Raw genomic sequence first — 144179 nt, 5'->3', positions numbered from 1 at the left:
GACAAATACTTAAGTCAGCCCAAAATCACAGCTGAGAAATTGCAAGGATTGAAGGTTGCAGACATCTCCTCTCTGAAGAATAAGACCTGAAGAAGACAGGAGTCTTTCAGCTGGAATCTGTGATACTGTTTTTATGAAGAATTTAAAAAATGTTCACAAGGTGGACAAACTTCCACTTTTTAAAAAGCTATTTAAAAATCTATATCCCCCAAAGAACTCTTTTAAACATCCTAATATTATTAGCTATTTCAGACATCTTCTAAAAGCTTAGCGTGATTTTGCAGCAAAGTCTTCCTTGAACACACTGTATGTGCTGTAGATGTTGTGAGCCTATAGGATGCCTGCTTGGATGCTGGAACAAAAGGGACCTGTAAGATGGGGAGACTTCATGCTGGTAGAAACACAAGCAGATGTAACTTGGTAGTTATGTATTCCAGGGCTAGGTTTATTTGTAAATCAAAATGTTGTAATGGTTATAGAACAATAACCCTGATCTAAAATTTTCATGTGCATTTACAGTAAGGTGACCAGATTTTGACATTGACTGGGGGGGGGGGGGTTTGACTAAAATTTTGGTCTATATGGAGCAACAAAAATTTTCATAGAACGCAAAAATAGTATTGTAATATATATATATTTTTAACTTCAACATAAGTACAATTTGCCAGGTGCCCCCAGATGCCCTCCAAAAGTGGGACAATCTGGTCACCTTAATTTACAATCCTCAGATGTGCAAGTCAGTCTATCCTCAAGCTACTGAAGAGCAAGGGACAGTCCTTAGAAGACGTTCCTCATTGTATCTGCCACACATTTCTGAATCAGGTCAATATAACTGGGACATGATCTTGTTCAAACCCTTGTCCCAACAATGAGTGAGGGCCAGTAGATGCCTTATACCTTCTCCCTCCTAATCTTTTCTTTGCTGATCAAATCACACAGTTCTGACCAAAATGTGCCACTGGATATAGAGCAAGAGGCTTATGGAGAAACAATTCCTGCTAATTTTATGTCTGTGTGCCTGCATCTTTCTTCAGAAAAAAACACACTGACAAATCAAAGCAAGGGAACATCAGCATCATTCAAGACAATGTTCCTGGAATCAGTAGTGAGAAACAGCCATATAAGAAAGAAGCAGTAGTACCCACAATTTTCCTGTCCTCCATTTTATCCTCTGTTCAAAGAGAAACCAAAACTCTTGCCCTTTTACCTATACCTCCTCCTACACACACATGGGCAGGACACCGTATGCTCCTAACAAACACTGAATTCTGACTTTTGGCTAGCCTGAGGGTCCAGGCATATTTATTGTAAGGCTTGTGTGTAATATAGCCAGAAGATACTAAGATTCTCTGGCTGCCAGGCAAGAGATGCTCAGAGGTGCTTTGCCATCACCTACCCCTGTGTTATGACCCTGATATTCCTTGGAGGTCATCTTTCCAAGTGTTAGTCAGGGCCGACCTAAGTTAGTTTCCAAGTTTCAATGGAATTGGGTTTGCCTGGGCTATCCAGGATGGGGCTCGAGGGAAGGATATCTAGCAATACTGGGATGGCTTTCACTAAGAATATCTGATTTTCTTTTTGCTTATTCCTCAGACATTTGTGCAGTTACTCATAGCTCAGTAAACCCTTAAATTTAGTATTTTGCATTGCCCATTCCATCCATCTTCATTTTCCTGCTTTTCCCTCCTGTTGTTTGTATGTTCAATAAAGATTAGAACTCAAGCATTGTCCGCCCCACTGTCTGCTACCATGTCTGCTACCATGTACCATGCTACCCTTAGGTGTCATCCAGATTTGTGGCTGTTCAAGTATAGATCAAAGGTCTTCTACCCCAGGGAGCCTGGAGGTGCCCTTATGAAAGAACATCCACATCTACACTTAAATTCTCCTTTATAACAGGATAGCTAGAAGAAGAAACCTTTTCTGGGGGTGGGGGTGGGGGATTTCTAGAGCTCTTTTAAATAAATTAGCTTTGGAAAAGAACAAGCTAGTGAAAACATTAGCTGAAGAGAAGATGGCGAAAATTGTCTAGACAGCTGTTACATAATTTAAACATTCTGGTATGCATTTGGTTGTAACACTGATTTTGTTTCTTGTCTGGCTGCCCTCAATTGCCTTTCAGCTGGCTTCATATAGGTAAAACAAAGCATTGAACATAACCTACCATATTTCAGTCCAGCGTTCATAGTCCCGGAGAAGCTGGTAGTGTTAGAGAAATTGTTAACTGCTAGGAAAGAATCATTTGAAAGATAAACTATTATTACAGGCACAAAACCTTTGGGAGAATTTAGAAGAAAAAAGCAATTGCCCTTTCAAGCGAGAGCCAAGTTGATTACGCTCAGGGATATAAACAGAGAACTACCCAAAGACGCACTGCTAATTTCCAACAGACTTCATTAGCTAACTCACGGCAGAAGCCTGCAGCACAAGGATTCTAAGCAGAAGCAGTCCCCTAACAGAAGGGGGCTGCAGCTCATTGGTGGTAGAGTACATGTATTACTTGTGTAAGGTCTCTGCTATCCCCAGTTAGGGGGATGAGGAAGGCATCTGCCTTAAACTCTGGAGGTTTACTGCCAACGCAGACAAAGACTGAAGCAGCAAATGATTGATCCAAAGTCTTATCCAAATTGCCAGTTTTCTATGGAGCAGCGCTAACTTAATAATTAGAGGACATTTTAGCGCTGTATTTAGATCTGGGGGTTGGTGTAGATACCAACAAAATGTGTTTACATGGTTCAAATTTTGAAAAGTAGCAAAAGTGTGTGGTTGTGGAGGTAGACATCCTGAATTACCCCCAAATTTGGCCATTTTGGTAGATGTTTATTGGGTGAGTGGAATTGTGGGGGTAGTGTGGCATAGTGGGTAGAGTGTTGAACTCAACCTGCAAGATCTGGATTCAATTTTCTACTTGAACTTTGTGTTTCACCAGTTCCTTGTGTGACCTTGGGCCTAGTCTACATTGCGGAGGTGTTGTGAGGATAAAATGGGTGGAGGAATTATGCACGCAGTCTGAGCTCCCGTGAGGAGGGACTGGGATAAAAACATTAAGGACTAATTGTCTGTCCAGCCACTTTTCCTCCTGCCCCAGTCCCAGTCTAGAGAAAATCAGTTTCAGGTGACCATAAATGTGGCTAACTTTCTCAGGAAAGAAGTCTGGGCTATGTATGTATGTATTGTTTGTTTGTTTAGTACATTTTGTATCCTCCCCTTCAGCCATGGATATCAGAACTAAAAACATGATTATTTCCAACTGGAAGGTACATTATGCTTGTTGTTATTGTTGTTAGGTGCAAAGTCGTGTCCGACCCATTGCGACCCCATGGACAATAATCCTCCAGGCCTTCCTGTCCTCTACCATTCCCCGGAGTCCATTTATGTTTGCACCTACTGCTTCAGTGACTCCATCCAGCCATCTCGTTCTCTGTCGTCCCCTTCTTCTTTTGCCCTCAATTGCGCCCAGCAATAGGCTCTTCTCCAGGGAGTCCTTCCTTCTCATGAGGTGGCCAAAGTATTTTAGTTTCATCTTCAGGATCTGGCCTTCTAAGGAGCAGTCAGGGCTGATCTCCTCTAGGACTGATCGGTTTGTTCGCCTTGCAGTCCAAGGGACTCACAAGAGTCTTCTCCAGCACCAGAGTTCAAAAGCCTCAATTATTTGATGCCCGGCCTTCCTTATGGTCCAACTTTCACAGCCCTACATTGCAACTGGGAAGACCATAGCCTTGACCAAACGCACTTTTGTTGGCAGGGTGATGTCTCTGCTTTTTAGGATGCTGTCTAGATTTGTCATAGCTTTCCTCCCCAGGAGCAAGTGTCTTTTAATTTCTTTGCTGCTGCCCCCATCTGCAGTGATCTTGAAGCCCAGGAAAATAAAATCTGTTACTATCTCCATTTCTTTCCCATCTATTTGCCAGGAATTGAGAGGGCCAGATGCCATGATCTTTGTTTTCTTGATGTTGAGTTTCAAGCCAACTTTTGCACTCTCCTCCTTCACCCGCACCAAGAAGCTCTTTAGTTCCTCTTCACTTTCTGCCATTAGAGTGGTATCATCTGCATATCTGAGATTGTTGATATTTCTCCCTGCAATCTTGATCCCAATTTGTGACTCATCTAACCCCTTTCTCATGATGTGCTCCGCATACAAGTTAAATAGACAAGGCGACAGTATACAGCCTTGCCGAACTCCTTTCTCAATTTTGAACCAATCAGTGATTCCATGCTAAGTTCTCACTGTTGCTTCTTGACTTGCATATATGTTTCTCAAGAAACAAATAAGATACTCTGGTATTCCCATCTCTTTAAGAACTTGCCACAATTTGTTGTGCTCCACACAATCAAAGGATTTAGCATAGTCAATGAAGCAGAAGTAGATGTTCTTCTGGAACTCCCTAGCTTTCTCCATGATCCAGCGTATGTTGGCAATTTGATCTCTAGTTCCTCTGCCTCTTTGAAATCCTGCCTGTACTTCTGGAAGTTCTCGGTCCACATATTGCTGGAGCCTAGCATGAGAAATTAGTGCAATGGTGCGGTAGTTTGAACATTCTTTGGCATTGCCCTTCTTTGGGATTGGAATATAAACTGACCTTTTCCAATCCTGTTGCCATTGTTGAGTTTTCCAAATTTGCTGGCATATTGAGTGTAGCACTTTTACTCCATTGTCCCTTAAGATTTTGAATAGTTCAACTGGAATGCTGTCACCACCACTAGCTTTATTGGTGCTCAGACTTCCTAAGGCCCATTTGACTTCACATTCCAGGATGTCTGGCTCCAGGTCAGTAACTACCCCATCGTGGTTATCAGGGATGTTAAGCTCATTCTTGTATAGTTTCTCTGTATAATTTTGCCACCTTTTTAAAATCTCTTCTGCTTCTGTGAGGTCCCTACCATTTTGGTCCCTTATCATACCCATCTTTGCATGAAACGTTCTCTTTATATCTCCAATTTTCTTGAAAAGATCTCTGGTCCTCCCCATTCTATTGTTTTCTTCTATTTGTTTGCACTGTTCATTTAAGAAAGCATTCTTATCTCTTCTAGCTTTTCTCTGGAATTCTGCATTCAATTGGGTGTATCTTTCTCTTTCTCCCTTGCCTTTCACTTTCCTTCTCTCCTTAGCTATTTGTAAAGCTTCCTCAGACAGCCATTTTGATTTCTTGCATTTCTTTTTCTTTGGGATGGTTTTAGTTGCTACCTCTTGTACAATGTTGCAAACCCCCATCCATAGTTCTTCAGGCACTCTGTCAATCAGATCTAATTCCTTAAATCTATTTGTCACCTCCACTGTGTATTCGTCAGGGATATGATTTAGTTCATACCTGAGTGGCCTAGTGATTTCCCCTACTTTCTTCCATTTAAACCTAAATTTTGCAACAAGAAGCTGATGATCTGAACCACAATCAGCTCCTGGTCTTGTTTTTACTGACTGTATAGAACTTCTCCATGTTTGGCTGCAGAGCACATAGTCAATCTGGTTTCTGTGTTGAACTTTATGCTTAGAGAATAGCAAATGAGAAAACACTTCAGAATGGTACAGCTACACTGGACAGAGATGTCTCAGATGCCTACCACCACCAGAAACCATGGGAGATAAGTACATGTCACAAGCACAACAAATAGCATTTGCACTGTGCTTTGAAATAACTTAATGTATATTATAATGACCCTGTAAGAAAGCTATTGTCTCTATGCTGACAGTGGGGAGGGGGATGGCTGCAGTTAAGAGATTATAGCTTGCTTGAGGCCTCCTGTTAAATTTATGGTTGAGGTAAAATTAGAGAAAACAAGAAGAATCACCCTCAAGGAACATAAAAACAAAGCACAAAAGTGTAAGGAGGTATATTACAAACAGTGGTGTGGTGTTAACTATAAAACAAAACCACCACCTGAACATACCATATGAAAAAATGTGACAAGGACATGATGATGAACAATTGCTAGTAGATCTCCCTCAGGGCATTTCTGTGCATTCAGGTTTAAAATGCAAAATGAGATCAGCTAGGTATGAGATGCAAAATTACATCAGCTAGGTATATTGACTATTATACTTTTGCGCTTCATTTATGTATTGAGGTAAAATTTGAACCAACTATTTTACTGTTCACAGCTCATTCTCTTAGCCTCTATGCTATAGTCGTTTCCTGGGGTAAAAATGCCACTTCAGTTAGTGATGCAAGTGCAAGGGCCACAGCAGTTTCCAAAGAAGCAATGACTCCTGAGATATTGTCGTCTCCACAGACCAGAGAAAGATTAATGACAAGTGTATGAAGGAGGAGGAGGAGGCTGGTTTTTTATACCTACTTTTCACTACCTGAAGAAATCTCAAGGCTGCTTACAATCACCTTCCCTTCCTTTCCTCACAACAGACAGCCTCAGAGAGCTCTGACTGACCATGATGAGCCCAAAGTCACCCAGTTGGCTGCCTGTGGAGAAAGACTGGGACTCTGGCTCCGGCTCCCCAGATTAGAGGCCGCTGCTCTTAAGCACTACACCAAGCAGGTGCCAAGCTGGCATGGAGAAGCAGGCATACTCTGAGAAAAACGACAGTGCCGGATGTGGCCTCAGGAGTCCAGCTGAACAACCAAATAGCAGGCTGAGCCAAAGAGAAAACTTTTGAGTGCTGTTTGACAGCTTACTGAGAACCTCTCTAGATGGCAGCTCAAACACACGGTCATGTTGATATGCAGCATTTGTTTTGTTCTTGTTTCAAACTCTCCGCACTTTTAACATCTGCCAAATATTATCTGGTCCTGATTTACACAGCCATGATTGGGCTGATGCCAAAGGGAAAAAAATAAGTGGGACTCACAAAAGTGTTTCCTAGCCCCCGACGATGAAAGCACCCACGGTTTGAAACTGGGTGTCTCACGTTTTATGTTTTTGTTTCTGATCCTTATTTCCATGAGAACCATAGTCATGATACAACAAAGTCATGATGCAATGACAAAATAATCACTTGACATCATGTTGGCTTGTCTAGAGATTGTGTGACATGGTGCAGAACCCTCACTCTGCACCCACATAGATTGCCAGGTACTTTAGAGCTGACCAGGTTTGTTTTGCATGTGCTTCAGGTTGGGGCTGATGTGAGAAAACTGAACCTGGAACCAGGTGCCAAGCAAGATTTGTCAAAGTTTTATGAACAAGAACTCTGCATCTTTAACAACTACATTGTGGGCAGAAATGTTCGTCCTGTCTCGTGTCTAAGGAATCTATGTGATTCCTGCTTCTGTGTTGCCTTCACATCAACCCTGTAAGATAGGCTACTTGGCTGAGTACAACTAGGCTGAGTGCAACTAGGAACTGAGTGTAACTGAGCATGTTTCACAATGGAGGAAGGATTTGAACCCAGGTCTCCTCAGGCTGCTGCTCTAACCATTAGGCCACACTGACTCTAAATCCTAGATCTACAATTGTAGTGAAACTTAGTTTTTAAATATAAAAGCCCCAGCCACAGAAGTTAGAGTGCTCAGGACTCCAAAAACAGGTCTGTTCTGAATATAAAAATGATAGAAGAGCTATTTTTTATACCCTGTTTTTTACTACCCAAAGCAGCTTACAAACACCTTTCCCTTCTTCTCCCTGCAACAGACACCCTGTGATGTGGGTGGGCCTGAGAGAACCCTAAGAGAACTGTGACTGACCCAAGGTCACCCAGCTGGCTGAATGTGGAAGAGTGGGGAATCAGACCTGGTTTTCCAGATTAGAGGAGGCCACTGTTAACCAATACACCATGCTGTACTTTCCTTCCTTAGCTCACATTTAAGGAGTTGAGGTTTTAAGTTTTGGATTATTTGTGACAAGTAGCATACCCCCCCCCCCCTCTCTGGCTGAGCCTGTCCACCAGAAAAGGACTCTTGGGTATCAGCCATTTTAGTCCAGCTCTTCTGCTCACCTGATGACTACAAGAGCTTTAGAAATGCTTGGTATAAACCCCACAGGAGTATCCCTATAGGCAGTGACTCGTGTAGGGTATTCTAGAGGGGTGTTTGAAGCATGTCACCAAGTACATCAAGCAGTAGTAGCTAAATAACAGTGTATCAGAGCATGCTGAAATAAATGTTGTAAGTCTTTTGCGGTAGAAAGGGCTGTTGGGTTGCAGCCCATTTATGGCAGCCCTGCAGGGTTTTCAAGGCAAGAGATGAACAGAAGTGGTTTGCCATTGACTGCCTTTGTGTAGCAACCCTGGGATTCTTTCTTGATGGTCTCCCTTCCAGTTACTAAACAGAGCTGACCCTGCTTAGCTTTTAAGATCTGAGCTTTCAGTTTAAAACCCAAGAACTTCCAAGGACTAACGCATGATTTGTAGTTACATGAAAGTGCCTTATACTGAATCAAGGATTGTACTGCCTGATCAAACTGATGCAGTAGCTCTATGCAAACCAAGAAGCCATTGATATACACCATTTGGTGATACTGACTGGTTCAAAATAGAGAAAGGAGTGCACCAAGGTTGCATTCTTTCTGCCTTCCTGTTTAACTTGTATGCTGAGATCATTATGAACTCAAAGAGTCAAACACTGAGGGCCATTCCGCATGACTTTAATATAGCACTAGTCTTGCATTTTGTTTTCGCCACTAAAACTACGTTCCGCATGACATCGTGAGCAATCTGCAACACTCCTGCAACACTAGCGCCAAAATTGCTTTGTTGTAGATTCACCCTCAGAAAATTGCTACACTCTTGCCAACAACCTGCAACACTTGCGAAAAAGACATGTGCATTCTCAATTTAGCGGTTGCAACAAAGACCCTCCCCCTGGCTCTCTCCTCCGAACTTCCGGTGAAGCGATCGCCATTTTTATTTTCCTCATTCACCCAGCGAGGCTTCTCCGGCTACAGTCCCTCCACAGAAGTGCTTTAAAGCTCTCCCAAGTCCCCAAGCACAACACAGCCCCCTGTTCGACAGTTCCCTTTAATTTCGGCCAAAAATCGCGCCCGTGCGGGGGAGGGGGGATTTTTTTTCCCACTCGGGGGAGCATGGTAACGATGAATCACCAGCTCACATGCCAGCTAGATAGGTCTCTATGTTGTGAAGAATCAAGGCATATTTGTCGAAACGTCTCTGTGTGTGTGTTTTTTTTAACTGTGCTTAAAGGGAAAGGGGCTTTTCGGGAGCATGATAACAACCGCCCATTGGATGTTCCATTTGATTGACAGCCAGGGGCGGGAACAAGCACAGAAAAAAAGCACTTCCTTTCTAGCGATTCCTGCGAGACCGGAAACCTGTGGGGAACGAATGAAATGCTACTGGATTCCACTACAAATGAAGGTATGCGGAACGCCGAGATTCCACTAAAATAGCGTTTCTGCTTTGTGAAAGCAATTGGCAACATTGGTCCTTGTGCGGAATGGCCCTTAAATTAAGACTGAAGGAAGGAATATAAATAATCTTCAATATGCTGATGACACTACCCTCCTGTCAGAAGCTAAGGAAGTCCTAGAACAGCTAATTACAAAGGATTGGTCAGTGGAAAAAGGAAACTCGGCCGACAAAGAGCACAGTGGTTGGACATAATCAAAATGGACACCAGCCAGAATATTGCACACCTGAGGGAGGTGGTGGGGGATCAAGGATTATAGTGATAGCTCTGCCATGGGATCACCAAGAGTCAGACACAACTGATTGGATGACAACAACTGTCTACTTAGAATGGTAGAGTGCCTTCAGGATCCCAGGCAAAAGTCCTTCACATGACCTATTACTTGATCCTTTATTTATTTATTCCTATCTTTGGAAACTCAGGACAGATTACAGTCTAGAATATCTTACCTCTCTAAAACATAGTGGACCCAAAGTCATGAATGTAAACTCTAGCCAGCATGACTGATTCAGGCCAACCTGCACTCTTCCCCTGAGAAATGGTTGTGCTGCACACTTTACAGGGTCTAAATATATAAATGCTAAACTAGACATAAACTAGCATATAGTTCTGAAAAACCTCTTAACTGCAGCTGCTCCATATCACTCAGAAGGCACATTCACAAGAAGATGGGGAACTCCAGTGGGAAACAACAGAAATTCAGTGAAAGATCTTGCTTTTTGGAAGTGTCACATTTTGTCAGCCAGGAACTGAAATGTAATTCGCAGGGTTTTTGCCTATGATTCTTATTATTTGCTAATCTCTGTTTTATGGAATGCTAGGCTGGAGTTATAAATGTGTGTGTGGCTGCTCCATGGCTTGCAAAGAAGACAAGCCTCAAGAGCAGACGATACTTTTTTCCTGATTTCAGGGAACACAAAGGGAGATTTTGTATGTAACTACATCCCCTGCCTCAGCCCTTGTGCAAAGGCATCTGGACTATTATGAAGGCAACTTCTAGCCAAAGCTTTCTTGGATCATGCATCACCAAGTCTCTAGAATCAGCTAACTTCAGCCTTCGATAAAAGGGAAAGAAGAAGTTGTCTGTAGTCTATACCAAAAAGAATACCATTTTCCCAAGAAAGCTGTACAAAGACTTGCCCCACCTGGATCTGGCTGACTCCCATCCCATTCCTAGAAAGGAGAAGGGTACAAACCATGCAGGGCCTGAGACACAAAGGAGTATAAAACCCAGCAAAGAGCGGGATCTCATTCAACACCTGTAAGGACTCTTGTGCCACAGTGCTACATCAATCACAATTAACAGCAGCCCTGTGATTTTAATTATATTTGTAAGCTGCCTACAGCGTAAGATGAGGCAGGATCTAAATATTTTAAATCAGTAATAATATAACAGGCATCACTAATGGCAAACTTGAGTTCTTTGGCTATACATTCTTTCTTTTCTGAATGTTTTAAATATGTCCCTTTTCAATTTGCTACAGAGCAGCTGCCATAAAATTTAGGATCTAGAGTTCCTTTTCTCTCTAATATTTGAGCAACGGTAAATGTATTTTTTTATAAAAGGATAGCCCATAGTGAAAGTAGAAATAAATTCCTCTCCATACAGTTCTTGTGCACGTTATGAGAATATCTCCCAAAGATTACTTTCAACAGTCTTCTCTGCCCAAGTAAATGTCATCTTTTTCAGAGGTGGGTTGACAGAGAGGGACGCTCACCCATGCCCAAGGAGAGAAGAACACCCTGGAAACCTCATTTGCTGCACTCAGTTGTCAGTGAAGTCAAGCTCCAGAGGATTACCAAGGAATGTTACAAGGACGACAAAGAGGAGTTCAGCATGTATGACCTTGGTTGCCCACATCTGCTGTAGCTAATAATCACCCTATGAAGAACAAGCGATGGCTCTAAATTAAGGAATCACCTCTTTCTCTCTCTCGTTTTCTTTAAAAGGTCTCATTAAACTGTAGTTCTTTTGCCCCACCTATGCTGTAACTCCTGAAATAAGGCACTCCCTTGCAAGAATTTATCAGAAGGCCAGAAATGGAGCTTAGGAAACAAGTGATTTAGCCTATGAAAAAGACAGCCATTTACCATGACTTTGTAATCTTGGTTTGGAACCTGTACTTAAGATTTGTGGGGTTAGCACAATAACGCAAAATTACTCTTGTCTTTCCCTATAGCTTATAATGAATGGTGATAACACCCCCCCCCCCAAAAAAAATCTGTTAGTATATGTAAAATGCAGCCTTTCATACACCCCAGTATTTCACATCAGGAATTCAAGTACTACAGCAACTAGTTTGATTTTAGAATCATAGAGTTGGAAGGGGCCATACTAGTCCAACCCCCTGCTCAACGCAGGATCAGCACAAAGCATCCTAAAGCATCCAAGAAAAGTGTGTATCCAACCTTTGCTTGAAGATTGCCAGTGAGGGGGAGCTCACCACCTCCTTAGGTAGCCTATTCCACTGCTGAACTACTCTGACTGTGAAATTTCCTGCTATCTAGCCTATATTGTTGTATTTATAGTTTAAACCCATTACTGCGTGTCCTTTCCTCTGCAGCCAAGGGAAACAGCATCCTGCCCTCCTCCAAGTGACAACCTTTCAAATACTTAAAGAGGGCTATCATGTCCCCTCTCAGCCTCCTTTTCTCCAGGCTGAACATTCCCAAGTCCCTCAACCTATCTTCATAGGGCTTGGTCCCTTGGCCCCAGATCATCCTCGTCACTCTCCTCTGTACCCTTTCAATTTTATCTACGTCCTTCTTGAAGTGAGGCCTCCAGAACTGCACACAGTATTCCAGGTGTGGTCTGACTAGTGCAATATACGATGGGACTATGACATCCTGTGATTTTGATGTGATGCCCCTGTTCATACAGCCCAAAATGGCATTTGCCTTTTTTACCGCTGCATCACACTGCGTGCTCATATGTAGGACCATTCCGCACTGGGATCCATGTTGCAAATTGTTTGCGGAACGAAAAATCGCCATTTTAAATAGTGGAATTCGTCGTTATGCATACCTGCCTTTGTAGTGGAATCCAGTTGCGTTTCTATCGTTTCCCACAGGGTTCCAGTCTCGGCAAAAATCGCTAGCCAGGAAGCTCTATTGCTGAGCTGTGTCCCGCCCTGGCCGTCAAGCAGCCAATGAGCGGCTGTTATCATGCTCCCAAGCAGCCCCTTTCCCTTTAAGGAAGGTTTAAAAAAAAAACTCGTTGCAACGAATATGGGTTGATTCGTTGCAACGGAGAGACCCATCCAGCTAGGAGGTGGTGTTTGAGCTGCCGTTTCATCGTTGCCACGCTCCCCCCGAGTGAAACCCCCCCCCCTCACGGGCACGATTTTCGGCCAAAAGCAGTGTGAAAAATAAAGGGAAAATAAACCAGCAAACAGGCCTCTGTGTTGCTTGTGCTTGGTGACTTTAAACAGAGGGACTGCAGCCGAGGAAGCCTCGCTGGGTAAACGAAGGCTTGCCGGTGCGTTGATCTCCACTCGCTCGGAGAAAAAAAAAATGGCGATCGCTTCGCCGGAAGATCAGAGGAGAGAGCCAGGGGAAGGGACTTTGCAGAAACCGCAACAATGGTAACGCACAGAACTTTCCCGCTAGTGTTGCAGATGGGTTGCAGGAGTGTAGCGCTTTCCGGAGGGAGAATCCACTTTTTGGGATTTCCCTGAAAGCGCTACAACGAAGCGCTTTTTGCGGATTGGTTTCAGGAGTGTTGCAGATTGTCAACGACGTTGTGCATAACGGCAAAACTGTAGCGATTTCAATTAGTAACCATTGTGCTATTTTGGACGAATGCGGAATGGCCCTTAGTTTACAATCCACAAGTACCCCAGGGTCTCGTTCATACACAGTGTTACCTAGAAGCGTATCCCCCATCCAGTAGGCATGCTTTTCATTTTTCTGACCCCGATGCAGAACACTTATCTTTATTAAATTGCATCTTGTTCTCATTTGCCCATTTTTCCCATTGTGTTCAGATCTCGTTGAACTCTGTCTCTATCTTCCGGAGTATTTGCCAGTCCTCCCAATTTGGTGTCATCTGCAAACTTGATGAGTAGTCCTTCCACCCCCTCATCTAGATCATTAATAAATATGTTAAAAAGTACCGGACGGAGCACCGAGCCCTGAGGTACCTCACTACTCACCACCTCACTACTCACCTCCCTCCAGTCTGATGAAACACCATTGACAACAACTCTTTGAGTGCGGCTCTCTAACCAATTTCCTATCCACCTAACTATCTGAAAATCCAGATTGCAGTCCTTCAATTTATCCATCAGAACATCATGGGGAACCTTATCAAAAGCTTTACTAAAATCCATTTAAATGACATCAACTGAATTTCCCCGATCCAGCAAACCTGTTACTTGGTCAAAAAAGGAAACCAGGTTGGTCTGGCAGGACCTGTTGGAGACAAATCCATGCTGACTTCCTTGGATCACCAAATTGTCCTCCAGATGTTTGCAGATCGTTCCCTTTAATATCTGCTCCATTATCTTCCCCACAACAGAGGTCAGACTCACTGGTCTGTAGTTTCCCGGGTCACTCTTCCTCCCTTTTTTGAAAATCGGAATAATGTTTGCTCTCTTCCAGTTCTCCGGGACATCTCCAATCCTTAAAGAGGTCATGAAGATGATGGAAAAGGGTTCTGCAAGTTCCCTGGAAAGTTCTTTGAGCACTCTTGGGTGCATTTCATTCGGCCCAGGGGATTTGAACTCATCCAGTGCCTCTTGACAAGCTCTCTGTCCATGTCAACCTGCCATCCAGACGCTATCCCTTGGCTACTGCCAAATCTAGATGTGCCTAAACCCTTTGACCTGTGGGAAAAAACAGATGTAAAATAGGCACTGAGCCTTTCTGCTTTCTCTGCATCCTCCATCTGCACCCAACAGGTGCCTCCTTTACTTTACGTTTGCTCCTCACATAACTGAAAAATCTTTTCTTGTTACAATGGGCTTCCCTGGCCAATCTTAGCTCATTCTCAGCTTTGGCCTTTCTGATGATTGAATGATGAATCAATGCCCTCTTGTGTACTGAGGAGGCAATGCAAGTGAACATACGCATTACAGCTTAGATCCGAGAGGATTCATTGGCCATTTTCGCACATTGGTAAAAATAGCATTAGGCCAACTGAATGGAGTTGTAAAGCGCTAAATATTATTGTGCCTCCCAGCCACTCCTTGCCTTTTTGCTGTCTTGCTCTAGTCTGTTGCCTTTTCACACTTCTCACCCTCCACAACTGCTGCTGGAAATAGCGGAAGAGAGCAACACACTTCACACGTGACTCTCTTCTGCCTGTCAATCAAACCAGGCAGCCAAGCCCATTTCTCCATGTTTTAAAGGTCTCGCGATTCCCACTAATTTTTTTTAAAAAATTCATACTTCTTGTTGAAAAAATACTTTTATTTTTTATACTTAAATGACTGATTTCCTTCCTCTGGGGTTACGGACAGAGGGTAGCAATAGGAGAGAGTCTCTAACTGGCACTAGCTCACATGTGGAGTCCCACAAGGAGCAGTCCTCTCTCCTATCTTATTTAACATCTTTATGCGCCCTCTGGCTCAGCTGGTGTGGAGGTTTGAGCTGGGTTGCCACCAATATGCGGCTGACACCCAGCTCTTCCTCCTGATTGATGACCGCTCTGACTCTCCCACAGAACTCTTAGCCAGATGTCTGGAAGCAGTAATGAAATGGATCAAGCAGAGTCGTCTGAAGCTCAACCCTGCAAAGACCGCGGTCCTGTGGTTGGGCAGGAAGGGACCATGGGAGGAAGCACGTCTGCCCATCCTGGATGATTTGCAGCTCTCAGCAACGCACTCCATCAGGAACCTGGGCGTGATCCTGGATGCCTCCCTTACCATGGAAGCCTAGGTCACAAAGGTAGCACGGCTGACATTTTACTACCTCCACCAAGCCAAGCTACTAGCACCCTACCTGTACCCAGACCACCTAGCCACAGTGATCCATGTGACAGTCACCTCTAGACCTCTGCAACTCACTCTATGCAGGCCTACTCTTATAATTGATTCCGAAACTGCAACTGGTGTGGAATGCTGCGGTCAGGATTCTCACATCATGGAGATCCCACATCCAGCCAGTACTCCAACAACTTGGCTGGCTCCCAGTTGCATTCTGGATTAAGCTTAAGGTAGCCACCTTTAAGGCCATACATGGTTTGGGCCCAGTGTATTTGAGAGACCGCCTCCCTGCCTATACTCCCAAAAGAGCCTTATGCTCCTCCACTTCCAAATGGCTGCAGATCCCAGGCCCCAGAGAAGTACATCAGACCTCAACAAGGGCCAGAGAGTTCTCGGTCCTGGCCCCCACCTAGTGGAACAAGCTCCCTGAGGAAATCAGAGCCTTGCCTGAACTTCCACAGTTCTGCAGGCCTGCAAAAATGAGCTCCTCCGCCAGGCATTTGCTTGAGGCCGACCAACTCGGAACATCTGCTGGTCCTCCCCTCAGACACCCTTCCATGCCTGAACAATTTGAACTCCCCAGCATTCACGTTGTGTAATTCACATTGTGTTATAATTGTTACTGATAGATTGTTATGTTCTATTGAAAATTGTATAATGTTATATAATGTTCCATGTCAATTTATTCAGTGTTCCATATAAACTGCCCAGAGTTGTAAAGAATGGGCGGTATATAAATCCAAACAAACAAGCAAACAAATATTTCTGGCATTGCCCCAATTCATTGCTCTAGGCTGTTCTCCATTTTTAAAAAGCACTTCCCCACCCCCATAAGAAGGGAGAGGGAGATGTGTGCGAGGGTGGGATATTTTAGGCAGAGGTAGCATTTCTTTACCTCCATACATTTCTTTGGCTGGTGGCCTGCTGGTTGTCCGCTGGGAGACAACCGCTTTTTAGGTTGGTGAATCCATGTTTTGGGATTCACCACTTCACGCTTTAAAATGGCGGATGTAACGAGCAGTTTGGTGGCCACAGGAGGTTGGCGGCATCATATCGAGTGGCCGAAAAATAACAACTACAGTAGGTAAGCATTTCACTATATTTATCATGTACAGAAAAGCCCATTCTTTCCCCATCTTTAGATTAAGAGACTGAGCTTCTAGAGAATCTACATCCATGCAATGCTTTTGAAAATGATGTGTATAGGTGAAAATGTTTCACAGGAATCTTTATTGTGCAAATAGAAATGTAACATCTATATAGGCCCCTTAAAGCGATATGTATTTTTAAATTATTTTTCATTTGGATTTTATCTATCAAAGTATTTAAATATGAATCTGTGGGAAGGTGCCGGGTTCCTGAATAAGATCAGGATTACAGGATTATCAGCCACCACAACGTTCTCTTAAAATCCTACCATACGTACTATAGTTAGCTACTTCATCATTAAGGGAGCCATCTTAGTGTAGGGTCTAAGAGTGGTGGCTTTTAATCTGGAGAGCTGGGTTTGATTCCCCACTCCACCTCCACGTACAGCCAGCTGGGTGACCTTGGGCTAGTCACAGTCCTGTTAGAACTGTTCACTTTACAACTGAAACTGGGGACCAGCACCTGGATGAATGCAGGATTTAAATCACAAGCTGTATCTGCATTGAATATAATCTGTATACTGCATTCCGCAGTATAAATAAAAGGCTAAGGGGTGTAGGGGTGGGCTCAGTCCATGATGGAGGGGGGCAACAATTGGGCCCTTGGCCCCAGACTGACAAGCGGAGGGGGCAATCGGAAGGTGCGAAGCACCTTCCGATTGGCCCCTCCGCTTGTCAGTCTGGAGCCAAGGGGCCAGTCTGGAGTCGCATGCAGCCAGGGGCCAAGGGGCCAATCCGACTGGGCCCTCACCAGTACAGACCAGAGTTCCATCCAGTCAGGAGAAGCAAAGTACCTCCCAACCCGCCCAGCCAGCCCAGCCAGAGGCAATCTGGAGACATTGCTGCTAGTCTGACCCTGCCCACCGCAGGGAGAGGAATTTAGTATGGCTGCCAAGGGGGATGAGAACAGAGGCTTGGACAGGCTGTGCCAGCCCTTTTCAACCCAAGTCTGTCCTAAATGTCAAGTCCAACTGCAAATTGCCTCAGAACCCTGACAGAGCCCCCTCCCTTCAGGCCTGCTGCGAAGGAGCCTCTGACAGGCCCTGGCTGAGGGGAGGGAGACGTTTTCCTTCAGAGAGCAAGGTAGGGGAGCCTGAGGGCATGGGTGTGGGCCTTCCTTTTGAGGGGGGGAACTTTCCCCTCCTGCCACAGTTGGCTGACAGGGAGGCCACAGAAAATCCCCTTCTCACTTAAAATACTGCTGTGGCTGGCCATGCTGCTTTAGGGAAGAAACAGCCAAGCAACTCTCTGCAGATTTGAGACCTATGACACAGGGTTGTTATCCAGGTGAAACTGGATGCTGCTGTAGAGGATCTTTTGCCTCCTGTTTCATCTGCACAACAACCTTGTGCAGTAGGGTTCAAGTTATTCAACTCCACAACAACCCGAGTGGGAGACCTTAAATGTGTCTTTTCCTGAACTGTGTACAAACTCCATAGGAGCCCTTTCTGCCTGGGCAGCTGATCTTTATACTCTGAAGATGAGCTGTTATTCCAGGAGTTATCCAGGCCCCATCTGGAGGTTGGATACCCCTAGGATGGAGATATTCCTGGAGGTTTGGAGGAGGGCTTTAAAATTGTACAATGCCCCAGAGTCCGGCCTCCAAAGTAGCCATTTTTGCCTGCAGAGCTGATCATTATAATTTAGAGATGAGCAGCGATCTAGAGAGGATGGCAGAGGCTCACAGACTGTGGTTGAGGTGGAGTGGTTGTGGGTTTGTCCCTCTTGTGCTATGGGCTTTGGCCAGCCCTTACCAGCAACTGTTTGTATTTTGGGGTTCAGAGTGATAGATAGACAGACAGACAGACCAATATCAATCCTGCGAGTCTGGAAAGTTCAGGAAGATCTAAATAAAGAATATTTACAGCCTGAAACTGTAAATAGTGAATAAGTAAATGGCTGGAGAGACATGGGAACTAAAGTGACTTTTTTCAAGCTTGGCCTGGTAAATAAAAAATCCTGTGAACTCAAAGACATAAGTGGCCCAGAATTTCAAGTGGCCCAGTACGAGCCTTTACAGGATAGTAGACAGTGAGACTTTGGGGAAAACTAGGTGATCCACCTTTATTAGGCAACGACTTGGCCTTGCAGACAACAACAGGGACTGCAGTTGCCAGCAGTAGGTCTCAGCCTTCAGAAGGGCAGACATCACCAGCCAAGCAACCAAGTGGATTCTGGGTCCATGTGCATTCCTTTTGAAGGGGTGCATGAGAGGGGAGAGAGCTTTCCCTTCAGGCTAACTGCCTAGAGATGAGTTGTACTTCCAGGGGATTCTCGAACCCCACCTGGAGGCTGGCTTCCCTAAACATTAGGGGGATACAATGCTACACAGTCACCCCTTCAAAGTAGCCATTTCTGCCTGCAGAGCTGGTCTGTATAGTCTGGAGATGAGCAGCAATTCCAGGCCCCACCTGGAGGTTGGCTGTCCCTGGTCTGAACATATGCCTTGAAGTCTGAAAGTGGGGAATCAAAAGTGTGTAATGCCCCCACAGCTACCCCTGACATATTTTAGGTCAAGAAAACATTGCAGAGAGTAGGTAAGGTTGCCAGATTGGTGTAGATTCATCTTCTGGAATTCCACACTACCTGGCTGTACATGAACCTGACTAAGGTCAAGACTGCTGTGCACAGAGGGACCTCCTCTTAGGGCTGCCATCTTCCAAGTGAGGCTTTCTACCCCACCACCCTGACGGAGAGTCTGCTATGGGGAGAGTAAGGGAAGGCGATTGGAAACTGCTTTGAAACACCTGAAGCCTGCTGGGTCACTGTGGCCCATTCCCATTTCTCTCAGACCTCTCACAGCCCCACATCCCTCACAGGTTGTCTATTGTGGGGAGCTGAAGGGAAAAGGTGTTTGTAAACCACTTTGAGACTCCTTTGGGTAGTAAACAGCAGGGTACAAAAATCCAGCTCTTCTTCTTCTAAGGAGCAGCTGTGAAAGAAGCATTTGGCCACATAACATTTTCTCAACAGTAAAAAAATGGAGACAGAATAAGCAGGGTAGACACCTGTGTACTGTGACTACCCCATGTGTAGGGGCAGGGGGACAAGAAAGGAAATGATGTTGAATGCAGAACTGGGAGGAATTGGTTGCCATGTTATCTTTCCCTAAGAAGAGTCTCCAGTCTGATTTCCCCTTCACATATGTGAAGACATGGCTCTGGAAAGCTCATCTGTAACCACTATGCCACAATTCCCAAAGGTCAGACCTCTCCCATACTCAATGAACATTCCAAACCACAGGTTAATGACACCCATATCTCCACACCCATGCCCTCATTTGCCACCATACCACCACAACCTCCCACAGAACACACATTCATCCCCATGCCTTTACAGACTGAACAACTGCTCCCCTTCCTCTTCCCACTGCCAAGCTCTAGTGCCCGTTGTATTCCTGGATACAACGTGCTTTGCCTCTAGTATGACAGTAATTCAATACTCTTATACCTGAATCAAGAGTACTATGTAGATGTTTGTCCCTGTGTTTGTTGTACCTTGTGAATGAGGCAAGAGAGTTGCTTTGAAGTAATTTCTGTGTCAGTGGCCATGCCAACCAATGCTGCCACTGTAAAAATTGTTGCAGACCATGCTGCTGCTGGGTCACCTGGGGATCTTTTGCAATTATTGGCATGCATTTGCACTAGCGGAATTGTATGGGGAAGATATAGCAGCAAAATGACAGTAGAAACAGTTTCATAGCGTGGTAGTAATTGTGTTTTGCTGTTTCTCAAAGTAATATAAGCACACCAATTTTTATATGTAATTTTAACTTTATATCATACTCAATTTTTTCTATATCTAACCACCAACCCTATTTTCCTGTGGTGTCTGCTCCCTCTACTGGTCATTATTCAGTACACAAATGCACTGTTCAGCATTGCATGGCACCTGCAAACCTGTTATGTAGGAAGGGTAAATTTTTAAAAATAAGTTTACTTTAGGAAAGTCAGTGTGACATAATTGACCGAATATTGACTTTGCTAGGATCAGACCTTGGCTGAAATCCTTCATTCAACTATAGAACACTTAGGGTTAATCACGGCCTTTAATCTGCTACTGGAGCTACTTGGAAGGACTGGATAAGAATTAAAGAAATAATGAGGATGCTAAACAAGCAAAACTATTGCTACGACTTAGTGACACTAATATTCATAATATTTATTTGAAATGTGGTGTTGGTGAAAAGTGTTACAGATACCATGGACCACCAAAAACACAAAGAAGTGGGTTCTAGATTAAATCAAACTTGAATGTTCTCTAGAAGTTAAAATGACTCATCTGAGGCTATTGTAAATTGGTCACATGAGAAAGCAAGATTTACTGGAAAAGACAATAATGCTCAGAAAACCTGAAGGCAGGCTAGAAAAGAGGAAGGCCCAGTATGAGATGGATTTAGTCAATCGAGGAAGCCATGACCCTCCATTGGCAAGACCTGGGCAAGGCTGTTAATGATAGGATGTTTTGGAGGTCATTAATATTTAGGGTCACCAAAAGTCAGAAGCAACTTGTTGGCACATAACATACCCCCCCCCCCCAATTCTTACAGGCAGTAAATTTAAGGTGAGTAATCAGTTAGGCCAGGGGTAGCATTTGCTGGCAGGGGCTTCTGGGAATTGTCGTCCATGGACATCTGGAGGGCCGCAGTTTGACTACCCCTGAGTTAGGCTGTATTAGTAGAGAACAAAATACCAACAACATATTCCATGGTTTAAGTTTTCAGAAGTCAAAGTTCTCTTCATCAGTTGAAATGAGCTTTGACTTAAAAATACTTATGCCCTGTGAAATGTTGGCAGTCTTTCAGGTTCCTGCTGGAGTTGAATTTTGGTTTGCAGCTAGAGAAACAAGGGAAGACATAAGCTCTTCGCACACCATGATTCTAATCTGAATCAGTTGTACACACACCTGAGAACAACTTCCAGACCTCATATTTCAGCTTGGTGTAGTGCAGGCTTCTAATCTGGCGAGCTGGGTTTGATTTTCCCCTCTCCTCCCCCACATGCAGCCAGCTGGGTGATCTTGGGCTCACCATGGCACTGATAAAGCTGTTCTGACTGAGCAGTGATATCAGGGCTCTCTCAGCCTCACCCACCCCACAGGGTGTCTGTTGTGGGGAGAGGAATGGGAAGGCGACTCTAAGCCACTTTGAGCCTCCTTAAGGTATAGAAAAGTGGCATATAAGAACCAACTCTTCTTTTTCTTCTTCTTGAATGGGGGATGTACCAGGGAAAAGTGTATTAGGCAGGTAGTCCTAAAATAGCACCATGTTTAGGGTCCAAAGTTAAGAAGAAGAAGATGACGAAGAAGAAGAAGAAGAGTTGGTTCTTATATGCCACTTTTCTCTACCCAAAGGAGTCTCAAAGTGGCTTACAGTCACCTTCCCTTTCCTCTCCCCACAACAGACACCCTGTGAGGTGGGTGAGACTGAGAGAGCCCTGATAGAACAGCTTTATCAGCGCCGTGGGAAGCCCAGGGTCACCCAGCTGGCTGTATGTGGGTTAGTGCAGAATCAAACCTGGCTCGCCAGAATAGAAGTCTGCACTCCTAACCACTGCACCAAACTGGCTCTTGCCATCACCAGTTACAGGATTTCAGTTAGTAGGCAATTATTTATTTCCATAGACCTAGCTTAAATGGGCTACATGCCCCACTGGCAACTATTAAGTGTCTGTTTGAGGCAGCTTCCTATATAATATTAATCTTCACCTTTCCCTTTTGGAAAAAGACAAAAGTCTTTATGTACATTGACCAAAGAACTATAGCAGATAAACCCTATTACAGCAGTAATAGGGTTTACAGCTGACCCTTCCCAAACAATAATATTAAAGTATTACCATACAAATAGTAATTTTAAATTTTCCATCGTATATAATGTCAGACCAAAATGGAGGGGGGGGGGTCATGGGAGTGTAATGTGGCCAAGATACAATATTTTCAAGGTTAGTTGATAGTAAAGATTAAAATGTGGAGTATTCTTAGTTAGAGATTAAGAGTAATACTATGCAACCTGAATCACCAAAGGAAGCCAAAAATGTCAATAAACATGCAGCAGCTCAATAACCTGTTGGGTTCCCAAAGGTTAGCAGGAAATGAACATGCCAAAGAATAGCAAGCCAGAAACTGACTCTTTGAGAAAGGGAAATTTGAGCAGGTACCCAAGCGTGACTTGAATAACAATGCCTTTTTTTCTCTTTAAAAAAAAGCTGGCTTTCACATTTTTGAAAGATTTAGTAGTATTCCTGCTCTGAGAAGGAACAGACAAATCCATGTGTTCAAGTCAACAAGCAGGCACAATGATTTAAGTGGTTTCTCAGAAATATCTTCAGGCAGAAATAGAGCGTGATGGGTAGATTAGACATGCAGGTGTTCTAAAGTTTAGGAAGGGCATGGAGATGGGTTACATTTGATCCACAAGTTTTAGAGTGGCAATTGCACACCGTTTTGTGTTGTTAAGGTTGGTCCGGACTAAACATATTGAATTTTTATATTTTAAGTTTTACTACTAGCTCTGCTTTTCTTGTGCTTCTCAAATAAGATGAAGTGCAGCTTCGTACAAAACAAAACTTGAACACAGAAGGCGCTTCTGAAGAGGAAAACACATATAACATTTGTCTAGATGCACACAGCATAAATTAACTGATGATTGTGCATACGTGCTATGGACTATGAACTAAAGTAACAGATAAAAAAATGATTACATGTGGGAAACTTAGAGATAAATGCTTGCTCAGTCCTGAAACTCACTGGGTGGCCTTGGCAAACCTGAGACCTCTCCATCTAACTTACACACAGGACTATGGTGAGAATAACTTTAAAATAAAGCCAAATATATGCTAACTAAACTAATATATGCCAACTAAACACACACACTCCAGGAAATTTCCATCAGTGCAGATACATAGCCTGGGTGTAGCCAGTGGCATTTCCTGCTAGGGAAGAAGTGCAGAAGATCCTGTTAATTTTTTATGAGCAGCTGAATATCATCACTTGCTCTGGTGCTGACAAGTAATTAGACTGGCCATGACAAAGGCTCTTGGTCTTTAGCTTGAAGATTTAGGCCTGCGTTCGGCAGCTTTTAATTTTTATTTGTGCCTTACTTTTCTCCCAAAGCAACTTCATGGCATCTTCACAGAAACCCAGTGAAGTAGGCTAAGCTGAAAGAGAATGCCTGGCCGAAGGGCACCCAGTGAGCTTCCATGACAGAGTGGGTTGGAATATGGGTCTCCCAGATCCTAGTCCAACACACGGACCACTAGGCCATGTTTCTGTGCATTGTTTAAATTGGTGACCATTGTATGATGGGACTTGATTTGGGTCCTTCTGTGGAGTAAAATGGCACAGGAATACCCAGTTAAATATAAACCCTGATTTCACAGCATACAAACTTAGCCATAATTATTTAAAACATTTTAAAGCCATCTTTCTGAGAAACTTAGGGCCTCCAACTTGGTGAACAAAAACAAAGTAAAACAATATTAAAAACATTTAAATCAGAATGTATAAACTCATGAACAAGTGAGTCAGAGAGAATCAGTGAAGGGGTACCAGCCAAAAGTCTTCTGGCAATGCTAGAAGGGGATGGGCAAATCTCTTTGGGGAGGGAATTCTTTAGTTTTTGCGGCATACCACAAAATGGCAGACTCACTCAAAGCAGGAACTCACCAGATGACTGGAATGGCCAAGTAGGTTCCTATGGGAGAAGATGGTCTTTAATTGTCCAGGTCCCTAGCCACATATGGCATTAAAGCTAAAATGGCTAGAGCAAGTTTGGCAGAAAACGTGTGACAAAGCTGCAAGAACACCTTATAAGATGCTCATGAACGCTTATGTGATGGCTGAGAAGACTAACAAGAATGACTATTCCCTATTGCCTCTGCTAGCTCTCACCCGGCACAAATTTTCAAAACAATTTGGTCATTGATGTCCCTGGTGAGTGGACAGGAAATTCCTAAAAGGGGTTTTAGTTGAGAGGCATTTGCAAGCTTTTTTTGGTGAAGAAAATCATGTTGCTCTACCAGGACTTCCCTACTGAAATTCAGATAGTAAACTGGAGGTCCCTTGGCTGTCTCAAGTTCCAATTTTGGACTGCTTTAGTCCACTGTCCTCAGCCAAAGTGGTCAGAGTTCTGACAGTGGTTTGGCCTACTACTTGTTTCCCAGATCTATATCCCTCCTGGATGCTGTAAGCCAGTGATGAGAGGGTGTGGGGTACACTACCTTTCCCTGACATCAGAGATCTTCCCAGAGAAGTTGAAGGAAGTAGTGGTGAGGCTGATTTTTAAACAGCTATTTTAATACAGCCTAAAATCCTGTTTGCCTTTTTAGCTAACAAGTCACACTGCTGACTCATGTTCAGTGTCTGGTCTACTAAGACCCCCAGATCCTTTTCACATGTACTACTGCCAAGATAAGTCTTGCCCATCCTATGGTGCTGAATAGGATTTTTCCTACCTAAACGAAGAACTTTACATTTATCATTATTGAAAGTATTGAAAGTCCAGCTTTCTAGCCTGTCAAGATCATCTTGTATTCTGATTCTGTCTTCTGATGTGTTTGCTACTCCTCCCAATTTAATATTATCTGCAAATTTAATAAGTATCTCCTCTATTACTTTATTCAAATCATTTATAAATGTTGAACAACACAGGGCCCAGGACAGATCCCTGAGGCACTCCTCTCCAAGAAAATGACAAAGCTTTACAGGCACCCCTTGGGTGTGATCTGTCAACCAGTTCTCGATCTACCTAACAGCAATAGGATCCATACCACATTTTATCAACGTCGATAAGAATATCATGTGGAACCTTATCAAAAGCCTTACTGAAATCAAGGTGAACAATGTCCACAGCATTCCCCTGATCTAGCAAGATAGTAACTTTCTCAAATAAAGAGATAAGGTTAGTTTGACAGGACCTGTTCTTGAGAAAACCATGCTAACTCTAAGTAATTACAGCCATCTGCTCTAGCTGCTGAAGGACTGACTGCCATCTATAGACATCAAGCTGATGGGTTGGTAGTTACCTGGATTCCCCCCCCCCCCTTCTTGAAGATGGGGACAACATTTGGCCACCTCCAATCTTCTGGCACTTAACCTGTTCTCCAAGAAGTGTCAAAAATAATGGACAGAGGCTCAGAAATTACATCTGCAAATTCTTTTAATACCCTTGGATGTAATTAATCTGGCCCAGATGATTATAGGGAAATTAACTGCCACTAAAATTTAGGACATCATTTCTTCTTTTGTCACTTTCCCTTAACCATGGAAATAGCTTATAAATTATGTCCAGTTTGTATTCACTAGTTTTGCAGCTTACTCCTGCACCTTCCTATATCCCAATCTACATTTCTCTTTTCAAATATATGATCCTTTCTCCAGATGAGTTTCCACAGTTTAATGTTGTTTTCCCAACCTCTTTCTATAAGCAGGTGCTCTCACTGTTAGTGGGAAGATCAGAGCACCAATGCTGTAGATAACCAACATGAAGGAATATTTTCTGTGGCCCTTGGCTGCAGTCTCTCTAAAGGAAGTCATCTGTCCAATGCCTTTGGCAACCTGAAGTGATAAAACTAAGTGCCTGTCTTCTAGAACCAGATATGTTCATAGTGGTTGATCTGACTTCAGTACCAGAAATGCAATGGATAGGATGGAGAACATAGTTGGCAGATTCTCTTTTTGCAGATTGTATCTCAGAGGCACTTTTGTAGCTAGAAGGATCTTGTTACATTCCTGTTCCACGCTTAAATAGCACACGTTTAACTCTGCTTTTCTAGCAATCTCTTTATTAAGTGTATACATTATATATATATATATTTGTGTGTATATATTTATACATATGTGTGGTTTGTTTCCTCATACAAAAGACTGCCTTTCATGGAAAGGAGGAACACGGAATGACTGCAACAACTATGGCTCAACAAGTATTGACAGCTGGTTTTCATATTGTCAGTAGATGAAAAGAGGATTTCTTCTTACCTCCATAGCACTGCTAAGCTAAACAAAATTCAAATATAACTCCAGGATTAAAATTAAAAATATATCAGAATTCTTAGGTTCATGTGAGTGAAATGAGGTTGCGTAACTGCTATCATAGTAGCAGAAGTATTTTCATTAAAACAAGCTGAATAGTTTCCAGAGCTGGCTCTTTCATACCACCCTGGATATAAACCAGCCAAGATTCAGCATTTTTAAGTACAACTAATGTCAGTGAAAAGAAATTAGGCATGCCAGCGTGCTTAACTTTTGGCAGAAACACAGTTGGGCTCATGATTGTCCATAAAAACTAGCCTTCAAACTACAAACAAATTTGGTACCTCGCACTCGTCATCTCTGCTTTCAGGAATCAAGATGAGGTACATAAGGCTGCAGGTGCTTCATTCTTACTAATGATAAATAAATAACAATATACGAATAGAAATACAGAAATCAAGAGAATATCTAACAGGCTTGAACAATGGGCAACATACAAAGGAATTATTATTAAAATTACAAAAGAAGCACAAATGAAGATTAGTGGTTGACATAATATCTAGAAAGCAGCACAGCAGTCTCAGTAAATAGGATTGCAGATTTTAGATTGTTTAGAGAATTAAAAGTTGGTTTGGTAGATGTCAGCTGGTGGAAGGTGGTAGATGGCACAACATCAGTAATGACAGCAAATTATGAAATGCCCCTCAGGAAAAGGCAGAACTGAGAGGCAGAACCGAAGGGCTGGGAGACAGACTCCAGGAGAGAGTTGCTGGGAAGGTGAGGTTTGTTTTGCCTTTCCTAAACTGCTAAACTACTAAGAAGCTATTATATATCTATGCTTTAGGATGCTTTGGGCTGATCCTGCATTGAGCAGGGGGTTGGACTAGATGGCCTGTATGGCCCCATCCAACTCTATGATTCTGTGATCTAGACATTATATACCTGAACCTCTAAAAGATTTTGACTAGTTACCTCACCAAAGACTCCTGAGTAAACTGAACAGTCATGAGATAAGAGGATGAGTCATCTTATGGATTAAAAAGTGCTCAAAAAGAAGCAAGCAAAGCGTAGGAATAATGGATTAGTATTGGGGCCAATACTGCTTAATTTATTCATAAATGATCTGGAACTTGGGCTGAGTTGTGCAGAGGCCAAGTTTGCAGATGACATAAAATTATTCAGGATGGCGAAGACCAAGAAGATCTCCAAGAGGACCTCCACAAACTGGGTGAATAACATGTGGCAAATCAAGTTCAAAGCTGGCAAGTGTAAGGTGATATACATTGAGACAAAAAATCCCAACTTAATAGGGATTTAATAGGTTAATAGGATCTGAACTTGTTGCCATTGAGAGGGGGAAAGATCATAGTCATAGTGGATAGGTCAATGGAAGTGTCAACCCAGCGTGCAGCAGTGGTGAAAAGGCAAATTCTGTGACTCATTCTGCACACATTGGATAATGCACTTTTGGTGCACTTTAGAAGTAGATTTACCTATTTTGCACAAGAAAATCCAACTGCAAAAGCTCATTGAAAATGCATTAGCCAATGTGTGCGTATTGTGCCTATGTTATTAGGAAAATGCTTGAGAATAAAACAGCCAATATTGTAATTTATCTGTATAGATCTATGATGCAGCTTCATTTAGAATACTGTATACAGTTCTGGTCACCATCTCTGGAGAAAGTGTAAATTGATTAAGGGGTTGGAGAACTTCCCTATGAGGAAAGCCTGAAGAGTCTGGGACATTTCAGTTTAGAAAAGAGATGACTGGGGGGGGGGGGGAGACACAATATAGAGATTTAGAAAACTATGTATAGGGTGGAGAGAGCTGACAAAGAACTTTTTCTCCTCCCAAATTACTAGAAAAGGGCATCCCAAAAAGCTAATGGGCAGTAGGTTCAGGATGGACAAAAGGAAATACTACTTTACACAGATGTTGGCCACAGGAATAAATGGCTTTAAAAGGGAGGTGGATTCTTGGAGGGTAAGTCTGTTGGTAGCTAGCTGTGGTGACTAAGAGGAACCGCACATTCAGAGAAATGAATCCACTGAACCCCACCAGGGGAAGGCCTTAGCCTCTTTGCCCTGTTGTTGGCTGTCCAGAGGAACTAGCTGGCTACTGTATGAGACAGAAACAAATAAGAAAGGAAGAATCTGACACAACTGCTTTGCTAAAAATTAAGACAAGAAAATAAGTCTTAAGATAAAAGTTAAAATAACGTAGTGAAGAAATAAAGGCTCTACTAGCCAATGTTGCAGAATTAGGATTAGTCAAAGTTCCAAGTTCTATAATTATCAATGCATCTAATTCTGAACCTGATCTTTGTGCATATTGATAGAACCTTGAAACTTGCAGGTGTGTGTGTGTGTGGGGGGGGTGAAAGATGGACCCTCTCCCAATGAGATGGTAGACAGAAGAGCAAGAACCACTGCCACACCACCTCACCCACTTCAGGCTGGCAGTATGGGGGGCGGGGGAGGAGAACCAGAGCTACCATTCCCCTTCTGCCAGCATGGCCAAGTTGTGAAGAATAGATGGGAGGAGGGGAAGGAGAAGGAGCAACACCCCCTCATGCAAAGCCATGGCTCAGCCACAATAATGGTAGGCAATAAAGGAACTACTAATGCTTTCCCTCCCAAGCTATTTCATAAGCGGGTGAGTACACTTGGTAGACAGTGAGAGGAGAGGGAAGCAGTGTAATGGCATTGCCTGGTAAAAGGAAAGGAGAATGGGATTCCCCCTTCCCATGCATGGATCCCCACTTGTAATTTCCCAAAACTAGACAGGACCTCTTTACTTGCATGCAAAATAGCAATCATAGAGAAGATGGAGCAGAGTTCTATTGCAATCAATGCACTGAAAACTGCATATGCATTATTGATCAGGTACATTTAATGGCCTTTTGACCTGAGGAAATTATTGATCAAAGGGCACATTCAATGCCCTATTGGTCTTCAAGATAATAGCATAAAACCCTTGGCTCCTGAATTTTTAAAACTGAACATTTGGGTCAATTTAGATAATCAATAACTCATTCCTAGGCTTTGCCTCTCATCTAGTTCTTACTCTCTGCTATTTCTCCTCTTTTCCTCTGGAATGGCTGCATAGGCACTGAAACAAATGGCCAATATGTTGGATCACAGTTGGAGAATTGCAGGCAAATATTTCTGCGTTCCTTACTGCCCACCAGTCCTTTTTAGTTCGAAAAGTGAGTCCGCCAGTAGTCCAGGATTCCGCAAAGGTTGACTGGGAGACCTACAGATGGTATATTTGAACTATTAATTTGCACTTTAATTAAGACCACCAGACAGAACAATGAAATACCAGATAGTTTGTTTTTATCATCTGGAACAAGAATGAAGGGCAAACAACCCAGATGGTGAGGTATATATGACGGATGTCATTTCCCACAAGTTTCATAACAATAGTCATTTTGTGTGTGTGCGTATGTTCCTCTCCAAGATAGTCCAAGAGCTCTTTAAATGTGATTATACAACAAATTCCTCGGTGAGTGGATCTTCTCCCAAGAGATCCAGAGACAGACAGTTCATAGACCTCTTCCCATAGAGGGCTGACTTGGTTTTGCAGTCAGCGGTTGAATACACGCATCCATAGTTGGCCAGTTTATCATCGAAAGTACTACCAAAAGTGTAGCTGTGGGACGTATCTGAAGATAATGTGGCACTTAAGGGTGGATGAAGATGCTTGTGAAGGCGGATGTCATCTAAACTTTGGCTGTGCTGGTCTGGACACTTCATAGCTTTGGATGGTGTCACCTGGTCAGTTTAAGATGGGCATATATTTTAAAAAGCATGTAATAAACAGGTTAAACTAAGTAAAAAAGATCATACACATGTGATCTCCCTGTGCATCTCTCAATCTTGTCTCAAATTGTTAACATTCCTCTCATCCTCTTCAAGGAAATTGGCTTAATGAAGAAGCTGTGAACCATTATGGAATTGTGAAGTCATTCATTTATTAATTCCTGGATTTGGAGCTGAGTACAAGGTGTCCCCACTGGCACGGACAATGAACTGTTGGAAATGAATCATTTAGCTGAAATGGCAGCGCTTCCCTTGGCAAAAGAAGGGGAGAATAGCATTTCCTGGCTCCATGTAAAGAAAGATGTTTAATCACCATAAATACAAGGTCAGTTCTTGTGCTTGTGCCTGCATCACGGCACATTTTTAATCATTTTGTTGCCACATGGCAACTTTATCCCCATGTGGCAAGATCCTGTATTTGCCATACTGTTCTAGTTCTTACTCCATGACAGCTCATTAAAAGAAAGGCTCACCACATGAAAATATCATGGCAGGCTGAACTTCAAAACCTATAGGAAACCCTTGTTTTTGACAGATTTGTATCTCTAAGGTTGTACTGACTAAGAAAATAAGAAATGGATTGACCAAGAACCATTCAGTTTTAGCAAGTGGCCACCCAGAGGCCATCATGTCTTGCTTGTAAGAGGCATGAGCTCTCCTGTTTTGTTTGTCCTGTGTCTGGTATTCAGAAGCACTAATTCACTATTCTCTAACACACACACGCACACACACACATAGTAAAGCCCACTGCATGCTGTAAAGCAACAGGCGCTAGCTCATGGTTTGGTGTGGTTCTGTGACTCACTTGGAAGCTGAAGTACAGAACATGAACGTACACCAATCTGGCAACTTTACCTCCTCTCTGCAATGTTTCCTTGACCTAAAATACGTCAGGGGGTGCTGTGTGGCTGGTTGGGTGACTGTGGAGGCATTATAGCCTTTTGAGGCCCCACTCCAAAACCTCAAGGAATATTTCTAACCCAGGGGTAGCCAATTACTGCTCATCTCCAAACATAAAGATCAGCTTCCCAGGCAGAAATGGTGGCAGAATCAGACCTTCATGAACTCACTTCTTTGGAAGTATAAACTACCTTGTCTACCTTCAAATGAATCAATCATAACTAGGCTCTTTTTGTGTAACTGACAACATAAGGAGTTTAATCTTACTTTCAGATCTCCTCTGTTAGAAGATTACATTTTAGAAATGTTCTTAGCTGAGCAATTTGTGCTGGAACCGCAAACCAAGAATGAACAACCTTGCTGTAGCCCATGGTCTCTCCGTATGATGGCCACCACATTTTGGAGTATAATAACATTTACATTAAAATGTGGAGATGAAAATGTTTTTATAGTCCAGAATATTGCTTAAAGCCAAGTCCAGGAGCTAACCCCAACCCCATGCTTTCTTTATTTTGGCTTGCATCCAGCTTCAAGTGATTTATGTTATGTTTTATGCTTAGAAATCAATGTTCCACAAGACAAAATCCCAGAGCCTTAAACCCAGAATTCTTCATCAGTATTTGGCACCACTGATCCTACTGTATTCACTCACTTTGCTATCACTGGGTGTGAGAAGAGGTGCTCAGCTTTTATCGTACCTGATGAAGGGATTCCACACTTTGTCCTTTGACCTTTATTAAGGTGACCTGCACTACTGGAAGAGGGCTCCTATTAAAGGCTGTGGGAACAAAAAGAGAAGTCATCAGAATGATATGAGCAAACTTGAAAGAAAAATGTGGACTGAAGATTGCAAAAATATTATGTGCAAAAATGAATGGCAGCAGTTGTGCATTACAACTTCTAATAACTGATGACAGGCTGAAATTATAAGCTTGGTGGAGAAATTTAGGCAAGGTTATTATTAGAATCATAGAGTTGGAAGGGGCAATACAGGCCATCTAGTCCAACACTGTGCTCAATGCAGGATCAGCCTAAAGCATCCAGTATCTGTCCAGCCACGGCTTGAAGACTGCCAGTGAGGGGGAGCTCACCACTTCCTTAGGCAGCTGATTCCACTGCTGAACTACTCTGTGAAAATTTTTTCCTGATACCTAGCTAGTCCGATTCTTAATGTACTTTAAACCCATTACTGTGTGTCCTATCCTCTGCTGTCAACAGAAACTGCTCCCTGCCCTCCTCTAAGTAACCACCTTTCAAATACTTTAAGAGAGCAATCATGTCCCCTTTCAGCCTCATTTTATCAAGGCTAATTTGGTGTTATCTGTGTCATCCAGATCATTGATAAAAATGTTGAAAACTACCAGTCCCAATACCAAGCCCTGCGGCAATAAGGTTGGGTGCTTAGGGTGCCGAAGCGCCCAACCCTAGTGGCAACCTACTGCTCACCTCTCTTCAATATGATGAAATACCATAGACAACAGCTCTCTGGGTGCCATTTTCCAGTCAATTCCATATGCACCTAACCATCTGAAAATCCATTCTATAGTTCTCCAGTATACCCATCAGAACATCATGGGAAACCTTGTCAAACATCTGATAATATTAGAGTCTGGTCTGTGAAAGTCTAACAGGCTCTTTTGACTATGAACTTCCTTGGCCACCCTCCTCCTTCTTGGAGGACATGGTTACTCCCCCACAGGATCCCCACCCATTCACCACATCCACCAGCTCTTGCCTGTTGGTCACTATTAAGTATAATATGATTGAGCCTCACGTAAGTTCTTCCATTTGATTAAATTGTTGGCTAGGCAGGCCAGAAAACTGCACAACTCTGGACATATAACAGAGTTTGTTTTCCAGCACACATCAGGGAAATTGAAATCACCTATAATTAAAAGCTCCTGATGCCTGGATATTCTATCAAGTTGCTCAAAAAGGTTTGCTTGCCGAGAAACATGTCAAGAGTATCAGCAGAAACATATCAATAGTAGAGGGTGTATGAAAAACTCACAGTTTTTCTCTGTGGCTCCCAGTCCCAATTATTTCAAATTACAATGCTTGAGATACCTTCTCTCAAGCAGATTCCCTGCTCTGCTGTGCTCAACAAATTTGGCCAAAGGGTACTATTGGAATTTTGATACAAGATGCATCACACAATTTCATGGGGTTTAGCTAGAGAATTAGGAAGCCTCGAAAAATAAAATATAATGAAACAGGATGCAAAGTAGAAAATGATTCTCAAAATCTTGTCTCGCTTTGACAGCACACACCATCTACTGCAAGAGAATCTACTGGTGATCCACCGATGGGCTCTTCTGAGGGAAGCTCATCCACAGGTACCTCTTCTGGCTCATCCACTGCCAGTTCAGTCTCTAGAAATAAGGCAAGAAGTTGGTGTGATGACCCATCCTTCTCTACCCTCATCCCATTCATTCCATTTGCCATCTTTCTCTTTTAACTTCTCTGCTGCAGAGCACAGCCACTTCAATCATTCCTTCTCTTACCATCGCCCTGGGATTCATCGGCTTTGCCTTTGCTGCTACTATTAATGCCCGAGCTCCCATAGCTGACAGTTGAGCTACAGGACTTCTCCTTCTGAAGAACCTGATCCATGATGAAGGGCTCATCCACAGACATCTCCACAGACATCCGATGCCTCGAGTCAGCCTCAATGCCAGATGTGTGTGAACTGCTATGGCTCTCTGTTGACTGCCGAGACAGGCAATTGTTCCTTTCACTTCCTCTGCTGCTTCCGCTGTCATGCGAACGCTTGTCTGAGGGGTCAAGATCCATCTCCAATGTGTCGCTGATGTAAGATTCTCGATATCGTTTTTTCTCTATAAAAAGCGGAAAAGAGAAAAATAAAAACAAATCTGATATCCCTTATTTTAAGGGACAGATAAGCAATTTAGATTATAGGATTACAAGAAACATAATCTATCCAGTTTCCCTCAAAAACTATAAAAGAGGGCCAAGATCTATTAACGGGGGGGGGGGGGGGGGTTTGAAGGTTTCAAGGCCTCCTAGACTTCTTTGGCTCCTAACTTGCCCCAACATCTTGCTTTTCTACTAACCATATTTAAAGTTTTCCGAATATTGGTGCAGAAAACTGTATAAAAATTTAATGCATTTATTGGGAAACCCCCCCCCCCCCCCAGAAACAAAATGTGAATTCATTGCTGCTGGTTTGTATCATGTATTTTGAATGCAAAATTTTTAAGTTTCTTGGGAATTGTTTAAATCCATACTCATTATTTTGGTGTCTCCTTTATTAGGGCCATAATGTAGTACAGGGTAGTACTAATGGAAAAACTGCTCATCACCTACATACAACCAGAACACCCCTAATCATCTCTAAATCTGATATTCTACTTCATAGACTCCTAGAGAACCTGCCAAGCATTCCAGATGTTTCAGGTATAACGAAGGGCCCATGCAAAGTTAACTGCTTCCACAGGGTGGCACTCCTCCAACCAAATAGTACCAGATGGCCATAAAACAGATTGCAGAATGACCAACTAACAAACAGAAAAATGATTTGAGTCTTAGCAAGTAAAGTGTCTTAACCTGGAATGTAAAAACCAAAAGAGTAGGCAGCTGGCAGATTTACAGGGACAGAGGCTTCCTTGGCTGCTTACAACCGGGTCCATTTATTATTGTTAACAATGCAATTTTGTGAGTAGTTAAAATATACTCATTTTAATATTTGTGAAGCCTGATTTATAACAGCTGAAAACTGGAAAGGGGAATATAAAAATAAATACATGGCATGCTTAAAGAGCCTTAAGCAAAGGATTCACTGTACAAAAGTGGCACATGAGGGAACCTGGGGCCCTTCACACAAGGCACAGTCTCTCATGCAAGGGATGGCTTCAAGGAGAAGAACTGCCTCTGGCAGCAACCTTGACCTCCGAAAGCAGGGCTCTCATTTAGTGCATGTTCAGAGATGATGGTGCCCTTCCTTCTGCCTTTCCCCTCATATCCAGTGATTCCACCTTTTTTATGTAAAGGTATACACTTTGATGTTACATATGGACAAACCGTAGTTTGCTTGGGAACCAAAACGTAAGCTCAGGATTTGACCCCAGTTTGTGACTCTAGTCTCCAGGAAAAGGAAAAGATAGAAACGTATGAGCCCATGGCAAGTGTCTGGGATGGATGACTGCAAATATTTCGAGTCTGAAATTACCCGTACTGAACTGTGACTCAAAGCCACTTCCTGACCTGACTTGTTCAATACAACGGACGATGGGCTATTATGCCCTCTGCAAACATGAACCCTCTCCGTCCCTTACCTTCAGCATCTTCCAGCAACTGGATCTGCTTAAGCACAGGCTGGATGTTCAGAAAGAGTCGGTGGCTGTTGCTGAGCAGCTGCAGCAAATGCCGAGACCGGAAGGGACAACCTGTGTAGTAAATCAGCTTCCGGGCAGAAGGCAAACCATCTGGCTGGATCACAAACTTTTTCCCCTTGAAGACAAACAGAGGGGAGGGGATTTAGGAGAAATACTGAGTGAGTTATCAAGATTAAGCCTCCCTAAGATTCAAAGAACTGTCTTAAGTATTCAAGCTGTGCAGCAAGTATGAAGGATAAGAACATGTAAAAAGTCACTGCCTGAGGTTGGCCACAGGGATTCAGTCCCCCCCATTTGAACATCTTCCAAAAGCAGAACAAGACTAACTCAGTTTGCACTGAGGGGGTTAACTTTTTTTTGTTCATATTTGTTCTTTGTACAGAAAAAGAATTGGTTTTTATACCCCGCTTTTCACTACCTGAGGGAGTCTTAAAGCAACATACAATCACCTTCCCTTCCTCTCCCCACAACAGGCACTCTGTGACTTAGGTGAGGCTGAGAGAGTCCGGAGAGAGATTGCTCTGTGAGAACAGCTCTAACAGTACTGTGACTAGCCCAAGGTCACCCACTGGAGGCATGTGGAGGAGCGGGGAATCAGATTAGAAGCTGCCACCCTTAACCACTACACCAAGCTGGCTCTCACAATGAAATCCAGATAGCGGGTGATCCCAATAGCTTTGTCAAGTTCCACAACACTCACCAGAAATGCAAGTTTTCCAATATGTGACCAGGGGAAGTCATACAGCAGTTCTCGAACATGGTCTGCATCCTGCAACATTATCAAACACCCAGAAAAACAGAGAGAAAATATTGTCAGAAGTATAATGGAGCCAAGACGGTATTTCACAGACGGTATAAAGCATGAATCATAGAATTATAGAGTTGGAAGGGACCTCCTGGGCCATCTAGTCCAACCCCCTGCACTATACAGGACACTCACAACCCTATCACTCATCCACTCTAACCTGCCACCTCCTGCGAGGGAGGTGAGCCCGAGAGAGCCCCGACACCACCACTCCGCGAGAACAGCTCCATCAGTGCCACGACCAGCCCAAGGTCACCAAGCCGGCCGCACGCGGAGGAGGAGCAGGAAACCAAACCCAGCTCGCCAGACTAGAAGTCTCCTCCCAACTACTACATCAAACTGGTTTTTGTGGACTTCTCCTGCATGGATAAGTTCTCCATCTGTTTGGCGCCGGAGTCTTGCGTTGGGAGGGGTGGTCCCAATTCTGCTGTCCAAAAGCAGCAGATCACTGGCTCACTTTTCTCTAACATGACACCCCCTACCTCTTGGGTTGCCAACCTCCAGGTGGAGGTGGGAGATATTCTGGAATTACAGCTGGCCTCCAGGTGACAAAGATCCGTTCCTCTGGAGAAAACGGCAGCTTTGAATAGGTGGCCTCTATACCATAGTACCCTGCTGATGTCCCTCTCTTCCCCGAGCCCCACTCCCAAAATCTCCAGGAATCTCCTAACCCAGAGATGGCAACCCTCTCCCCTTTTCAGGCTTGCTGCAACCCAGTTGTGGACCAGGCCTGCTAGCCGAAGACCAGTTCCTTAAGCAGCTACAGTCAAAGTGAATATGCAACATGGATATGCAACAGAGTTCAGAGTGTGTGCCAATGGTGGCAAAGAAAGAAGAGAAAGAAGAGTTGTTTTTTATATCCTGCTTTTCTTTACCCTAGAGAATCTCAAAGAGGCTTACAATTATCTCCCTTCTTCTCCCCACAAGTTGTATTTTGTGACGTAGGTGGGGCTGAGAGAGCTCTGTCTGGCCCAAAGTCACCCTGCTGGCTGCATGTGGAGGAGTGTGGGGGGGATCAAACCCATTCTCCAGATTAGAGACCGCCACTCTTAACCACTATACCATGCTATATTCCAAATATTTTATAACCTCTTACCTGATAAATCTGTATGCCTTTAAGGGTCAGGCCCAGGATGATAGTAGGACGATCCTCTTTCTTATCCTAGGATATAAATAGAGGTGTAGCATGAAATATAACTCCTTGTGCACAGTTAGTGGCCACTGCTATTTATAAGTGTGGCTGGGTCCCCTTTCATTGGGCACATATATTGCTTGGTCTGTGCCTCTTCTTGGAGAGGAAAGATCTTGCCAGTCCTCACCCATGCCCTCATAACCTTTCAGGCATGCTGCTGAAATGCCCTGTCCACAAGATGGTCCTTGAAGACAGCTCAGAAGCTTCAACTGGCACAGAATGCTCTGCTTGCTCCTGGAGGGTGGGAGCACCTAGACTTTAGTTCAAGGATGACTGTACTGGTTATAGGTCAGCTTCAGGGCTCAATTCAAAGTCCTGGTTTTAATCTTGAAAGTGATTAAAAATCGAAGGCCAGTCTACCCACAGGATCATACCTCCCCACCTACCCCAACACTGCCAATTCAGATTTTCATTGAGTACTCTGACTTGGAATCCATCAGTGTGTGAGATCCAGTTGACCACAGTGAGGAGCACCAGGGTAATGGAGAGGAGGAGGCTCATCAGAGCCCTTGTGACTTCAAAAGAAGGTGCCTTATTCAGAAAGGCATTTGGGAGAGGAGGTCAGCTGAGCTGACTACTTAATTGCTCTTGTGACAGACACTTCAGTTCCTTGTAATTTTGTTTTTATTAACAGCAGCCCTGTGATTTTAATTAAATTTGTAAGCTGCCTACAGCGTAGGATGAGGCAGGATCTAAACATTTTAAATCAGTAATAATATAACAGGCATCACTAATGGCAAACCTGAGTTCTTTGGCTATACATTCTTTCTTTTCTGAATGTTTTAAATATGTCCCTTCTCAGTTTGCTACAGAGCAGCTGCCATAAAATTTAGGATCTAGAGTTCCTTTTCTCTCTAATATTTGAGCAACGGTAAATGTTTTGTTTTATAAAAGGATAGCCCATAGTGAAAGTAGAAATAAATTCCTCTCCATACAGTTCTTGTGCACGTTATGAGAATATCTCCCAAAGATTACTTTCAACAGTCTTCTCTGCCCAAGTAAATGTCATCTTTTTCAGAGGTGGGTTGACAGAGAGGGACGCTCACCCATGCCCAAGGAGAGAAGAACACCCTGGAAACCTCATTTGCTGCACTCAGTTGTCAGTGAAGTCAAGCTCCAGAGGATTACCAAGGAATGTTACAAGGACGACAAAGAGGAGTTCAGCATGTATGACCTTGGTTGCCCACATCTGCTGTAGCTAATAATCACCCTATGAAGAACAAGCGATGGCTCTAAATTAAGGAATCACCTCTTTCTCTCTCTCGTTTTCTTTAAAAGGTCTCATTAAACTGTAGTTCTTTTGCCCCACCTATGCTGTAACTCCTGAAATAAGAATTTATCAGAAGGCCAGAAATGGAGCTTAGGAAACAAGTGATTTAGCCTATGGAAAAGACAGCCATTTACCATGACTTTGTAATCTTGGTTTGGAACCTATACTTAAGATTTGTGGGGTTAGCACAATAATGAAAAATTACTCTTGTCTTTCCCTATAGCTTATAATGAACAGTGATAACAAAAAACCCCTATCTGTTAGTATATGTAAAATGCAGCCTTTCATACACCCCAGTATTTCACGTCAGAAATTCAAGTACTACAGCAACTAGTTTCTGATTTTCATCATTCTTAGGGATAAAGAAATCTTGCCACATGTATTTCTTCTCCATTATTCTTATAGCTGTCTTAAGAAACACTTAAGTGGTAAGAAAACACAGGAGGGGACAAGGGATTCCCAGTCTTTTAGCATTAGGGGCTCTGTATCTTGTGTAGTTCAGGGAATTTTGGCAATGGGCTTCTGCAACCCCTGCAGCCATGTGACATGATAAGCTGCACATGTTGAAATCCTCTTTTCTATATAACAATTAGAGAAGCCTGACTTTGTCAGCTGCTTTGAGACACTGTTAGGAAGGAGGATAAAAACCACATAAGTAATAACCAGAGTTATCAACAACCTGAAAGGGGGGGGGGGACATGTTGTGTCCCTTTAACAGAGGCTCAATGTGTGGAAATAGGCAGCTGAAGCTTTTCATGACACAGAGGTCAAAATATTCTTTTCAGCTTCTGTTAAAGCACACATGTTCTCCAGGTTGCTGGCTATCCGAGTAACAGCTCGACAGTGGGGAAGACAGGTTTTGAGAGTTTGAGAAAATTAGGGCCAAAGGATGTCTTATCCTGGAAACCAGTAGCAAGATCTCCCATTGTATCTTTGATCCTAAAGAGCAGCTGAGCAGGGAGGGTGAGCAGGTGGGGAGGACAGATTTGGACTGGGGCTGCAGCACTGAGAAAAGAGTTTCATCTCCCCTCATGACTTTTTCCCTGTTGACTCCCCCCCCCCCCTGCAATCAACCCTGTTTTCAGGGGGAAAGGGGAAAAAAGGCAAGGAGCACTCCCGCTTTCTAGGCTCAAAAATAGATTGAAATATCTGATCATGGATTTCCAATGGGATCCTTTGAGGAGCCAGAGGGCAAACTGAACATAAAACTACAAAATAGATTGTTATAAAGAAGAAGAAGAGTTGGTTCTTATATGCCACTTTACCAGAAGGAGTCTCAAAGCGGCTTACAGTCGCCTTCCCTTTCCTCTCCCCACAACAGACACCCTGTGAGGTGGGTGAAACTGAGAAACAGCAAAATTGCTAGTATATTAATCAGTTTGAATCTGTGAAATTTAAATCAAAGGGCATTATTAATTTTAAAGGTTATTTTGGCCCTGACATTGTACTGTAATCAAGAATGAAAATGTTGACAGACTTTCCTTTTAACATGGAAGTTCTTTTCCAAGGTCTCTCGTACTTTCCCCCAATAAAAATACCTATGTGGTTCCAAGTAGTATATATTTGTTTTAAATATCATTGATCAGTCAATCAAATAACCTTCTGAAATCTGTAGAAGTGAACAGGCACATCTTCTAGCAAACAGGATTCCTTGACATATTTCAGGATAGCTTCTCTTGTGGTCAGGCCTTGCTGCTCCCGGTGCATCTCTGGAGCATGCTTCAGGATATAATCGCTCCCTCGCTTTGCAATTATCTGCCACCAGGGAAAGAAACAACGTCAGCAGCAGCTTCCTCAGCTTCTCTTCTACAGTCCCACAAGAGAAGACAGCTGGGATCCATTGTGTGTGTGAGACAGAGTTCAGAGAAAGGTAACCCACAGAAACTTTTCTGGCTAACTTCAACTGCTGTATGTGGTTAGCATAAATACTGTTTAAATGTCCCTCAGAAGAAGCGCCAAATGAATGGCAGAAACATTTAGCATGTTTGTCTTTAAATACAAGAGAGAGAAAAACATTTAAAAATCATTACTGAAGAATTCATTCATAGCTTACAGAAAATTTATTCACAGCTTCCAGCTAGGACCCTTAGCTGCTATTTCCTATCAAATGCTGCTGTTTAACCCAAATGACTATGGAACTGTGACCAAGAGTTTAAAAACTCAATTTGGTCTGCCAGTATAGATCAATATTGTAGTACAGACAATGCAACTAGGCGTAAATAACTTCCTAATTTGATTTATTACATTTTAATCCAACCTTTCTTCTGTCATGGCACTCAAGTCTGTTCCCATAATTTTTCCCATCCAGGCATTACCCAGGTTGAGAACCTGCTTGACTTCAACCATGTGTCTGCTGGATCATGTGCCTTCCAGCCACAGAATGGGGACTACTAAGGAAGAGCTTTAGTGCCTGTAAGAACAGTGAAGCTGGGGGGGGGGGGGGTGGTTCTCAGTGTAGGACTGATAACCCCCAGATGGAGCCTGGAGATCTCCTGGTATTACAATTGAACTCCAGAAGACAGCAATCAGTTCCCCTGGAGACAATGCCTCCTTCCCCTTCTCAATTCCCTCCTGTCCCCAGGCTTTGACCGCAAGATCTCCAGGAATTTCCCAACATTGGGTTGGCAACCCTATTTCAGCATGGTGGGAAGCTGAATGGTAACCATCAAAGGGGGTGCAAGTCCCATTCAAGGCCAGCCACCAGCTGCTGTCTGCAAATTAATAAAAAGAATGGCAACATACAAATCACAGGGATGTCAACATTCCTCACTCCTGCTTCTAGAAGTCAGGAGCCACTGGAAGTGAGCTGGCAAAAAGAGAGAAGGTGGCTGTGCTAAGGGAATCTGGAAAGGTGTTTTCTGTAAAGGCTTGCAGCAGACTGGGTTGTGCTACAGCCCCCTGCAAACTTCATTGTGTGGAGTCTTCGTTGAGCATTCCTGTGGGAAGACCATTTAGGAGGCATTCCTTCCAGGCTGGATGTGGGCCATAAAGGCTCACTGTCATTTAGGCTGTAAATCTTCCCTCCCTCCTTCCTTGGATGTCACTCAACACAGAGTCATTTCAAGCTTTGTGGTTTTGTGTGGTTTTTTTTGCGAAGGAATAATATTCCCTTGAAGGGGGGGATGTACCTGCCTAAGTACAAACTATGCTTTAATCACAGGGAAGTTCCCTTGCCATCTCTAATCAGATCATATAACTTTGATTACCTGCTGCCAGGAGGTCTGGTCTTTCTGAACTGCCTCCTGAGCCAAGAGGTCTGAGTCTAGGAGTTCACTGGCTGCTCACTGGCTGTTTTGCACCTCCACCCCTTACTGTCAGTCCTTATTGCTCTCTTTTCTCTGTCAGGCTCTGCTGCAGCCTTGAGCCATGGAGCTGAGCCTCAAGTTTTTCATGCCCCACCACACTCCAGTTGACCCGGGGGCAGGGAATGAGGCGTGCCACTGGATGACACATTCTGTCTCTGGCGGGAAATTATCCAAGGGCTCTGTTTGCAGATGGAGAAATATGTAGCTGGGAATCTGCCTTTGACTTTGCCTTGTTTGCAAGCTTGAAAATATGCTGTGATAAGGAAAAATCGGTACTCCCACCCTCCAACAGACATATTGCTAGAACCAGCTGAGAATGGCCATCCATTAAGTAGGACAAAGGTTGACTGGGACTGAGGTTGTGTTAGGATCTTGTGCCAGGAAGAGGAGTTTATTAATAGGAGAAGTCTTGACTTGCCTTTGCTTTTTCTAACCTGTCTCTATGAGATAACTCATTCCAGTATTTCCTGGCTGTCAAAGGATGATACAAAGTGGATTGCACCAGGGATTCAAGCTAGAGAGAACTGGGGTATTTCCATAGTTCTCAAGGCACTGTGTCATCCATTGGAGAGAGTGAGCTACTGGGTCAATTCAGACACTCTGCTCACAATCAAAGTCATAGAACTGAATAAGGGGATAGTGGTCGTGAAGAAAAATGTCTTAAGACTTCCCTAAGTCTTGCTTGCTCCCCAGGCAAGCACATTCCCACCAGATCTCGGAAGCTAAGTAGGGTCGGCCCTGGCTAGCACTTGGAAGGGTGACCTCCAAAGAATACCAGGGGCAGGCAATGGCAAACCACCTAAGGATGTCTTCTTGCCTGGCAGCCAGACTTATCATAGGATCTCCTGGCTACCAAAAACCCACATCATATATGATACATAAATAAATAAATAATGTTCCATTCTCACTGAGACTTACCCACTGTGGAAAGTAAGCTTGGGGTTGAAAATAGTTCCCATTATGGAAGTTTTCCTGGTAGTCGCCCACATCAGCTTGCAGACCATAAGCAGCTAGCAGGAAGTAAATTTCTTCTTTGTTTGCACACCGAGACCTCAGCACTTGTTCCTTGAGATTGCAGTAGTAATAGTGTCGTGCTACCTTGTCACTGTATGATACAGAAAAGGCAACATTCCTCAAAAACAACCAGCAGCAGCCAAGAAAAGCAGCCACCTGAATGGAGTTCTGCTGCTGTGTAATCATCCTTCTGAGGACAATCTATACAAGGCACATTTTTATCACCAGCATCTATCGTTAGACAAAGGGGAGGGGAGAGCAGGACGGCAGTGGGGCAGTTAAGAGACGGCAGGGGAGCCACCAGAGGCTGTTATTCCCCCACTGAGATGGGAATGCTCTACTGAGCATGTGTTGCTTTCAAGATGTCTGGAGTTTCAAGATGTCTGGCGAGCACAGAGGGAAGGAATGTTTGCTGTTCTAGCTCCCGAATTGGGATGGAGCAAGTGGCAGGCAGGAGCAACAGTGAGATGGTAGAAGAGAGAGAACTGTAAGAAGACTGTATAGTTAGGTTGCTTTGCATTAACTCTGGAGCCTCTGAAAGCAGTAGAATGAAGGCAAGTGGGGTGGAAAAATAGCAAGCAAAATCTCCACAGTACAGGGGGAAAAAAGTAGGTTTGTTCAGGTATAAGCAGAAAGTGTTTACACAGGGTAAAATGATGCACTTAATTTTAGTTCCACTGAAAGCCTGACCCTCTTAGCCTACTGAAGGGCCTGAATGCAGCTTGCAGTAGTGATAAAAATACATTCTGTCAGTTGCTCAGTTTTAACATTCAGTTCTGCATGGTCAGGTAGGGTGGCTTGATACTGGCAACATCCAACATTTCAAGCGAATACAGCTTAATCAAATTTCAAATTTTCCTACACCTCTTACATTTCCCCCCTTCATTATTGGCACTGCTCAAAAAAAGGAAACATGGTTCATGACTCAGATGCAACCCCCCCCCTCAACACACACACACTAAAGTTGCCATTGCATGTATGGGTGCTCTTCTTCACTACTAGGGCCAAAATGATCCATACTTCCCATGCCAATGTTTCCTGCAACACAAGCAAAAAATGTGAAAGGGAGACACATGTCCATACATACCTGTGTGCTGTGGGCTAAGGAGGGATTCCAGTTGCATATGAAAAGTGCCCAGGGGGATCAAGATTGCTGCAGAAACAGCTGCCATCTAGCTACAGTAAATGCTATGGCTACAAAGTGAGGGACCATTCTAATTTTCACTGCATCAAGAGAGCACTCTTATAAGCACAGTCTTGCCATACTGGAACCTGTACTAGTTAGCTTTCCCTCTTCAACTTATCATGCTAACTAAAAATATAATAAATCTTTGAAATAAATATTCAAAAACATTTAACCATTTAACAATCACAGATAGTGTTACAATGGCTGAAGGACTCATTCATATTGCAGCTGCTTGTCTTGGGGTTTAGTTCTTTGTTGTGTTCCTAAAAGTGACATTTGCTGTGTTGATTTTTTGTTTCTGCTTTGTATAATTCAACAATTTAACAAATCCATTAAACTAGACATTTGTAAACAAAATTGAAATTTACAGGCATAATTATATATTTAAAAAATGTACATGATAGGAAAGGAAAACTGCACCATGAAGAGGGACTGTGCCCCTAGTCACGGGGAAAGATGGGAACAATTACTTTCTTACAAAACAGCAAAGGGTGTCAACCAGGATGAATAAATCCATGACATTCTACCACAGTGGTTATCAACCTGTGGGTCAGGACCCCATTTGGGGTCGCCTGGCCCCTTCTGGGGGGTTCCCAGGTTGGTTGCCAAGGCAGTGGCAGGTGGCGGCAGGCAGCAGGCAGTGGCCGCGGCTGGCAGTGCCTGACCATTGAGCGCCTGTCCGTGCACGTGCGCATGCTGACCCCACCGCCGCAATTGGGGTCGCCAACTCAGAGCGGTCTACCATATCTGAAACAGTCATACAACTGCTCTCTGATATCAGTCTACAATATTCTAATTTCTTGAATTGGCAGCTAGGTTATTTTGTCTGAAACTGTTCCTGGGATCAGTGAACAACTGATCTCCTCAATTCTGGAGATTCTTTAAAACTGCTGTTAATCAAAGTTACTGATTCTACAGCAAAATATTTTCAACATGAAATTGTTGAATCAAAATTCATCGAGCTCTGACACCATCTCCCAAGCACTTACTAAGGACCTTAGCCATTATTGTTGTTAACTAGCTTAGCAAAACTAGGGAGACTTCTGATTATTGCTTTTCTTTATTATACTAGTTTCAAAGCCCGCTCCTAAGAACGGGCCTTGAAAGGGCCCCCTCCCCAGGCCCCCAGCCAGGCAGCTTAAGGTGGCTGGGGGCCGCAGCTCGCAGCCAGAGCAAGTGGGGCAAGCAGGGGCTCCTTAGCAGAGCTCCTTAGCAGGCAGTCATCAGGCTGGGAGGCCCTCTTCAGCAGGCCCAGAGGTCCTCGTTAGCAAGCCCTCCACCACAACCCTTTCCCTAGGGCCTCTCCCCTTACTTGCTGCTGGCTCCAGGCACTGAGGCGTCTGAGAGCAAAGAGGCTAGAGTCCAGGGACAGAGGGTGGGAGCTGCAGGGGCAGGGCCAATCAGGTCAAAGCTGGTTACACCCTGATTGGTCCTATTCTAACTCGCACAGCCAGACATGTCCCACCCCCTAGGCTGTTTCACCCCCTAGACTGTTTCACAAATATATAGAGGAACAACAATGGATAAGGATTCCAATTCTGCGTACCGTATATACTCACATATAAGCTGACCCGCATATAAGCCGAGGCACCTCATTTTACCACAAAATCAGGGCAAACTTATTGACTCTCATATAAGCCGAGGGTGGGAAATGCAAGTTACTGGTAAATTAATTGAGGCACCAGTGGGTTAAATGTTTTTGAATATTTATTTCAAAGAAAAACAGTAAATTAGTTCTGTAAGTGCAGAAGAGGGGCAGCAAACCAGAGCAGAGCAACAATACCTGGCAACCTATTACAACATCAGCTACCAAACTGGGAGAATGGACAGCTCTAAGTACAACTACAGTGCCTCCCCCCCCCCCAAGGAACAAAACACTGAAATAAAGAACTGTAAAAATCAACTTTTAAAAGAAACACAACCCCAATAAGAAAAGGCAAACAATACTGCCCCTCAGAAAAAAAGATTAAATAAACACTAGGAGAAAGATACAGTAAAACCCAAAGCACCCCCAAAACCCACCCCACCCACAGAAACCAAAATAATAGTTTGGAAGAAGTGAAGGCAAAAGGAAAAGAGAGATCAGAATCCCTCAGTCAAACTGTTGCTGCCCTACAAGCAGCCAGAGCAAACATCAGCTTGCAAAAGATTTGCAAAGCAATATAATGATTGGCTGGCTGGGAGCAGGCTGTTATTTCAATTACCGTATATACCCGCGTATAAGCCAAGGAGGATTTTTTCAATGCTGAAAAACTCGGTTTATACTTGAGTATATATGGTAATTAAATCTTACTCTGTATTATTCCATGGCCCTCTGACTCCACGGTCCACAATTATTAACTGGTAATAGTTTTGTGTTTGTGAGTGCTTTTGCTACCAACCTAAAAATTAAAAGTGCAAAAATAAACAGAAAATTTTGCATTAAGTACAAAGTGTTAATAAAAATCCAGTTTTGCTTTTCAAGGGTAGAGGGATGGCAAACATAACAAGGGTAAAGAAATATAAGTATATAACTCTTTTCAAAGAACAAGATAATCATACCTTATAACCCGTCCATTTTCTACATAGTACTGCACTCTAAAGAATGTAACCAGGGGAGGGCTGAATTTCTCTGTACCCTTTAAGAGAAACCGATGAAAAAAATAGTCAGACAATTCCACAATAAAGAAAATCTTGAGTCTATGTTACCAGTAGGAGTTTGGTGACATATTCCTCTTCTCCCCTTATCCATTTTATTCTCAAACTAGGGGCAAAGCCCATTGTATCTAAGAATACAACGGGCGCTAGAGCTTGGAAGTGGGAAGAGGAAGGGGAGGAGTTGTCTGGTCTGTAAGGGCATGGGGTTGAATGTGTGTGTTGTGTGGGAGGTTGTGGTGGCGTAGTGGCAAATGAGGCCATGGGTGTGGAGATATGGGTGTCAAGAACCTGTAGTTTGGAATGTTTGTTGAGTGTGGGAGACGACTGACCTTTGGGAATTGTGGCATAGTGGTTACAGATGAGCTTTTCAGAGCCACGTCTTTAGATATGTGAAGGGAAAATCAGACTGGAAACTCTTCTTAGGGGAAGATTACATGGCAACCAGTTCCTCCCAGTTCTGCGTCATTCCCCTTCTTGTGTGAATTAGGCCACAGACACCAAAATGTCCCCCTGCCCTAATACACATGGGATAGTCACAGTACACAGGTGTCCACTCTGTTCCTTCTGTCTCAATTTTTTCACTGTTGATAAAATGTTATGTGGCCACATGCTTCTTTGATGGTTGCTCCTTAGAAGAAGAACTGGATTTTGGTACCCCGTTGTTTGCTACCCAAAGGAGTCTCAAAGCAGTTTACAAATACCTTTTCCCTTCGTCTCCCCACAATAGACAACCTGTGAGGGATGTGGGGCTGTGAGAGGTCTAAGAGAACTGGGAATGGGCCGCAGTGGCCCAGTAGGTCTCAGGTGTCTCAAAGCATTTTCTAATCATCTTCCCTTCCTCTCCCCATAGCAGACTCCCCATGAAGGAGGTGGGGTAGAGAGCCTCACATGGAAGCTGGCAACCCTAAGAGGAAGTCTCTCTGTGCACAGCAGTCTTGACCTTAGTAAGGTTTTTTATACTGTTTTTTTTTTATTTGCCAGGCCAAGATTGGAAAAAGTCAAGTCGGTTTCCATATCTCTCCATCCATTTACTTGTTCACTATTTACAGTTTCAGGCTGTAAATATTTATTTAGATCTTCCTGCACTTTCCAGACTCACATGGTCTGTCTGTCTGCACCCCAGAATACAAACAGTTGCTGGTAAGGGCTGGCCCATAGCCCAGGAGGGACACACCTGCACCACTCCGTCCCAACTGCAGGCAAAAATGGCTCCTTTGAGGCTGGACTCTGAAGCACTGTAGGATTTTGAAGTCTCACCTCCAAACATCCAGGAATATTTCCAACCCAGGGGTAGCCAACTTCCAGGTGGGGCTTGGAGAGCTCCTGGAATTACAGCTCATCTGCATAGTATAAAGATCAGCTCCCCAGGCAGAAAGGCCTACTTTGGACAGGGTTGTGGTAGAGAAGAAACATTTAAGGCCTCCCACACAGGTTGTTGTTGAATTGAAAGACGAGGCCTACTGCACAGGGTTGTTGTGCAGTTGAAACAGGAGACAAAAGAACCTCCGCAACATGATCCAATTTTGTCAGCAGTTGGACATGACAGTTAGGAAAGCCTTGGGGCGAAAAGGGCTGGTGCAGCCTGTCCAAGTCTCTGTTCTCATGGCCCTTGGCAGCCCTACTGACCTCCTCTCCCTGCGGCGTTCAGGGGTAGAGTAGCAGTGATGCCTCCAGATTGCCTCTGGCTGGCCTGGGCTGGGTGGACGGGCCCTGTCAGAACTTTGGCTTCGTGCCTCCTGACTGGCTGGAACTCTGGTCTGTCCTTGTGAGGACCCAATCAGAAGGCACGAAGCACCTTCCAATTGGGCCCTCACCCAGACTGGGCCCGCCCACTCACCACCCACTTAGGCCTTAGCCTTTTATGTTTATAAAGCAACAGCTGTATAAAGATGTGTTACCTTATCAGTGAAACAATATAATCTATTGGCTTATTTCAAAGATACTGAGATTAACAAAGATTTATTTATTTGTTTATTTATTTATTCAATGTTTAGACTGCCCTCCCAGTGGGCTGACTGCAACCGATTCATTGATCAGGGGTTTGGACTCAATGGACTCTATGGCCCTTCCAACTTTATGATTCTACTAGGGGCAAAGCCCATTGTAACCAGGAATACAACAGGCGCTACAGCTTGGAAGAGGAAGGGTAGGAGTTGTCCAGTCTGTAAGGGCATGCGGTTGAATGTGTGTGTTGTGTGGGGTATTGTGGTGACCAATTCCTCCCAGTTCTGCATTCAACGTCATTTCCCTTCTTGTGTGAATTAGGCTCCAGACACTGAAATGTCCCCCTGCCCTAATTCACATGGGGTAGACACAGGTCCGCCCTGCTCCTTCTGTCTCCATTTTATTTACAGTTGATAAAATGTTCAGATCAGGGACAGCCAACCTCCAGGTGGGGCCTGGAGATCTCCTGGAATTGCTGCTCATCTCCAGACTATAAAGATCAGGTCCCCAGGCAAAAATGGCTGCTTTGGTGGGTTGACTGTGTAGCATTGTAGGGATGCCAGCTTCCAGGTGGGGTCTGAGAATTCCGTGGTAGTATAGCTCATCTCCATGAAGTTATGCTGAATGGAAAACTCTCTCCCCTCACATGCATCCCAACAAAAGGAATGTATGTGGCCCCAGGCTCCCCTTGGTTGCTTGGCCGGTGATGTCTGCCCTTCTGAAGCCTGAGGCCTAATAAAAGTGGATCACCTGGTTTCCCCAAAAGTCTCACTGTCTACTTTCCTGTAAAGCTAACTCAACTTGAAATACTGGGCCACTTATGCCTTTGAGTTCATTGGACCTTCCTGGGTATTTTTTTTTATTTACTAGGCCACGCTTTAAAAAAGTCACTGCAGTTCCCATGTCTCTCCAGCCATTTACTTGTTCACTATTTAGTTTCAGGCTGTAAATATTCTTTATTTAGATCTTCCTGAACTTTCCAGACTTGCAGAACGGATGCTGGTCTATCTGTGTGTTTGTCTGCACCTCAAAATACAAAGAGTTTCTGGTAAGGACTAGCCAAAGGCCATAGCCCAGGAAGGACACACCCGCACCACTCCACCCCAACTGCAGTCTGTGAGCCTCCACCATCATCTCTAGATTGCTGCTCTCTAGATTATAATGATCAGCTCTGCAGGCAAAATGAGTAGCCATGTTAGCTATCCCCATCCCATGAAAAGCTCTGGTTTGCAAAGCAAGCTACTGTTGTGGGACAGCTACAGGGGTAAGTTGAAAAGCTGGCAATCCTGCCCTTAATTTTAATCATATTATGTTCCCAAATTTCTGGCCAGGAGATCATTGCTAACTGACTTCTGGTAAATTTACAGTAGCAACATTTTGCAAAGACCACTGGATATCACTGAACACTGAGGAGGCTATGGAAACTGTTTCCAACTGTGGTCACAAGCTTTGTTTGCTCTTGATGCAGCAGTGTCACAAACATGTGTCAAAACACAATTTATTTTGCTTCGTCACTTCACTTACTTTGCTTGTCTCTTTCTTCCATTCTTTTATGAAGTATTTGCAAAGTTTCTGCTCCAAGTCAATAAAAACATATTCGTTGTCTGAGAAAAAAGTAGAAGTAGTAATAGAAAATGGAGGACTTCAGGGTACAACAATTTTAGCACGGTATGTACCAGATAAAAACCTGTCTAATGCCAGTAGCTATGCATCAAAACAGTAAATAATCAAGCTTGGACTGGAATGGACTCTCTGCTGAAGGGAGCTTTGACTCTTGAAAGCTCATACCCCTCAAAATCACGCTGGCCTCTAAGGTGCCACTGGACTTGAATCTAACTGTTTCTTAAAACCACCTATAAATCTTGGGGACTGGGCAGAAATCTGAACAGCTCCTTCCCAATTAAATGTCATGATGTATCAGCCTCTGCTAGCCAGATGATATATATAGCAGGGCAAAGAAAGGAAGAATATTGCTCTGGGTTTTCCAAGATCAAGTGCAGAGGGCATGTCCAACATGGTGCTTCAAGTTTTCAGAATACTCTTCAGTCTCTCTTGTAGAACACTAATGTTTGGGAATAACTATTTTAAACTATACTGCCAGCTAAGTCAGCCATGTTTCATATCCACCATCAAAATTTTATATCCTCCCCTTCTTCCAGGGAGTTTAGTGTAGTGTACATACTTTTCTCCCCTTCCATTTTCTCTTCACAGTAACCCTGTGAGGTTGAAAGGAAGTGAATGCCCCAATAGTTGCTCATAAGCCTCACATCAGAGTGGGAAACTGAACATGTGTCTTCCTGATTGCAGTTAAAAACCACAGAGAAATTCCTAGAGATGTATGACATTATTTCCTGTTTTTCTCTAGAAGTGATACCATGCTGTTGACTGGTGGTGATTTAAATTTTTTTTCTCTTGTTCCTGCTCTGAACAGAAAGGCAAAACATGAGGCAAGGTCATGGCCTCACAATATATAAAATGGCCAAATATTCACATGTAATACAATGGACAGCACACTAGATAAAATACAATGGTGACAAAGGCTTGCTTAGTTCAGTCACATTTTCCCACTCTAACGTCCTTCACGACATTATAAGGGGAAAACAGAGGAGAGGACAATCTAAGCCGCTTAGGGGAGAAAAGTGGAATATAAATGAAGTAAATACATAGATACACACATGGCACCTTAATGCTTAGGCATGTACATGTACACCTATGTGCATTAGAAATGTACTATACCAGCCTCCAACTTACAAAGATTTACATTCTAGAGACCAGGGATAAAACCTGAAGAATGGCAAATTTAACAACTCATTCCACCAATCTTTTAATAATAAATCTCCACCTATCCCCCAAATGGGAAAAATTAGATTTATGAGAGACAAGGATCAGTCAGTATACAAATTATCTGTTTTAGACATAAATAGCTGGCGCATATGCTTGAAACCAATGGCCTGGAATGAGACTCCCTACTTGCTACCAACATTTGGAAGAAAGGCAAGCTATAAACCCAATAATTAGAACAAAAATAAATCTATAATACATGGCTAGGATCACAGAGATTATGTCACCCAAAAAGGGCTTGATGAGGTGGGAAGAACTAAAGTGGGAATCATTTCTTATGTATGCATTAGGGGAGGGGAGGAGATAACCTACATGACTCATTAAGCTACTTCAGAATGTTATAAATTGTGGAGGTTTTCCTGGCCTTCCTCAGCAAAGAGCCTTCCTTTTTCACCTCTTCTCCCTCATCTACAGGCTGCTGTCCTCCCTTCAGTGCAGGAATGCAGCATTACATTCCTGCTCTAATGAGGTTAATATTGTCAAAATGCCAATTTCCAGTGTAATCCTCAAGCTACAAAAACCTTCCCCAAACTTTCTCACATAAAAGCTGTTTTTTATTTTTTTTAAGTAGATTAAAGATGAAGCTTACGGTTTGTCATACGGTTAAGGTGCCTCTTTTTAATGTATTGTTCTGATTAAATGAAACTTGAGCACTAATTCAATCTGCTTAAGGCTGGAGAGGAAACAACATACCTTAATCATCAACACAAACTTGTAAAGTGACTTTTGCAAAACACACTAATTTTGGAAGCATTACTATATTTCTGGCACATAGGTATAATTTGTACCAGGGTCGATAGTGCCAATGCTCAGCCAGTGAAATGCTTCCTTTGTGACTATGCATAGTGCATTTACTGCTTCAAACTCCACAGCTAAGATTAGGGAGGAAAGTCTCCAGACGATTTCCAAGCCAACTGGGGCCCTCCAAACTTATTTCAGAAACTATCATGAAGAGAGATCAAGATGGGTTGATATGTTTGTCTGTAGCAGTAGAAAACAGCAAGAATCCAATAGCACGTTAAAGGCTAGCAAAATTTATGGCAAGGTATGAGTTTTCATGCTGCACTGCTTACTTCTTCAGATAATTTCAGTAGTGACTCAGAGAAGGTCATATCCTGCCACAAATGATGTTAATTTTTAAAGTGCTAGTGGGTTCTTGTTCTTTTCTACTGCTAAGTATCATGAGGCACTGATAACAACTCTGCAGATGGTCATCCCATATAGAAATGGGATGTTTAGGCCCACTGGCTCTTTCCCCAACCTCCACATATTCAAAGTCCCATTTATACATAACCTGCTGTACAATCTGGGACCACCATCTTTACATTTTATTTATCTTCACTTATCTCCTGCCTTTCTCCCCAATGGCTACCTAAAACAGCTTATGTCATGCTCCTCTCCTCCATTTTATTCGCTCAGCAACCCTGTGAGTTAGGATAGGCTGAGAGTGTGTGACTGGCCCAAGGTCACACAATGATCTTCCATGGCACAGTAAGCATTCAAACCCGGGTATCTCAATATTATTTATTTATTTATTAAATTTATATCCCTCCTCTCATTTGTGTCTCGGGGCAGCATTGTTAAAAATACAATACAACACAAATAACAATAAAACAATAAAAATAATTACCATTAAAATAGTAACATCCAGCAAACTAAATAGAAATTAGCCGTCTTCCAGCTTCATTGGTTCCAAGTAAAGGTGCAACCAGCTGACCCGGGGGGGGGGCAATTGATGGTGTTGCAATGGAGAGGGGTGTTTGTGTGTGTAGGGGGGAAGCCTGTCAAAATTTACAATGCTATAGCATGCAGTGATTGTGCTGGCCTCAACCGAGTGCTTGGTGGAAGTACTCCATTTTACACTCCCTGTGGAATTGCTGGAATTCTGAAGGGGCCCTGGCCCTGGTCGAGGCCAGATGCACTTCTTGGGGGCCGGAGATGACTAGCCTGTTGGGGCATACTCAGACAGGCAGTCCCTTAGATATGCTGGACCCAGGCCGCGTAGAGTCTGGTTAATACCAACCCCTTAAACCTAATTCAACTGGAGGTCAATGCAGCTGCTGGAGAATCAGTGATGTGGGTCCCCCATGGTTTTTGAGTGAAGACCTGGGAAGCCGCATTCTCGGCTGACCCCCTTTCTACTAAACTTTTTTTAAAATGTGGTGTTCTGTTCTGTTCGTTTTTAACTTGTTGCATCCTATCTCAAAGACCAGTATTTTAGGATAGACATAACTGTTCTAAAATAAATGCATCCTTCATGGAGTTGTGATTGGCTAGGGCTTGGTGTTATATATGCAGTCAGGAGCCATCCAGATTTATGTTTGAAATAGCCCTAAGTAGTTGCAGGTAGCTAAAATATCCTTGCTTAAATATATGCTGTTAATGTAAATACCTGTAAAATCCCAAATCTGTTTATCTTTGTAAAAACTTCTGGGAAAGTAATTTATTTTGAAGGAAACCTTTATAGTGATAAAAGGGGAAATAACTAATAGGTTGCCTGTTTTTCCCCTCAGGTTTTCTGGGTCTGAAAGGACATATGTGTGAGTACATTGGTGCCCTCCAAGTATCAAGGTGAGGTATATAACATCAAATAATATTCACTGAAATAACTATTTTCTTTTTGGTTAACAAAAACGTTAGTTGACTTTAGAGTCTTAATATAACCTTGTAACCAGTGAAAATTGGTCAGCTAAAACTAAACTATATCTAATGGTACAAAAAATGATTAGAAGAGTTACTGAAATACGTTTGAAAGCATCTCTCTCTGTTTATCCTTGAATAGGTATGCTCACAGATCAGTGATCAATGGATACCCACATGATTTTTATGATACTCCGAGCTACTGACCATATTCCCCTTAATAACTGCTGAAGCATAGGCACAGTTCTCTGCCAAATAATTTACCTCCATATTCATATAATTTCCTGTACATTAATTAGAATATAATATTTCCATAGAATCTTTCCTTACTTTTCAGAACACTGATACCGAAGAAGTGAGGATCTTTAATTTGAAGTAAGTCACAAACTTTCTGAAAGAGTTCCTGTCCAGTGGCTTTTACCTACAAAAAGTTTAACATGAATTATAAACAATCTAGCATTTCAATAGGTTGCATCAGAATTTCCCAGGCTGAGATGATTTATGGACATGTGGACATTCAGATCAGAAAATTTAGGAGGGGCAAAAGCCAAACTTTTTTGGGTGGGGGAACTGCCTTATGACAGAACATACCACTGCATCATGACATTAGACAGCACACACTACTGCGAAGCATAGTTGCAGTTTAATTGGAAACAATTATGCTTGCAGTCTGAAACAATGCTTATTGTTCACATGTCTATTTCCCTCACAATTACAGGGCTTAAAGAAATTTATTGTTCGTTGTTTACCCAATATCTGGACATTGGAGACCACCTGCAAATCTGATCAATCATATAAGATCCCTGTTTGGTCATGGGGAACTAACTCACTCTTTTCAGATATTCTAAATGGGAAGTAGGGTCACAGTTAGGATATCTGTCCCCAAGCATATGTACATGGATTAGAATCCAGAATTCTGATTGTACAAAGAAAGTTGCACACAGAGACAGACAACTTCTGTATATACATTCCAATGAAAGTACACTGGTTTAACACACCATTGTGATGGCGTGCCCCACCCCAACACATATCCATTTTAAGCCTTCAGAATGCCTGAAAGGGGATAGGATCTCAGCCCCATCTGTTTGGAATAGTGCTTACAAGATAACTGAGATTACAACTGTAAAGCATATTGTACATTAAAAAGGGTTACCAAAATTGTTGAGTATGCCCTATGTTGCCAGCAGTGATAATAAATTAGCACAGTTCTGAAGATTATACTATTTATGCAGGCTGCACAATAACCTCAGAATACATACTTTATTTTTCTTAATAATTCTGCATTAAGCATGAGTCTGTGTTTATGAGCATACATCTATAGCAAGGAATAAACGTTCCCACTTAACTTTCTCTTTTAACAGCTGCTAAAACTCTGCCTAAAATACAGCCTTTCGGGCATCAATCTTTAGTCAAGATGACAAAGAAACATTTTCAAGATCAGAAAGCAACATTCAGGAGAAGGACAACTTTCGACATGTTTTTGAAGATTATTTTGAAGACATCACATGCTTGGGAGGAAAGGAGTACAGAGCTGAATTAATGCAAAGGAATGAAAACCTACTTAAGATACGGACTATATAGAGCAAGAGATAGAATTTCAGTTAGTGAAATATAATATTTCCATGGACAGATACGTATCCCAGATGCCTTAGGCTGTTCCTGCATTGAGCAGGGGGCTGGACTAGATGGCCTGGATGGCCCCTTTCAACTATGATTCTATATGCTGCAATAAACATAGGAATGAGCAATCACTGCCCAAATCCCTCGCTTATCATGAGAAAGAGCTTCCCTTTACCTTCTTGAAGCCTAGTCAGTAACCTCCCTTGTGGAATGCCACAGAGATTAATTAGAATTTACACAGCATTCCAAAGACCAGAGTGATGCAAACCCAGTTGACTATCACTGAGATCAGAACTGAGAACAGAACTCTCAGGTCTTGTGAGCCTTCTGCAAGGCACTTAATATGTTTTGGCTTGTGGGGTTCTCTGTAGCACAAATTGATCCTCCAAGCTTTTATGAGGAAGTAAACCATGCACAAAGTATTTTAATCCTTCTGGAGAAATGTAATGCGTGCAGTGATCAGAAGGAAGTGTATGTGGGTGAGGGCACAGCAGATTCCTTAAGTCGAATATCTAAGATGACATTTCTGGGGATAAGAACTTATCAGAGGAGTTAGAATCACCTCTTCCTACTCAGAAAGAAGAGCCTAACATAACCACTTATGGAATTCTTTGAACATAACTGTAATGATGCAGGTCCATCTATTGAGGCAGTGGAAGATGCATGACTGGATCCCCAGTGTGTTTTTTCTTCATAAATAGCAGTCACAGGCATTCCTGGATTTGGATCAAGAGACCATGGGGCAGGAGGAAAGGAGGGTTTAACTCTTTCTCCCTGACCCGTGCCATATTCTTGACTTCAAACAGCTCTGCAGAACTGTTCCAGGCATATTGGATTCTGGCCAGCAGGAGATGGACAGCTCTTCAGCCTGCTGTGATCACTGGCTAAGTCCTAAAATCTCTTGCATCCATTCTGACTTGGACTCAACATTATGGGCAACAGGAGTGGGTAGCCCCAAGGTGCTGGAGTCATCTTGAGATGTAGGCCAAGGCGCCCCCAATATGAGAACGACACTCAGATCTACTTTGTGCTATCCAAAGATCCAGGGAGGCTGTGAAAACTGTGAACAGGTGCTTGGAAGCAGTTTTGGAATGGATGGCTTTGTTGTTGTTGTTATTAGTTGCAAAGTCGTGTCTGACCCATCGCGACCCCATGGACAATGATCCTCCAGGCCTTCCTGTCCTCTACCATTCCCCATAGTCCCTTTAAGCTCACACAGGTGCTTGGAAGCAGTTTTGGAATGGATGGCTAAAAAACTTAATCCTGGCAAAATGTAGCTTGGGTTGCTTCCTATTGGATAGGTGATCCAATCTCATGTTAGGTCTTCCTGATTTCCTAGTGCTATTGTCTTTTCTAGTAAGTCCTGTCTCCTCTTGACTTGATGAAAGTATAACTTCAGTTTTAGTCTATAAGGGGAAATTTATAATACAGAGAAAGTAGAGTCACAAAAACAGTAGTTAAGTTTGTGCAAATGGAAGAAACAGATCAAAGTGTTCTTCTACTATGCTTTTCAGAACAACTCTGGCTGAGCTCCATTGTTTCAGGTGCTTCTTTTGTAATGCCTCACCTGTTCACTAAACCATTCCCGTTATTTATATCTTTGGGTGAAGAGATTGTGCGATATCTGCAGTAAGAAAATTATCACATACATTCTGCAATGTGCTAGTCTGAATTAGGTTTGTGTGGCAATCAGAGGGAGCTTCAGGGGTTATATCATCAGTAACATGGGGGGAGGTTAAATCATCAGTAGCACCATGGCATCACTTACAGGAAACCCCAGTAGTGTTTTTTGGTAGCTCTAGGAATCACCTAAAACTCTATGGTACACCCAGAAGTTTTATCACAGCACAGATGACACTGACTTTTTCCCTTTCTCCCACTGTTGCTTGGAGTGGCAGCAGACAACATTTTTAAAACTTTTCACATGCTCAATAAGTAGTGTCCTTTTACCAAGTTTCTCACTTCTACTTTTTAAATCATAAATTTTATGTATGTATGTATGTATGTATGTATGTATGTATGTATGTATGTATGTATGTATGTATGTATGTGCCGTCCTCCCCGGAGGCTCAGGGCGGGTTACATGGAACATATGAACAATACATGAAACAATCTATAACTGTTTTTATTTACATTCTTGTAGTTCCTCCAAAGAAGTGCATGCAAAATGTGTTGGGGTAGTATCATTTAATAAAATATATATTTCACCACAACACCATTTCTCTTTTGTTTCTTGGCTCTGCCTTTGACACGTTTCAGTTTTTTCCTGTATTCAGAAGAGCCATGCAACTGCAGAATACAGAGGCATTTCAAAGATGCATGGGATCTTGTCATAGAGAGTAAAGTTTTCATAGTGATAATAAGATAATAAGCATCCCTGTGGCATTGTGTAAGAATCATGGTTAATTGCTATCCATGGTTAAATGTATCGTTTAAAGGAAAGAATTTCATGCCGGTGATTATAATATTCACATCACTTGATATTATGATTGTCATCATAATACACCAGCAACGAGAAGATAAGAGACTTGCTTAGTGTAATTGCTGTAGTGGTGATTTCCAGGTAACCAGTCTGGGGCTGGCCTTGGAAAGATGGCCCAGGAATTTCAGCTAATGCACAATGTTGACAGGCTCAAATTCCCATTTTTAGACATCATCTATAGTATCTGGACTGGTTTTGTTTCTAGGTCTCATATTAGGCACTGGTTTAGACCCTTGGGCCTGGATCACAATTTTCTCAATTAACTTCTCTTATATGACAATCACCACCTAGTCATGATCTACCAGTGAAGCACCACTAAAAGTCCTATTTTATACGAGCAAGTTAGACTGACCTCCCCAAGAAGCAGAGCCTTTTCTGTCCCTAATATAATTCCTTGCTGCCTTTCCCATGGTTGGTTAAAACTTCTTTTTCAACATGACTTCAACTGTTGAATTGTTCAAATGCTTTTATTCTGCTGTTCCATGATTAGTTTTATTCATATTTCAGGTGCTGGTTTTAATATTTGTTTGATGTTTTTAAAATTCTGAATCCTACTCTAAAAATAAATCAAAGGCAATCCAAAATCTTTTTAAGCAATAGAAGTAGTCCCTATTGTAAACTGCTGGATAATAAAGTGCAGCATACTGACATAAACTTAATGTTCTGGAACCCATTATATGATCATGTTTTCCATTCGATCACTGCATGAGCTATCACATAGTCATGTGGGTAAAGTTCAGGAATCCTGAATAGATTCTTTCACACTGGAAACACACACAGGGGAACAGAACACTTAATGACCACCACATGGGTTAGTTGTGTGAATCCACCCTAAGAATTTTTCACTTTCACTGTATTGATTTTCTTCCAGCTGGCCCACAGGGAATTTAATCTTGAACTCTGGTGCAGCATGTTTAGATGTTTGAATACCATGAGCCAAACAATGCCCAAGAGCTGGCCTTCCCTTTTTCCCCCCGCATGCTGAATCCATTTAAATTATCATGGTGCTTGGAATATGATGACGATATTAGTATTACTATTATCATTATCATTATTATTGCTATTGTATGCACCACAGGATATATTGCTCTTTATCCATTAAAAGGAAAGCAAACAAGAGAAAGACAGGAGGTTGCCCCAAGAACCTTATACTAAGATGGAAGAAAATTAGCAGAGAGAAGGAATAGAAGAGGCAATGGTAAAAAGAGAGAGACAGAAGCAAAAATAATGATAATCAGTATCATATTAGGATTCCCACTTTCAAGTCATGGCAAAAGTCATCAGGGTTAAGAATAAGAGTCACCTAAATGAAAAAACAAAACAAAACACAGAACGATTCCCTGACATATTCCCTTGGCTGTTTGTTTTCAAGCCTCTTTGAAGGGCCATGTTACTGGAAAACTAAGTGGGAGAACACAGAATGGCCCCTTTGATAGTGTACTTTGAACACGCACAGCTGTGTGATATTTCCCTTCTAGGGATTGCTTTTAAAGTGCTCTGTACCTTTATACAGCTGCCAATAACACTTTTAATAAATGTTGCTTCTTCTGTTGTTTATGTAATCATTTTGCAATGCATGTGTTATTGATGGCACAGATAGAAAGGAAACAGGCAGGTCCGTGCCTGAAAACAAGTTCCTGACCAATTCAAATTGTATATTTTAGAAATGTGAACAGGTACATGGTGCATAAAGCGGAGGATCAATTACCCATCAAACAAATCTGAAGAAAATACAGAAGAAAAAACAGAAATAGTTTTAAAAGCAGAGAAAGCCAGTGCTTTTAAAAACTTTTTTAAAACAGAAAGAATGACTACTTATAATGCACTATCCCCTGCGGACAGGAAAATACCTTAATTCTTTCATTGCAGTTCATACTACTGTGGATTTTTATTTTTATGGAGATAACTGTATGACATGTTACCAATTTATTCTGCCCCAAGGAATAAGAAAGTAATAAAACTATGGAAAACACAGCATCCAAAATCAACACCACTAAATCAACAAAGCTCAGTGATACAGTTAGAAATATGAGCTATTTGGTAAGGTCCAAAGTATAATGAATATTTTAGGGAATGAAATGCAAGTGTACTTTCAATTTCAAGTGTCATGACCCCTTAGAGCACTGAAAAAAGATTAAAGAAAACCCCCCAAAGCTTACTAATCAAATGTACTAAAACACATTCAATTCAAGAAAAGAGACACTAGTTGATTCAGAGGTAAGTGCCAACTATCCTGAATGGCTGTTAGCATCTTTGGGGCACTGAATGTCTATCAACAAGCCAGATTTAAGATGCTGAGCTTTACCATTTGCACTGGCGATCTGAATCCAGTCTCTGTAAAATCCCTGTTGCAATCTCAGAAGGCAACAGGGAAGCACTTACCCCGACAGCCACGCTGAGCTCCTCTCGGTTCGGCAGGAGGACACACATGGTCCTGAACTCCAGGGGCATCTTACTTTGCAGTAGTTGTTTGCTCAATGCAGAACCAGTTGTACACTTCTCATCCCCTCTCCCGGGCAGAATGATGCAGTAAGAAGCTTCTCAGACCTGAAGCTGAACTCTCTTCTATTCGGCAAACCTGACAAACATAAATCCTTAACGTCTGTTCACTGAAAACGGTGATATGAAGCACGGAACAGCAGGAAGCATGTTCATTAAAGGAAACGCTTCGGCTTCATTCCCACAATGACAATAATAGTGGTGTGTCTCAGAAAGCTGCATTCATAGTAACACCATCATAAGTCATTCTAGTATTAGTCAGCTTTTTTACTGATTACTGGCTGGTTACATTACACCGTAGGTGGGAATGCAAGGCTCAGGGAAGAACGCTTGAACCGAAGAGAAAGGCATCTGCAGCAGGCATTCCAGTCTTCCGAATCATTCTTTCGGTTCCCCCATGCTGAAAGTTGTTACCTTGGGTCCCCCCCCCCTCCACACACACAATTTATGCGGACACTTAGCCTTTAGGAGCACAGATTCATGTGAGTCACTTGAAAGAGAGTCAGAGAAAGCGGCTCAAAGAGCAACAACATACCAGGAAAAAAACCCTGGCTAAAACTAAAAAGTCACAAGACTCACAAATTCAATCCAAAATAGCACACTACCAGGGGCAGCATTCCAAAAGGTGAATCAGGGAGAAAGAAGCACGTTCCTCTGTGGGTTTAGTAGTAAACATATGTGAAGAGATGAATTCTGTTTTACTGTGACACCTGATGATTAAATTGGACCACGGTGGAAATGAGTCACACAACAGGTATGCGCTGGGCTGTATGTGTAGCAAAACAGCCATGGGATCAGTCTACCTCTGATTACCAGATGTCAGGAACAAGCAGTGGAAGACTGTCAATTTCATTCCCTGCCTATAGATTTCCTAGGGGCATCTGGCTGGCCACCACCAATAAGATGGCCTGGACTAGGGGTAGTCAAACTGTGGCCCTCCAGATGTCCATGGAGTACGATTCCCATAAGCCCCTGACAGCATTCGCTGTCATAAGCCCCTGACAGCATTCGTTTGACTACCCCTGGCCTGGACAGACTGTTGTGCTGGCCTAGCAGTGGATACAAACTTCCAATTCCTATGCACTAATCAGCACAGTTGACCCTGTGCAAGCTTTGCATAGGTGAAGAGGGAGGAAATATGCTAGGTCCAAAGATAAATGCAGTCTATGATGTTGGAGACAGATGCAGTTCAGTATAGAACCAAATATCACTCTTCCGAAAAAAGAAAAGAAAAAATAAGAGCATGAAATACCTAAAGCGTACTGGAAGAAAAGGTGGGAGCTAGAATAACCTGTATATTAAGAAAATGGCAGGGAAAGATTTTTAAAGAGCTTCTAGAGATACTTAATAGTACACTTTACAGAAGTAAAGCAGCCAGTAATCCAAATGCAAACCATGAGCAAATTTATGCCAATACAGTGAAACTATTGTGCAGCTTGATCAATTGTATTTTTTATTGGGAAACCTTCACTTCCTAAAATAATGACTCACAACAGCCAGTGTTTGGGCTCCAGAAATTTATGGGCTATCATCTCTGTGTCAATAATGCCGAGTTGCATATCTTTAGTTATGCAAATGGACTTCATTTACTTTATTCATAGCTTGCCTTTCTTTTGCTGTATTTCACCCTGGATGGCCCAGGCTAGCCTGATCCCGTCAGATCTCAGAAGTGAAGTAGGGTCAGCCCGGTTAGCATTTGGATTGGAGACCACTGAGGCACTATCTCCTGAAAAGGGTCCAGAGCAGGTAAGTCATCCAGGAAGAACTGGAGTTGGTCTGCAACCAGTATATTATCTTGTCCAGAAAGGACTAACTGGAGACTGAGTAATAGCAGCATCATTCTGTAACAATCCTTAATTTAGAGGAATGGGTGGATAACGGCTTCTGAGGTGCCCTGAGTCAGTGCTTGATTTGTGATGAAGGACTCATTAATGTGATCTGTGCGTGGATTTTAGCAAGCAGGACAGATAGGGGATGCTTTCACACATGCTAAATAATAAAATTTCAATCTACTTCAGTGGCCATTTGAAAGTGGATTTTGCCATTTTACATAGTAGAATCCAGTTGCAAAGTACATGAAAGAGGACTGAATGTGCATTGTTTGGTCTGTATGAAAGCACCCAAGTTTCCAGGTGTAAGTGGTAGCTTTCCTTGACCCCCAAGGCCCATCATAGCAAGCAGGATCAGGTTAAAATGATCCACAAATGGACAAGATTGGACATTTATTCGCTGAACTGTAACAACTAGTCTTTAAAATGGAATGTATTTGAAGGGCTTTATCAGTTTAAAAAAATCACAAAATTGTCGCAGCTCCTGTTGCTAAGAATTTAATGACTCAGATTTTAGGAGTCTGCAGTTGCTGAATTCCAGAACTGGTTGTGAACTAGCTGATAAAATGATAGCAGAGATATAACACTTCTTTGACATAATCTCTGTCATAGAGAGAAGGCTCTGGAGTCAAAGAAGGCTAAAGGATGGATTATCCATAGTGAAACATTCTGGACATTTATTGACATTCAACAAATATGGTAAGGCAAGTTCAAACCAATCTGCACTTACCACCTCTGCAAAATGAGTGAATTTAAGTGCACTTTTGGTACATTGTGCTGATACCCCTGAACCTGCTTAAATGGGACAAAAATAACCAATTTGTGGAAAAGGCAAGGAGCATAAGGCAAGAAGCCAATCAAATGCCAGCTGCTGATGTTTGCACAGCAATTTCTGGAGCAAATGTGGTCACCTGTCCATCACTCCACTGAAACCTTGACACATACCTATTTCTTTTACAGTGAAGACAAGCTCCTCACCTGTTCATCCCTTCCAGCTATGGCAGGAAGGGAGTGGCTACAACCCTTTCCCTTTAACTCCCCCAAGCAGCTGAAAGGGGCTGAGATTGTGCCCAAGAAGGCACAGCATGGCTCTCTGTCCTTGCCTGAAGGTGGAGTGGCTGCAGTATGAGAGGGGCCAGGGCAGAGAGCGCTCCATCATCCCTGGCCCCCAGAATGCCAGAAACAACCCAATGGCCTACTTCACTGGGCCAGGAACACAGCTGGGGCAGGCATTTGCCACCCCCTGCCCATCCCCCAATGCAGTCAAGTTCAAATGAGAGTACTTATCTCTCTGGACTCCAGCCACTACCACACATGATGAGCCTCAGCCAGCAAGGGTTTTTATGACCAGGGCCTCTCTCCTTCCCATCCTCTACTGGCCAATCATTGGTCATTTTGGGAGGGGCGTGGTGGTCATCATAATCATATATTGTCATATCATCATATAGATAGATAGATAGATAGATAGATAGATAGATAGATAGATAGATAGATAGATAGATAGATAGATAGATAGATAGATAGATAGATAGATATATCAAAATTAACTCCCACACAATTGGTGAAACCCTTCCGGGGCTACTAAGAAACTACTGAGAAATGCTGCTATAGAGGCTCCCTCACAAGGTTCATTTTGCGTTTCTTGTACTCTAATAAACAATCCAACACAAGTTACATGTCAAGGTGTTTCAAATTCTTTCTGAAGAAAATCCAGATTCTGTGACTATGAATTACAAGCAAATGCATGCACATTTATTGAATTGCTTATTGCAACCTCACTTTTGCTAGCAATGGAGGGCTCGACCCTTCAAACGTGGACTCCCCCTTCCCAGATACCTTCCCCCAACCCTTGTAAAGGTCTCACAAAGTATAGTCTACGGACAGATCAAATGTATATTCATGGCCTTAAGACTATACATACTTCCTTTATAAAACAAAAGCTGAAATTTCCACAGTGCTGTATTTTAACTTGCATTTTAAATTTTAGAATTACAGAATAAGCCCTTTTCATATGTTACAATCACACAAAGCACAACATACATGCATACTGCCCAGGATGCTCCCAGTAATGCAATTGCCATTTTGGTCACATGTTGCCCTATTCACATGTATCAGGAGAAACACAGGTATGAACGTCCACTGGTGGGCTTCTGGTACACGTGACTATAGTGTATGAAAAGGACTACAGTTCTGCAAGTGGTCAATTGCAGTTTCCACACTCCAAATCAGGTATGCTAAATAGCCATCTAGTAACACAAGAAGTAACACAAGAAGTAACACAATCTAGTAACACAAGAATACCCCCTTCAAGGATCGCTGCCTTGTTGTGGCAAGGGGGCTTGCGTAGCTCAGTGAAGCTATGAGCTATGCCGTGCAGGGCCACCCAAGACGGACAGGTCATAGCTGAGAGCTCTGACAAAAGGTGATCCACTGGAGAAGGCAATGGCAAACCACTCCAGTATCTATGCCATGAAAACTCTATGGACAGTTCCAATAGGCATAACGATATGACGCCGGAAGATGAGCCCCTCAGGTCGGAAGGTGTCCAATATGCTACTGGGGATGAGCAGACGGCTAGTACGAGTAGCGCCAGAATGAATGAAGCGGCTGGGCCAAAGCCGAAAGGACGCTCAGTTGTGGAAGTAACTGGTGGCGAAAAGACAGTCCGATGCTGTAAAGATTTTTATTCCATAGGAACCTGGAACGTCAGATCCATGAATCAAGGCAAGCTGGACGTGGTTAAACAAGAAATGAGAAGACTGAACATCGACATTTTAGGAATCAGTGAACTAAAATGGACAGGAATGGGTGAATTTAATTCAGATGACCATCAGGTATACTACTGTGGACAAGAATCTCGCAGAAGAAATGGAGTAGCCTTCATAATCAATAAGAGAGTAGGAAAAGCAGTCTTGGGATACAATCCCCAAAATGACAGAATGATCTCAGTTCGAATCTCAGTTCGAATCCAAGGCAAACCATTCAACATCACAGTGATCCAGGTCTATGCCCCAACCACTGCTGCTGAAGAGGATGAAGTTGATCAGTTCTATGAAGCCCTACAACACCTTCTAGAAGCAACGCCCAAAAATGATGTGCTTATCATCATGGGGGATTGGAATGCTAAAGTAGGAAGCCAAAAGATAACCGGGATAACAGGCAAGTTTGGCCTTGGAGTACAAAATGAAGCAGGGCACAGGCTAGTAGAATACAATGGTCATAGCAAACACTCTTTTCCAACAACCCAAGAGACGACTCTACACATGGACATCACCAGACGGTCAACACAGAAATCAGATTGACTATGTACTCTGCAGCCAAAGATGGAAAAGTTCTATACAGGCAATAAAAACAAGACCAGGAGCTGATTGTGGTTCAGATCATGAGCTTCTTGTTGCAAAATTTAGGCTTAAATTGAAGAAAGTAGGGAAAAGCACTAGGCCACTCAGGTACGAACTAAATCATATCCCCGACGAATATACAGTAGAGGTGACAAATAGATTTAAGGAATTAGATCTGATAGACAGAGTGCCTGAAGAACTATGGACGGAGGTTCGCGACATTGTACAAGAGGTAGCAACTAAAACCATCCCAAAGAAAAAGAAATGCAAGAAATCAAAATGGCTGTCTGAGGAAGCTTTACAAATAGCTAAGGAGAGAAGGGAAGTGAAAGGCAAGGGAGAAAGAGAAAGATACACCCAATTGAATGCAGAATTCCAGAGAAAAGCTAGAAGAGATAAGAATGCCTTCTTAAATGAACAGTGCAAACAAATAGAAGAAAACAATAGAATGGGGAGGACCAGAGATCTTTTCAAGAAAATTGGAGATATGAAGAGAACATTTCATGCAAAGATGGGTATGATAAGGGACCAAAATGGTAGGGACCTCACAGAAGCAGAAGAGATTAAGCAAAGGTGGCAAAATTATACAGAAGAACTATACAAGAGCGAGCTTAACATCCCTGATGACCACAGTGGGGTAGTTACTGACCTGGAGCCAGACATCCTGGAATGTGAAGTCAAATGGGCCTTAGGAAGTCTGAGCAACAATAAAGCTAGTGGTGGTGACAGCATTCCAGTTGAACTATTCAAAATCTTAAAGGCCGATGCAGTAAAAGTGCTACACTCAATATGCCAGCAAATTTGGAAAACTCAGCAATGGCCACAGGATTGGAAAAGGTCAGTTTACATTCCAATCCCAAAGAAGGGCAATGCCAAAGAATGTTCAAACTACCGCACCATTGCACTCATTTCTCATGCTAGCAAAGTTATGCTCAAAATCCTACAAGCTAGGCTCCAGCAATATGTGGACCGAGAACTTCCAGAAGTACAGGCAGGATTTCGAAGAGGTAGAGGAACTAGAGATCAAATTGCCAACATACGCTGGATCATGGAAAAAGCTAGGGAGTTCCAGAAGAACATCTACTTCTGCTTCATTGACTATGCTAAAGCCTTTGATTGTGTGGAGCACAACAAATTGTGGCAAGTTCTTAAAGAGATGGGAATACCAGAGCATCTTATTTGTCTCTTGAGAAATTTATATGCAGGTCAAGAAGCAACAGTGAGAACTGAACATGGAATCACGGATTGGTTCAAAATTGAGAAAGGAGTTCGGCAAGGCTGTATACTGTCGCCTTGCCTATTTAACTTGTATGCGGAGCACATCATGAGAAAGGCGGGATTAGAGGAGTCACAAATTGGGATCAAGATTGCAGGGAGAAATATCAACAACCTCAGATATGCAGATGATACCACTCTAATGGCAGAAAGTGAAGAGGAACTAAAGAGCCTGTTGATGCGGGTGAAGGAGGAGAGTGCAAAAGTTGGCTTGAAACTCAACATCAAGAAAATAAAGATCATGGCAGCCGGCCCTCTCAATTCCTGGCAAATAGATGGGGAAGAAATGGAGATAGTGACAGATTTTATTTTCCTCGGCTCCAAGATCACTGCAGATGGGGACTGCAGCAAAGAAATTAAAAGACGCTTGCTCCTAGGGAGGAAAGCTATGGCAAATCTAGACAGCATCCTAAAAAGCAGAGACATCACCCTACCAACAAAAGTGCATTTAGTCAAAGCTATGGTATTCCCAGTTGCAATGTATGGCTGCGAAAGTTGGACCATAAGGAAGGCCGAGCGTCAAAGAATTGAGGCTTTTGAACTCTGGTGCTGGAGAAGACTCTTGCGAGTCCCTTGGACTGCAAGGCGAACAAACCGGTCAGTCCTAGAGGAGATCAGCCCTGACTGCTCTTTAGAAGGCCAGATCCTGAAGATGAAACTCAAATACTTTGGCCACCTCATGAGAAGGAAGGACTCCCTGGAGAAGAGCCTAATGCTGGGAGTGATCGAGGGCAAAAGAAGAAGGGGACGACAGAGAATGAGGTGGATGGATGGAGTCACTGAAGCAGTAGGTGCAAACTTAAAAGGACTCCAGGGAATGGTAGAGGACAGGAAGGCCTGGAGGATCATTGTCCATGGGGTCGCGATGGGTCGGACACGACTTCGCACATAACAACAACAACAACACAAGAAGAAGAGTTGTTTTTTATACCATGCTTTTCACTACCAAAAGGAATCTCAAAGCGGCTTACAACCACCTTCCCTTCCCCTCCCCACAGCTGACACTCTATGAGGGAGGTGGAGCTCAGAGAGCTCTGACAGGACTCCTCTGTGAGAACAGATCTATCAGGACTGTGACTAGCCCAAGGTCACCCAGCTGGCTGCATGTGGAGGAGAGGGGAATCAAATCTAGCTCATCAGATTAGAAACTGCCACTCTTAATCCTGGATAGCCCAGGCTAGCCTGATCTTGTCACATCTCAGAAGCTAAGCAGGGTCAGCCTTGGCTAGTATTTGAATGGGGGACCACTAAGTTATACCAGGGCCATGACATGGGGGCAGGCAATAATAAACAACCTCTGAATATTTTTGCCTTGAAAACTCTATGGGGTAGCACTACGTCAGGTGTAACTTGACAGCCATGGGCGGGGGGGGGGACAAAACAGGAAGTTCTGACTCCCCAAAAGTGCTTCATTTCAGCTTGCAGAGTCTGCTCTGTTCTGTGGATGCCACACTGACCACTATGGACACGCAGAGGGTTAAGAGCACTTCACATTAGGACTACATGAACTGGAAATAACCTTTCTTCCCCAACTATCTGGGATTATCTGGACAATTCTAAAATGGCTACAAGTCTAAGACAAATCAACCATTTGAAATAATTTGGTTACTATGACTTAGTATCATAATATTATGGGAGTCCAATTCATAATGGCCGAAAAACAATAGCCTCAGGATAAACAAAGCAGAACCATATGCAGCTGAGAAAAGAATTCATTAAGGTTCCTAACCTCCTTACACAGATGCAATCTAAAGTAAAGACATATTTCCAGAAATGTCAAGTTATGAAAATGTTTTGATGTTGGATTTCCATGATGCTCACTAATAACAGCAGATAATTTTAATTAGGTATAACACAGCAACTGAAAAGAGAGGGGCAGGGCCATGGGCACAGCAGGTAGGAGAGGGTGGTGTCCACCCTGTCTGCCGACACCTGGGACCAAACTGCGTTCACTTTGAGTCAGTCAGCCAGACCTGGAGGGAGAGGCCAAGAGCCACGCTCAGAGCAGGATAGGTGCAGTGGAGCTGAGCATGCAACCCTTGCTTCCCACTGCAGCTGGGCCCCGGAGGCATCTTCTCCACCTGCTACTTTGGCGCAGTGGATGAGATGCTGGATCATGGCAGACAGGCAGGCAGGGCAGGTTCAGCTTTGCAGAAAGTCCACATATTCCTGGCCAGGCTGGCTGCTTGCAAAGGCTGTGATTGGACCTGACTTTCTGGCACCTCCAGCTGGGCCTCTTCAGAGACACAGTGTCAAAACCCTGATTGATGTTTTGCCATATGTCCTATTTGAGGTTTTATGCTGTAACATTTACTGTATCTGCCATGCAAACTGTTTAGTGTCACTTGCTTGGTATGTAGGCTCCCTTTAGAGTTATATCTTTGATCCTGTAGCCAACTCCATCCTGTTGGATCTTAAGTGTGAAAAAAAACATACTTGTTGCCTCATTGCCATGTGAATAATCTCAGAGGTATTGGAGCCAGGGTTAATCAACTTAGGCCTTTTGCACTCAAACCATCTAGCACTGGGAGGGGCTGAGGGCTTTGGGTTGACAAGGGCTTGCTTGTGTAGAATCCCCAGTCTTAGCAAGGACCCCATGATGACCTATTTGTTTTGTTTTCCATAAAGTGTTTCTTTTCCTAAATGAAGCCCAGTTATGGGGAATGATCAGAGATTCTCACACACAATGTGGATGGAACATTTACTTCTGCCAGAGCTCCCAGCCATGGGTCCCTTGCCCAGGGTAGAGGCTACCAAGTTCCTCTGTTTAGGAACCCTTGAGAGAGTGGTACATGCACAAGCTGGCCGAGAAATGCCTCAGCCTTTGCTTCATCCTCCCTCCTGCTGTGCTCCAGTGAGCGGGTGCACTAGGTCTGTGGCATGCTTTTTTCTAATGACAAGGTGCTGCCCGCCTTATGGAAGCATGCTCTCTGGGGCAGATCCAAGCACAGTGCAGGAGAAGGCAGTTCTGGGTTGCAGTTCCATGTTACAGGTCAGGAGAGTAGACAGAGGCAGCATGGTGGTGGAAGGCAGACTGCTCTGGACAGTTATGGCATAGGTGCACGCTTAGCTGGCCAGCCTCCCCCTGTGGGGGTCTGATGAGGTCAGGTACAATGGGTATGGTGAGAATGTGGGTGGCCATTTAGGAGAGCAAGCCAGTGGCAGCATACTCCTGATCTAGGAGATGGAAAGTCTGAGGTGCTTCTCAGATGCAAGGTGCACACACTTCCCCACAAGGGCATGTTTTTCTTTCATAAGTCAACCCAAGTGGAGGTCCCTTATATCAGTGGCTCCCAACCTTTTTCAGGCTGGGGACCGGTCCATGGGAGTGGGGGGAGAGGGAGGCCCGGGCACCTGCACGGCGGTGAGCGGAAACACACCTGACAGAGCTGCCGTGTCTGCGCATTTACACCTCCCCCCCCCCCCCGCAGCATGGCACTTGCAATACCAGAGCGTTCGGCTGACGAAGCGGATGATTCACTCAAGCTTAGGCCCACGAGCCTAGGCTTGAGCAAATCGGCTGATCGCTCCTGGCGCAGAGAGCGCCACCCTGCAAGAGGGGGAAAGGGAGGCATTCGTGCCTCCCCCCCCCCCCGCAGTGCAGTGCTCGCTTCGCCGGAGTAATCGGCTGACAAAGGCTTGAGTGAATCGGCCCCTTTGTCAGCCAATCGCTCCCAGCACAGCGAGTACAGCGCTGCAATGGGGGGAGAGGGAGGCACCTCCTTCCCCCCTGCAGCCTGGTACCCAGGGTTTTGCGGCCTGGGAGTTGGCGACCCCTGCCTTACATGATCCACAGGAGAATTTCCAGGAAGTCTCCAGCCCTCACCTGCAGGTTGGCAACCCTAGGTGGATCTTGGTCCCCTGCCCCTCTAACAAAAATATTCTGGCTATTGGCATGGAGATAGGTATGGCTTAGAGTCCCCAAGGCTGATAAGAAAGAACAGGATAATATCTAATACATTTCTATACATATGCATCCTTTCATGGAGGAAAATCTAGGTAGTGTACTTGTCACTTCCTCCGACCATGTTATTTTCACAACAGACTATGAGCTGAGAGAAGGTAGCTGATCCAAGATCACCTACCCACCACCCACCAAGATGCATGGCACTGCACCAAGCCATCAAATATTAAATCCAGATTCCATAAAGCAGTGGTCCCCAACCCCTGGTCCGGAGACCAGTACCGGTCCGTAGATCAGTTGGTACCGGGCTGCGGCTCCTCCTCATTCTCCTCCCCGGCTGCTGCCTCGGGGGCTGCCCTGCCACTGGCTCACCTTTGGTGCTCTTCAGTGGCCAGCATGACTGGGGCTCCCCCTCGGCATGGTACTGCGCAGCTGCTGCTGGCAGTGCCCCCCAGTGGGAGGCGGGAAGTCAGGGAAAGCAAGTGGAGTAGGGGCTCAGGTGGCGGTGGTGACATCCCTTGGCAAAAGACTACCTTCCCCCGGCCCTCAGTAAAATTGTCAAGCGTTGACCAGTCCCCGGTGATAAAAAGGTTGGGGACCACTGCCATAAAGGGTAAAGATCAAATAATAAGAATGTGATTGTTTTAATTTTGTCACTTTTCAGTGGAGTTATACCTACTGAGCCTCACTTCTTAGGGCGTTTGTGAAGATTAACAAAAATAGTGTCAGGGCTGCATAATGGCCCTCCTCACCTTTTTGCTATCCCACCTTTGTCTGCCTTCTTTGTGCGCATCTTACCCTCCTCACCTGCTGCTGGAAGAAGTGGAAGAGAGCAACACATCTTATACGTATTGCGCTTCTGCCTGTCAATCAGTTCAGGCAAACAATCCCCTTCCTCCATATTCTGGTTCAATTTTTTAAAAATCTTACTTCTCCGTTGCAGTGCCTATGCATATAATGCATGGCGCTTTTCAACACCACCCCTTATGGGATCATGAGTAGGCTTGTGCATGAAGGGCCTGACTTGGCTGCCTCAACTTCAGCACCCATGAAATTCAATGGTGCCATAAACTATAATGGGAATGTCAGCACTCCTGCCTTTCTCAGGCAACAGTGAGAACCAGGCATGGAATCACTGATTGGTTCAAAATTGAGAAAGGAGTTCAGCAAGGCTGTATACTGTCGCCTTGCCTATTTAACTTATATGCGGAGCACATCATGAGAAAGGTGGGATTAGAGGAGTCACAAATTGGGATCAAGATTGCAGGGAGAAATATCAACAACCTCAGATATGCAGATGATACCACTCTAATGGCAGAAAGTGAAGAGGAACTAAAGAGTCTGTTGATGAGGGTGAAGTAGGAGAGTGCAAAAGGTGGCTTGAAACTCAACAACAAGAAAACAAAGATCATGGCATCCAGCCCTCTCAATTCCTGGTAAATAGATGGGGAAGAAATGGAAGTAGTGACAGATTTTATTTTCCTGGGCTCCAAGATCACAGCGGATAGGAACTGCAGCAAAGAAATTAAAAGACGCTTGCTTCTGGGAAGGAAAGCTATGGCAAATCTAGACAGCATCCTAAAAAGCAGAGACATCATCCTGCCAATGAAAGCGCGTCTAGTCAAGGCTATGGTCTTCCCAGTTGCAATGTATGCCTGTGAAAGTTGGACCATAAGGAAGGCCAAGCGTCAAAGAATTGAGGCTTCTGAACTGTGGTGCTGGAGTTCTTGCGAGTCCCAAGGCAAACAAACCCGTCAGTCCTGGAGGAGATCAGCCCTGACTGCTCCTTAGAAGGCCAGATCCTGAAGACGAAACTCAAATACGTTGGCCACCTCATGAGAAGGAAGGACTCACTGGAGAAGAGAAGAGCCTAATGGTAGGAGCGATTGAGGGCAACAAAGAAGGTGACGACAGAGAATGAGGTGGCTGGATGGAGTCACTGAAGCAGCTGGTGCAAACTTAAATGGACTTCGAGGAATGGTAGAGGACAGGAAGGCCTGGAGAATCATTGCCCATGGGGTCGTGATGGGTTGGACTTGACTTTGCAACTAACAACAAAGGCTTTAGCAAACTAACAACACAATCAAAGGCTTTAGCATAGTCAATAAAGCAGAAGTAGATGTTCTTCTGGGACTTCCTAGCTTTCTCCATGATCCAGTGTATGTTGGCAATTTGATCTCTAGTTCTTCTGCCTATTCGAAATCCTGCCTGTACTTCAGGAAGTTGTCGGTCCACATATTGCTGCAGCCTAGCGTGTAGGATTTTGACCATAACTTTGCTAGCATGAGAAATTAGTGCGATGGTGTGGTAATTTGAACATTCTTCAGCATTGCCCTTCTTTGGGATTGGAATGTAAACTGACCTTTTCCAATCATGTGGCCACTGTTGAGTTTTCCAAATTTGCTGGCATATTGAGTATAGAACTTTTTCTGCACCATCTTTTAAGTTTTTGAATAGTTCAACTGGAATGCTGTCACCACCACTAGCTTTATTGTTGCTCATATTTCCTAAGACCCATTTGACTTCACATTCCAGGATGTCTGGCTCCAGGTCAGTGATTACCCCCTCGTGGTTATCAGGGATGTTAAGATCGCTCTTGTATAATTCTTCTGTATAATTTTGCCACCTTATCCACATTTTGGGATTCCCAGGTAAGTGCTTTAAAATGGAGGATGTAGTGAGCAGTTTGCTACCCAGATGCAGGATGTGAGGGATGTCATGTGGAGAGGCCAGAATATAGCATCTTCATTAGGTAAGCATTAAGCTACATTTATGGTGTGCAGAAATGCCCGTATACCAGGGATTGTTCTGATAATGGCTGAATAACTACAGGGATGCATGGACAACTCTCTTTTCCACAGAATGTTGAAACATCAGTAGTGTCCCATGCAACACAAACAGACCCAATTAAGGGTAGCTTGATTCAAGAGTCCGTAGATTTAGGCTGGTCTCAACAGCCCGCCATTATGTCTAGTAGGAAGCAAGGTGAGGCTCTCTGACTTAGCAATCCGCAGGGAAAAAAAGTCAGTGTATCCCTTTCTAACTTGTTGCCTGTAAAGGAGGAAGGGCAGCAGGTACATTCTGTGTGTTTGTAGTAATCCATCCCCTCCTTTACACAGCAGCAAAGTGGCTTGCTAGCAAATGATAAGACCCATTTTGAAAAGTTTCTTGTGGGTGCTGCATTTCCCTCCCCCAAGCTGACCCTGGAGACCACAGTGAATTTCTGCTAGGAGAAGGGATAAGATTTAGTTCCGGATGTTACTATTGTTTAAGAGAGGGGTCCCCAACATAGTGTGCATCATGGTGCCCACTTACACCTTTCTTGAGTGTTTTTAGAAAGTGTGTGGAGCCAGATGGGGCTTCTGAATGGCCACTGGAGATCTCATTGGCTGTGCAGATGATTTAAAAGTTCCTTTGGCAGTAGCTGTCACCCCAGCACCAGGATCTTCACTGTATGGCTGAAGGTGTGTGCAAGAAAATATTTTTAAACATGTTCCTTTTAAAAGGCATCATGTTACGCATGACCTCACTCTAACCTTTTGTGGCTGGAGCTGCCTCCTGCAGCAGCCGCTCTGTGGCTGCGCTGGTGACTCAGTGCCAGCGTTCCAAAGGTGCTCACAGGCTCAAAACAATTGGGGGCCGCTAGTTAAAAATTAAGTCAACTCAAATCCATATCCTGATGGTGTGGATTGAAGGAAAAACTCATTACTGTGCATGCCACCAGTGTGCCCCACTCTGAAAAAGACAAAATTGGGTGACCCCTGCTGCCTACCAGCATTCTGGCAGGATCTATATCTTCAGTTCTCACTCCTGAAACGTTCATCAATATTGGACAGGGGACCTCAAAAAAAGTTCTTTTTATGTTTTAATACACATGATACCTAGTGAAACAAATGTGAATGTTACTTAAATAGAAGAACAACTTCAGGCACGTGGAATATTGATATAAAAGATCCCAAGCAAAATTAACAAACAAAAAAGAGCCAAAGTTTCCTGTGTAAACTGCTAGTAACAATCACAGTATACAACCACTGGAAGGGCTGGAAATGAGCTTATGCATCATCAAAGGAGACATGGCTAGAAGGACTCAATGCACATGAAATGTATCCAATAAAGCCTTGCACTCTCCCTTATGGCATGCCACAGAAATTCATCCAAGCACCAGAACCAAGGTGGTTTCTTGGACATGGACTGGATACAAATTCCTGATAATTATTGAAGGTTGTTGGATGTCTTCAAAGAAGTCAGCATCTCTCAGCCTAATCAGCCTTATAGGAGCAATTGGGAGGATAACATTGGGTTTCTCTGTGCATACTGTCTTATGCTCCTTGAAGGATGACTACAATATAAACATGAACAATGAATAAAATAGCAACAGGATTGCAAGAAGGCCATGCCAATGAATTTGAACCAGGCAGCAGCCAAGTCATACAAAGCCATACATATGTCTGGGGTGTTAAAATGAAATCCTGTTATGCATTAGGCCTGAGCAAAGAAAAAAATAAATAATTTCTTTAGCCTTACCAGCATCACATTTAAATCAGGCTTTATGAACCTAGAGAGAGAGAAAAAGAACTCACATGAACCATTATGTACAGATGGCTTTAGAATGCCCATATGCTATAAGTTTGTTTGTCACAGATTCTGACCTCTTAACCTCAATTAAGCCTTAAAAGTCCAGCCAGTGCATTGAATTAATGAAAAGCTTAAGTCAGTAGTTTGTCTGCAAGGTATTTGTTATTCTTGTTTTTAAAAAGCACTTACGGTTTTAGTTTCTACAAAAGTTTTGGCAAAAAAGCTAATTGCCCTGTTAGGACCCAAAGTAATCTTCCTCGAATTCTTGGTTTTCCCATCTGCCTCAGCAGCCTTTGCAGGTCTAATACACATTTTGCTGAAGTTTTTCTTACAGAAGCAACTGCAGAAGGAGGGGTAGTGGCTTAGTGATTGTAGGATATCTGCTTGGGATGCAGAAGGTCCCAGGTTCAATCCTCAGCATCTCCAGTTCAAAGGGTGATGTGAAAAACCCCTATCTGAAACTCTGGAGAGCTGTAGATAATATTGACTTTGATGGACCAGTGGTCTGATGCAATATAAGGCAGCTTCGTGGGTTCATGTTACCTGAGCTAACTGTTCCCCTAACCTGTATGGCCAGGCTACCCTGATCTCATCAGATTTCATAACCTAAGCAGTACTTACCCTGGTTAAAACTCGAATTGGAGACCACCCAAAAAATCCAGGGTCTCTATGCACAGGCAGGCCTCCTCTGAATGTCTCTTGCCTTGAAAACCTTATGGGGTTGGCATAAGCCAGCTGTGGCTTGAGTGCATTTCCCACCACCACCACCACCACCACCACCACTGTTAGGAGCAGAAGAAAATGCTGTCAAAACATATTTCCTGTTCCCATCAGTACAAGATGTTGCTCCTAATTATAATATTTCACAATAATCCTCAAGGCAGGTATTTATCCTGCACAACTTGAAATAAACCACTCCCAAATGTCACAATTGTACAAATATACCAAGGGCTTGCAAAACATCTCCTTCTACAGTGAATAGAATTTCCACAGACAGTGAGCAATTTCAGTGGTTAAAGCAATGACTAACACTAAAATTTGGATCTGGTGCAAAAAATTGTGCGGAAAAGATGGCATTTTGTATCATCGGTTGGGTTTCTGAGTCCCACTTCCCAAACTCATAGGTCTTTCAGAAGTAGCTCTGATGCAAAGCAAAAAACCTGTAACCAGTGGAAGAAATGGGTAGGAGTCTTATACATCCTACAGTAGGGATGTGCACTTTGGCGCAGCCACCACTGCCCCTTTTCTCCGCGCTGTTGTGCCGGCCTCCTATGTACCAGCCTCCTATGTGCCGCCTCCAGCTTCGGTGATCGCTGAGGCGGCCGCGCCACGCCAAAGTGCACATCCCTATCCTACAGTCTCTTTATCTGCTAGCCATGGCCTTTAACCTAGAGAGGGCCTGAGATAAAATTATTAAGCGCACAGAGAAAAGAACAAGCACAGGAAGTGACTTCATTACACCAGAAACATTTGGGTGACACAGTGATATTTGGGCAAAAATTCTGCGGTAGAAGTCATTTTTATCTTCGAGCTTTTGCCCAAATAACAGAATATCACAGCCATGTAGCAGCATGATAACATTACTTTTTCTGTGGTGCCAATGACTTGGCCTGGGCCTTACTCTTTCTCCTGGTAAATTCTCCTACCCCCTACTGGATTCCAGATTAGAAATTTACAAAATTATGCATGTTGGAGAAAAATGGACATGGAGAATGTTTTCATCTTTTCTCAAAAAACTAGAATTTGAAAGCACTCACTGAAATTTAATGACAATAAATAAGAAAGCACGTCTTCACTTCTTCATACTGTGGAAATTGCTGCCATAGGATATGGTAACAGCTACTACCTTAAGTGAATTAAAGAGGGATTAGCCAAACTGGTGAGAGATCACCACTGACAGCCCTTTTAGCCAGGATGGCTGAATAGGTCCTCCATGCCCAAAGGCAGTATATATCTAAATACCAGTTGTTAGGGACCAGTAGTAAGGAGAGCCTTGGTCCCCTGTGCCCTTGTTTTGGGCCTTCTGAGGCATCTGGTTGATCATTGTGACTGATTATGAATATGATGGATCAAAAGTTTGATCCAGCAGGAGTTTTCTTATGCTATATTTTTAGAGACTGTACATTCCTAGTTCTGGCCATTTTGCAAATGATATAGCACTGTGAATGTGCTAGATACAGCTACATGTGAACTGTTTACTCAGTCTGTAAAGTTTTCTCATTTTCCCTTATTTCCTTCAGTACTATTAGATTCACAGGTAGCAGTGCCCATCTGAAACTGAAGAACACAGTTTGAGACCAGTGGCACCTTTAATACTAACACAGTTTTATTTTGAATATTTAAGCTTTTATGTGTATGCAGATTTCTTCAGATACATCTGAAGGATGAACTGTATATGATGAAGTGTGTATACATATGAAAGCTTATATCCAGAATAAAACTGGATGGCCATTTGCTACTGGACTCAGACTTTGTTTTTTAGTTCTAGTATGTTTAGCTACTAATTTTTTTACTTTGTCTGTTAGGTTAGTTGCACCTAAGCCTAATTAGTCTGCAACTATCCATTCAGCTGTTACATACCATCTAGGTAATGCTGCAGTAAATCCATTGTATTCTAATATACTGAGGATTATTTCTTAGTCTTTTTAACCTAATTTTCCACAATTAAAAAAACTTAATAGCACAACTGCAACACCATTATTACAAAGCATTAATTAAACGCAAAAAGTTAGAGGATACATACAAAACATGGGAGCTGCTAAGGCAAGCAATTAAACAAAATAACACATTGCAATTCTGGAGACTAGTTTCTGGTTGTACAAGTAAATCCTATCCAAGTTCAACCATACTACCAGAGATTTGGGAAAAACACTATCAAGAACTTTATGCGGCTCTGGACATCTCTGAAACATGCCAAGTAAACTCAGGAAGTCTGGATAATCTTCCCCTATGGCCTACTGTTCAACTTTCTGAGATCAAAAATTTGATAGGTACACTGCGGCCAGGTAAGGCAGGTGGATTTGATTTAGTCCCCCCGGACCTAATTAAAAGAAATGCAGAATGGTGGGCACCGGTATTGGCCAATTTATTCATGATAATTGATAAGACAGGGAAAATTCCAAAGGGTTGGGAGGTGGCAATCATTGTACCCATACATAAAAAGGGAATCTGAATGACCCAGCCAATTATCTGTACACAGCCCGTGGCGCCACGGGCGCCACGGACTGTATAAAGGAGTAAGGGGTAGTGGGGAGGAGTTAGGGCGGGACCGGTCCGGGATAAAAACTCGGAGGGGCCAATCAGGAGCCGCGAAGCGGCTCCTGATTGGCCCCTCCAAGTGTCCATCCCGCCCGAAGCAGGCAATGGGGAGCCGCGCGAAGCGCGGCTCCCCATTCCCTGCTTCACCCGCACAGCGACAGGTAAGCGCTTCGGGGGCCGTTCGCCGCTGGGGGAGGGTGGGGGTGGTGGGAGCCGGCCTTCTCTGGGCGTCCGGAGCGCCCTCGCGGTAGCGAGGGCGCTCCGGAGGCCCAGAGAACGCCGTTCCCGGCTGGGGGTGGTGAGAGCCGGCCTTCTCTGGGCGTCCGGAGCGCCCTCGCGGTAGCGAGGGCGCTCCGGAGGCCCAGAGAACGCCGTTCGCCGCTGGGGGAGGGTGGGGGTGGTGAGAGCCGGCCTTCTCTGGCCGTCCGGAGCGCCCTCGCGGTAGCGAGGGCGCTCCGGAGGCCCAGAGAACGCCGTTCCCGGCTGGGGGTGGTGAGAGCCGGCCTTCTCTGGGCGTCCGGAGCGCCCTCGCGGTAGCGAGGGCGCTCCGGAGGCCCAGAGAACGCCGTTCGCCGCTGGGGGAGGGTGGGGGTGGTGAGAGCCGGCCTTCTCTGGCCGTCCGGAGCGCCCTCGCGGTAGCGAGGGCGCTCCGGAGGCCCAGAGAACGCCGTTCCCGGCTGGGGGTGGTGAGAGCCGGCCTTCTCTGGGCGTCCGGAGCGCCCTCGCGGTAGCGAGGGCGCTCCGGAGGCCCAGAGAACGCCGTTCCCGGCTGGGGGAGGGTGGGGGTGGTGGGAGCCGGCCTTCTCTGGCCGTCCGGAGCGCCCTCGCGGTAGCGAGGGCGCTCCGGAGGCCCAGAGAACGCCGTTCCCGGCTGGGGGAGGGTGGGGGTGGTGAGAGCCGGCCTTCTCTGGGCGTCCGGAGCGCCCTCGCGGTAGCGAGGGCGCTCCGGAGGCCCAGAGAACGCCGTTCCCGGCTGGGGGAGGGTGGGGGTGGTGAGAGCCGGCCTTCTCTGGGCGTCCGGAGCGCCCTCGCGGTAGCGAGGGCGCTCCGGAGGCCCAGAGAACGCCGTTCCCGGCTGGGGGAGGGTGGGGGTGGTGAGAGCCGGCCTTCTCTGGGCGTCCGGAGCGCCCTCGCGGTAGCGAGGGCGCTCCGGAGGCCCAGAGAACGCCGTTCCCGGCTGGGGGAGGGTGGGGGTGGTGAGAGCCGGCCTTCTCTGGGCGTCCGGAGCGCCCTCGCGGTAGCGAGGGCGCTCCGGAGGCCCAGAGAACGCCGTTCCCGGCTGGGGGAGGGTGGGGGTGGTGAGAGCCGGCCTTCTCTGGGCGTCCGGAGCGCCCTCGCGGTAGCGAGGGCGCTCCGGAGGCCCAGAGAACGCCGTTCCCGGCTGGGGGAGGGTGGGGGTGGTGAGAGCCGGCCTTCTCTGGGCGTCCGGAGCGCCCTCGCGGTAGCGAGGGCGCTCCGGAGGCCCAGAGAACGCCGTTCCCGGCTGGGGGAGGGTGGGGGTGGTGAGAGCCGGCCTTCTCTGGGCGTCCGGAGCGCCCTCGCGGTAGCGAGGGCGCTCCGGAGGCCCAGAGAACGCCGTTCCCGGCTGGGGGAGGGTGGGGGTGGTGAGAGCCGGCCTTCTCTGGGCGTCCGGAGCGCCCTCGCGGTAGCGAGGGCGCTCCGGAGGCCCAGAGAACGCCGTTCGCCGCTGGGGGAGGGTGGGGGTGGTGGGAGCCGGCCTTCTGTCGGCCCCGGCTGCGGCCTCGCCCGGCGAGCCCGCTCCCGGGGCCGACAGGACGCCGTGGGAGCCTTTGGGGAGGGTGGGGGGGCGGGAGCCTCCCTTCCCAGCCCACCTTTTCCCTCCGGCTTCTGCCGGGGCTGAGCTCTCCCTCGCACCCGCGAGGGAGATCTCCGCCCCGACAGAAGCCCCCTTTCCCAGCCCCCCTTTTCCCTCCGGCTTCTGCCGGGGCTGAGCTCTCCCTCGCACCCGCGAGGGAGATCTCCGCCCCGACAGAAGCCCCCTTTCCCAGCCCCCCTTTTCCCTCCGGCTTCTGCCGGGGCTGAGCTCTCCCTCGCACCCGCGAGGGAGATCTCCGCCCCGACAGAAGCCCCCTTTCCCAGCCCCCCTTTTCCCTCCGGCTTCTGCCGGGGCTGAGCTCTCCCTCGCACCCGCGAGGGAGATCTCCGCCCTGACAGAAGCCTCCTTTCCCAGCCCCCCTTTTCCCTCCGGCTTCTGCGGGGGACGGGCTCTCCCCCCCAGCCCATCTAGCGCCCATTTTATTTAAATTTAAAATGGGCTTGAAATCTAGTAGACCAATAAGTCTACTAAGCGTAATAAGCAAACTACGCAAAACATCTTCAGTGGAAGCTTCGGGATTGGCTGGACCAGAATAATTTTCTGGCAGATGAACAAGGAGGATTTAGAGAGGGTTGTTCAACACAAGATCACTGTACAATACTTGATCATCTCGTAGTTAAATACTCTTCCAGCTCTATGACAACCCTGTATGCAGCTTTTGTTGATTTGAAATCGGCTTTTGACTCTGTGTCAAGGGAATTACTATGGGAGAAATTAGATAAGACTAACATAGATAAGTGTCTTCTATTTTTGATACATGTTATGTGTGAAAATACTACCATCAGAATTAAGTGTAATGCCCATGGTCATCTGACTAATTCTATTAAAGCACTTAGGGGAGTTAAGCTGGGTTGTGTTTTCTCACCCCTACTGTTTAACATCTTTATAAATGATATGGTTGAACATTTTCGGAATAGTGAATTACATCCCCCCAGATTAGCTAACAAACATATCTCACTACTGCTGTATGCAGATGATGCTGTCCTGTTATCAAGAACACCAAATGGAATGAGAAGGGCCTTGGTACTACTGGCTACTTACTGCTGATTGAACCAGCTAGAGGTCAATCATTCAAAAACAAAGATTATGGGTTTTGGTAACAAGCCTAAAACATATACATGGCGTCTCAATCATCACCCATAGAACAGGTCTGATTTTACAAATATCTGGGAGTACTATTCCAATCAAATGACCGTAGAAACTCCCATATATCATATATTTCCTCAAATGCCCAGAGAAGCTCAGGTGCCATTCAGAAATTCTTCTAGCACAAAGGTGGGCGTAATATTCCCGCAGCACTTAAGCTGTTCAAGGCAAAACCTCTAGCACAGATGATGTATGGGGCCCCATTGTATAGAAATGCCAATATTTCCAGCCTAGAAAAGACCCAGGCTAAATTTTTAAGATCCTTGCTCCAAGTACCAACCAGCATTTCCAACGCTGCAATCTGGGTGGAAACAGGAATGTATTCTGTCCAGACCAGAATATGGTTATGTACGTCCATGTACTGGTTAAAATTGCTTTTTTCCACGAAGGGTTTGCTTTACCTAATGATGTCTGAATCATTGGTTGTTCCATGGATATCCACTCTTGAGAAAAAACGTTGCTCATATGGTCTATCCAAACAGTTAATACTGTCTCTGGGTTTCAACCGAGCAAAGGAAATGATAAAACAAAGAATCCTAGATATCCATTGCCAACAGGATTTCAATCAAGTAAAAAATCCACTTCTTCCAATGCCTCCACTTAATAATTTGAGGCCATTACCTTATTTATCTAATCTTGTTTTCCCAGATCATAGGAGATCATTTACTCTCTTACGATATGCTCCCATCCGCTTTTAGGGAAGACTTATTTAGGGTTGCCAGGGCCTGGAAATCCTCAGGAATTAAACATGGCCGAGACTCACCACAGCTGCATGTTGATGGTGTGGAGGGCTAGCTGGAGGCAGATGCGACTGCCTAAGAGGCTTGTTTGTGGTGTGAGCTGCGTATATGCAGCGTGCATGGCGGCAAGGGGCAGGGCAAGACCCCCAGTGCCTATGAAGGCACCACATGCTTGGGTCCCGGCCTCTTTGCCGGGGATACCACAGAAGCCGCTTCCCTCCCACCCACCCTACACTGATATGTAAACAGCCTTGTTGCACAGTTTGTGGTTTCACAGTTAATATTTTGTCACAGCTGCAGGTTTGCATGGGATGCAGCCTGTTGGCAGGGAGTCCAGTGTGCGATCAGGCTCCCAGGGGGTTGGGGCCACCCTATGAGGGGGCATGTAAATTAGCATGGCTGATCTGGCGGGGTGGCCAGGGGCTCATTGCCAAGTGGCCTGGCGGACAACCAACTGAGGTTTGTGCCCAATTGGCTCCCCCCCAAAGATCGCTTCCCTTAGCGTCGGACTCCAGTAGGCAAAGGGATCTGCTTTCCCAGTGGGGAACGGTGCAGATCCCCAGGACACCTCTGGACTCCATGAGTTTTGGTGCAGTCCGTTGACTGCTAGGTCAGCCTCCCTCTCCCATGCTGTGCCAACCCTCCCATGGGGAAGGAATAAAGCTGTGGCCTTGTTTATACCCAATATTGGTGTGTCTTATTCCAGCCCATAATGCCCTTCTGCAAGTCAACAACTGATTTTCAGATCAGAAACCAGTTTTCAAGGAGACACTGGGGGGTGGAGTCTATGGCACTGTACTTTGTTAAAGTCCCTCTACATTCCAACCCCCCCCCTCCCCAAGCACCACCCCTGAATCTCCAGGAATTTCCCAACCCAGAGCTGGCACCCTAATGGAATCCACAAATGAACTGTAAATTATTACACTATGCTAAACCTTGCCACTGCGCATCATGGTTTGTCAGGGCCACTGCTCTTTTTATTTATATGTTTATTATTTTATTTTATTAACATTTGTACTGTTCTGATCTTCTCCAACAAAATCTAAAAACAAACCATGGCTAGTGGAATGGGAGAGGAGGAAGCCACACTACTCTCCCAAAGGAACAAAACGTGATAATTAAATACTCCACACCTCCCCCAAACAGAAAGCAATTAATTAGCTTGAAAACAAAGGAACAAAAGGTAAATTGAATGAAGTACCAGGTCCTTTATCATTTCAAATATAATGAAAGTAGAAAAATATAGCACTTCTATCCATTTCTCTGTGGCCTCCAATTTCTTTTCTGTTTGTAGCTGAGTGCAGAAATATTAGGATTTATAACAATAACGTTAGACTAGCATATCTGGATTTCCAGCCTGTCAGCACATGACTTGCTAAAATAAAAGAAGTACATTTGTAATTGTTTATATAAGAATCATTTGGTGATGAAGCTTCCCTAATGACTCTGACAGACAGGAAATAAGTGATTAACATATAAGACTGGGACAGTATCTTGTGTGTACTATCACGTTTAAAGCCTCTGGTCAGAAATGTCTTGCGCTTTAGCATTTCATCAGCAGACATTTCAAAAATGTATATTTATCAAAAATATCATAATGCATGAAAACAATAAGTTCCCACCAACCCCGTAACAGTGATCAAAACTGTATTTGAAGAAGTGTGCCTGCCTGCTCACAAAAGCTTATATTTGAATAAAACTTTGTTGATCTTAAAGGTGCCACTGGACTTAAAATTTGTTCTATCATTTTAAAAAGTTAGAGAATATATACGCAAAAAAGACAACTAATGTTTAGGCCAGGCTTTCTCAATCAGGGTTTCTTGAAACCCTGGAGTTTCTTGACAGCCCTGGAGCGGCTTCCCAAATAGGTGGTAATTAGTTAATTTTTAATGTTTTTTAGATGTGTTAAACATTTATCAGGTTATATGAACATATATGTTCATGTAAACCACCCTCTCTCCCCAGATGGCCGATGATGGGCCTGGAGGGGGTAGGAAGGGGAGGGGCCCCAGATGGGCGTGTGCACAGCTATGCTTTCCAACCATATTCTTTATGATCGCACCACTTTTGGGGTTTCTTAAAGGCTGAAGAATGTTTCAAGAGTTCCTCAACGGTAAAAAAGTTGAGAAAGGCTGGTTTAGGCATTAGCAGTTCATCATAAGGGATGCTCGTTCTGACTCCATAGCTTCTGGATTATCCTGCTTAAAAAACAATCAAACCCAAATATTGATCTCTGTAGTGGTACTCTAACAAAAACAGGCAACCACATTCCAAACATACTTACTCAGAATCCAATGGGCTTACTCACAATGTTTGTTTAAAGCCCGGCCCTAGTTAGAGAAATGTTAATTTTTACCCAAGAGTATTCTGAAGCACTGCAATAGTTCCCCTGTGATTTAAAATAATAAAACAAAGGCTGCATCAATGTATGGTCCTGTTTGGACTTTATTGCCATCCTAACAATCTGCCTTGGAAATTACTATTATCTCAACTCATTCCTTTTACAGTCCATGAATTTAATTTTAGGTCAAAGCTGCATAACCTGAGATGAAACACAGAAGATAATTGGTGGCAAAGGCAATCGCTGAAACTGAGGCTACACTTGAGACAGCAGAAACTACCAATTTTGGCTTCAAAATAGCCAGTTCCCAGGCAGAGCAATATTCCAAAAGGATAGTTCCCACACATACCAAGTCTGTAGGTTCCAGACAGCAATTTAGCATTGCATGAAAAACTGGTATTACACTTTTCTCAGACAACCTCCTCTCAGAGAACTCTTAAGACTACAGGCAGGACCTCATAATTTTTCAATATAGTCATAGAGCATGGCGCAGAACATGTTAGCCTTAGGTACCTAGACCTTTCTAGCTCCATAACTTCCATTTTACATGGATTTGGCTTCGTTGTGAGGGTTGACTCAGCGGACATCAGAAGAAATGCTGAGAGTTCTGTGTACAGAGCCCACACTTATGTTTTCCCAGCAGATAAAATGGCAATTCCCCAGGGCTATTTTAGAAGCAGAGAAATTGGGATTAGGTGGGGGTTTAAACTTTTCTACTACGGTCTTCAACCCAATGAGGAACCCATGCACCATAGTTAGACCTCTTCATCCGAATTGTCACCAGTTCAGGCACTATGTCATACTGGAGTCTGCTGACACTGAAATTACCACAGTGGTGTATGGGTTACAGTATCAGGAGACCTCGGTTGCCTCCCCACACAGGTAACTTTAGGTCAATAATTCTTAGCTTAACCTATTTCAAAGGGATGTTATTGTGAAATAAAATGGAGGCGGGGACAATGTTGTAAACTAATTTGGGTCCCACCAATGAGAAAGTGGCATATGAAAATGTCTAAACAAATGAATAAATTCTTTTGTTAATTTCTACACTTAAAGCCTGAGAGTTGGTCCAACTGTAACTGACAAAAGTAAATGAACAGGTCAAGTGACAGGTCATGTCACAGAACAGACATGGTTTGAGATTGTGTTGATGGATGTTACTTGGTCTTCAGATAAGAAGGGCACACATGGTTGCCAGTCAAAGCCTACCTGCATCATGTCAGTGATTCTCAAATGATGGATTAGGAAGTCAGTGTTGGGTAGCCTATAGAAATTCTAATAAGTAACTACTAGTAATGAGCACAGCAAGGCTGTGAGGCAAGTAGTTAACTGCAGAGGCAAGTAACAGCAGAATCGAAGGCAGTCTGGCAGGTTCTTTCTAAATGATTCACATAAGAGGGCATAAGTTTAATGTTGAAGGAATTGGTTGTTTTACTGGATATTCTACTACCTTATTTCCTCAACTTGGATGTTATCCCTACCAAGTCTATGCACAAATGAAAACAATCCTGCCAGAAGATTGTAAATACACACATAAGATGGGGGCCACGCACCATGAAAGATCAGAAATGCAGGGAGTGTTCTTGACTGGTTTTGAAACAGAATATCCATCACATAGAAGGAAAGAGCTTCAGGCTAAATGCAGTTTCTTTAACACTTGCCTCTGGACTCATTAGAATTCCAATTTTGTAAAAAAGTTTTTAAAGTTTTCAGCCTTCATGTTTTCAGACAACTAATATGAATGGAGTGTATATTAAAAGACAATAGCACCAGAAACCAAATAAGAATAGCATTTTTGTTAATCTAAATTATGCATAAGTGATTTCCATTATACACTTGTCCTGCAGTATATAATTAGTTTCTGTCCCACTTACCCTTGATATATTTCCATGACTCTTTATGTCATACAAGTAACCTACTAATTTAAGTGCTGTGTGGTAAATATTTCTCAAGAAAGTGTCAGTTTAAACACTCAGAAGCTGAAGGCTAAAGCTGCAGCACCCATGTATTCCAGGCCTGTTTATGTCTCATATTTATCCAAATGTTTCACCAGCAAAACAATGGATGGATTGCCTTGCCTTCCCCTGCAGCCACAATTCTCCCTGCAGCATAATAAACTGGAATACTGACAATTCAATTGATTCTCATTATAATTCATTAGTTTGTTTCTGTGAAAGTCCTGGGTTCAATTGCGCGCCCGTAGATATAAAGATTATAAATGACAATGTGATTTATATAGGTTTGCTAAGGCTGCATAAATCTGATTTATGAGTCTGGGGCCAAAATTCTGCAGTTGTAAGAATGGTTACTGATCAGCCCAAATAGGTCTGGTTTGGGTATTTCTGCTAAAAGAACTGTAAGCAAAAGCACCTCCAAATGGCCAATTTTGCAGGGGTGGCTCCATCAAAGGCTCATGGTAGCAGCAGAAGCTCAGGGGCAAGATCCAGTTCTGGGAAACCTGGAGGCTCCTTCATCCTGTTTCTGTCTCAAGGTAGATCTGGTTCCCAGTTCCTTATTTGCAGATCCTACAATCACAAATACTGACAATGTGTAAGAAACTCAGTGCCCGCAAATAAGCTTTTGACCACCCCGAGTGAGATACCCCCAGACTCAAGAGACTCTGTCCTGCAAGTTAGTGGAACTAGGGAACCAATTTCAGCCAACTCTATGCTTGGCCTTTCTTGGACAATCCTATGAAGGACTCCTTAACACAACTCCTTCAAATAACACTGAGTGAGAAAATGAGCCTCTGAAAAGATGTGCGGATGACAATTTATAATCTTTTTCTTACCCCTGAACACCTTTTTTTTTAATACCAGGGAAGAAAATATACCAGTACAACCAACATTCCTTAGCACCTCCAGGTGCCTCTATATAATGAAAATAATGCAAAAGGTTATATGGTCCAAAATTAGGAAAACAAGCAGGAAATCTGAAAAGACTAGGCAAGCCAGTCCCTAGGCAGGCCCTGGAATTCCCCTGCAATTATAGTTCATCTCCAGTCTAAAGAGATCAGTTCCCCTGGATAAAATGGCTGCTTTGGAGGGTGGACTCCATAGTATTATACTACACTGAGGTCCCCCTCTGGCCTAAATCCTGCCCAATCCCAGCTCCACTCCCAAAGTTTCCAGGCATTTCTCAACTCAGACAACCCTAGAAAATGCTTACAGGGGAGGGGTGTTGCTTCATTTCAGCCTATATCATCTTCTCCACTTAGCTCTTCTTTCTTTCTTCCTTGCAATCTCCATATCCTCTTCCCTGTCCTGGTTCTTTCTCACCTTCGCATTCACCAGCCAACCCTTCTTTTAACTGCCCCATTCCACTTCAGTTTTATGTATTGTTTATTTACTTTATTTATTACTAGTAGTAGAGCCCGCTGAAACCAAAATTCAGTGGGCGCTAGGGGCCTGGGGAGCTTTTTTCTCCCCCCCCCACCTTGAAAAAAGCTCCCCAGGCCCCGGATCGCCTTCCCTGCAGCCTGGGGAGCTTCCCCCCCCCCCCGATCCAGCAAGAAGCTCCCCAGGCTCCGGGGAAGGCGCTCCGCGGCTCTGCGAGCCGCGAATCGCCTTCCCTGCAGCCTTGGGAGCTTTTTTCTCCCCCCCCCCCGATCCAGCAAAAAGCTCCCCAGGCTCCAGGGAAGGCGCTCCGCGGCTCTGCGAGCCGTGGACCGCCTTCCCTGCAGCCTGGGGAGCTTTTTTCTCCCGATCCAGCAAAAAGCTCCCCAGGCTCCGGGGAAGGCACTCTGCGGCTCTGTGAGCCGCGGATTGCCTTCCCTGCAGCCTGGGGAGCTTTTTTCTCCCCCCCCCCGATCCAGCAAAAAGCTCCCCAGGCTCCGGGGAAGGGGCTGAGCAGCCAAGCGAGCCGGCCAGCAGCCTCCCCGGGGTCTTGGGAGCCGTTGCTGTTTCGAAGTCAGGGGCCAAAGAGCATACCTTCGCTGTCGGCGGCCAGCAGAGCAATAGCCGCTGGAGCGAAGGTAAGCTCTGGTGGGGGGTAGGGCGGGTTGGGAGGCGCTTCGCGCCTCCCAATTGGTTATAGTCTGGGAAAACAGCCAATCAGCAGCCGCGCTGTGCGCGGCTGCTGATTGGCAGTTTGGGGCTGGACTGACAAGCAGAGGGCCCAATTGGGAGGCGCTTCGCGCCTCCCGATTGGGCCCTCTGCTTGTCAGTCCAGGGGAAGGGGCCTATCGGCACCCTTCCTCATCCCGGACAGGGCCTGCCCTCGGGGCCCTTACTGTTTTATTTCTTCCGCTCCGCCAGGAGCGGTTAAAGACTAGAGGCAAAGCCCATTGTATGCGGAAATACAATGTACGCTAGCCTTTCCCCGCAGGGAGCTCCCGGCAGCCGCGCTCCACGCGACTGCCGGGGGCTCCCTTGGCCGGCAGCCTCCCTTGGCCGGCAGCCTGCCGGGGGCTCCCTTGGCCGGCAGCCTGCCGCATCAGGCCGCCGGGCAGGGAGCCCCCACCGGGGGCTCCCTTGTCGGCAGGGCGGGAATCGGCCAGGCCAATTGGCAGGTGCGATTGGCCCAGCCGATGGTCTGTCCGGATGAAGGGGCCAATCGGCACCCTTCCTCATCCCGGACAGAGCCCGCCCTAACTCCTCCCCCTAAGCCCTTATGGCTTTATTCTGTCTGCGGCGCCCGTGGCACCGCGGGCTGTGTAAAGATTATTATTATACAGTATCTTTCTTCACAATGGAGACCCAAAGCAACAATCCTGGAAGGTAGTTTAGGCTGACAGCATGTAATTAGTCAAGGTCACCTAGACCAGTGGTCCCCAACGTTTTTATCACCGGGGACCAGTCAACGCTTGACAATTTTACTGAGGCCCGGGAGGGGGGGATAGTCTGCCAAGGGACATCCCCGCCACTGCCTGAGCCTCTGCTCCACTTGCTTTCCCCACCAGCGTCCCTGACTTCCTGCTGCCCACTGTGGGGGCGCTGCCAGCAGCAGCTGCACAGTACCACGCCAAGGGGGAGCCCCAGCCATGGCGACCACGGGAGAGCACCAAAGGTGAGCCAGTGGCAGAGCAGCCTCCAAGGCAGCAGCTGAGGAGGACAAGGAGGAGCAGCGGCCCGGTACCGACTGATCCACGGACCGGTCCCGGTCTCCGGACCGGGGGTTGGAGACCACTGACCTAGACCTTTTCTGCACCAGCACCACCACACCAGGCTGCCACAGGGTGTTTCAGCTGGGGCAGGTTCCCCCACCCCTTCCTGAGTCCATATGGGGGAGCACTGCCAGATCCAGTCCACCCTGGATTTGTACCCCCAGATGTGGCAGCTGGGGTGGGGTGGCAGTTTCTGCCCCGCAGCTCTCCAACCAGGGGAATTCCTTATTATTTTTAAGAAGGCGGGTTTGCATTCTTTAAAATAATGACCTAGGTGGCTCTCTGGCACTGCGCAGCACTGCCTGGGCCATTTTTTGTCCCTTCTGGGACACTGTAGGTTGGGCTGCTTTTTCTGACAGAAACCAAAGCTTGAAGGGAGGCAACACTGTGGTTGCTTAGCAATAAGCACTGAGGGCAAAGCTACATGTATGTTTCTATCATCTTTAGTTTTTCAATCACCTCCATTTTTTTAAGATTTCAGATTTTTCTGTGAAGTTGGGGCTTTTCTCAGGTTCCTAGAAAGATCTGTATTGTTTACTCTTGGCCCCAGTCTTTGGATTTTAAATATATACACATAGTTTAAATCCACCATATATTGGTGATATTATCAGAACTTGTCCCTCCACATACACCATTATCTAGAAGGAGGCAATCATTATTTTCTGCACTATATAACTGACATTGTTACAATCTATGCATTCTGAATAATTAAAATTACTGTATACAGTAGAAGTTTGCATGCACTTACCTTTTCAACAAAGTCAGTAAGACTGTGAACTCCTACCCAGAAAATAAATTGCTTCACTCCTTCTCCTTATCATTCCTGTACCAAGCTGAATGTGATGCAGTTAAGCAAAACTTTTGGGGACCCTAGTTCCATTAATCAGTTTTTCTTTTTTCTTTTTCTTTTTTTTTGTATGGATCTCTGTTGTGTCTAGTTGGTTTTGTTGTTCTGCTGCAATTTATTATGTGGCTTTCTGTATTGTGTTTTTTCATTGATAGCCACTTTGTAACCTTAGGCTATCAGAAAAAGTATGATAACTAGGGTGTATCTAGCATATTTCAAATATTCAAAGTGCTTCACATACTTAATCTCATTAATTCTTGCAAAACTGTGAAGTTCTCACCTCATGCAGTACTGGGGTGGGGGCTATGCTGACAGAACACTGCCTTTCCTAAAGCCACTACAGAACCAAACTGACTTTATTTATTTAAAACATTTTTATGCCAACTTTCCACCTGATCCGGGTCCCCTAAGGTAGCGATCCCCAACCTGTGGGCTGCGGACCACATGTGGTCCTTCGACTAATTGGAGGTGGGCCCCGAAGGACGCCTCCTCTCCCCCCCCCCCCGGCCCTTTACAACACCCTTCATTGTTGTGGCGTGTCTGTATCTTATTTTGAAGGGATGTTTAAACATAGCAATCAGAGAGCACTAGGGCAGTGGTTAAGAGTAGAGGAGTAAACTACCCCCCCTCACCGGGCCTCAGTAAAAGGTGTTGAACGGTCCCCGGTGAGTGGTCCCCGGTGATAAAAAGGTTGGGGACCACTGCTCTACAGGCCCTAAACTCTGTGCTGTGTGGGGACCACTGCCCTAAAGAATTAAAAACAACCTTACCATTATAGAATAATTAAATAAAAACAACACTAGAACCAGGAAGGGAGAATAATAATCGTTACTGGGGATATTACTATAATAATGGTTACTGTTGTTATCAGGAAAAAAATTTCACGGTCAGAGTAGTTCAGCAGTGGAATAGGCTGCCTAAGGAGGTGGTGAGCTCCCCCTCACTGGCAGTCTTCAAGCAAAGGTTGGATACACACTTTTCTTGGATGCTTTAGGATGCTTTGGGCTGATCCTGCGTTGAGCAGGGGGTTAGACTAGATGGCCTGTATGGCCCCTTCCAACTCTATGATACTATTATTCTATGGTTCTATGATATGCCAAATGAAACAAAACAGTTTCACCTACTGACGGAAGACACTGATAGAGAGACAGATGAATATCCCTGGGGATAGAATTCTAAAAGATTGGGTGCTATGACCAAGAAAGCCAGTGGTTCTCAACCTCCCTAATGCTGCGACCCTTTAATACAATTCTTCATGTTGTGGTGACCCCAACCATAAAATTATGCAAGTGTTCTTTCACAGAAATTAAACCAAAACTGACCAATGGCATGAAGATACATTGTTCATGATTGTATATAAACTGTTTTGTTTTTTTCCTGGGGTTTCTCAGTTCAATTTCTGCCTCTAGTCCCACCATGCCGATCTCACTGTTTTCCGCTGCTCCAGACAGACAAACACTCTACCTCAATCAACCCAGGAAGGCTGTTGGGTGGATGAAATGGAAGAGGAGTGATGTTGGCCACTTTGGGACCCCCTTGGAGAGAATGGCTGCTCACCCTGCTATGTCCCCTGTGAAAGGGTTGTTCGACCCCTAAAGGAGTCCCGACCCCCAGGTTGAGAAGCACTGAAGAAAGCCCTTTCTTGAGTTGCCACCTGTCTAGTCTTAGATGGAGGAGGCAACCAAAACGGGACCTCCAAAGATGATCAGAGCAAGGACTAAGACAGTATATCAGCGGTCCGCAAGCTTACGCTCACTGTGGACCGCTGCGGCGTAGTGGAGGGAGAGGGTGGCCCGGGGCCCACGTACGCGCGGAAGCTCCAGTGCAAACGCGGCTGCACGGACTGCCGCGCACGCGCGTTTGCGCCCAGCAGGGGCACAAACGCGCATGTGTGGCAGTCCGCGCAGGCGCGTTTGCGCCGCCGCCATGCCGGTGGCCGTAGCTCCCCCTCCCGGCCCCTCCGGGCCGCGAGCAAATCGGCCACTTTGGCGACCGATTTTCTCGCGGCCTGGCGAGCTTCTCGCTTCGGGGGGGGGGAGAAGAAGGAGCCGTGACCTGGCACCAAGGCCTTCGCGGCCCGGCACCGGGCCGCAGCCCGCGGGTTGGGGATCAGTGCAGTATATAACATATGTTCATCTCAGGTCATACAAGATTTTAAAGATACATGCCAGCATGCTGAATTGAGCTCAGAAGCAAACTGGAGACCAGTGCAGATGGAACAAGACTGAAGTCATGTGATTTCTATAACCCACTTCAGGCAACACTCTGTTGAAAAATGAAAAACATAGGGGCTGAATATTTGACTGCATTAAGGCTAATCAAGGATGAGCTTTACATAAATTGTTATAATTTTCTTATACAAAGGTATGAAAATATCAAATATCAAATGATCCACATAAGACAATACCTATTTTGGTCGCAAAGGTCAGAGGTCACTAGTACACAACAAAGTTTTTAGAAACAAATCTGGAAATGAATTATGCAAATCAATCATCCAAGGTGATGGCATCTGAAAATTCAAAATGGGAAGAAAAAAGCAAAATCGTTATAATAGAAATAAGCATTATTAATTCTGTACTGAAAAACTTTAAATTTTCACATTAAAAAAAGATTTTAAAATGTTTTTCAATATAGTATTAATAATGCTTATTTCTATTACTATATGTTGGGATTTACTTCCATCTTGTTATCTGCCTTTTTGCTTCCCCCCCCCCTTCTGTATTTTCAGATATCATTACCTGGTCAAGACTGATTTATATTGTTTATTTTCTGGATGTGTTTCTAAAAACTTTGCTGTGTACCATTACCCACCAAGGAAGATCTTTGTGGTCAAAATGCATATAGTCTTGTGTGAATCATTTGATATTTTCATCACCTTTGTAATTGCTTTTTGATGATTCTCAATGAAGCTTGATATTTAGGCCCCACGTTTCTAATTTTTAATTATATTATTGTGTTCACCATATCTGTAACCGCTCCACGGGAGTGGTATAAATAAAACAGTAAGGGCCCTCAAGGAGGGCCCTGTCCGGGATGGGGAAGGGTGCCCACTGACCCCTTCCCCCCGGACGGACAAGCGGGGCACCCAAGCGGCAGGCACTTCGCACCTCCCGATTGGGCCCTCCCTGTGTCAGTCAGGGGACAAGGGGCCAATCACTAGCCGCACGAAGCCCAGACTTGACGGGCCCAGACCTGACCCGCCCACTCCACGCCATGCGCCGCCTTCACCTCACCGCCGCCACTGGCCGCCTGCCTGCCGACAAGCCAGGTCAGTGGCTGCCCTCGACCGGGAAGCGGTGGGGGGGGGGCCTTTGCCGCCGGGAAAGAAGCAGGACCGGTGCATCGAAGACGCGCCAGCCCTGCTTCTTTCCCACCCCTCAAGCCCCAGCCTTGATGGGGAAGACTCAGGGGGGAGCGCCCTTCCCTGCCGCCCTGGCAGCGCAGCCACCGGCCCTGTTGCCATCTGTTTATCCAGCAAGAAGCCTTGCTCAGAAAGTGTTCTTTTAAGGGAGTGCAACCCTATCCAGAACAGGGGATAACCCTGGGTCATACCTTCCCCTCACCAGTAGTACTTCTGTTTTGTTGGGATTTACTTTCAACTTGTTAGCTGTCATCCAAAATATCCTCCAAGTGCCTGTTCAGTTTCCTCAGCCCTCATGGGTGAGGGTCACATGGGACAGAGCTAAGTATCATCTGCATACCGGCAGCAATTCAGCCCAGATTTCCCGATGTCCTCTCCATCAGTTTTATGTAGATGTTAAGAAGTATGGGGGACAAGCTGAAATACTAGCTGACAATTTATACTCTCAAGGCACATGAAAAACACTGCCTCACCCACTGTTCATCGGCAGTCAGCACTTTTCAGCGGTCAGCACTTTGGTAACAATGCAACACACTTTCTGTTCAGATTGGCTGAGACCAAGTAAGTAGATAGGGCTGGGTTTAATATTTGTCATACTTCAAGTTGTCTAATTAGATCTTAATTTAAAAGGATTGCTTAATCTACAGTGAATTATGCCCCTAGTTCTCCAAACTAATAAATGACCAAGCTGATCACAAACTGCCCATGTAATGAATACCTGTAGAAATAGTATGTCACCCTAAAGGCTAGCAAAATCTTCAAGTATTTAAAAGGGTGCCATATAGAGGATGGAGCAGAGCTGTTCTCTCTTGCCCCAGAGGGATGGACCAGATCCAATGGGATAAAATTAATTCAAAAGAAATTCCCTCTAAACATCCGGAAGAAGTTCCTGACAGAGCGGTTTCTCAGTGGAACAGACTTCCTTGGGAGGTGGTGGGTTCTCCATCTTTGGAAATTTTTAAACAGAGGCTGGATAGCCATCTGACAGAGAGGCTGATTCTGTGAAGATTCAGGGGAGTGGCAAGTTACAGTGGATGAACGAGTGGGTTGTGAGCGTCCTGCATAGTGCAAGGGGTTGGATTAGACTCTATCTAGTGGGGGCCAATCAGTACAAATTGCACTCTGCTACTGAAGGCCAATCAATTCAAACTGCAATCTGGCAGTGAGAACCAATAAGTACAAACTGCATGCAGACAATTCAATCCCTATCTGATTAGCCCTCCCTGGGACTGTGCAGCCAATGGGGAGATAACACTCTGCCAATTGTGGGGCCAATCAATTCAAACTACACTCTGTCAGTGAGGTCCAATCAGTTCAAATTACACTCTGCCAATTAGGGCCAAGCAGTGCAAATTGTACTCTATCAATAAGGGTCAATCAGTTCAAATTGCATGCAGACAACTCAATCCCTACCTGATTGGCCCTCATTAGGAGTGTGCAGCCAATAGGGAGAGAACACTCTGCCAATTAGGACAAATTGTGGGGCTTATCTGACCTCTTCTTACTCTTCCTGTTGCTTGCTGGGTGGAAGAGGTGCTGGCCCCTCTGAAAGGCCCTGCTGCTGGTAAATTTCACCATTCTCAGCCTCTTCCCACCCTCCATCTCTCCCAGGCAAAGGAGGGAAATCAGCTTCTTCTTTTGCCTCCTGTGTGGGCTTCACGTTTCAGCTCTTTGCTGGAAGGAAGCACAGACAAGCTGCTAGGGAGGCAGAGATAATCAGTATTTCAAAAAACGAATGCCGAAGGACATCCAGAATGCAGTGAATGTCTTAACTCAGTCCAGTGACTGAAGGATTCCTTCAGACAGTTCAAGGACATCAGCAGGAGTGGGTCACAGGTTGTGTCCACAACCCAGACCTCCCATTCTCAAGTTAACAAAGGCTGTCATCAGCCTTTCAGTCCTCATTCTGTGATGACTCCCAGTCTTCTGCAATTAGGAACTGTCTTGCTAACATGGTGCACCTTTTAGACTGGAGCTCTCTTCCAGCACATAGTTGGCATTGTGTAATTGGCTCAGGTGAGCCAGGTAGGCTGACAAGGCAGGTGGCTGCAGCTGGAGGATGGGCAGAGGAATGAGGAGCTCCTGCAACTTTGGAACCTAACCCCTGATTTGTCTGCAGCTCCATTACCTCCTGCTGGTCATAGCTCTCTGCCTGCTGAACATCTGACTGGGCTAGGCTCCCAAACACCTGAGGTTCAGGTGAAGCTGGGAACTCTTGTCAAGGCTTTTTCTCTGAGAAGTCCTCCCTAATAGGACTTGGACTCACAACACATGACACTTGGGACATGTGGGGGATAGGAGGGAGGCACCCTCCCCCCCACAGACTTACCTGTCCAGCCTCTCCTTTGGGAAATGTGGGGGGTGGGAAGGAGGCGGCCCCCCACACAACCTTCCCTGCCCTTTGGAAGATGGGGATAGGTGGGAAGGAGGCAGCCCATCCCCTATGGTCTTCCTGGAGCAGCCTGACCTTTGGAAGTTGTGGGGGTGGGTGGGAAAAAGGCAGCCCCTCCATGGGCTTGCCTAGCCTTTGGGAGATGTGGAGGAAGAAGCAGGAAGGGGGCAACCCCCCTGCAGCCTCCCTTACTTGGCTGAGCCTTTGGAAAATGTAGGAGAGAAGGAAGGTGGCAGCTCCCTCCAGCCTTTCTGGCCTGGTATTTGGAAGATGTGGGGGATGGGAATGTGACAGCCCACGCCTCTATGGCCTGCCCAGCTGGCCTTTGGAAGATGTGGGGTTGGATGGGACAGTGGGGACCTATACAGACATTGTAGCATCAGGGTGAGGGTAGGAGGACCAGAACATTAATATTTCTTAACGATTATTAATGTTTCCTCAGGCAGGATGATTCTGAAAGATGGTTCTCCACTGGCTCTTTCCAAGTAGTCATCAGGGCTTAAAGAAAGCAGCCTCACCCAGCTGTGGGAAAGGGGCAGGCACATGTGTGAAGAAACAGCTATAGGAGTGGGAGAAGAGTGGACAAACACCATGCTGACTAACTCCTTCGGGAGTGCAGGATCTCTCTCTTCCTGGGGATTTGTTTGAAGGGGGAATGGAAGGATCTGTTTGCTTTCACTGGTGCTCTACCCAAAGTATATATCACAAATATGTCCGACAGCTCCAGATTTACTTCCAAAGGTAGCCAAATCAAGTAAACTCTGTACAAGAAATGTTCACCAGTCAGAGAAATAGAGAGCGCTTAACAATCCTGTATGACCTTACATGTTATTGTACTTTCACTGCAGAGCTTTTGGCTCATTTTAGTCTCATAGATACAATGACAATTGCTAAGAATTAATAGGATGAAGTTTAAAGTTGAACCAATGTGCACTAGGCAAAAAAAGAAAAAGGCCATCAAAAGAAACATATCAGACCACAGATAAAGGATCACCCAACCCCCTACTATTAGAGACTGATCACCAGACAGATAAGAGCTTATGCTGAGGAATTGGCTAAATACCGTCTGTCAGCTTTTGCAATTCCAGTAATTTCAGCCAGAGGTTTGCCTGCTCTTTCATGAGGAGACAGGTGTTTACAGCCAGTTCCCCAAGGACAGACTCCACATCTTCTTTGGAGCTGGAGTTTTGTTTTAATCAGATAAGTGGATAATCTTTTTGTGTAGCTGCAGAGCAGCTAGCTCTTGGGGGTGGGGATAACAAAGGAAGGAACCTCCCCACCATTGCTAAGAAAGCAGAATGCCTCCTTCTGCTTCAGCCGAAAAGACACTAAGAAAAAAACATGGCTGGTCTTAAAGGTACCACTGGACTCAAACTTGGTTCTTCTGCTTCAGACCAACAGGGCTACCCAACTGAACCTATCTGATGAGAAGATGGCAGTCTGACCTGTACCAATTCAAAATGCAGGTGTATGTGTGAGGGGTGGATCCTCTCCTTGTTAACGTTCCACACTCTTCCCTCCCCCGTTAAAATAAATCCCTCTTTGTAACATAATAAACCCCTCTTCATAAAATGCAATTTTAAGCCAGAAGACCTAGAATTACATGTGGCATTGCAACCCTAAGTAGTACAGTATTTGACTACTCATGCCTATCTTATCATACTGCAAAATATACAGAATAATGCTTATTTCAGATTTAGCCTCACATGTGATATTTTTTTCTGAAGGTGGTGGTGATGGGGAGACAACCTATTGCATACACACTTTTCTTGGATGCTGATTCTGCGTTGAGCAGGGGGTTGGACTAGATGGCCTGTATGGCCCCTTCCAACTCTATGATTCTATGTGAAACTTATGCCACTGTCTGCAATTGTGTAGGTTTTGGAGACACAACACCCATCTACTTCTATGAGGGCACATCCAGGATGAAATAGATGACAGAATATGCAATTTACACTTAGAGCCATGTAAGAAAAATATGTGTGAAGGAGCCCTCCAACGTACAGCTACAGGACTACAGCAAAGAACACCTATCTTCTGCCAAATGAACATCTAAAAAAAATGCCCTAGCGCACCTGAAATTAATGAGTTTTTCCCTGTGAATGAAGTATGCTCAGATACAATCACATTTAGACTGAAATCAAACAGCAAAGAACTGCTTAGTTGGGCTTCCCTCACATGATGTATATTCACAACTCGACAAAATCAGAAAGCAAAATCTCCGCGTTGAAAACTTAATTCGTGCATATTGGTGATAAAGCCCAACAGAACATTCATAGAGATCCGTTAGAACTTAAAACACTTTCAAATTTGGCTTTCCGAAGCTTCTATCCAGCACTGAGGAATCTGGCTTATGAAAGCTTCGGAACCGCGGAAGTCACTAGCTCTTGTGGTGCTCAGACAGGGGGATTTATGGCATTGAACATTCAACAATTCAGTGAGCGAAATCTGCTGCTTCCGCCACGGTCCTGAACATCAGTCTTGCAGAAAACATACCGACACAAGCCCACACTAGGCAGCACGCAAAAGCTGCAGCTAAAACCTCATCTAGCTTAAAAATAATGAGGAGGATTTGCTCTCTGCAAACTCTAGCGTCTTCATAGCCCAACCCCGACCTTATAGCTAACAGAAGCCACGAAACTTTGTCTGACGGCGACGACTGTAAGAGCTCTGGATAGGAGCTCCAGCGACCGTCGGTACTTACAGAAATGTCCTGCAGAAATTAACATGCATAGAAAATACGGGCGTCTGTATGCCTCGTTTGGCGCGGATTCTGACAAGCGCGGCACGCGCCTCTCCTTCCCAGCTGAAACACATCCAATCCTTGCGCTTCCTCGACGAGCCAATCTCAAACTTTAGGGCCACGTACCATCACTGCATCAGATGGGGGGGGGGGCGGTTGTACATGAGGCAAGCAGAATAAAAAGGGATTCAGAGGTTTCCGTCAAACTCGCCTCATGGCACTAAGGGAAACTGGAATGGGGCAGTCTTGTCCTGTACATAACCCGCCAGTCCTGAACGCTTCTTTCCGAGATGAATTCACAAGTCCGCCCCTGCGTTTCTTTTTTGGATCTTTCCAAACCGTCTGCTTGTAAACAACAGAGAAACCCGCTTTGTTGCCTTCTCAATGGAGCCCACGTGGAGAGGCGGTGACCGAAAGTAGTATTTCTCCCTCCCCCCGGGGGAGCTGGAACAGCCTCCCGTTCTTTGCTGCTGCAAAACGATTTGCCAAATTTGGGCAAGCTCGCGAGGTAGATGCGTTTCGCCGATTGGTTCTTCAGACCCGTAGAGCATGTACATTATTCGTTTCAAATGCAGCTTATTTTAGCCATGAATTTCCTTGGGTGGGGGTGGTTAGCTCTGGGTTGGGAAATACCTGGAGACTTTGGGGGCTGAGCCAGAAGTGGGTGGGATTTGGGGCGGGGAGGGACCTTAGTGGAGTATAATGCTATGGAGTTTACCATCAGAAGTAGCTATTTTCTCCAAGGGAGCTGATCTCTGTTGCCTGTAAAACCAGGATTCCTGGCAGCGTGAGGATCTGAACCCGTCTCCAGGCCGAGGCTGAAATGCTAATGTTTCGAAATGTGAAACCACAACAGAGAATACACATCTACTGGCAGTAGCTAATCTCACCTGTGTGCCAGGTATGGCTGCAGAGAGCCCTGCTCAAATTACCAAAACTGTCATGGTTTCATGCCACAAGCAGTAAGACAGTCATTCAGGATGGCATTTTTTATAAAGGCAGTAAGACAATGTTATGATTTATTATTTCTTTAGATTTTTATACTGCCCTCCTGTACAGCCCAGGGTGGTTTACAGGGAACATCATGGGATACATGGAACATCATATAATAGATAACAGTTGCAACATAACCTATCAGTAACAATTTTAACAGTAATATAAATTTGACAATAATATAAGTTTAACAAATTGCCATAATTAATTCATTGAACAATTTTCAACAGAACAACTTTAACAGAGCGCCTTGGAGTCAGAATCATTCAGATTGTGGAGGGGACCTCTGGATGTTTTTAGGTCGGGTTGACCTCAGTTGAATGCTCGGTGGAGGTTCCAGTGGTTCCAGAAAATGACTGTGTATGGTATACATTACTGTGCATAGAACATAATATCTGCTTGCTGTATGTATTATCTTGATTTCCCCACATTGTTATCTACTCATGTAACTCCACCATTTGCCATTGTTAACACATCACATTTAACACTTATGCTTTGCTTTTAGCTTTCTGTAATCCTTCTTTTAGCTCTGACCTAATGGCCCTCGCTAGTCTGATTTTAGAGCCTCTTGTGGCGCAGAGTGGTAAGGCAGCCGTCTGAAAGCTTTGCCCATGAGGCTGGGAGTTCAATCCCAGCAGCCGGCTCAAGGTTGACTCAGCCTTCCATCCTTCTGAGGTCGGTAAAATGAGTACCCAGCTTGCTGGGGGGTAAACGGTCATGACTGGGGAAGGCACTGGCAAACCACCCCGTATTGAGTCTGCCATGAAAACGCTACAGGGCGTCACCCCAAGGGTCAGACATGACTCGGTGCTTGCACAGGGGATACCTTTACCTTTACCTTTACTTTAGTCTGATCTCATCAGACCCCAAAAGGTAAGCAGTGGCTAGTATTTGGCTGGGAGACCTCCAAGGAATGTCAGAGTAGTGATGTGGAAGCAGCCAATGGAAAATCATCTCTGAATGCCTCTTGCCTTGAAAACCCTAGGCAGTCACCATACATCAGCTGTGACTTGACCTCACTTTCTACCCCATCCTAATCCTACTACTATGTTTATCAGATGTTGTATTATATTGATTGCCCTGATTTACATTGGGTAACCTGCCTTGCATTTCAAGGAGAAAGGTGAGCTATAAATTATGTATGTAAATAAATAAGACACCACACTCTCTGAGTCGCTTGTGTCACCTGTCGCTCATCATAGATGACTAGGCAAAGTTGTTATTCACAGACCTGATCCAAATCCAGTTACCTTCGGTCACCTCTAAACAGAATCCTTGCTGTAATAGCAGTTTGCCTAGTCATAGCTGATATTGTTTCTGCCTGGAGTTTACCCGAGCCATTAGAATTAGAACAAGTCCAAGTATATGTTATTCAACCTGCCATTTAGTCCTAAGCAACAAATAAAAGTACCTACACTGTGTGTGCTTTCAACAAAGGGAGATTGCACCAGTCAAATTCATAAGAATATATTTTCCCTAAACCTGACAGATATGAAAGGAAACACAACGCTTAGTGCCTGAACTACCAGTTGTTGAGCTGTACCACAGAAAAATTCTGTGGTCTGCCATGACTAAGCTCTATTCTCTGGCATATAATTATGTGATATGTATAAAAGAAGTTAAAGAAAAACCCGTCTGAACTTCACACACCATTTTATTAGGTACTTGTCACAGATATCTATTCCATTAGTGACATGTATTGTCCCTAAGTCATTTGCATCTCTACATAAGTCTTCTGTGATTAACAGTCAGAGCATGTAATTATGTAATGATCGGTGGCACCTGAGATAGTTTCAGATGAGAGCCATGCTGTGGGACAGCTAGATTTGCATCCAGACCAACAAGATTAGGGAGGCATAACCTTTCAAGCGTCGAGGCTCCCTCGGTCAGATATCTGATGAAGGGAACTCTAATACTCGGGAAATCTTCCAGGTTTCTAAGGTGCTATTGGACTGGAATCTGGCTGTGGCTTTTCTCAAATAATGTGTTAATTCTTTGGGAAACAGGTATAGCAGCTTAGTTTTCTGCAGCTCATACAATGTTTGTTAGAGATCTCTGAACTTTAACCAGAGCAGCAGAGAGCAACTACAGGGCTCCAAGAAAAATATTTCCTCTGCCCCCCTGCCTCCTTTAAAAGACACACCTTTGCTTATTTTAACCCGTTGTTTAAAGGAAAAATAGCAAGTGCTCTGTTATGAATTTCTAGAGAAGCTTTTGCTGTCCTGAAGTCCATATGTTACAATCATAATGTTGGGAGGGAAACGGAGAACAGAATAAGGCAGGCGGACTGCCTGAATCTTTGTGGAATTTTGTACTCTTAATTCTCCCTGCCTTGGCAGCCCCAAGTCTAACATCATCCCCTTCTCTGTCTCTACATTTTCTCAGCTGAAGAGACAACCCCCTGAGTGTTGGTGTTATTTGGTGTGAGGGTGGTTGAAGCACTGGATGGCATAGAGGTAAATGATACCACATGGCAAACAATATTTCATTATTAAATCTCTATCAAAGGAACAGATTTTTCCCTCTCCAAGACAGTCTGAATATTGGTTACTCTAAGGTTTTAACATGGCTGTTACTTGAGACATGTTGATGTGAAACTTTTGTAAACAAAAGTTGTTTTTCATCTTGCTAGGAATCTATAGTCTGTTGATCATGCATATCCATGACTCCATTTGGACATCATAAAGTAATCACCTCAGATATGCAGATGATACCACTCTAATGGCAGAAAGTGAAGAGGAACTAAAGAGCCTGTTGATGCGGGTGAAGGAGGAGAGTGCAAAAGTTGGCTTGAAACTCAACATCAAGAAAACAAAGATCATGGCATCCGGCCCTCTCAATTCATGGCAAATAGATGGGGAAGAAATGGAGATAGTGACAGATTTTATTTTCCTGGGCTCCAAGATCACTGCAGATGGGGACTGCAGCAAAGAAATTAAAAGACGCTTGCTCCTGGGGAGGAAAGCTATGGCAAATCTAGACAGCATCTTAAAAAGCAGAGACATCACCCTGCCAACAAAAGTGCGTTTAGTCAAGGCTATGGTATTCCCAGTTGCAATGTATGGCTGCGAAAGTTGGACCATAAGGAAGGCCGAGCGTCAAAGAATTCAGGCTTTTGAACTCTGGTGCTGGAGAAGACTCTTGCGAGTCCCTTGGACTGCAAGGCGAACAAACCGGTCAGTCCTAGAGGAGATCAGCCCTGACTGCTCTTTAGAAGGCCAGATCCTGAAGATGAAACTCAAATACTTTGGCCACCTCATGAGAAGGAAGGACTCCCTGGAGAAGAGCCTAATGCTGGGATCGATCGAGGGCAAAAGAAGAAGGGGACGACAGAGAATGAGGTGGCTGGATGGAGTCACTGAAGCAGTAGGTGCAAACTTAAATGGACTCCAGGGAATGGTAGAGGACAGGAAGGCCTGGAGGATCATTGTCCATGGGGTCGCGATGGGTCGGACACGACTTCGCACATAACAACAACAAAAGTAATCACAATTTGATTAGTTCAGTGAAATCAGACTGCCCAACGAATTCTGGTAGGTTGACTGGTGCTAAAAGAGAATTTCAATCCATACTTTGTATTCTGCTTGCTAAATGTAGGAGTTATTACTAACTGGTTGGTCATTGCATCACAGTTCTGAAATTCCAGTTTGTTCACAGCACTATCCATCTCAGCCTTGAGGACACAGCATGGGTTGCATATATATTTCTGTGTATACATTTTGGGGCTGGTACTGACTTAAGAAGAAGAAGAGTTGGTTCTTATATGCCGCTTTTCCCTACCCGAAGGAGGCTCAAAGCGGCTTACAGTCGCTTTCCCTTTCCTCTCCCCACAACAGACCCCCTGTGAGGTGGGTGAGGCTGAGTGAGCCCTGATATCACTGCTTGGTCAGAACAGCTTTATCAGTGCTGTGATGAGCCCAAGGTCACCCAGCTGGCTGCATGTGGGGGAGTGCAGAATCGAACCTGGCATGCCAGATTAGACGTCAGCACTCCTAATCACTACACCAAACTGGTTGACTGTATAGTAGTACATGTGAAAGGCACTTAGGAGCTCTGGTAAACAATAGAATATGAACCAATGGTGTGATATGGCAGCTAAGAAAGCTAATGTGATATTATTAGGCTGCATTACGAGGAGCATGGAATCTAGATTAGAGCAAGTGAAGTTATAATACCATTCTATTCCACATTGGTTAGACCTCATTTGGAACACTGTGTCCAGTTCTGTGCATTGCAGTTCAAGGATATTGACAAGTTGGAGCATGTTCGGAGAATGACAGCTAGGATGGTTGAAAGGGTGGCATCCACGCCTTATGAGGAGAGGTTGAGAGAGCTGGGAATGTGTAGCCTGGAGAAGAGGGCAAGGTGATATGATAGCTGTGTTTAGCTATGTAAAAGGTAGACAAATTGAAAAGGAGGCTAATTTACGTACTGCAGCTTTAGAGGCAAGGCCTAGGAGCAATAGATTCATATGATGGGAAAGAAGGTTCCACTTAAATATTAGAAAGCATTTTCTGACAATGAGGGCTGTTCAAAGATGGAATATGCTGCCTTGGAGGGTGGTGAAATCTCTTTCATTGGCAGTTATTAGGAGCAGATTGGTTGAGCACCTATCAGGAATCTGTGATTTTTAAGTTCCAGGGAAGGTGGGGGGCTGGCCCTTTGTGGCCTCTTCCAGGTCTGTGTTATTCTGATAAGGCTGGTTTCCTGCTAACCGTTATTTAACAGTTAGCAATTTCAGAGGTTGATTTAAGAGAAGCCCGGGTTGGCTTTAAATATGGTTAATGTTGGTGCCGAGGAAGTACATAAATGTAGCTTAGAAATAGGAGTGCTGAAGTTGCTACAGAAAAGTTAGAGATGCAGGGAGGGAGCCCACATTTCTGAAGTTGAATCCCAATGTATTAAGTGTGCTTAAGGAGCCACTACCATGTTTACTCTGCACTGGATCTGCAGGAGTATCCCACTATCACAAAGCAAATTCTAAGCATGTTATTAGAAAAGCCGGTCCCTTCATCTTTGTACTATGCATACAACTCCTCTCCCCCACCTTTCCCCTCTATACTTTGTATCTTGAAGATGCATGTATTTAATTTTTAATACAGAACTATGGCTGAGAATGAGGGATTCTTGCTTGGTAGTGATATAATCCATGATCATAATGTAAATCCGTAATCTTTAGTCAGCTACACTTATTCACTACAAACAATTGCAGTTGTAAGGTTTTTTGAAAGCTTGGGTTTGTTCCACCCAGCAGAGGATGACTCAGAAGTCAGAAATCTGGGGCATTCTTATTCCACACATTTAGTAAACAGCAGACCAATGGGTGGTATGTGGAGAGAATCAATAGGGGACAAAAATTCAAAGGGAATAATAGGTCATTCATTCAAGTAAGGTCTAATCTTTTTGATAGCAATAGAAAAGAGGGCACAGGATAGAATACTATTTAGTTAGTTGCTGAAGTGAGTTGAGACTTTTTCCCCCACCCAAATAATCTTAGTTCACTGGTTATGTGCTTCCATTAAAGTAATTTGAGTGATGTGGCTCAGAACTAGAGGAGAGCCTTAACAAATGTCAACTGTACAAGAGCAGTAACTGTATATTACACACTGAAAATAATTATTGGAATTGTACCTGAAGTTCTGCCTTTCAAATCTCTGTTTTTTTCCCCTCATTCATCCTGTGGCTATTTTGTCACTTAATTTAATGGATCATCTCCATATAAACAAGTGACAAAACCTGCTCTTTCAGGAGTGAGAGCCCTGCATCTCAAATTTTGGAGCTAAGCCAGTGAGTACTGAAGGCTGTGTAAGATTCTCTATATTGTTGTGGCCTGAGCTTCATGACTACATCCCATATTTTGTATTCAGATATTTATTCTTTCCTAATTTCTTTCCAGATCTTTTTCATTAGCACTTTTTCTCTAAAAAAAAATCTTAAAGGAAATAGTTTAAAGTACTGAAACACATATTATTCACATCTGTTGATTTAGAAAATGACTGTTTCTTAATGCTATAGGGAGATCCTAAAGGTATGGAAGCTTGCGTTGCTTCAGTGCCTTTGTCCTGACAGTGGGATTTCTGGAGATTCATCTGGTTGTGATGTTAAAGCTTTTATTTTCTGCCTCTGTATTAATTCTAAGCATGTTCCAAATAACTGGAATTCCATAAGATGCAAGAATTTGATTAAAGCGGGATTAGAAGCAGTATGATTTTAAGTGCAACTGGCTTTTTAAAGGAATGTCCAGCAAATCCTCACTTTGTCTTTTGATTTTCTATAAACATGCATTTCAATATTTTGGCTTTCAGTTGTTTCAAAAATGTTTATTCTTATTTATGTACCAAACCTGCAATCAAAATGTGAGTTTCCTGCATTATGCAGGGGGTTGGACTAGATTATCTTGGAGGTACCTTCCAACTCTAGTAATTCTGTGAAATGGAAAGTCTGGAAGATCAGATCTTGGGATGCAACCTGTCTGCCACCATCTTGCCTTTTTAAAAACAAAAGCATCACAGTGATGTTGTACGTGGAAGACTTGAGAGGGGCACATCAGGAGAAAGACGTGACTGAATGCAGCTCCACATTGCCCGAGTCCTGGAACAAAAGCAATTGACTGGGAGGGATTGTCTCAACAGAAACTATCATTTACAAATTCCTCTTCATTTCTCTGCTTTTTTTTGCAAGCCGAACTAAGATGGGAGGTATTCTTTAAGCCCCAGCTTTTGAAAAATTTGGCCCTAGAGGCAAATAGCATGAAAGCTTTTCTCTTGAAAAGCGAGGCAAAGATACTGCACAAAGAAGAGAAAAAGTCTTATTCAAAAATAGCTTCACCCACCAAGTACAAATGCAGTTGCATTTATTTAAATTTCCCCCATAGAACGGGATGAATGTTGTCCCATCCAGCCTAATTAAAAATGTTACCAAAAAATCCAATGTCCTGATTCTGCAAGCTTCATTACCCACAGAGACCATCAATAGAAAATAAAATAGATGAAAAATGAATGTGGAATAGTTTGGCTCTGTGCAGACTAGGAGGAATTTGAACCTGGATGCTTGGGGCTGAAATCTTATATCAAAAGCCACTGCACAAGACTGGATCTTGAATGTTGGAGTCATATAATTCCTACCCTACTAATAGGGCCATTGCTAGATTAACATAGAGTGTGGTCTAGAGTAGCAATCCAGAACCTGTGGGCTGCGGACCACATGTGGTCCATCGACTAATTGGAGGTGGGCCGTGAAGGACGCCTTCTTGCCCCCCCCCAGCCCTTTACAACACACTTCGGGTGTCATCGTCTTCCATCACTCCCAGATGGGACTATCTCGTTGCAGAGAAACAAGAATCATAGAGTTGGAAGGGGCCATACAGGCCATCTAGTCCAACCTCCTGCTCAACGCAGGATCAGCCCTAAGCATCCTAAAGCATCCAAGAAAAGTGTGTATCCAACCTTTGCTTGAAGACTGCCAGTGAGGGGGAGCTCACCACCTCCTTAGGCAGCCTATTCCACTGCTGAACTACTCTGACTGTGAAATTTTTTCCCCTGATATCAAGCCTATATCGCTGTACTTCTAGTTTAAACCCATTACTGCATGTCCTTTACTCTGCAGCCAATGGGAACAGCATCCTGCCCTCCTCCAAATGACAACCTTTCAAATATTTAAAGAGGGCTATCATGTTGCCTCTCAACCTCCTTTTCTCCAGGCTGAACATTCCCAAGTCCCTCAACCTATCTTCATAGGGCTTGGTCCCTTGGCCCCAGATCATCTTCGTCGCTCTCCTCTGTACCCTTTCAATTTTATCTACGTCCTTCTTGAAGTGAGGCCTCCAGAAATGCACACAGTACTCCAGGTGTGGTCTGATCAGTGCTGTATACAATGGGACAATGACATCTTGTGATTTTGATGTGATGCCTCTGTTGATACAGCCCAAAATGGCATTCGCCTTTTTTTACCGCTGCATCACACTGCCTGCTCATGTTTAGTTTACAATCCACAAGTACCCCAAGGTCTCATTCACACACAGTGTTACCTAGAAGCGTATCCCCCATCCAGTAGGCATGCTTTTCATTTTTCTGACCCAGATGCAGAACTTTACACTTATCTTTATTAAATTGCATCTTGTTCTCATTTGCCCATTTTTCCATTGTGCTTAGATCTTGTTGAACTCTGTCTCTATCTTCCGAAGTATTTGCCAGTCCTCCCAATCTGGTGTCATCTGCAAACTTGATGAGTAGTCCCTCCACCCCCTCATCTAGATCATTAATAAATCCGTTAAAAAGTACCGGGCCGAGCACCGAGCCCTGAGGTACCCCGCTACTCATCTCTCTCCAGTCTGATGAAACACCATTGACAACAACTTTTTGAGTGTGGCTCTCTAACCAATTCCCTGTCCACCTAACTATCTGAAAATCCAGATTGCAGTCCTTCAATTTATCCATCAGAACATCATGGGGAACCAGAGGTCAGACTCACTGGTCTGTAGTTTCCTGGGTCTTACTTCCTCTCTTTTTTGAAGATCGGAATAACATTTGCCCTCTTCCAGTCCTCCGGGACATCTCCAGTCCTTAAAGAGGAAGATGATGGACAAGGGTTCTGCAAGTTCTCCGGAAAGTTCTTTGAGTACTCTCGGGTGCATTTCATCCAGCCCATGGGATTTGAACTCATCCAGTGCAGCTAAATGCCTCTCGACAACCTCTCTATCCATGTCAACCTGCCACCCAGACACTATCCTTTGGCTACTGCTATCTCTAGATGTGCCTAAACCCTTTGACCTGTGGGAAAAAACAGATGTAAAATAGGTGCTAAGCCTTTCTGCTTTCTCTGCATCTTCCATTAGAATTTGTCCATCTGCACCCTACAGCGGGCCTATTGCCTCCTTTACTTTACGTTTGCTCCTCACATAACTGAAAAATCTTTTCTTGTTACAATGGCCTTCCCTGGCCAATCTTAGCTCACTTTCAGCTTTTGGCCTTTCTGATGATTGATCTACAGTGCCTAGTAACCTGTAAGTACTCTTCTTTAGAGCTCTGTCCTTCCTTCCATTTCCTGAACATTTTCCTTTTCTTTCTTAGTTCCTCTTGAAGTTCTCTGTTCATCCAGATAGGCTTCTCAGAGCTCCTGCAGTGTTTTCTTATTTCTGGGATAGTCATTGATTGAGCATGCAATAGCTCTTGTTTGAGTAGCGCCCACCCTTCACATGCTCCCTTCCCTTCCAGCATTCTCGTCCATGGTATGACACTCATCATGTCTCTGAGTTTATTAAAGTTTGCCCAACGAAAATCCAACATCCGCGTCTGGCTACAAGCTTCCTTGGCTCCCCATCTCAAAAGGAATTCTATGAGGACATGGTCACTTCCCCCTAGGGTCCCCACCTCCTTCATCCACCAACTCTTGCCTGTTAAGTCCAGTATGGCTTGAACCTCTTGTCGCTTCCTCTACCATTTGATAGATGAAATTGTCAGCCAGGCAGGTCAGAAAGTTGCATGACTGAGGAGATGCAAGCTCAGGGTTCCCATTGATTTGTCATTGTCATGAGTAAAAATTTCCATGAAAATAAAATGTTCCTTATGTTCATTGTTGTGGGGTGTTTGTATCTTATTCTGAAGGGATATTTAAACATTACCATAGCGATCAGAGAGCGTTAGGGCAGTGGTTGAGAGTAGAGGAGTAAACTACCCCCCCACCGGGCCTCAGTAAAATTGTCAAGCGTTGAGTGGTCCCCGGTGATAAAAAGGTTGGGGACCACTGGTCTAGAGTGTAGTTGTGTGAATATCAGGAGTACCTACTGGATGGGGCCCATTATATTAGTGATGACAAATGAGGTGACTTCCCTTCCTACTTGACAACAAATTTCTGAACTGCAGAGAAGATAAAAATGACTAGTCTCAGTGCAAAGTCTAGTGCTTTGCGAGTTGCATCATTAGCGGTGGTGGGGGAGGGGGCAGGAAGCTTCATTCATGAAATTTAATTTCCAGGCAAGAGTATTTTGCCTAATAGTTAATTTAGCACCTCTCTTTACAAATTGAGCGTTCTCTTACTCATATATACTGGTTCACCCATCATCCAACCTTTAAAAGACGTCTGTAAGTATGTGTGCCTGATGTATGAGCAGAAAAGACAATGTTTTTATTGGTTTGTTTATTTGTTTATTTGATTTCTATACCTCCCTTCCATATGGCTCAGGGCAGTTTACATACAACATGGGGGATACATGGAACAAATTAGTCCATAACATAAACAAATACAACAACAACAATCCAATAATGCAATTTCAGTGATCATAAACAGTACAACAGGAATGGAACCCAGCCAAGGACCCCGACAGGACAGACTGGTTCAGGTCATGGAGGGATGTCTGAGGGGGGACCTGTTGACGGTCTCAGGCAAATGCCTGGTGGAGGAGCTCCCTTTTGCAGGACCTGCGGAATTTTGGGAGTTCAGACAGGGCACTGTTCTCTTCAGGGAGCTCGTTCCACCAGGTGGGGGCCAGGACAGAAAAAGTTCTGGCCCTCGTTGAAGACCTTGAAGGTAAGAACCAAAACCTTATGCCTGATCTGGAATTCAATTGGAAGCCAGTTGAGTTGTTGCAGTACAGGCCAGATGTGAGATCTCCACGTTGTATTGGTGTTAAGTTGCAAGCTAGATCAAAAACTGACCTTGCAAAATGGTATGAATATGTAGTAAATAAATGTATTTTATTTAATTTATTATTAAATTTCTTACCTGCAGCTATCAGCAAGTTGTCTTGTGGTGGGCTACAATAATAAAACCCCACAATAAAATAGTAAAAATCCCAACATTAAAACCCACTATGATCCAATGGCAAACTAAACCCCACCCTGATCTTCATTGCTATGGCCTCAACCAAAGACCTGGGGGAAGAGCTCTGTCTTGCAGGCCATATTATATACAATATGTTTAATAATAAGGAACAGAACTTAACTGCAAACATGGAGAGACATGTGGCTAATCTGTGTCAGTGTTCGTGTTTTGTGTTGTGTATCCGCTGTGTGTCTCCAACCATTTGAATTTCCCACATATACCTTCCAGTGTTTGATGCTGCAAAAACTGAGATTCCACAGCATAGTGTGAACCAGCCTTGGAGGATTAACATATGAATGACTGTCCCAGAAGACCAAGTTCCATGTGGATTTCTTTACTGCACAAATCATTGCGTAGTGGAGCAAGAATCTATCCCCAGTCATTTTAATTAGAGCTGATTTGTCAAGGCAAAGGGTCACGCTTTTCCCAGCCTGAAACTCAACTGTTTGAACATGTTGACATGTCAGCTGTGGGTGTTTTTCTTCTTGTAGGGGGTTCAGAGGATTAATTCATGTTGTAAGCTAACCATTTGTATGTCCACTTTCTAAAAGGGTGAGGAGTTGATTGTCATTTTTTTAAATACAAATGTCCTGGATCACCAATACCTTTGTAAACTAGGAATGTGACGCCACAATCTAATCTCTTGCAGAGATCAACTTGTAGCTTTTCATGTCCCAAATGGGATGAAACAGGTCATCTTGTGAGGCCCAGAAGAAAACTGGACAGGGCACAAGGAAGCTTTGTGTACTAAAGTGTTAACTTGCATGCTTAAGTAAACTGCCAGAGTTGTATGTACCAAAGTATCTTGGCCACAGACATCAACTTTGAAGAGAATGTAAGGTTAACCCTCTTGTCACGCTGTAATATATCAAACTGATAGAACAGGCCTAGCTCAGAAGGGGTCATCTAAAGTATTCCCCCCATCCCACAAAAATAGATTTCTTTGAGTAACTGAAGAATCTTTGCCTTTTGCTTTTTCATGGGTCCATATTACTGAAAAGCATCAGAGAGCTGGAACAGAGGACAGATTTACATTCTCCCACTGATGTAAAATAAACAGCAGACATAAGATAAAATTTCTTCTTGCATACAGAAAAATAAATTCTTAGTCTGGAAGGCTTCTGACCATTCCTGACTATCAGAAATAACTCTGTTAAGATTTGGATCTTTTACTATATTTATGAATTGGTTTTATTTGGATTGAATCTCAATTTCTAATGGAGATGTGTACATACAGTAAATTGTCTTCATGCTTCATTTAATTTCCATTGATGTCTTGGTGACTGCACACTACTCCTCATCTTTTGGCTCACAGAGATTAAGGAAGAAGAAAAAGGAAAAAGAAGAAAAGAAGAAGAAGAAGAAGAGTTGGTTTTTATATGCTGCTTTTCCCTACCTGAAGGAGGCTCAAAGCGGCTTTTAGTCGCCTTCCTATTTCTCTCATTTTTTAATTTATGTTGGAATGATCATGACAAAAAGTTGTTACAGAAGTTCCATAGAAATTATTACCCTTCAAAGTGCTAATTTGTTTAACATAAGGAAAAGTTGAGGCTCTTCAATTACAGCAAAGGGCTGACACAGACGATTTCTGCATGAGGAATTTGCCCCTGCCCAGCCTCTCATGGTTTGTGGGTTTTAATGCTGCTTCCTCATGACATCAGCAGCAACCCATAGTACTCCATTTGGTAGCATGAGTTTTCATCCATTTTGCTGTACAAGGAAGGAAAGCAGTAGGCCATTTCCGCATGGAGGTAGACAACACGTGCCACCTCCTGCTTGCAAAAGCGCAATAGCAAACAGCACATTTGCACGTTTCCTGACAGTCCCCTCTCACATTAACCCACCATCTTGTCACAGCTTTTGGACTGCTGACGAGGCAGTGGGAAAGCTGGAAATGTGGACAATCTTCAGGTTTTCCCCCGCTCCTCATGTTGTCAATCAACGCAAGCCACCAATCCCTTCAGAGTTGGATGTATTGGGGACTCAAACTTCCATCTCCCAAAGTCCTGAAATGATTATTATTATTTTTAAAAAATATACTTCTGCATTGCTATGGGGACCCGCCACAACAATAAAACATTTCTTTAGATCTCTTTTTGGAATTCTTTGTACGGCCTCTCTTTATGTTTGGGTAGATTTCTGATAGGCTGGCCACAGTAATTGGACCCCGATGGTTGTGCTGATCACAATAAAGATTGGAAATACAGACACTAAGCTATTAGGGAGAGGACTGCCTCATCACATGCCCCCCATTTCCCCGTTCATACCCCCTGCCAGAAAACTCAAACAGGAATGTGTTTCAGATTGTTTTGTTGCTTGATCCCAATATTACTGTGCACATTGAAAAGCATATGACAGTACATTTTATTTGAACTGATGGCACGTTGCTTTGCAGTCCCATTGCAATGTGGACCACACCATTAAAAAAAATAGATCTGTAAATGGAAAGGGGAGGGTGGGTGCAAGGGCGGGCAAAATGCTGCAGAGACTGTCATGCCTTTCTTCTCTCAGACAGGCTTGCCAAGGGGAAGCAGATTCTATCACTTTCCCTCATCGTGTGGCAATGAGGACAAAAACTTACACTACCCAGTGGAAAGCTATCTGTGAACAGTGTGAGGCTGGGCAGAGGCAATTCCTCATGTGAAAATGGTCATAGAATCTGCTTCCTCTTTCTTGTCATGGTGCACAATAAGGCACAAATGGACAAGACTGGAAGAAGAACTGCATGATAGTCTCTGAAACGTTTTGCCAACCCTCACACCTGCCCTCCCCTCTCCATTTCCAGATCAATTTCTTTTTTAATGGCATGGTCCATGTTGCAACAGGACCACAAAGCAACATGCCTTCAGTTCAAATAAAATGTACTGTCAAGTTCTCTTCAGTGTGTACAGTAATATTGGGATGGGGCAGCAACCCATTCTAAAAAATATTCCTTTTTTTGTTTTCTGGTAGTGGGGTATGAATGGGGAAGGGGGGGATGTGATGAGGCAGCCCTCTCCTTAATAGCTTAGCATCCATGCTCTGTATTTTAAATCTTTATTGTGACCACATAATCATTGAGGTCCAATTACCATGAACAGAAATCTACCCAAACATAAAGAGAGACCCCATATATCTAAAGAAATGTTTTATTGGCGTATCCCTGAAACAATGCAGAGGTGTGTTTTTTTAATTGATTTCAGGACTTGGGGGATGGAAGTTTGAGTCTCCAAAACAACCTCTGTGAAGGGATTGATGGTTTGTGTTGATTGACAGCCCAAGGAGCCGCGTGGAAACCTGCAGATTGTCCACACTTCTGGCTTCTCTGCTACCTCATCGGGAGGCAGAAGGCCGTGATGAGACAGTGGGATATTGCAGGAGGGGTCGCCCATCAGGAAGCATGCAAACATGCAGTTTCCTATCACATATTTGTAAGCAGGAGCCAGCGCACATTGTCCGCCTCCATGCGGAAATGGTCACACATGCTACAGAAGTGGCAAACTGAGGGTTAATTTTGAAATATTGTCCCTTTTGGATTGTATCACTTCAGAGCATAGCTGGGGAATTCATACTTGAATCCTTCCAGCACTGGAAAACTAGTGTCTCCTGAGTAGGGTTTTAGAGCAAACCTCTCTCTGAAGTGCTGGCTGTACACATGCAGTAATCTGCTTTGCATATAGAAGCATTCATACTTAAGACCCCCCCCCCCCTCAGACAGTATAGTTCAGGAAGGACTGAACTGTACTGTTGTTGGACCTTTGAAGTGGCCCAGTTGCAGGACACATGAGTCTCTCCCCTACCCCCCACCCCTCTCTCTCTGTAGCTATCAGGCAAGAGGCCAATATGTTGGTATCATCATTAAAGTAACAAAGACTCTAGTCAGAAATAAGCTGATGACATATTTAATTTTTTTGTAATTCTTCTGTTGGCCTTTTTAATCAAATTGTGTCTTTAGAAGGTGATGGAACTCGAAGTCACCAGGGCCCATTCCGCACATATTGGATAATGCTCTTTCAATGTACTTAGAAATTGATTTTCCTTTTCCTGGGGGAGGGAATGACAAGGAGACTTCACTTCCTTTCAGCAATGTTGGCCACATTGTGTATGTGCAGAGCACCTCTGGCCACTGTGTGTGGTTAACCTTTTGACTTGGCTCAAGTTTCGACCAGGCTGTCAAATGCATTATGTACCCAGGCTATAATTGGCCTTCTTTATACAAGACACTTGCTCTGTTGGGTTGTGTGTATGTGTTCTGTGGGTCCTGAGGATCACTGGCTGGCTGTAGAACCACCGGTAGGAATTCATGTGGAGTTTAATTATTAACAGAGATGACTCCCTAATATTACAAGGCAAATCCTCCCACAAAACATTGAATGCTGTCAATTTTTCTTGTTTGCAGAAAGTGAGAGCGGAAGATGGAATCAAATCCCAGCCTGCTAAAGGCAGAGAGGGCGAAATGGAGAGCTGCCCTGTAGAACAATAACTGATGGCCTGTTCCTCATGGAAGCAGGTCCCAGGAAGTTCAAAGAGTCTTACCCCCAAGTAAACACACTGGGTTGTACTCTAAGCTGGGATGTCCTTGGGTCAGATTTCAGGTGGTCCTGAAGAGCCATTATCATTCAGCCTCACCTTATCTGTGGTGTGGGCTAAATAATTCTGACAGAGTCATTGTAAAGATTATTGAAAGGTGTATAAACAGACATTATCTTGTGATGTCTTTTACTTGGATTTTAGTAAAGCTTTTGATAAGGTTCCCCATGGTGTTCTGATGGATAAATTGAAGGACTGCAATCTGGATTTTCAGATAGTCAGGTGGATAGGGAATTGGTTAGAGAACCACACTCAAAGAGTTGTTGTCAATGGTGTTTCATCAGACTGGAGGGAGGTGAGTAGCGGGGTACCTCAGGGCTCGGTCCGGTACTTTTAAACATATTTATTAATGATCTAGATGAGGGGGTGGAAGGACTACTCATCAAGTTTGCAGATGACACCAAATTGGGAGGACTGGCAAATACTCCAAAACAGTGGTCCCCAACATGCGGGCCGCGGCCCGGTGCCGGGCCGCGGCTCCCTCTCCCCGCCTGCCCCCCCCCGCAGTAAAAAACTTCCCAGTCCGCAAGCTTGCGGCCCGGGAAGCTTCTTACTGCGGCAGGGCGGGGAGAGGGAATCAGGGCCGGGCCGATGCGTGGGCGCAGCCTGCGGGCGCGGGCCGATGCGTAGGCACGGCCCGATGCGCGGGCGTGGCCCGATGCCCTGCCGGTCCCCAACCTCAGAAAGGTTGGGGACCACTGCTCCAGAAGATAGAGACGGAGTTCAACGAGATCTGAACACAATGGAAAAATGGGCAAATGAGAACAAGATGCAATTTAATAAAGATAAGTGTAAAGTTCTGCATCTGGGTCAGAAAAATGAAAAGCATGCCTACTGGATGGGGGATACGCTTCTAGGTAACACCGTGTGTGAAAGAGACCTTGGGGTACTTGTGGATTGTAAACTAATCATGAGCAGGCAGTGTGATGCAGCGGTAAAAAAGGCAAATGCCATTTTGGGCTGTATCAACAGGGGCATCACATCAAAATCACAAGATGTCATAGTCCCATTGTATATGGCACTGGTCAGACCACACCTGGAGTACTGTGTGCAGTTCTGGAGGCCTTACTTCAAGAAGGACATAGATAAAATGGAAAGGGTACAGAGGAGAGCAACAAGGATGATCTGGGGCCAAGGGACCAAGCCCTATGAAGATAGGTTGAGGGACTTGAATGTTCAGCCTGGAGAAAAAAAGGTTGAGAGGGGACATGATAGCCCTCTTTAAGTATTTGAAAGGTTGTCATTTGGAGGAGGGCAGGATGCTGTTTCCATCGGCTGCAGAGGAAAGGACATGCAGTAATGGGTTTAAACTTCAAGTACAACGATATAGGCTAGGTATCAGGAAAAAAAATTTCACAGTCAGAGTAGTTCAGCAGTGGAATAGGCTGCCTGAGGAGGTGGTGAGCTCCCCCTCACTGGCAGTCTTCAAGCAAGGGTTGGATGCACACTCTTCTTGGATGCTTTAGGATGCTTTGGGCTGATCCTGCGTTGAGCAGGGGGTTGGACTAGATGGCCTGTATGGCCCCTTTCCACTCTATGATTCTATACCCTGAAAAAGTAACAGATTCCTGAAAGCTTATGTTGCAGGGTTTTGTTCAGTTCAGTTTTATTCCCATGACTTGTTCAGCTGCCTAGCTTCCTGGCTTTGCTGAAGGGAACTGTTAGCTGTGAAACTGACATGCACTTGAATGAAGGGCTGTTAGGACATTATGTGTATACAGTCCTAAAATCCAGGAGCATGAGACATCTGAGGAACACTGCAATGGAAGAAGAAACACTGCAAAAATGATGGGATATGAGACGCCAAACTGTAGAAAATGGAATTGGTAAGGTATAAAGAGAAAGATCGTGCACAGGTAATACATATCGTAAGCAAAGGCATATACTGCCGTTTCATTCCCCTTATAAACTGCCCTCCTGTACAGTTCTCTTTTGAATAGGCAGCAGAATGGTACAAGAACAGGAACTTTCCTCATGACCTCCTCAGGCAAGCCATCCCACAAGGTGGGAACCCTTACCCAGAATGCATGTATACCAGCTGCAGTTGGGCCTAGCAATTTGCAGGGACAGAAGGTTTTGCTCCGATGAATGGAACTGTTGTGGTGGAGCACAGGAGGAGAGATGGTCCTCTAGCTGCGGGGTAAGAATGGCCATTCTGCTATCATCTGTAAACTTTTAACTGAGTCAACAGTGCCTCATCGAATATGAGAAGCCCAGTGTCCTCTGAGACCACAATCTTCTCCATCAGCATTACCTTTGTCTGGCCAGGATTCTGTTGTAACTTGTTCACTTTTAGCCATTTAACAAAAGCCATCAGACAAAGACTCAGGGCATCTCCCTCATCACCAGGTAATTTGGATGAACAAAGAGAGCTGGCTGTCATCAGCATATTGGTGTTATATTTAAAGAAGAAGATATATGCTGATAGAAAGAAATACTCCCATCCAGAAAACTGCCCATTTCCAGGCCTTTCAGCTCATATTCGAAGCGACATCTATGCTGATAAAATATTAAAACCAGAAGTTGCCCTGAAATTGCCTGCGAGATGAACAACTAAATAGTGTGTTCCAGAGGTAGCCAGAAACATTCAGTGCATTCGGAATAATGGCACTGTACGTCTTTGTTGGGCCTTAGATTACAGAAATGCAAATTGGCAAGCTCTTCCATGTTATCCAAAAAACCCTTTCCTGAATGTAGAAAGAATGTAGAAAGGGCTAGGCTGAAACCAATCCCCTTGATGTGCTAGTTTTCTAAGAGCAGGGCATAACTGAAACGTGATCCCTCTGCATGCAACAGTGCAGGCCCAACAAGGCTGTCTCTTGTGATTAATCTGAATGTGTAGACTAGCTCTCAAAGCAGCAGGTACTTATCTCAGTGTGATATCTCAGTCCCCTACCTATCCTCCCAGCCCCCAGATGAACTAACCCCCTCTCTGTGTGTTCTGGGGGGAAACCATGGGTGCCAGGCAATGGTCTCATCCAGTGATAATCTAACCGGGGGGGGGGGCATCTGATTTCCCATGCACTTCCTTCCTTCCTAATGCTCCTGTGCTTTTGCTTCCCCTTCCCAACATCCCCCCCCCTCCCAGGAGATCTGTGTCTCAACTGCCTCTTCCTTCTCTCTCTAGGGGCCACTCATACCCAGGGCTCCTTTCTTCCCACAAAGCCCTTTTGCCCCCTCTTCACTCGGGCCCTCTCCACCATCCTTGAGGCAGTCTGCACCTACACACTAGGGTGGTTTTGGGTTTTTTAAATACTGAATTTGTATTTCCTTGACCTGCTCAGGGCAGACCAGAGGTTTCATTTTGCTTACTGAAGTTACCATCCTTTTTGCTCCCAGTAGCTCTGCTGTGATGGGGGGTTTCCAGGAGCGGGAAAACCAAGCAAAAACTCATACCATGCTAGTCTGCATTATTATTGTGAGCCGCCCACAGCCCCCTTCTCTTGAAGTCACTGAACAATTTCCAAGTGCCATTTGAGCCCCTTGCTTAGTTTGCATACATGGCATTACATCATCTCACAAAGCCATCTTTCACTCAAGCCCCACACAATGGAAAGAGGTTGGCTGCCCTCAGTTTGGGGTTAATAGTTGCCAAGGGAATGCCACATTCCAGCATCAGCTGCTAATGCCCAGAGCATGCTGTTAGGAGCTGGCCAGGAGCTGGCCATGAGAAACTTCATGCATACTTGATGAGACCAAAACAAGCCTACATTCTCCCAAACAACACACAGCACATAATGGTGCCTCTTCAAATGTGCCAGACTCTCCAGTTGGGCAGGGGGAGGGGAGACCACAGGATTTACTTTTTGCTAGCCTGTCCCTCAAAAGCAGCAATACTTCAACACTAGGTTTTACTGGGGGGCGGGGGAACCCACAGAATTTGATTAGCGTGTGATGTCAAAGAGGCTGCTTTTGCCAGAAGTGCATTGTTGGAATGTTTAACATCTAGGATTAGCAAAACACTAAAGGACTTCACAAAGTAAACTCTGAAGTTTCTTTTGCCCATCTTTTCTTTCTGCATTGGCAGGGAAGACCCTGAAAAAGGAATGGCATGCAAGGCCCCTATTCATTGGAAGCATATTCACCAGCAGAAGATGTGGTGAGCAGATGGCATACCCAATTGTCATCTGGATGGCAAGCCGGTTTTGAAAAATAAATGGCAGCAAGCAGCTAAATGCACAGTATGGGCACAGTATGAAGAGTTTTTGTCTCTTTTTGTGTGAACTGAAAATCTTGAAAAATATTTTTCAGCCTGCCTTGGCATAGGGGACTCGGCCAACTTGTTCAGAAAGAGCCTGACGTCAGCAACTGCCAAACTCCAAGGGACCTTCACAACACAGGAGACTGCAATCTGACACCTTGAAATTACTGGGCTTGGCCACTAGAGCACCTTCCTTCAGATCCTGCATATTTGGAACCCTAGCACATTATTCTTTGCAGGTGACATGCTAGAGCATCCTCGGTTCCCAGACCAAGGTGGGTAAGGAGGTGGGGGGAATCCTTTTATTATTATTATTATTGTTGTTGTTGTTGTTGTTGTTGTTGTTTTGATTTATTTCCCGCCACTCCCAAATGGCTCGTTGCAGGTTACAGTGTCTTAAAACCCCATTAAAACTCCCATTAAAAGACTTTAAAATGTCACAACATGGCGGCACAATAATAAGATCCCCTTCCTACCCCCCTTCCTAAAAAAGGGGGGGTGGAGGAGAAGGAGGTCAACGATGTTCAAGAAGAAGCCCGGGGGAGAGCAGTCGATGTACCCCAGCAGCCCCAACCTCAACCATAGACCTGGCGGAAGAGCTCCGTCTTGCAGGCCCTGTGAAACGTTGAAAGGTCCCGCAGGGCCCGCAGCTCTCCCGGGAGCTCATTCCACCAGGTGGGGGCCAGGACCGAAAAGGCCCTGGACTAGGCGTGCTTCCCTAGGGCTGGGAACGACCAGAAGATTCTCACTCGCAGAGCGCAGAGCCCTGCGAGGGGCATGTGGATTTCCAAGGAGATGTGGATCCTCTCTAGAGGGGAAGGCTGAATTTCTATGAGATGTGACGGAGGGCATCTCTGGTAGGAATGGGGGTTATTTGCACAGTACATTTGTGGATGAACAAAGAAGATGCAGCATGAGACCAAACAGGCACAAACAGGGCCAAGGGCATGCGGTTAAATTAGAGCCCGCAAACTCAAAACACTCAAGTGAGTATAAACATATGCCTTGGATGCAGTTTTGTGTATGGCCTACTACCACAGGGTGTGGATGAAATCTGGGGTTAGGGGATGACACAAGAGAAGTTTGTTTAAGATGGAGGAGTACAAAACCACACTTAAGGGTGAGCACAGTCTCGAATTACTGATGTCAGGATCAAATGAAAGCCAAAACCTTATGCTGGCTGAACTCCCCTGACCATACCAGTAAATATAGAAACGATAGGCTGTCATTTCTAAACTGCTAATAGTTTGGGATCTGGAGCCTCCAGAGCAGGGACATTCAACTCATGGGAAGTAAAGGACAGTTGTCAGAATGTGGTCTGAGAGCATCTGCAAACAGAGGTGGCATCGGACATGACGGATATAGAATAATAATTGCTCAGATGTAGAGGGAGATGGGAGGAGGGGTTAGCTAGTTTTGCATTGGTCCTGACTCATTATATTGTAACCTTAGCAAGCAATGTGTTTGGAAATTGAATTTACCCTGTCCACAAGGTCAGGGTTTTTTTAAAGTTACACTTCCCCAAGTCTTGCATTTTTTGTTTTTTAATGTAAAATGAGCAGTGTTTCAAATAATTTTGCTTCTGAAGTCCGCTTGGCGCTGGCTGGGTAACTGCCACTGTTAATACATCCTCCAAATTGTCTGGATGGCAGGGGCTGCCTATTTAACCCCAGAGTTAGCACAGTCAGGTCATGCTTCATTTAAAATCAGCCACAGTTTGAGTATGGGAGGGAAGGCCACTTGGTATAGCCTGATCTCATCAGACCTTGGCAGCCGAGCAGGGTCATTACATGGCAGGGAGACCACCAAGGGAGAGTGCTTCTCACTTGCCTTGAAAGCTCCTTGCTGGGGTCACCATAAATCGGCTACAACTTGACAGCAGTTTACATAGGCGCAGATGGTTTGTGCGTAGGCACTGGTTTTGCACCTGCACACTGGTAGCAGCATCAGATTGATATGCTACTGGATTGAACTCTACAGTTCCCAAGTTGCAGGGTGAGCATGTGTCAAGGGTTTGTGATCCCATTTAAAACATTTGAGTCTTTAAGAGAATGCAGGCAAAATGTGCAAGGTTGGAATAGAGACAAATCACAGCTCTCCCCAACAAGAAGACTGGGACATACAAGGAAAGTGCCTGTTTAGTAAGGTAGCACTCGGGGAGGGGGGGGGCAGACATAACGGTATTCTGGGTTATATTTCCACCCCAAGCCAAATTTCAATGCATCTTGAGGTAGAAAATTTCCCATGATTTAAAAAAAATGTTTATAGTGGCATAAGACGTGTTTTATAACATGCAGAGCCCCCCCCCAACAAAAAAACCCACTTCCATATTAATTGCAGTAATGATAACATTGAAAATGGCACATTTTGCTGTAGGCCTCGGACATTTTTTTACCCAACATATCTATCTGTGGTGAAGTAGATGGTCTTCAGTTTATCAGGTATTAGAAGGGGCTCCCCAAGAACAGTGTTACCTGGGACACCTCTTAAACACAAACACATTGAATAGAGTGGTGTAAAAAGAAAACAAGAGTAATAATTATAATGTATTTTGTGCCCCGGACACATTTTGTAAACAGAAAGCACATCTACTCACAAGAAGTCAATTTGGATCAGAGTCTGCCCCCACAATCCATTGAAAATTTCTTCTGTGCCAGCATCATCACTTCCATATCAATTCACTGGAGTATATCACAGTGACAATTCATTGGGAGAGGTTTAAACGAAATGTAGCTTCATTCAAAGAAATATTAATAGTTAGGATTTTCTGTAGGGTTTCATTAAGCCAGGATGAACAGATTGTGTGTTGCACACAAAAGCAACCAAAATTATTTGTGCAAATATTACTCATTTGAAGCAGGGGATCAAGGCAACGTTCCTGTAGGCAGTATTTTTGGTTGCAAATGTATTCTCTCCCCCCCCCCCCAGCACTGAAAGCCACAGAATTTCATTCCTGACTTAAGACAGTAAGTGCCTTGTGTAAGGTGGTTGTGTCAATGTCATGGGAATGTACTAGATAGTGTAGTTTATCTACTCAGGGTTATCCTACCTTTTCTCTTAAGAGCTCATGGAAACATACATTTCATTATATTAATTAATCACTCTTACACCATCTCTTGGAAACAGCTTTTCTTGGTCCAACGCTCTCACAACATATCTCCTCCTCCCTTAGAAGTACGATTTTATAATTTTGGGGAAACTTTCATATTCTTTATTATTGTTGTTTCTTTCTTGGGTAAAATGTTCCCTTGTACTAGTCAAGCATGGGAGGGCTTGAATAGCCTTTTAAAGATGGGGGACAGCAGGAAGGTCAAGCCCTACCTCTCACAGCAGGCCTCTACTAGTGTGCAGCTTAATTTCTGCTCTTCAGCCTTTCCCATGGCAAATTATCTGACTGTCTTAAAAGGGATAAACAAGCATCCCTTTGGAAAAGGCTACCTTCCTCCTGATATGTGACATTAGTGTACAGTTCTACTGATGCTAGGTCAGCATTTTAATCACCTGAAAAAGCCAGTGAGAGAGAGCTCCACATCATTTCTGCTTTGGCTGACAAGTGTAAAACATGTTCCAAAAGAGGTACTCTGGTTTTTCATCTCACTTATGAACAGCCTGAAATAAGCTCTCATAACGAAACACCTGCAGATTGACTCTTGGTGAGTGTCTCTCAATCACCTCTAGCATTTCAAAAGTTATCCATCACCTTGAAGACATCCCCCTCTGGCTTTGAATAAGGAGATTAAAACCTTAGTAATCAGCATTCCAAAAATGCGAGAACCCTCCAAGGCTTCCTGTCTGAGGGCTTCCCATAAATAGCATCAACAATAACTAAGGTGACCAGATTGTCCCACTTTTGGAGGGACATCTGGGGAAGTGGCAGCAGCAGTGATCCTGCACAGATTGTGCATTCAGCCAGATGTCTGCAGTGAGTAAGGCTACACACATAAGTTTCTCCATGCAACTAAGAATGCCACAAAAAAGGATCCCGATTGCACGGAGGATACTATACTTACACCCTGGTATATTTGTTTGAGTTTGCTGCTGAATGCATGGGTATCACAAGCATTTATGTATATCCAGTAAATTCATGGACTAACAGCTTGGGAGAAGCTATGGTTCATTGGTAAATAATCACCTCGGCATGCAGTATTAGGTAATAGGTGACGTGAAACAATTCTGCCTGAGACCCTGGAGAGCCACTACCTGTCTGATTAGACAGTCCTGGCCTTGAAAGACCAGTGGTCTGATTCACATGAAGGCAGCTTCATGTGTTTGCATGTGCCCATTTTACTTTGTGTCTCTCACTTTCTAAAATTATTAACAAAACCCTGAAATGCCATCTCTTCCAGCTCTGTGTTGTTCATAGAGCTGAACATTTGCCATTGTTTTAAAATAATGAAAAAAGTTTCACAAAGCTTATCCAATAAATTATTTTTGTTTTCTCAGAAGTATTATCACTGTAAAATCTAAAACACATGAAGACAGCTATTGAACAAGAAGACCTGGACTTTATTAATGTTCTGACAGTTGATGTAATAAGGAAGAGTTGCAGCAATGAATCTGAAACAATGTTGTCTATTGTCTAATAGAAAACAAACCCAATAATCTCACTCCAGAGACTTGGAAATAAGCCAGAACTAGATGTGTGCTGCTGCTTATCCTATAAAACTGTGTGAATGAAAGTCAAGCTGTTTTCTTTCCCTCGCTGTTTTGCTGTGTTTTGAAGCTGGCCTCTCCTCTTGCAGGCCCTGGGACTACTAATCCCCTCTTAAATTGTCTTCTATCACCAGTGTCTTCTTCAGATGTCCATACCTCTTCATTTCAATTAATTCTTGGCTGAGGCAGATGGTATGTTTCCTATCCTAAATCCCCTCAGGAATGAGAAGAAAAAACATGGGCATTGTAGCCTAAAATACCACAAGCAGAAACTACTTTGGTGGGTTAGACTACTTGCCGTTGGTAAAATGGGTTAGTGGGATATTACTGTGGAAACCAAGGCATAGCCTTCAGTGAAGTGATAAATTTGTGGCTGGACTGTTCTATTTCAGGTGGCAGGGGTGGTGGATGCTCACATGCTTGAATTCTCTATTCCAATGAGTATCTTGCATGCAGAACCAGGAAGAAGGTTTCTGATTTAGCTGCTCTCACTAGCAGGGTAGCTTTCTAAGTGTTTGGCTGTGCAGCATCCAGCATCATTGTGGTTTGAAGGCTGACACCCGAAAAACCTTCAACATCCCTTTTGGGCATCTTTACTAATTAGAAACAGACCCGCTAACCTTTTCCAGAAGGTAAATTTCCATATCAGAACTGATTTACATTCCTACCATCCTACACTTATATCATTCTCTTCATAGTTTGATTGCAGTCATCACCAAGCCAGAACAACTTCTATGATAGGGTAATCTTCAAGTTAGTGCAAGCAACTAGCCTGGGGACAGAAGAACATTTAAGGATATGTATGAGCAAACTATATAGCAATATATAACAAGTATTTATTTATTGGATTTCTAGGCCACCCCTCTCCAAAAAGGTCTCAAGGCCATTTAAAACAAAGAAAAATAATCTCATACAATAAAATATTTAAAATCTTATAATTAAACTAACATGAACCTCCCATTAGATTATCATTCTTGGTCCCATTACCTTGAGCCCCAGTCCCAAATCAGGCAAATAAATTAACTTCCTGTGTCAACTCCATGTGGTTACACCTCTGTACCTGAAAGCCTGCTTGGTGTAGTGATTACGAAGAAGAATTGGTTCTTATATGCCGCTTTTCTCTACCCGAAGAAGTCTCAAAGCAGCTTACAATTACCTTCCCTTTCCTCTCCTCACAACAGATACCCTGTGAGGTGGGTGAGGCTGAGAGAGCCTGGATGTTACTGCTCGGTCAGAACAGCTTTATTAGTGCTGTGGCTAGCTCAAGGTCACCCAGCTGGCTGCATGTGGGGGAATGCAGAATCAAACCCAGCTCGCCAGATTAGAAGTCCACACTCATAACCACCAAACGAGTGGAGGCCTCTAATCTGGAAAACCAGACTTGATTCCCCACTTCTCAACATTCCTGATCCAAGTTCTCCAACCTCTAGGTGTGGCCTGGAAATCCCTTGGAATTGGAGGTCATCTGCTCCCCAGGAAAAATGGCCCTTTGGAGGAGGGGACTCTTTAATGACAATTTGGGCTTGCTTGGGAGGGGGGAACTCTGTGGCACTGTGCCCCAGAGAGGTTGCAGAATGCCAATCTCCACTTGGGACCTGGGGATTTGCTGGAATTGCAGGTCACTGGGCCATTATGCACGGCCGCCAAAACGGCCGTTTCGGATCACATGGAAAATGTGTGTGTGTGTGGGGGGGGAAGAAGCGAAGCAAACCGCTCACGCACGGGACGGGATGCAATGGCGGCAAAACCCAGACTGGCGGGCGACGATGCGTGGATGCGTAGAAAATGGGAAGCAAGCTGGGCGTGGCGCTTACCGAGGCTGAGCCGGCAAGCGGGGCGTTGTGTCACAGGCGGCCACCAGGCAGGGCAGCCGTGGCCTGCTCAGGCGCAGGCCTGGACACCGGGTCTGAAGGGCACCGAAGGAGAGAGAGCAAGCGCCATAGCCATGGCCCTTGGATTAGTGGGATGGAGCACAGGGCAGCCGTGGTGGCAGCCGCTCAGTTGGGCACAGCCATCGGCATCCTAGTAAGTGGCGTGCAGGCCCTAATGTTGTTCTTTGTTACTTGTTAATTTCCATAAAGCCTTTCTATTTTCGTACACCCCTCGCCTCCGTTGTCGTTTGTGGTTGGGGGATGGGTGGGGGATAGGAGACCCGGACTCTGTGCCATCACTGAATGGGGCCCTCTGTTCCCCGCCTGTGCTGCGCACCCCGGTCCCCTGACTGTGGCGTTCCCCTGGTCCCCCTCCCCTGTGGGCTCCCCAGCCGCCTTTCTGTCCCCATTCCCTTAGGTACCGTCCTGCCTGCGGCTGCATTCCAGCAGCCACCTCGAGGGTGGCGCTGCCTTGGAACCACGGACCTCCCCGATTATGCACGCGGCCACTCCGGTGCCGCTTCTGGTTGTACCCTGGTCGCTCGGGAAGCTCTGCTTACTTCCGTGTTTCGCTAACGCGGGTTTTTCGGTGTCCTGCATTGAATCTGCAGACGGTTGCAGCCGGCGCCATGCATTATCGGTAATTTTAGGCAACACCATTCCACCTCAAATGCGGACCTTCCCCTCCGTGCATAATGGGCCATTTCCAGGCACCAGAGATCAGAAAAGGGCTATTTGGAAGGGGGGACTCTTTGGCTTTAGATCCCATGGAGGTGCAAGGATGCCAGGTTCCGTAAAATAAAACTTCTGTAAATAAAACTTTTCTTTTCTAAGCTAAACAGCGTCTGCATATCAATGAAACAATTCTGCTATGCTAACAGTCTGAACCTCTGCACCAGTTGGACAAGAGCGTGCATAAAGATGTTAAATAAAATAGGAGAGAGGATCACCCCCTGTGGTATTCTACATGTAAGCTAACAGCAGTTCAATTGTCTCTCTCCAATTGTTACCCTTTCTTGGTGACAGCATGTATGGCAGTGGTCCCCAACCTTTTTCCGGCTGGGGACCGGCGGGGCAATTGCCCCGCCCGCGCAGTGCGCATGCGCGGCCATTATTTAATAATTTCAGCACCAAGAGAATCTTATAAAAATGTTTAACTCCCTACAGGACATGTGTGAACTGGGTTAGCATAAATAGTGAATGATCAGTGTAAATTTGCATTTTTATAAATTATTTTTATTATAATTAATAAATAACAGACAACAGAAATGCCCCACCAAAAACAAAATTTACCACTTCACAAGTCCGTAGCTTCATAAACCATTTGAATCCTGTAGACAATGTCCATTTCATCTATTACAATTCAACTGTTCATCTTAATTCCAAGTCACACATTACAACACTAGTTCACATACCTTATAGTCTGAAAATTTCCTTAAGTAATTTGCCAAATCCAGCCAAATTATATTGACATCCTCAATCTTTTTCTCCCCATGAATTACTTTAATGTTATTTGTTAACTTTTCCAATATCATAAACTGCCTAATTTTCTTTCACCAGTTATCTAATGAGATATCTGCGTTTTTCCAGTTAGTAGCAATTAACATCTTGGCAGTTACAATCAGAAAAATTTACACTATCGGATTCTGATCCATTCTTCCTATATTGCAAGGCCCCATGATCCTGATCTCCCCCCCCCCTTCAAAAGCAGCATAAAATGACTGCATAATGACGATCCACTCATAGGATCTTGGGAAGCAGTCTCTTTAGTCCATGAAAGTTTATGCTTGAATGAAATGTGCTTAATCTTTAATTTTCAGAACATTCTTGATTTAATTTCATCACTCTCCTATTGCTGATTTCTTTTTAAAAGAAACAGGTTTGAACGGGAAAGCAGTTACCGTAACTGTTTGCATGCCTGTCTGTTCTCTCCCTGTTGCCTCTGGTCAAATAGATGTTTGAAATAATAAAAAAACCCGTAAAACCAGTTCAACAGAAGTGAAAGTGGGAAGAGTCTATCTATTGAGAGCCAGTTTCAAGTTATGTTCACTTCTGGGGGTGGGAGGATCTGTTGCATGTTACCAGCCTAAGCTTTGCTTGAGGCCAGTCACATGTTGCTTAAAATTAGAGCTTGCAAGCAAAGCAGAAAGAAATACCTCCTCCGCTATTATTATATATAATAAAATATGCATTCAGACAACAAATTAAAAGTTTACATTTAAGACCTCATAGGGATAAAAAATACTAGTTTTGCTGGCTTTTATTTTCAGTCTTTGATGGTAAGTGGAACATTCTGAGTCAGAAGGAGATGCTGTTAAGTAACCTCTAGAGTTTTAAATATTACAGGTGTGCAAAGAGATTAATGAAGCTACCCAAGATGCATCTTTCTGGCATCAGTACTATCATCTGCTCCAGCCAGCAGAACACTAAAGAGAGTGGAACAGGCCAGGGCTGCCAAGAGTCACCATGTGTCCCCAGACAAAGATTTCACCTGGGCCCACCATATGACACTCATCCAAACTAAATATCAACAAAATGAACAAATCACTTGGCTTGCTGTTACCATGAATCTAAAGTAATAAAATAATTGGTCTGTCTGTCCATCTATTTATTTATTTAATTTCTATCCTACCTTTCTCTCCAGTAAGGAAAGGGTTGCCTGGAGATACGGGGATGGGGGGTGGGTGGAGCCTGAAAAGGGCAGGATTTAGGGAGGAATCTCAGCAGGGTATAATGCCATAGAGTCTACCCTCCAAAGCAGCCATTTTCTCTAGGGGAAATTAGTTGTCTATTTTCGGTCCTGGCCCCTACCTGGTGGAATGAGCTCCCAGGTGAGCTGCGGGCCCTGCGGGATTTGTCAGCTTTCCGCAGGGCCTGCAAGATGAAGCTCTTCCACCAGGTCTATGGTTGAGGCTGGGGTCAGCGAACACGGGACATCACCCCCCTCCCGGGAGTTAGGAAGTGTACATTGCACTTCTCCATTATCTCTGATATTAGTATGGGGAGGGATGGGGTATTTTCTCTTTGCTGCCATGTTGGTATTAATATTTTAATGGGTTTTAATGGGGTTAAGATCATTGTCACCCGCCTCGAGCCTTCCGGGAGAGGTGGGAAATAAATTGAAATATAACAACAACAACAACAACAACAACAACAACAACAACAACAACAACAACAACAACAACAGCAAGTAATCTCTCTGTCCAAGCCGCTTTTCTCCTCTCTCTTTTCCTCCCCTTCACTCTGCCTGAGTAGCCACCTCGATTCGGGGCAGGCTAATTTTCTAAAGTAGAAGAAGAGGACTTAGATTAACTAGCAATAGGTTTTATTGCAATTGTTTTGGTTTCCGGAGATGAGATAAGAGCCGTGACCGGGAAGATCCCACGAGAACTCTGCTCCAGGACGAGACTATTGGCTTCACTGACTTCAAAACGTCATCTACTAGTGCCAGGAAATCTTGATGTGCGACCAGCTCTTAAAGGACACCTTGTTTGGCTATACTAAATTCAACTTGCTGAAAGTGCTTTAGTTCTGAATTACTCTGTTTTTAATTTCCGTGCTGTTTTTTGGTCTTCTGTTGTTTCTTTTTTTGTTTTTGTTTTCATCCTACACTGAAGAAAGTCGGAGGACTAAACAGACTTTCGCTTTTGCCTACGACTGTATAGGACCTCTACTGGCTATTTGCAAAATTGTCTGAGCTTGGCTGCTGACTTATAAGCCTAAAACATGTCTATGTTAAAAATAATGGTCCATCTAATAGAGAAACAAACCCAAGATTTGAAAGCATTTACAGAAGGTTTGCTTAAGAATATTTTCAAGGAGATCCAAGATGGCAAGGAAGAAGTTTCTAGCAGGAATGATGGATCAATAACATTGGTTGATGACAGCACTAAACAGAAGAGAAATCTGAAATTTTGGAGATGGAAAAGGGGATGTCGGAGCCTCGCAGCCCAGATAAGGACACCCTTCTTAAAAAGGCATATAGCCATTTCAAAGCAACAGTACACAAGAATCAACCAAAAGATACATGGATCTGTTTTGAAAGTAATCGACTTAAAGGAGCTTCTCAGGAAAAAAATTGTACTGATATCGGAGTCCAGGAGGTGCAACTGCCTCAAGATTCATCGGTGAATATTCTGCGGAAAAGAGTACAACTGCACTTTCTACGCCAAAGTCTAACTGTACAGAATATAAGTCTACGGGAACAACAAGATGCAGCAAGCCTTGATATGAGACCCCCTTAAGAAGACTGGGGAAGGGAAAGGAGAAGCAATGTTTGAAATCTTTTCTTTATTCTTCTTCTGTACACTTTTAAGGCAATATAATTGTAAGTGCTGGAAATGTCATGATAAAGTGGGGGTTTCCCCCTTTTTTTTCTTCTTTATTAGTGTATTGTTATAGGGCCAAAGTTCATACTGTTCTACAAGAAATGTTCAATGTTAAGCATTTAATTCAAATCTGAAAATATGGTGTTGAATATCTGTCAGGATGGCTCTTAGACTGTGTCAAGTATAAAATGTTTTATAGGTGGTATGTGACACCAAAAGTGACTGCTAAAATTGCTAAAAACTATGTTAACAAATGTTGGAAATGTGGTAATAAAGTAGGCTTCTTTTTCTAAATTTTGTGGAAATGTGGAAAAGCGTATAAGTTTTGGGCAAAAGTTCATACCATTGTGTAGTTAATGTGGGGTCTTAGATTCCCTATGTAAGCTGAATCTGTATTATTAAGTATATATCTCCACAGTGCCTCCCAGCCCAAACTCAAAGCGTAACTAAAAGGATACACTTAATGGAGGGGGTTTAAGTGTAACAAACGAATACTATATTTTACTGTTCTTTGTATTAACAACTTATACTGTCTCATTTCTATATTTCTATCTTTATGAAAATTATATATATATAAAATAGGAGGGTATATTTTGGGGTTAGGGTAAGGATTGGCTTAGGTTAGGTTCAGGTTGGAGAGTGGGAACCTTTAGTGGGAGTGTGCACGCTCGGAAAGAGGTACGGTCAGGTTTAGGAAAAGCTATTAAATTAATAAATATTTTATTACATTATTTGACAAGTTTAAAGGGGCAGGGAAGACTTGGATACATGGTTAGGAAAGACTATAGGATATATACATATTGTTTTACATTACAGGTAAAAATATGTAAAATATGGATAAATATTAGGGTAAATTTTGGGGTTAGGGTTCACTTTGGGTTGGGGATCGGTTAAGTTTAGAGGGAGCTTTAGGAGCAGGGAAGAGTTAGAGACATGGTTAGAAAAGGCCATGGGATGTATTCATATTGTTTTATGTTACTGTATTTGCCGGCGTATAAGACGACTGGGCGTATAAGACGACCCCCCAACATTTCCACTCTAAATATAGAGTTTGTTACATTACATTACAGTACTGAAGTGCACCCAGTGTATAGGATGACCCCCCCACTTGGAGGCATGTTTTTCAGGGGGGAAAAGTAGTCTTATATGCCAGCAAATACTGTACTTTTCAGGTAAAAAATAACTTGAATCCAAGGAATTATCCACCAGCAATATCTTAATTAGAACCCAGTGTAAATTGTAGTAGCTGAGGAGCTGGAAACCACAGGGTGAGATGGCATGAAATTCAGAATTGCATCTAGAAAGGGAAAATTTTGTGCACAACTAAGCACAATCTTTGGAGCACAATCTTTGGGACACCTGTGAGGGATTGCACTAATGTGGAAATGGTCTCAGCTAGACCTACCTCACAGGGATGTTGTGAGAATAAAGGGAGGGCTGGAGAATAAAGCAGCTTTGTGTTCACATTAGGGAGAAAGACTGAGCATAACATCCTTACCCATGGTTCCTCTATATATTTGTGACACACTCCTGTGGGAGGAGCGTGTCTGGGGTGTCCATGCTTGAATACGGGCCAATCAGGGTGCGGCCAGCACACACAGATAGCCGCAATCTGTGAGGCCAGTTTGCCTTAGTCTTGGAGAATGCCGCTGGAACAGTGCCCTTTTGCTATGCTCAGACTTCCCTGAGCTCCTAGTGGATGTATCCAGAACTGCATTAAAATAAATCAGAAGATTTGGCTGTATGCACCATGAGGTTGGCTTCAAGGGCCTTCCAGTTAGCTTGGGCTCACAAAATTTTGCCACTCCCCCCAATCCTGGAGCAAACCACCATTTGAGGTATTAAACTCTAGCAGGGACAGATTAAGGTATGTCAGTGCCCTAAAAGGTAAAGGTATCCCCTGTGCAAGCACTGGGTCATGTCTGACCCTTGGGGTGATGCCCTCTAGCAGTGGTCCCCAACCTCTTTATCACCGGGGACCACTCACCGGGGACCACTCAACGCCTTTTACTGAGGCCCGATGGGGGGGTAGTTTACTCCTCTACTCTCAACCACTGCCCTAGCGCTCTCTGATCACTATGGTAATGTTTAAACATCCCTTCAAAATAAGATACAGACACGCCACAACAATGAGGTGTGTTATAAAGGGACGGGGGGGAGGCGTCCTTCGGGGCCCACCTCCAATTAGTCGAAGGACCACATGTGGTCTGCGGACCACAGGTTGGGGATCGCTACTCTAGCGTTTTTATGGCAGACTCAATATGGGGTGGTTTGCCAGTGCCTTCCCCAGTCATTACCGTTTACCCCCCAGCAAGCTGGGTACTCATTTTACCGACCTCGGAAGGATGGAAGGCTGAGTCAACCTTGAGCCGGCTGCTAGGATTGAACTCCCAACCTCATGGGCAGAGCTTTAGACTGCATTTCTGCTGCCTTACCACTCTGCGCCACAAGAGGCTCTATGTCAATGCCCTAAGCTATGATAAATGTAAACTGCCATATTATGTTAACAAAAATGGCAATTTAGTATTTTGAGTGACATTTTTATAATTAGAGGACTGTCATAAAATGTGGTCCTAAACAGTAGTTTATATAGCTTGTGCATGAAACCAAGGTAACGTTTAACTAACTAAACGTTGCTATTAACTCCACTCATCCATGGAAGTTGGCCTGTATCTATCAGCTACTTTGTTATGGGAGTATGCGAAAGGGGGACAGAAAGCTAGAGGGAAACTGTGTGGATCACACAGATGATATTAGGCTTACATAAGGAAGCCTTACAGCTCTCTGTGGCCTTTGGTTATTTTGGAGCTTCTCTATCTCTTCTATTATTTTTATACCTCATTGGTTTAAAACCTCAAACTCCCCCCTCCCCCAAGTACTGAATTGAATTTATTTCTTCATTGAAGTCTCCTGGTCCAACATTTTTACTTCTGCTAATTAAGATAAGAGCATTCCTTCTTTATCAAACCAGAACTCACATCAGAGATAAGATTTATATCAGGTTAGCAGTAAATCTATTAAGATTAGAACGATTTATGCAACAGAACAAGAAAAAACATACATTTATTTTTTAACTCTTTAACATGAAAAAGGTCTACAGTGTTTTATGTGGTTGGAATTAAGTTTGGGTTTTTTTGAGGGGTGGGGGCAGGAAACTGCAAATCTGGCCTAATTTTCCCTATGAGTTGTCAACCTTTTCTTTTGTGCAGTGGAGATAAGGAGGATTCAGCAACTGTTTTTGCATTGCTTTGGTCTGCCCGAACGGCAGAGCTGGGATATCAAGGCAAGGTTGGGATATCTCCATGATGGATTTTCTAGTCTGCTTTGCTCAATTTTAAAGTCAACTTGTTTATGAAACCAGAACCATATACTTTTTGTGGGACCAAAATTTGGATGCTAACCTCGAAGGAAAAGAAGGGGGAAAGCAGCTCTTTTGTTCTTCAGCCTTAAGTTCTCTTACATAAACCCTGGATAGCTCTGCAGGCTAACTGTCTCCCAGGTAGCACATTAAGACTGAACCAATTTGGTGATAACAGCAGCCAGATACCCGAGGCAGTGTGGTAGTAAAGGATTTGTGTCTTCTCAGTTAAGGTTTGGACTGAGAGGCAGAAACTCATCTCCAGGAGAGTATGTCAGAATCTTTCATTCCTGTGTCTTCATTTAGCCTTGAGCAGTAAGAAAGAGCTGAGTTATGTTTTAAACTCATCAACAAATGCTCCAAAGCAGGCTTCCAATTGGAGAGCTTTTCCAATCACTTGCTTAAGATTGCCATCTCTGAGTTGGGGAAATACCTGGAGATTTGGAGCCTGGAGAGGTGAGGGACCTTGGCAAACCTTCCAAAGTAGCCAGTTTCTTCAGGGGAAGAAAGAAAGCTCTGTAAGTTGAAGATTAGGGAGGTTGCAAGCCAATACTTAAAAAGCTGGTGACCCACCCTTCCCACAAGTGTGCTCAGGACTGATGGGAGCCAAGACAGGCCCCTAGACAAGGGATTCTATCTGCCTGCCCACAGGAGAAAACACACAAGACGCTTGTGCAGGCTCACTCCTGCTATCCCTCTGGGCCCCCACAATGACTCAGAACCCTGGAACTGTACCCAGTTCATCTGCCCTAGTTTCACTGCATTGCTAAGGTTTTAAGTCTTACTGGAACCATAGATATCAGTACCACTGTACTGCTGAGTTTTCAGCAGTAGCTACCGTGGGAGGGGCTCTTATAAGGCAGCCATCACTCAGGATATGAGGATGATAATTTCTACGTAGGGAACTACTTGTCTGCTACTGTAGTTTAATAGATACAATTTGCCATCAGTGAAATTAGCATTATGTAGCAATAGATTTTAATTCTTTCCTCTCTCAGGTACCATCAGTGAGTTGTTTACTACTACTACTACTAGGGGCAAAGCCCATTGTATCCAAGAATACAACGGACGCTAGAGCTTGGCAGTGGGAAGAGGAAGGGGTGGAGTTGTCCAGTCTGTAAGGGCATGGGGTTGAATGTGTGTGTTGTGTGGGAGGTTGTGGTGGCATGGTGACAAATGAGGGTATGGGTGTGGATATATGGGTGTCAAGAACCTATGGTTTGGAATGTTCGTTGAGTGTGGGAGAGGACTGACCTTTGGGAATTGTGGCATAGTGGTTACAGATGAGCTTTCCAGAGCCATGTCCTCAGGTATGTGAAGGGAAAATCAGACTGGATACTCTTCTTAGGGGAAGATTACATGGCAACCAATTCCCCCCAGTTCTGCATCATTTCCCTTCTTGTGTGAATTAGGCCACAGACGTCGAAATGCCCCTCTGCCCTAATACACATGGGGTAGTCACAGTACACAGGTGTCCATCCTGTTCCTTATTCTCCATTTTTTCACTGTTGATAAAATGTTATGTGCCCACACCCTTCTTACATGGTTGCTCCTTAGAAGAAGAACGGATTTTTGTACCCTGTTGTTTACTACCCAAAGGAGTCTCAAAGCGGTTTACAAACACCTTTTCCATTCATCTCCCCACAATAGTCAACCTGTGAGGTATGTGGGGCTGTGAAAGGTCTGAGAGAACTGGGAATGGGCTGCAGTGACCCAGCAGGCCTCAGGTGTCTCAAAGCATTCTCCAATTATCTTCCTTTCCTCTCCCTCTCAGTACTTACAGTTTCAGGCTGTAAGCATTTATTTAGATCTTCCTACACTTTCCAGACTCACAGGACGCTGGTCTGCCTGTCTGCGCCCCAGAATACAAACAGTTGCTGGTAAGGGCTGGCCATAGCCCAGGAGGGACACACCTGCACCACTCCCCCCCCCCCCAACTGCAGGGAAAAATGGCTGCTTTGAAGGCTGGACTCTGAGGCATTGTACGATTTTGGTCCCACCTCCAGGAATATTTCCAACCCACGGGTAGCTAACCTCCAGGTGGAGCCTGGAGAGCTGGAATTACAGCTCACCTGCAGAGTATAAAGATCAGCTCCCCAGGCAGAAATGGCTACTTTGGAGAAGGTTGTGGTAGAGAAGAAACATTTAAGGCCTCCCACACAGGTTGTTGTTGTTGAATTGAAAGACTTGAGGTCTACTGCACAGGGTTGTTGTGCAGATGAAACAGAAGACAAACGAACCAGTTTTGTCTGCAGAATAATGCTGCACTGTGGCCTTAGATTTGCATAAGATTTGCATGGAGTTGAAGAAAGACACATGGTTTGGCTGTGTCTAACCCCCGGCCAGAGCAGTATTTTAAGTGAGAAGGGGCTTTTCTGTGGCCTCCCTGTCAGCCAACTGTTTGGCAGAAGGGGAAAGTCCCCCCTCCCTCAAAAGGAAGGCCCTCAGGCTCCCCTGTGTTGCTCTCTGAAGGAAAATGGCTCCCTCCCCTCAGTCAGGGCCTGTTAGAGGCTTGTTCGCAGCAGGCCTGAAGGGAGGGAGGGGGAGCACACTCTACAGCCTCCTGCCAGCTCTGTTAGGGTTCTGAGTTGGACATGACAGTTAGGACAGCCTTGGGGTGAAAAGGGCTGGCACAGCCTGTCCAAGCCTCTGTTCTCATCCCCCTTGGCAGCCCTCCTCTCCCTTTGGTGGTCAGGAGCAGACTTGCAGCCAGTTCTCCAGATTGCCCCTGCCTGGATGGAATTTTGGTCTGTCCTGGTAAGGGGCCAATAGGAAGGCGCTTTGTGCCTTCCGATTGGCCCCTCTGCTTGTCAGTCCAGGGCCAAGGGACCAATGGTTGGCCCTCCCCATAATGGACTGAGCCCACCCCAACACCCCTACTGTATTATTAACAGGGAAAAGATTATTATTATTATTATTATTGTTGTTGTTGTTATTATTATTATTATTATTATTATTATTATTGATTTATTTCAATTTATTTCCTGCCACCCCCGGCAAGCCTGGAGTTATTTAGAACTTTACAGCTAAAGATAATCCTCCCACAAAATACCCCAACCCCCTTTCCTGTGGATTGGGTGGTATCTGTTGACAGAGTTTAAATATGCAAAATGCCAAGCCTTTCTTAACCACCTCCCTGCCATCAGAAGTGACATCAACCAGACACTCCCACTTGATGTGACATCACGCTCCATCACCCCCGCCCCCAGTGCCAGAAACAGCCCATCCACCATGCAATCACCCTCTGCCCCCCCCGCCAATGTATTTAAGCTAAAAATATAGTGCTTGCATTGCTGGACTCCAGTCACTACCACATGCAAGGATTCAGCAAGGATTTTTATAACTGGGCTTTTCCACTCCTTCCAGGCCAATAATTGGGGCAGGGCAACATAACTATATATGATCATATCACCTGATCAATTTTAATTAGAATATATTTAAAATTAATCAAATTCCATCCAATTGGGAAAACCCTTCCAGGACCCTTGAGAAACTCAGCTGAGAAATCCTGGCTTAAAGCTATAGGGACTCCTTTTGTTATTTTGGGATTTTTTCAAAGCCCCAATGTATTTTTTTTATTTTAGATATCACATTTTTCTGCAAACTAGCCCCACCCACCCCCTTCAGGTTTGTAGAAAGCTATGTTTTACCCAGTCACAATTTCAATCTCTGGCTTTATATATCTAAAGATTTGCCAACTTTGCTATTAGAATATAAGATTCTCATGCCACCAAGCTGAGCAGGCTACCAGAGCTTCATTGAAATGTTATGTAATGCCTTCCTATTCCTTTGGGAAACATGCCATAGACAGTGTGAAAATTGATTCCACCCCTTTACACATTTGTATAGTGGCAGTTTGCTTCCTTACTGACATTTCTTAGGTTTATGACTGTATGCCCATCTTTTTGTTTGCAAATGATTCTGCATCATGTTGGTCTCAAGCAGCAGAACAAAGTATGAGTCCAGGGGCACCTTTAGACCAACTAAGTTTTATTCAAGGTATACACATGTTGGTGTGTATGCAGATATATAGAAAGGTAAATAAATAATGCAGGGAGTGGCTTGGCATGGATATGACTTGATTAAGGTGACCAGATTGTCCCACTTTTGGGAGGACATCTGGGGATACCTGGCAAATTGTACTCACATTGAAATTAAATATATATATATATTACAATACTATTTTTGCATTCTATGTGTTCTATGAAACTTTTTGTTGCTCCATATAGACCAAATTTTTAATCAAGAACACCGCCCCCCCCCCCCGGTCAATGGTGTCCCGCTTTACCAATGTTAAAATCTGGTCACCTTAGATTTGATAGATTATAGTAAATTCATGATTATTAGATCTTAGAAGCACAAATACGAATCACTGACTAAATTGCTACACGAGGGGACTTCTTTGTATTTCCCCCCCAGATTGACAACATAACATAATCGTGAGGCATTATTGAATGGGATGAATGTATTACAAAGTCCTGAATTTTGCAAATTATTTGTTTAGACATAGCTTTTGTCATTGATGAAACAACACAGTAAAACATATGGAGGAATTACTGTGAATGGCTCACAAAGGAATCACATTAAAGAATGGAGCCCTTCCAGTTACAGCTTCAACCGGGAAGCGTCAATATTTTTTCTAACATAGAACAGTAGTGCCACCTAGTGACATTGATCGCTTTGCTGTTAAAGAAACTGCTTTCTCCAAACATAAAATGAGATAATAATATTTTACTGAACAAAGTGAAGTCTTTAAAGGACTTAGGATCTGGTTTCATTAAAGAAGTTACTTGGGAAATAAAATATGATAAAAATGCTATGAATTGTCTTGACAGGTGTGTTTTATCCCTTTTATATGTTACAAGGGAGAGATTAGTATATTAACATGTATTTTGCTAGCCGTATTACTGAAATACTATCCTAAGCAGACTTACACCCTGCTAAGTCCATTGAATACAGTAGGCTAAAAAGTCCACCGCCGGTGGAGCGGTGGTGGCATGACGCTGGTCTCAACCACAACGCTTCAGAACGTACCAAGGTGGCGCTGAGGAGGCCAGTGTGACAGGAGAGGCTGCGGTAGCCACTGCCACTGCGACCCCCTGGAAAAGACCAAACGACCCCTTGGGGGTCGTGACCCTCAGATTGAGAACCACTGTGAGAGAGAGAGAGAGAGAGAGAGAGAGAGAGGGAGAGAGAACTCTGCCAATGAGGGCCAATCAGTTCAAATTACACTCTGCCAGTGAGGGCCATTCAGTTCAAATTGTGTGTAGACAACTCAGTCCCTACCTGATTGGTCCTCCTTGGGATGTGTCACCAATAGGGAGAGAGCCTTCCAATGAGGGTCAATTGTGAGACTTATCTGTTTTCTTCTTCTTCTTCCTGGTCTTTGCCCGGTGGAAGAGGTTCTGGCCTCTCTGAAAGGTTCTGCTGCAGGTATGTTATCCCATCCTGACCCTTTTCCCACCCTCCATATCCCTCAGGCAAGGGAGGGAAGCCAGATATTTCCTTTGTCTCCTGTGTTGGCCTCAGGTTTCAGGTCTCTGCTGAAAGGAAGCACAAAGAAAAGGCAGGCAGAGAGAATCAGTATTTCAAAAACAATTGTCACTGGACAGACAGAATACAATGGATGCCTTAACTCAGTTGAGTGAGTCAATGGTTCATTCAGGCAGTCCAAGGGCATCAGCAGAAAGAGCAGTTCCACAAACCAGGCCTCCCAGCCTCAAGTTAATATATACTGTCAGCAGCCTCTCACTGCTCACTCTGTGATGATTCAGTTTTCTGCAGTCAGAAACTATCTTGCTAATATGGTGTGGTGCTTTTTAGACTGAAGCTCTCTTCCATCACATAGCTGGCATTGCTTAATTGGCTTAGGTGAGCTAGGTGGGCTGACGAGGCAGGGAGCTGCAGCTGGAGGATGGGCAGAGGAATGAGGAGCTCCTGCAGTAACTTTGGAATCTAAGCCCTGGTTCTCTGTAGCTCCATTCCCTCCTGCTGGTCAGAGCTCTCTGCCTGTTGAACCTGGGCTAAGCTCTCATCCAACTGAGGCTCAGGTGAAGCTGTGAGTTCCTGGCAAGGCTTTTCCTCTGAGGAGTCCTCCCTAACAGGACCTGGGATCACAATGCCTCCCCATGGCCATTGGAGCGCACTTTGCTTTCTCCCACCCTCCCTCTCCCCAGAGGGGCTGGGGGGATCCAGCAGTTTTCCCCACTCAGCCTGGCCCTTGAGAGATGTGGGTGGATGGGAAGGAGGCAACCCTCCCACAATCTTTCCTGTTCAGCCTGTCCCTTGGGAGATGTGGGGGGGGGGCAGAAGGGAGGCACCTCCTCCATGGCCTTCCCTACCTTGCCTGGCCCAGCCCTTGGGAGATGTGGGAGTTGGTGGAAATCATAGAATCATAGAATAATAGAGTTGGAAGGAACCACATGGGTCATCTAGTCCAACCCCCTGCACTATGCAGGACACTCACATCCCTATCGCTCATCCAGTGTAACCTGTCACTCCCTTGAGCCTTCACAGAAACAGCATCCACAGAATCAGGAGGTAGGCATCCTACCTCCCCCCTGGCCTTCTCCAAGCAGCCTGGCCTTTGGGAGATATAGGGGGAGGGTGGGAAAGAAGGAGCCCCCCCTGTGGCTTTCACCACCAAGCTTGGCCTTTGAGTGATGTAGAAGATGGGGGCAGCCCACCCCCCACAGCCTTCCCTGCCAGGCCCAGTCTTTAGGAGATCTGGGGGTGGGGGGAAGGAGGAAGCCCCCCCCACCTTCTCTGGTTAGCCTGCCTTTTGGGAGATGGGGATGTATGGGAAAGAGGCAACCCATCCCCTATGGTTTTCCCTGAGCAGTCTGACCTTTAGGTGGGAAATAGGCAGCCCCCCGTGGCCTTCTCCACCCAGTCTGGCCTTTGGGAGATGTAGAGCGGGGGTTGTTAACCCCCGGTCTGCAGCCTGGTACCGGGCCGCCGGTCACCGCGCCTGCCTCTCCCCCCCTGTGAGAAGCTCGCCAGGCCACGAGTGAAGTGGCCACCAAAGCGGCCGCCAAAGCATCCGTTTCACTCACGGCCCGGCTAGCTTCTCGCTGCAAGGGGAGGGAAGAGGCAGGCGCGGCCGCTGGCATGCCAGCGGACACAAACGCACATGCATGGAGCTGCCACACACGTGCGTTTGTGCTCCTGCTGGCACAAACGCGCATGCATGGTAACTCCGCATGCACGTTAGTGTCTTTTTCTGGCGCAAACACGCATATGCAGCAACTCTGCACATGCATGTTTGCACGCAGGTGCCGCACGTGCGTTGCATCCAGGCCGCCAGCTCTCCCCCACCCCCGGAGGCGATCCTCAACTGCAAAAAGGCTGGGGACCACTGATCTAGAGGAAAGGGGTGGGAAGGAGACAGCCCCCCTGTTGCCTTCCCTGTCTGGCCTAGCCTTTGGGAAATATGTGTGAAGGGAGGAAGGTGGCAGCCCAGCTCCCCTGTGAACCTAGGTGTACCAGATCCTAATGTGACACTCTAAAAACAGCACCAAGCTGGCATTTGCTATGCCACGCCTGTACACATATATCTAAATAATCAGTGGTTGCTAGAGCCCTTCAGACAACCTAGTTCAACTGAATTATTACCACCTATCTATTGTAGAAATCCATTTGATTAGAAGGAAAAAAATCTGAGGACAGAGGCTTACTTGCACAACCTGAGATTCTGGGACAGGTATTTCTGGGTGGAACTTTGCTTGTGGCCAACTTTGCTTGTGGTTGCTTCTCCATGATAACAATTAGCTACTCAACACCAACCCACAATTCCTCATTCTAGGCAGACTATATGCTTCTTAACTAAGCACTGACATTAGGAATTAATGTGCCCTTAATCTTCCTGAAGGATTATGTTATGCACATAAAATATACGTTTTCTAACTACAGTGTTGTCATTTCAGGTTCATTTCCACAACTTGAATACATGTCTTAGTAATTACTTATCTCTCACAAACATTGTTCAGGGTTTAATGCTAATTCAGCAATAAGATGGCTGCCATTAAAACGTCGCAGCATGGATTAGCTGTCAGTAAGTCAGCTTGAACAAATTTAGAGTCCAGAATGTAAGCTTGCCAAAGTATAAAAACAGTGGGGATATGTTTGCATAACTGATTCATGATAGATTAAAAAACAAACAAACACAAAAAATGGTAACTTCCAGCACTTAGAGATCTCTTTCATTGATTCTATACTGCTGACTTCACAGACTGACTCAGCCTCAAATGTTTATAGCAGTTTATCAGAGCATAAAGTTATAAACTGGAATTCACTGATTAGGTTCTTTTAGGGGGGAAAATATGGTTATTCCTAAATTGTGTCTTATGTTTCAGCATTAGCAAGGCTGCTAGTGGTTTCTTGCAAAGTTTACCTTGTGTTCCATAATTTCACAGGTAGCTCCTATATGTAAATAGCAGTTCATCTGTTCAAAGTAAACCCTGGTAGTATTTTTAAACTACCAGATTAGATCACATCAAAAATTAAGATGTCACAGTCTCGCTGTATACCACACTGGTCACCGGGAGTACTGTATGCACTTCTGGAGGGCTTGCCCCTGGTTGTTCCCCGACATGGTGCAATAAGGAATGGCAAATCCAGGACCAATTCCGCATGAGGAATTAGCCCCTGGATAGTCTCTGGTTGCTGGCAGGTTTTAGTACTCTTTCCAAATGACGTTGGCAGCAACCCAAGGTTGTCCAAGGGCTGGCATGAGTTTTGGCCAGATTTGCCTTGATGAGGGAAATTGCCAAAACTGGATTTGCTGCTTCTTATCGCACCTCACATTGCAGGGCAACCAGGGACAAGCCTGTGTGGAGGGAGAAACGTGCAACAGTCTCGGTAGCATTGTCCTGCCTTTGTGCCCACCTTCTCCCCATTTCTGGATTTTTTTTTATTGTGCCTTATATTTTGCTAGATGTGCATGGATCTGCATGCCTGTGAACCAGTGAAAATAAAATAAATGTTCATTCAAGATGTCTTCAAAGTGCATATTTATATATTCTGGTGGAAATAAAAATAATGTAGAGGCATGTTGTCATCAAAGGGCACATGTATATAGTGGGAACAGCCAGCAACCCCATCCGAGAAAAATTCATTTATTTTTCATTGGGTGGGATGAATGGGGAGAGGGGGAATTTAATGTGGGAGACCTCTCCTTGTTTGGGTGGCTTCAGTGCTATGTGTATGTATTCAGTGCTTTGAACACACAAGGCATGTTTTTCAGCTTTGATGGCCATGGCTGTGCATATGCATTGCTCTGGTTCTATGAAATGGTGGCAGCTGCATGCTCCATGGAGGAGAGAAACGTTGGTGGGAACCAAGAATGCCACCGCATGATCCTAGGGGTTGAATCAACATGGCCAGCATCTTCCTCTATCCCCCCTCATTGAAACAGAAAGTGTTCTGCACATGATTAGGGAAGGGGGGGAGCCAAGCACAGCAGGAGCCTCTTTCTTTCATTTCTTGAAGCAGGGAGGGGAGAGGATTGGAGACAGCAGAGGAAGAGGAGTAAATACAAGAGGAAAATCTCTGCTGAGAGAAGTTAGGGCTTCTGGAGCTTCTGCAACATGGGAATGAGAAAGCCTTTGAACTGATGTCCTGGCCAATCAGGACTTTTCTACAGAATTGGAGGTTCAAGGCAGCATTAGTTCAGGAAAAGCAGAGAGCTGCACCTTTATTCATGCTGATTTTCCAAATATTGAGGGTTATATCAATTCCAGGATATCCTGGGGGAAAAGTAGGCTCACTCTGGATCAATCATGCTTGTTGCAGAAGAAAAATTTAAATCACCCATTTCCCGTAA

General features: G+C 44.4%; 1 protein-coding gene across 10 annotated transcripts; it reads right to left on the bottom strand.

Annotated features, from left to right (window-relative positions):
• Positions 1 to 26151: 26151 nt before the first annotated feature.
• On the bottom strand, positions 26152 to 100124 carry FRMD1 (FERM domain containing 1). 10 transcript variants are annotated; one of them, XM_077347179.1, is made up of 16 exons: positions 99527 to 100123; positions 87489 to 87643; positions 75746 to 75776; positions 60756 to 60951; positions 54602 to 54692; positions 50315 to 50394; positions 46751 to 46827; positions 42928 to 43114; positions 40304 to 40459; positions 37339 to 37404; positions 36138 to 36206; positions 35378 to 35552; positions 33587 to 33919; positions 33353 to 33454; positions 31781 to 31860; positions 26152 to 30134 (listed from the first exon to the last, which is right to left on the bottom strand). In XM_077347179.1, exons 4-16 carry the CDS (start codon positions 60822 to 60824, stop codon positions 29847 to 29849), a joined length of 1773 nt encoding a protein of 590 aa, XP_077203294.1. In that variant the 5' UTR covers positions 60825 to 60951; positions 75746 to 75776; positions 87489 to 87643; positions 99527 to 100123; the 3' UTR covers positions 26152 to 29846. The 10 variants fall into 10 exon arrangements, with proteins under 10 accessions (XP_077203294.1, XP_077203312.1, XP_077203283.1 ...); XM_077347197.1 differs by lacking the exon at positions 75746 to 75776 and having other exon boundaries at positions 87489 to 87658; XM_077347168.1 differs by lacking the exon at positions 75746 to 75776.
• Between the last annotated feature and the right edge of the window lie 44055 nt (positions 100125 to 144179).

Source organism: Paroedura picta, chromosome 1 (assembly GCF_049243985.1).
Source record: "Paroedura picta isolate Pp20150507F chromosome 1, Ppicta_v3.0, whole genome shotgun sequence".
NCBI classification, from domain to species: Eukaryota; Metazoa; Chordata; class Lepidosauria; order Squamata; family Gekkonidae; genus Paroedura; species Paroedura picta.
Note: the sequence above shows the minus strand (reverse complement) of the source record. Positions and strands in the feature narration are given on the sequence as shown.

Coding starts and splice junctions, on each gene's coding strand:
- FRMD1 (XM_077347197.1), bottom strand. CDS start 60,824: ATGCCCCTGGAGTTCAGGACCATGTGTGTCCTCCTGCCGAACCGAGAG. Junction 54,693..60,755: donor AGCTCAGCGTGGCTGTCGGG/GTAAGTGCTTCC, acceptor AACTTTTTGTAG/GTAAAAGCCACTGGACAGGA. Junction 50,395..54,601: donor CGGTATCAGTGTTCTGAAAA/GTAAGGAAAGAT, acceptor CTTTTTTCTCAG/ACAACGAATATGTTTTTATT.